We start from the raw sequence: 132,969 nt of genomic DNA, 5'->3' as shown, positions 1-132,969 counted from the left end.
CATGAGCCAAGACCCCCAAGTGTGGTGTGTCTCTGAATGGCTAGCGCAAGGGGGGGCCTGACAGAGGAGACAAAGGGGGTGGCTCCAGCAGAGGGACCAAAATGATTATTCCAGGGCGAGCTACTGGATGGGCTTGGCAGATGAACCTGCTTCAGAGCAATTCTGTTTGTGCCTGCATGCACATAGCTAGTCTTTGTTTTCACTGTCTGTTCATGAATCTCCGTGTTGGGTTTTCGCTCCCGGGGCAGCATCCCCACTGCCTTGTCAAGGGAGGGGGAGGTTTGCAACCACCACATTTTTAAGATTCTATTTAAAGGACGCTCAAGAGAGAATGGGGGAATGGGAAATGGCGCCCCGCCGCTCCCTCAGGCCCACAGATGCTCACTCCCAGCATGCGAATTGAGGTTTGACTTTTGTTCCAGCCCCTTTGTTGGTTGCCTTCATTCCCATGTGGGCATGTTCGCAGCTGAGGTCAAGGGAGGGAAATTGGCAGACAGAATAATGAGATCATGCTGGAAATAGACCAGTCTGTGTTAAGCCATTGCTGTCAGCACAGACGCCAGCAGTCCGGGCTCAGCGCAGCAGGCTCTGGGCAGAGGAGGGTTAGCATTTTATCCCAGCTGTGCCCATCGAGCCGGGTGTTCCGGGGCTGGGTGCAGCGGCTCCATTCATTATTCCCTGTGGCGAGGCTCTCTTGGCAGAACAACAATCCGTGCATGGAGGCAGGGTGCCTGTACTGGGGGACAGAAAAGTAATCGTGGTGCTCTGGAGGCTGATCTTACCAGGTTCGGAGTACTCACTGTGGAGAACTGAGGGTGCTCAACACAGCAGAGGAGACGCTGGCAGCCAGATGGCCCGCTTCCCCATGAGAACAAAGGGGGGCTGCTGGGTGGTGGAAGCCTGGCCCTCCTTGTTTTGTAGACTTGGGGGCCGTATTCACGGTAATACCGATCGCCCCAGTCCTGTACCCAAATCAATCGGCGTTTTGCCACTTACTTCCATGGGAGCAGGATCAGGCCCTACATAAGGAAAAACTGGGTGTGGCATGCAGTCGACACTCCAAGAAGTGTGGTACTGCAGATCATTTCCCGGTACGACTCCTTGTCCACGTTAACTGGTGTTTTCTCTTTTGCTTCCTTTTCTACCAGTTATCTGGGCTCTGAATTTCCCCCGCAATGGAGGGGAGCAGATCCCTGTGTGAACATGTCCTTAAACAATGGACTGGCATCTGTGTGACATGCTGCTTGCTACGCTACAGCCAACACCCAGCTACACAGCTTATGGGGCCTGATTTGGCTGCTACTATTTTAGGCGTTGAGAAGCCAAAAAGGCAAAAATGGGAGTTACAAAGGGTCAAAGGCGGCGCCTAGAAATGTCTAGAATATCAAAAGCCACTTATTAACGTGCGAATGCAGAGCAACCCAACGTATTTACATCTTCTCTCTCCACCTCCCGCAGCGTGAGTGCATCTCGATCCACGTGGGCCAGGCTGGTGTCCAGATCGGCAATGCCTGCTGGGAGCTCTACTGCCTGGAGCATGGGATCCAGCCCGACGGCCAGATGCCCAGCGACAAGACCATCGGCGGAGGAGACGACTCCTTCAACACCTTCTTCAGCGAGACGGGCGCTGGCAAGCACGTCCCCAGGGCTGTCTTTGTGGACTTGGAGCCGACAGTCATAGGTGAGTATGACAAGCTAGAGTTCTCCCCAGAGGGGTGATGGCCTCGACACGCTTTCGTTTCCCATCTCCAAGCAGCTCTTCTCTGGAAGCTGCACCCATCTCTAGCTTGTTCAAATGCATTAGTCCAGCAGACAACTCAAACTGAATTACTCCCACCATCAGATCTCTCCCATTTCCAGGGAGAAAATTGAAACCATGTGCTGCTTCACCAAAATCTTGGGGGGAAATCCCACCCGATGCTGGAGCTCTCCTCTAAGGCTTCCTCCCATATCTGGCTCCATAAATTCGTTGTCAGTGGGTGTTGAGGGCGCACGGCACTGGGTTGGGTCAGGTCCAGAGAGCACGAATGCTCTGAAGAGGATTTGATTCTCTTCCTTGAATGGTCTAACGCCGATATATTAATGTCTGTCTCCCCCAGATGAAGTGCGCACTGGGACCTACCGCCAGCTCTTCCACCCCGAGCAGCTGATCACGGGCAAGGAGGATGCTGCCAACAACTATGCCCGTGGGCACTATACCATTGGGAAAGAAATCATCGACCTGGTGCTGGACAGGATCCGTAAATTGGTAGATACCATCTCTCTCAAGGGCGATCTGGGCAGGTTATGAATGGGAAAACGTTTGAAGGAGACAAGTTCATATCTGATGGTTTCACCCCCTACTCCTCATCCCAGCTAATCATATTGTTGATATATTTAGTGTAAAAAAAAAAAAATCAAATTCATGGAGGCTGGGTCCATCAATGGCAATTAGCCAAGATGATCAGGGATGCAACCCTATGTTTGGGGTGTCCCAAAGCCTCTACCTGCCAGATGCTAGGAGTGGGCGACAGGTGGATCTCTCAATAAATGCCATGTTCTGTTCATTCCCTCGAACTATCTGGTATGGCCACTGTTGGAAAACAAGATACTAGGCTACATGGACCATTGCTCTGATCCAGTGTGGCTGTTCTTATGTATCGAACAATAACTTCCTTTGTGTTTCCACCTTCTTCTAGGCTGACCAGTGCACTGGTCTCCAGGGTTTCCTGGTCTTCCACAGCTTTGGTGGTGGCACTGGTTCTGGGTTCACCTCCCTGCTGATGGAGCGTTTGTCGGTTGACTACGGAAAGAAGTCCAAGCTCGAGTTCTCCATCTACCCAGCTCCACAAGTCTCGACTGCCGTCGTTGAGCCATACAACTCGATCCTGACCACCCACACCACGCTGGAGCACTCCGACTGTGCCTTCATGGTGGACAACGAGGCCATCTACGACATCTGCCGCAGGAACCTGGACATCGAGCGCCCCACCTACACCAACCTGAACCGGTTGATAGGCCAGATTGTGTCCTCCATCACCGCCTCCCTGCGCTTTGACGGTGCCCTGAACGTAGATCTGACCGAGTTCCAGACCAACCTGGTGCCCTACCCGCGTATCCACTTCCCTCTGGCCACCTACGCCCCAGTCATCTCTGCTGAGAAAGCTTACCATGAGCAGCTTTCTGTAGCAGAGATCACCAATGCTTGCTTTGAGCCAGCCAACCAGATGGTGAAATGTGACCCTCGCCACGGCAAATACATGGCCTGCTGCCTGTTGTACCGTGGGGACGTGGTTCCCAAAGATGTCAATGCTGCTATTGCCACCATCAAAACCAAGCGCACTATCCAGTTTGTGGACTGGTGCCCAACTGGTTTCAAGGTTGGTATCAACTACCAGCCTCCCACTGTGGTTCCGGGCGGTGACCTGGCTAAGGTGCAGCGGGCTGTGTGTATGCTGAGCAACACCACAGCCATTGCCGAGGCCTGGGCCCGTCTGGACCACAAGTTCGACCTGATGTATGCCAAGCGTGCCTTTGTTCACTGGTACGTCGGGGAGGGGATGGAGGAAGGCGAGTTCTCGGAGGCTCGGGAAGACATGGCTGCCCTAGAGAAAGATTACGAAGAGGTTGGTGTGGATTCTGTGGAAGGGGAAGGTGAAGAGGAAGGGGAGGAGTACTAAGTAAAAATGTCATAATGGTGCTGCTCTTACAGGGAGCTTCAACTATTTTAAGCATTCAAAATGTTTGGTCCGATCAGTTAATTTGTATGTACCGGTGTATGCCCAAATGTGTGTGTTTGCTGTACAGTAACTGATCTGTGCTTAAAATCATGGAAGTTTTTGTTACAGATCCAAACTGTCCACTTCTTTTGTGGGTTTGTGAATAAAAAACCATTCCCTGTCTTAGAGGACCCGTGTCTTGTGTATTTACTTACATTCCTGAACATGACAGACATGCTTTTAGGGTGTCTTAGGAGACCACAAATCAAGTTGGCCTGCAAACTGGCCTCCTGTATTCACTCCAGACCAGACCGAACGAAACTTTATCTGTATCCATTTGGAGAAGAGGGGTTTCCATCGATCCCATCACTGATACAGCATCTAAAGTAACTACACACAAATCAGAGTGCCTCTTACTTCAGAATGTCTTCGCTTAGGGCTTCTCTTAACTGCTAAAGCAGACGCGTGTAATGAAAATGAGTAGCTAAAGCTGCAGCACTGTTAGCATGTTGCTGTCACAGGCGTAACCCAACACATCCAGTGGAAATGCTTCCATTCATTTTTCTTAAAATATGCATTGGAACTATTTTCCTTGACTAATAAATATTCCCCTGCAGCATTGTGCTAGGGCATGAGAACCTGAGAATTTAACTGAGTAAAGCTATTTCCATGAGCTAAGTTAAGGCAGTTGCAAAAAGCAAATTAAATCTCTTGAAAATACTTTGCTTTGGTCATTTAAGTTGTGGCTTGTAACATCCATAAAAGAATTCTTAAAATATACAAGATTTTTGCATGACAGTTATCACTTAACAAATACAGGTGACTGCAGTCATGAAAAATAAGCACCTCAGATGATTCCCCTTGTAATATTGTGTTGCTGTTTGCTCTTACAATTAAGACAATCTTCCCTTTCTTACTCACATTAACAGAACCCTGAGGCAGAGAAAATTAAGGAGGCTTTAGCATTCGTGAATAAAGAAAATACAGGTGATCTTTGAAAAGGATTGGTTAGTGTCTCTCTTCAGTGTTTTCTCCGTAAACAGTGGAGTTCTCAATAAACCATTTGCCCTAATGGAGCGTTTTGCTGCAATTGAAAGCTGTAACCTTGGGACAGGTATTTGTGAATTACTGGGAGAAGATGGAATGAAGAGAAAGTGAAAACCTGGCCGCAATGGCAAAACTCCCACTGACTTCAAGGGGGTCAGGGTATCACCCAGAGGCCGAGTGCAGCCAATGCAGCATATGCTACTGAAAGTGTGGGCCCAGGCCTGTGTCACAGAAGTCACTTAGAGTTTCACTATTGATTTCAATGGGAAGTTACTAATTTTAGTCTTAATCCTATAGCTTTTCCTTACTCTGTTCATGACGGTTTGCCTGAGTAAGGACTGCAGAATTACACACTTTGTAGCATGCACCAGCCTCAGAAGTTTGGATCATAAAACATTTACTTGCCATCAATATTTCAGACTAGTTAAAGGATAATGTGTGGGCGGGCTGCAGTGAGTTGAAAGGGAACTATTCCACTGAGGGTTTTTGGTAACAAACTAGGAACGAAGTGACTGGAGCCTCCAAGATTAAAACATTTCCTAGTTTCACTTCTGTTTCATTTCTATATTTAATTTCCATAACATGTCTACAATTTAAAAACATCCTTTATGGTTTTGCAAAACTGTCCTGCTCTTCACTGCCCTTTACACGCAAGTGAGAAAACAATTTGTCACTAGCAGTTTGGCAATATTACTTTTTAAAACAAAACCAGCTGAAGCCGCCCAACTTGTTAGTAGGGTGCCTGACCATTACCATTGGTGATTTGGACGTCAGTCCACTGGAACCAGACTTTCCAGAGTCAGAATGAGAAAATTTGACTCTACGTAATGTGAGCAAATGCAGAGTTATGTAGATCTAAGGTTATCTTACACTGCAATGCCAAGGTGCTGTCAGGAGCAGGCTCTCAGTGTGGTCATGTAGGTGTCTGACCAGAAAGTTGTTGTCTTCCATGTTCATAGCTCACTCAGTGTATATTCCCAGGAGACTTTGTACTGCGCTGTAACTGATCCGTTAGCAGGTGAGGTTTTTTTAAGGGGTGGTCCTAGAAGTTCCTTCATTTCACACCTTTTAGTCAAACAAGACGGCAACACAGTCTGCAGTATCATCAGTTTCTAAAGCCCTCGTTGCTGCAAAACAAACAAAGAAAAAAGTTAAAGGGGCGAATGCAGGATATAGCAAGCAAAGTCCCTGCTTTCCGTGAGAACCACTCACAAAAAAAAACCCTTTTCTGTTTGAAAGAATAAAAAAAGAGGCTGCTAAGTGGCATAATGTCCCACCTTTGCTATTCATGTTTAGCTCTAGGAGTGGAACAACTAATGAAAGGGAAGTCAAACAAGGTGAAATCTGAGAGGGGAGAAAGAGCAGCAGACACTGGGCATGCGTGAAGAAAAGCTCATATATAGTTACAATGAATATGGGCTCAGGGACTTGCACTTAAGCCAATGAGCACAATGGTCCGTGTGTTCTCAGCCTGAGAAGAATGAATTGTATTCAGGCATGAAGATTTGAACATAGCATTTTGTAATGTCCTGCTCTCATTTGTGTAGGGGAACCAACAGCAGCTTATAAATGAGTTCTTAGCATGTTTTAATATCAGAAGAAGTTGGCTGGGTAGAGATTGGGCATTTTGTTTCGGTATTACAAGTACCAAAGTTCTTCTGAATGTCAGTCAGTATAAGTATTCCAGCTGGATGACAAACACTAACAACCGGCTTTCTCCCACACTGCCAGTTGTATATTCTCGCATCGGCCAACAAGATGACCACCCTAGGCTTGCAGAGATGCCAGATGCAATTAAACACAAAGAGCCAAATTCTTTGCTGGTGTAATTTGTCATGAGTCTAAAACTACTGATTCATGCAAACACAGGAACTAGGCTTCAGAGACCCCCTCTTCTGCCACACCTACGCTGTCCTCCAGTGGTTGGGCATGGAGACAAATAAGCCTTTTTGGAGGGCAATTGTGGCAACCTCTTCCTTACTCATCAAGACCGAGAACATGTTCATTCTTGTAAATGTCTAATCTTTGATAGGTTGGTGTTAACTGGCTACAGGAACCTCAAACAAGTTTCTTAAAAATGTATGAAACATGAAAGCAAGTGCACATCTCAACTGCCCTCTCTGCTGAGGTTTCCTGAAGGTGATCAGTTTACCGCTTGACACACGGAATTACTATTACCCATGTTTCAGCACAAATGTTGTTGATCAGACAATTATCCAGGCCTTTATACAATCTATCCATTGATTATTTGATTTGATTTCCTGTGGCAGTGAGTTCCACAGAATAACAATATGATGTGTAATAAGTATTTTTGATCGATTTAATCTATAGGCTTCTTCCTGTACCATAGGACAGCATAAGGGACTGAGCCATTTTTACTGTACTCCATACAGTTTGCTTTTGCTTGCAGGTAAAAACTGCAATTTGCTTTGGAATGTAAAACTTTTGTGGGAATGATGCTTTCTTAAGTCTTGTCTACATGAGCAAAAATGGAATCTATAATACTCAGACTGGGGGAGCAATGCTAGAAGCTGTAGTGGATCTTAGAGCACGGTTAGATAATGGCACAGTGATAAAAATGCACGGGCTTACCTGAACCCTGTCTACAGCTCTCACTTCCACCAGCGGAGCTGCAGCAGTGGGAGGGGGGGGGGGTGCAAACTAGGGGGTTCAAGCTTTGCCAGTGTAGAAGCAACCATTGTGTGAAAACAGAAGTTTCTTCGCAGCCTGTGGTGAAGGAGCAGTTAGGTTATTCATAAACCACCCAGAAAAACAACCGGAAATAGGATTGTTTAGAACTAGCAGTGTAAAAGATCAGATCAAAACACCTTTCAGAATGGAGGTAGAACAAGAGAGGAAATGGAGCCAAAGTTTCGCCCTAGTAAAAAATGGATCATTTTTGTTTTATAAGCCTCTGAGAGGTTTTCCAGCTATTCTTGGCTTACCACTTTTTTTATTCATTGTACAAAACACATAGATGCAATAAGAACCCATCTAGCTGGAGCCATTTGCAGACTCAGCAAGGGAAGGGAAAGGATGTTGGCATGTTACCAGACCACCAGCCAAACACATTCACATGATGCTATGGCTGTGTCTGCTTTAGCCTTGTTTTCCCCTTAAAATTCTCCCCAATGCATTCTCATCAATGCATTCCCACAAGTAGCAGCAACAGCGTGAAACTCTAGGAAAAAAGCATTGTATAGACAAGGCCTGAGTGTTAGGATGAAAAGAAAAAGCCCTTCAAACTCTGCATAAAAAGGGAAGGAGATTGTTTCCTTTCTGTTGTCTGTATTGCAAACCTTTAGAAGGTAGCATGACCGGTAGCAATCAAACTGCTAAAGGGCTTCTACCAAAGCAAACCTCTCTTTAGCTACAAAGACATCCTGCTCCATTTAAAGTCTGAGCACTGCACATCTGCAATGAGTCTCCTGCTGCTGCTGTACCAAGCAAGTTCTCATATCTATTAATAACCTTGAGAGAAAGCTCCACATCTTAAAACAAAGACCAGGTCATTGCCACAGAGGCATCAGACGTGTCTCCAGGAGCTGGGGGCACGAGGAGTAGGGAGTGCTCGGTACAGCTCAACAGCGTCTCCTCTGGCTGACTAAGGAGTGGCAGTGACAATCAGACCAGATGGACAGCAGCTGTGAAATGTGAAATGGGGCCTCCAGGCCAAGGGATTAAAATGGGGACCATAGAGAGTCCCCCATCCAAGTAAAGAAACGAAGGTCAGAGACTGAGATGAAGAGAACAAGTGCTTTCTAGAGTCCATCTCCCTTTCTTTCAGATTCTGTTTGTGGGCCTCCGGGGGAAAGACAGTTGTGCTGTGAAAGCAGAGCCTGGTAGCCCTAGATCTCCTCCGAGCATTTGCCAGGTGAGTGGGGCCCTGCTGTAACGGAGCAGGGCACTTTTTGCATCTCTCGGGCCAATCTTCCATACAGAGCAAGGCCTGCCAACTGCTGGTTAGCTTCCTTATGTTTGCTTTGAGGAGGGGGCTCTTCCCAGGTGGGGGATATAGATCATGGGCTCGGGTGCAAAAGCAGCCTGTGGCTTTGCCGTGCAGTGTTTAAAAAGGCCTATTGCGATGATCCGCTAGTGCCCATGTCTGCCCTGCTGGCTCCTGCCTCCTCAAACCTTATGGAGGCTACAGGAATTTGGCACTGCAGCTACCGGTCATGTTCGCAACACGCCCCATGTCCACACACAATAGCACACGGGTCTTCTCACTGCCCTGGTGACCGCAGCGCCAGGGCCACTCTGCACTCCTGATGTGCCAACACATGCTGCTGTGGTCACCGCTCCTGTGGAATTGGCCCATCCCTGACAATCTGCCCGATGCTCTGGCCAGCCTGAAGTGAGAGCAGCGTCCAGCGAGATCGCTGGCTCTGTCACCCCATCCGGCCCCAGAAAAGTCCAGGTTTGGCAATAAATCAGCAAGACCCGGGGCCCCTTTTTAAAACTAGACGATTATTTTTGGTGGCTACGGAACCCTGCTTCCTCCCAGCTTGAGCACCCCGCACAGCATGTTATTTAGTGACCATCGCCATTTGGGGAGGGGGTGGATAGACCGAGTGGGGCGGGGCGGGGGGGGGTTGGGCTAGAGATGGGAAGGGGTCAGGCCAAGCAAAGGTTAAGGTTGTTAAGGGATGAAGAGCCCTGTGCCCTCTTCTTGTCCCTTGGCCTCTGGGCAGACTTGGTGCAGTGCAAGGGGAGGGGTTCACCCTATGTCCCCCCCACTCCTGCAGCCTGTGCTTTGCTGAAGGTAACAGGAATCAGGCCAACGCTGCCAGGCGGGGCTGCTGTCATTGTCCGGGCAGGTCTTGCACAGAGGCGAACAACAAACCTGCCACGCTGGGGCCATGGCTCCCCAAAGGGAGAAAAGGGGGGAAGGAGCTAGGCTCCTCTGGGGTGCAGCGGAGAAGGCAGAGGCTAGGACATTGCTCTGCATGGGGGGCCAGACACAGGGACAGCAGGGTAGGGAGAGACAGGAGGATGAAAGGATACATTAGAAACTGGGGGGTCCCGTGTTGCAGGCAGATGTCTACATGAGATTTGGGGTGTCCCTGTAGAGGCATCCTGCTTCCGATATGCCCCCACCACAGGGCGTGGGGGGGAGGAGGGGAGTCAGTGCCGTGAGTGTCCAGGGTGTGGTGGGTGCTGCTCTGGCATGGAGGGAGGCTGTTTGGAGAAATGCTGTTTCCCCTTTCTCTCTCCCCCAGGCCTGCTTCCCCTCTGGCTCCAGGAGGCTGGGGTGTCAATCCAGAGAGATTCCCTCAGGAGTAAGATGGGTGTGAACCCCGTCTCAGGCTCCAGTCTCTGAGGCGGCGAGCAGCCCTGCATAGGCAAGTTTCTTGACGCATTGCTTTGCTCCCCCGCCCTGCCCATGGGAGCCAGGCAGAGCCATTCCTGTCTCTGCTGCCGCATTTTTCCTCTGCAGCCTGGAGCCGCAGCCGCAGTCCCAATCAGGCGGCCTGGCCTGGCCCAGCTCCGCAGCTCGCTCCATTATTGATGGCATCCGGGAACCGCTTCACGTCCGCTCTGGACCCGGCTGCCCTTCCCCTTCTCCAGACAGTCTCATCCTCTGCACATGACGGTGCAGTTTCATTTGTTTGATTTTAAAACCTAGGACAAAGGCTGCCCGTGCCAGCCGGGCTGGCTGAGATCCTATGCAGGCATCACAAAGCACCTCATCATTTAGCAGCTGCAATTTTGTATCTAGGATCTTTACAGAAGCTTTCAAAGGTGCATTTTTGTCAGGTTACACCGAATCTATACTGGCATCTGTGGGGGGGGGGGGTGGTCTGGGCGGAAGGGCTGGAGTTGGGGCTTCAGCTGCAGCTCTGCTTGAAAGTGAGTTATTGGAAAAACAAATGTGCAGAAAAGCCTCTTGCAGCTGCCAGACATTTGTCTTCCCCAATCCTCACCCACAGGGAGCCCAGCCCCGCCAGGAGCCAGCAGCATCCACAAAGCTTGCAGTGATCTATTAAAAAACCCACCCACTCTGCCCTATCATTAAAGGGGCCTTCTCTGCGTGTTGAAAAGAGGGGTTTTCAGCCTGGGTCAGAGGGCACAGCTAAGGGGGGGGCGAAAGGTTGGCCTTACCCTAGAACAGTGGTCTTCAATCTGTGGACTGTGGGCCCCTGGGGTCTGCCGACTGTCTCAGGTTTTGAAAGGGGTCTGCACCCTCCATGTGACGTTTTTGAGGGGTCTGCCGATGAAAGAAGTTTCATAAAGCACGGGTTTAAAAATGCAGCCAGCAGAGCATTGTCCTCCCAGCGTGCCATGCAGACAGATAGTGCCAGCCGGGGCCACACAGGCAATGACACATAGCCCCTGACTGGCCAAAAACGCAGCCCCCGCTGTTGGCATTTGCAGGTGGGTGGAAGGGGAGTGGGCTGCCCACCGTGGGGGGGGGGGGGGGGGCTGCTCTGCATTCTGGCGGCCAGCCAGCTGCCCTGGGGCTCTGCCACTGTCCTGTACCCAGACCCAGGCTGGGCCGGAGAGAAAGGACCTGCTCTGCCCCCCTGCTCCGCGAGGGGCACTGCCGGGCTGTGGGGGGCCCTGGCACAAAGTGCATGGGGGGGCTGAGAGCCGCTGACCCAAAGGGGGACCCCTGCCTGCATCGGATGCAAACCCCTGCGGGGGGGGTGTGGGCCCCCCTCGGTCCAGCACCGCTGCCGGCTCATCCTGCAGGTGGGGGGCGACCCCCAGGACAGAGCCACACCCTGCCCCCCTGCGGGCAGCCCCCGGCTGTGGGGTGAGCCAGCCTCTGGGGGGGCCCCCATCCCCTCAAAACCAGGACACGTGGGGGGGGACAGGCTGGCCTGGGCTCCTGCCCGGCTGACTCAATGTGGGGGGGCTCCCCCCTAAACTCTGCTTTGCGCGGGGGTGAGGGAGGGGCCGGCTGGCGGGGGGGGGGGGGGGCCCGACCCCCCCCCCCAGCGCTTAGCCACACGGGGGGAGTCCCGCCCCCGAATTGTGAGCTCACGCAGACGGGCGGGCTCGTCCGCCAATGGGGGCCGGGCTCGGGGCTGACGCGCGCGGCCGGGCCCCGCCCCCCGGGGAGCGGGTAGAAAAGCCGCCGCCGGCGCCCGCCCGCCCCACTCGGTTACTTCCAGCGACTCTTCGCTTGTCGGGAGAAGTAACGGCCCCGCTGCCTGCGCCCGCCCGCCCCGCCCCGCAGCATGGTGAGTGGGGGCCGGGAGCGCGGCAGCGAGCGCGCGCCGGGGGAGGGGCGGGGGGGGGGGCTGTATTGGCGCCAAACGCCGGCGGCAGGGCGCGCGCTCTCGGTTCCCATTGGCGCCTCCCTCCCGCCGGCCGTTACCTTTCCCGCGCGCGGGGCAGCCGCTCTCGCGCTGGCGGCTGCAGGGCCCCCCTCCCCCTCCCGCGGGGTGCACGCGCGCCCCCAGCCGGGCCCTGCAAAGAGGGGGATGGGTGGTGGTGGAGGTGGCTGCTTTTTTTTTTTTTTAAAGGCCACGTGTTGAGCCTTGGCTGCACGTGCACGGCCCCCTCCCCCGCACGGTTCGTCGCGCACCCCTTTGCATCACCCCCCATCTCTGTATCACCCCCCCACCCGGGAATGCTCCATGGGCAGCCCCTAGGGCCGCCTCTGCACGCTCCCCATTGCACGGCCCCCACAGCACCGGCGCTGCCCTCATTCCTGCCCCCCCGCACCTCCGCCTGCAGTGCGGGCCCTCCTCGAGCCCCACCCGCCCGTGCCGGTCCCGTCAGAGGAGGAAGAACCCCACCCCGGCAGTGCTGGGTAAACGGGCCCGGCCCCTGGCCCCGAAAAACCAGGAGGTGGCTGGAAAGGGCCCCTGGGTCTGTGCTCCAAGGGACAGGGTGGCCTTTCCTTGCCTCTCTCGCTAAAACACATCCCGCCTCCGGCTGCACCCTTTGAAACGCTTGCAAAAACAATCAATGGCTGCAGGGCCCGTGAGGTGCCCACAGGTGCTGGAACTCGGGGTGCCGGGGGCTTGGCGGGGTTGGTTTCCCTCATATCGGGGGTTGACAGTTTAATCAGCATCCCCCCCCCTTATGCACATTGCTCCAGTGCCCCTGTGGGACCTGCCCTCTGCCTGTTCCAGAGGAAACCTCCAGTGCCACATTTGGATGCTGCAGAAGCTGTAATTCCCTCATCTTAGATGGGCTCCGCTCCAAAAGGGGCAGTAGTGTCTGACCCAAGGGCCATCTGTCCCTGCTGGCTCTTTGCAGAGGCAGATAGAAATGTGCTGGAGCAGGTGGCGTGCCCAGGAGGGGTGGGGTGGGGTGTGTGTTAGGAATGTAAGTGGATTGTCAGGGGGAGGGATGTAGGCTAAATCCAGATCGAGGCCTAGGATAATCCTAGGAATGGGCCAACTGGTGGCAGATGTTCCTTCAGGGAGTAAATCTGCCTGTAGGAAGAGGAACGATTTGCTTAGACCCTTCTGCTTTGCGGATGTGGAGGCTGACGGCATCAGCTCTATGTTTTGGGGGTGGACGGGAGGCAGTCAGCTGATGGCTTGCATGCAAGTGGTGTGATTGCTGCTAAACCATTCAGATGCTGGCTACAGACAGCACTGTTGCTGCTTTATACTAAATAGTTTATTCATTTTTTTCCCACTAGATCACAGGGTGGAAAACTCCATTGCATATTTCCTCCTCCTCTGACTAAGACTATCCTTCCTGTGCTGTGAGAAATGTGATCCTGCCATGAGATGTGGCTTGCTTTATTTAGCTAATAGTGACATTTCTTCCCTAAGCCAGTGGAGGGGCAGGTGGGGAGAGGTAGAGGGGACACATACAAAACAGAATCTCAATGCGAAACGGTAATCTAATCCCAATGTGTATCGTAGGAAATCTGTTCTAAAGTGCACGAAATCTGGCTAGAGACTAATTTACTAACAACTACAGATCCAAAACTTACTCCTTCGTGAACCCAGAAATTCAGAGGCCATGCTGTGACTCAAAAAATATCTCACTGGAGCGTTGACCACACGCTACTGGAGATTGGGACAAAAGGCCCTGATACCAGGAGCGCTGTAATCTTGTTGCTGAGATGGGGACTCTCATCTGTAGACATCGAAGGTGAATAAACAGTACTATTCCTGGCTTGTGACTGGAGAAAATAAGGCACGGAGTTTGGGATTGGGGGGGGGACTCGGAATAGAACTTGGTTCCCTTCACATCCAGTGCCTGTCCATTGGAAGGACGACACCACCCTGTTACCCTTGTGAGTTGCTGGAGTACCATAGATGAACACTGCATCCTCGTCCCACAGAGCATGGTCTAATCCAGAGCAATGAGGTACCTGGGAGAAATGGTTCAGGGACGCTGTAGAGACACTGGTTATAAGGAAGTCATGTCACTAACTGGTTCCCTTCCTTCCGCAGCGTGAGTGTATCTCTATCCACGTGGGCCAGGCTGGTGTCCAGATCGGCAATGCCTGCTGGGAGCTCTACTGCCTGGAACATGGGATCCAGCCTGACGGCCAGATGCCCAGCGACAAGACCATCGGCGGAGGAGACGACTCCTTCAACACCTTCTTCAGCGAGACGGGCGCTGGCAAGCACGTCCCCAGGGCTGTCTTTGTGGACTTGGAGCCGACGGTCATAGGTGAGTTCCGGGCTCCTTTGGGCCCAGTCCTGAGCCTGGTTTGTGCCCCTGCGATGTCCAGGGGAGGGGGGAAACATGCCTCATGCCAGCGTTTCTTCCCTCCCCCAGATGAAGTGCGCACTGGGACCTACCGCCAGCTCTTCCACCCGGAACAACTCATCACTGGTAAGGAGGATGCTGCCAACAACTATGCCCGTGGGCACTACACCATTGGAAAAGAAATCATCGACCTGGTGCTGGACAGGATCCGCAAGCTGGTGAGTAGGGCTCACCTGAGGCGTCTCATTCTGTGTGTCTATTGGTGGGTGGTGGGGAAGGGAGGAATCTGGAATCTGTCAAACCCTCCCTCTGGTTATGCTTGTGGGAGCAGCTGCCAAACCAGAGGAGTCTAGAGCACCTCACTTGTCCTCCAGCAGCCGGCTCCTCTTTCTTGGAGGGTTAAAGTCTGTCGTGGGCTGGGCTGGGGGTGCCCCGGAAGGAATGGCAGCGATTGGTTACTTGGGTGTTTGTGCTGGGTGCAGGTCTCTGCATGTTCTAGTACAGGGGTGTCTGCTGCACGGACCTCTCAGCATATTTACGTGACTCACGTGACTTATTCGTGATCTGTAGAATCTAAGCGTTCATTAGAATGACTTTCCAATCCTCGTGGTCGCAAAGTGGACCTTCCGCATGTGGTAGTGTAAACCAATTCAGTGCTGCCTGCCTGAGTCTGCTGGCAGGCTGGAACAGCAGCTTTGAGAGGTGAGAACTCCTCCCCGGATGTGGGCGCACCCCCACCTACCTCTCTCCTGGGGTGTTACCTCAAACACGTCACAGTGACCTCTGACCTGTCAGCCACTCTCATTCCTGAGCACTTCCTCTGAGAGGATGGGGAGTGGCGTGGGCGTCACCGTGGGGCTGGGAGCTGGTGTGGGCAGAGGAGAGGTGATGTGAAGGCAGGAGAACCAAGGCTGGGGAGAGCAGCAGCTCTAAATGGATCACATTGTCCCCACTGACATTGAGTGCAAGGAATACTGAGCAGATAACTCGAATACAAGAAACGTGCTGCCCTCCTCTGTCCAGAGCTCCCATCGACAGCTGGAACTTGGCCCGCTCAGAAGGAGCCTGCATGCTGTCCTTGCATCATGGACCTGTGTGTGACGAATGGGAGGGAGAACTGGTGACTCTGGGTGATCCCGGCGCTTAATCCTCCTTCCTAGGGCATCCGATGCCTGCTTGAGTCACTTGGGCTCTCTCCTAAAGAGGAAGCTGGGCGCCACAACTAAAGTACCCTGATGGGGCCGTCCTAGGACTGCTCTCCTAGGAAGGCTCTGAACAAGTATGAGGCTGAGGCAGTCTCTGCACTGCAGCCCCTGGAGGTAGACGTATGCAGTAGCCATTCCTCAGCCTCTTCCTGGGGAATGGGATTTGCAGGCTGACTCTAGCAGCTGGGCACTGAGCAGTGCTCAGTCGGTTTCCACAAAATGTAAACGGAGGGACCTAGTGGGTCCGGGAGGAGTAGCCATGTCCTGCACCATGCCTTAGGATGAGCTTTCTGTGGGGTGGGAATCTCCATGGCCTTTGATGCTGCCAATCTCTGCTGTGGTGGATGTGTACAGAGTCCCGATGGTCTCCCTGGCAGGTCTCCTACATCCCCTTGCTCCTATTCCCAAATACAGTCGATCTGATTAAGGATCCGTGCGCACAGTGTTTCGTCCCAGAGTAGCAATGATGTAACGTTCATGTTCGCTGGGAGTGCATGGTTTCTGGCTGCAGCTAAGCTGAGGGCCTACGGGACATAACTCCTCAATGGTGATGCTGTTAGCTTCAGCATGAGCAGCCTTGCTCCCTGTATTTAATCCAAATCAGTGATCCAGATTCAAAGTGAACCTGCTGGGTAGCTAGCCCAAAAGCCCCTCATGAGGAAATACCTCTTGGCAAAGACAGGTGCAGTGGGAATCAGTAACAATCACACCGGCTGGGATTGTCCCTCTTTTCTCTGCACCTGGACAGTTTCCCTATGAGACCCCCTCTGAAACCACTCCACTGGGAAAGTCCGAGTCCGGTACTTGCTGAGAGCCCCAATCCTGCCCAAGGGCGGGTGTGGGGTCACAGTGCCACCCTCCCTATCTGGAGAAATGGGACATGTGCACTGCTTAGATGGTGAGCTCTGTGGGACTGGCCATCTTCTGATGCTGTTTGTACAGCACCTAGCACAATGAGGGCCCAGCCCAGGACTGGGGCTCATTATTTGTATTCCATAACACATAAGAAGTAAGGGACAAGAGATCTGGTGGAGCCAGCAGCGTGGCTGACACACTCTCCCCTTGTGTCATGGCTGTCTAGAGTTGCAACAGATGCTCAAATGTCTGGGCCCATGAAGCCTTATGGGGAACACATGAGCAAAGTGTGACACTGCCTCAGTATACAGGTGACGTGGAGGGGGAGGCTGACCATGTACACTCCTGATACAGCCCCGTCTAGGGAGGGATGACTCTCCGTTCAGTAAGTGTGGATAGCTCGGTACTGGGTGGATCTCTCACCAAGGCCAGGCTGCCTCGTGCTCTCTGCACCCTGGCATAAAAGGGACAGGTGTACAGCACATTTAACTTACTGGGGACTGACTACAGCCTGTCCTGCAGCTGGGGGTGAAGGGAGTAGATTCTTGGTCTCCAACCTCAAGCCCTAAATTCAGGCATCTGATCTTCAGTAAATACTTAAATTTGGAAGAAAATGGTCTGCAGTGTGGATGGGAGACGGTGCTCGTCTCATTCTACATAGCCCGTGTCTGCAACACAACTTGGACTAAATTCCTCTTGCTTTTCTTTCCCCTTTTGCATAGGCTGACCAGTGCACTGGTCTCCAGGGCTTCCTGGTCTTCCACAGCTTTGGTGGTGGCACTGGTTCTGGATTCACCTCACTGCTGATGGAACGTCTTTCCGTCGACTACGGAAAGAAGTCCAAGCTCGAGTTCTCCATCTACCCAGCTCCACAGGTCTCAACCGCCGTCGTTGAGCCATACAACTCGATCCTCACCACCCATACCACCTTGGAGCACTCCGACTGCGCCTTCATGGTCGATAACGAGGCCATCTACGACATCTGCCGCAGAAACTTGGACATCGAGCGCCCCACCTACACCAACCTGAACCGCCTGATTAGCCAGATTGTGTCCTCCATCACCGCCTCCCTGCGCTTTGACGGCGCCCTGAACGTAGATCTGACCGAGTTCCAGACCAACCTGGTGCCCTACCCGCGTATCCACTTCCCTCTGGCCACCTACGCCCCAGTCATCTCTGCTGAGAAAGCTTACCATGAGCAGCTTTCTGTAGCAGAGATCACCAATGCTTGCTTTGAGCCAGCCAACCAGATGGTGAAATGTGACCCTCGCCACGGCAAATACATGGCCTGCTGCCTGTTGTACCGTGGGGACGTGGTTCCCAAAGATGTCAATGCTGCTATTGCCACCATCAAGACCAAGCGTAGCATCCAGTTTGTGGACTGGTGCCCAACTGGTTTCAAGGTTGGTATCAACTACCAGCCTCCCACTGTGGTTCCGGGCGGTGACCTGGCTAAGGTGCAGCGGGCCGTGTGTATGCTGAGCAACACCACAGCCATTGCCGAGGCCTGGGCCCGTCTGGACCACAAGTTCGACCTGATGTATGCCAAGCGTGCCTTTGTTCACTGGTACGTCGGGGAGGGGATGGAGGAAGGCGAGTTCTCGGAGGCTCGGGAAGACATGGCCGCCCTAGAGAAGGATTACGAAGAGGTTGGTGTGGATTCTGTGGAAGGGGAGGGTGAAGAGGAAGGTGAGGAATAGATCAACCCTCTTAAATCCCAGCAGCATGTCCTGTGTCCATGAAACTTCAGTTTAAAACACTTAGCTTACTTGTTAACTAGGGAAGTGTTGGACGGTACCACAGTGGTATGAAGGAGGCTTTCAGGAGTACAGCAATCTCACTAGTTTGTCCCACTGTTTCAAAATGCGATCATGTCAGTTTTCCATTTCTTTGTAAACATCATGTCTGTGAAATAAAAGGCTTTAAAAAAAGATTGCTGTGTGTCTAATTCAGATAGCTCCTCTGTCCCAGAGTGCATGTGGAGTCCAGCACCCAGATCAGCAGTTCCAAGCTGCAGTGAACACCGTTGGCCAGTCTGACACTGGAAGACTGCACAGGGTGGATTTTTGCAACCTGCAGTGTGAAACACATGTCAACAATGATGTGGGTCACCAGGTGACCCTATGATGATGGGGACTTCCCTTAGGAGCAGTTGATTCCATAACTGCCTAACAGGTTTTCTTGCCCCTTGTTCTCCAGAGTGTCTTGTACCAGCTGGTTGGAGATGGGATAAGAGGGGCTGGAGCATGGATGGGAATCCCTGAGCTGCACAGGGGCATGTGGCCACTCCCAGGATTATGCAGTAGTTCAGCAGCCCTGCACTGCTCAGCTCTGCTTTCTGCCAAGATGGCCCGGAGAGACGGAAGCGCTCTTCTCACTGGTGTGTAACAAAATAGCGGAAAGGCCAGGGGTATCTTTGTGTCACTGCTATTCCGTGCTGCTGTAACCCCTCCCTTCCCTGCTCATCTGCATCAGCTACCTTCTGTAAGTCAAACTCCTCTTGCGTGTTGCACAGGCTCTTGGTACAGCTCGTAAGACTTCAGGCTTACAGAGAGACTAGTGAAAGTCCTAGGGCCAGGCTGCATTAGGGGACCCTGCACCGATGTCGTTCTGTTGCAGCGACAAGGGAAGTTTATGTTGAACTGCGATCCACGCTGGGAACCTCATGGAGCAAGCACCAGTGGAGCTGGATTGGTGGGAATGTCCCTAATGTGGATAGATGCCAAAAACTTGCTCTTCTCTACAGTCACGTAGGGCTCCGTCCAGCGGTATCACCCTCTCTTTTAATTAAAAAAACACAAGTGAGGGGGCTAACAATCCCCCCGATGCTGTATTTTTTAAATGCTGGGGCAGGCCCTGGCTCCCAAACAGGGAGGAGGAGGTTAGGTAGTCTCACCACTATTCTGAAATACTTAAAAAAAAAAAAAAAAAAAAAAAAAATGAATTGTGTACACTGGCCTGGAAATGGAATTGTTATTTAAAAAAATATGCCCTAGGAGCTAACTGTGTGGTGTAAATACATTTTAAAAGGGGGTTGTAACATGAAAACCCCTATAAAATGTTTTATAATCTATAAAGCACGTGACTGCATCCAGCAATGCTCACGGTGTGTGCTGGAGGGGGTGTGATTCACTTGACTGGGCCTGGCTATGCAGCTGATGTTTGTGCAGGGTTAGCATGTGGTCTGACGAGTCCTGACAGTTTGAGGCACCTGGAGGAGAGGAAGGTGATCGGGAACAGTCAGCATGGATTCACCAAGGGCAAGTCATGCCTGACTAATCTGATTGCCTTCTATGATGAGATGACTGGCTCTGTGGATGTGGGGAAAGCGGTGGACGTGATATACCTTGACTTTAGCAAAGTTTTTTATACAGTCTCCCACAGTATTCTTATCAGCAAGTTACAGAAGTATGGGTTGGGTGAACGGACTATAAAATGGATAGAGAGCTGGCTAGATCATCGGGCTCAAGAGGTAGTGATCAATGGCTCCATGTCTAGCTGGCAGCCGGTAACAAGAGGGGTGCCCCAGGGGTCAGTGCTGGGTCGGGTTTTATTCAACATCTTCGTGAATGATCTGGAGGATGGGGTGGATTGCACCCTCAGCAAGTTTGTGGATGACACTAAGCTAGGGGGAGTGGTAGATACGCAGGAGGGCAGGGATAGGATACGGAGTGACCTAGACAAATTGGATGATTGGGCCAAAATAATCTGATGTTCAACAAGGCCAAGTGCAGAGTCCTGCACTTAGGAAGGAAGAATCCCATGCACAGCTACAGACTGGGGACTGACTGGCTAGGCAGCAGTTCTGCAGAAAAGGACCTGGGGGTTACAGTGGACAAGAAGCTGGATAGGAGTCAGCAGTGTGCCCTTATTGTCAAGAAGGCTAATAGCACATTGGGCTGCATTAGTAGGAGCATTACCAGCAGATCGAGGGAAGTGATTATTCCCCTCCATTTGGCATTGGTGAGGCTGCATTTGGAGTATTGTGTCCAGTTTTGGGCCCCCCACTACAGAAAGGATGTGGATAAATTGGAGAGAATCCAGTGGCGGGCAACAAAAATAATTAGGGAGCTGGAACACAAGACTTATGAGGAGAGGCTGAGGGAACTAGTTTAATCTGCAGAAGAGAAGAATGAGGGGGGATTTGATAGCAGCCTTGAACTACCTGAAAGGGGGTTCCAGGGGGGGCTGGAGCTGCGCTGTTCTCAGTGGTGGCAGATGACAGAACAAGGAGCAACAGTCTCAAGTTGCAGTGGAGAGGTCTAGGTTGGATATTAGGAAAAAGCACTGGAATGGGTTACCTAGGGAGGGGGTAGAATCTCATCCTTAGATGTTTTTAAGGCCTGGCCCGGCCTGACAAAGCCCTGGCTGGGATGATTTAGTTGGGGTTGGTCCTGCTTTGAGCAGGGGATTGGACTAGATACTTCCTGGAGTCCCTTCCAGCCCTAATCTGCTATGATTCCCACTACTACGAAGTATCACCTCCTGGGGAAATTCAGAGAGCACTGCCTGCATGTGGCTTCTTGTACACGTAGGATCCCATGTTCTCTGCCTGGAAATATTAGTCTGCTTCAGAGACAGACCACAGTGGCTGTTACGTCCTGGCGTATAATGGTCCTGGAAGAAGTCGTGCTCTTCTGAAGTGTGGGGTTGGGAAGGAAAGGAGGTATGTGTTTGAGGCCAGAGAAGCAAGAGTGCAGTGCAACCTGTGGGACAGCAGGAACACATGCAGAGGGATTCGAGAGGCCTGAAAGCAAAGATGAGGGTGTGGGGAAGAAACTGGTACTGGGATTCGGAGCAGAGAGAAAGCGAGTGAAGGGGTCTGCACAGAAGTGGCTAGTTTGCATGTGGGAATGTTTTCACTTTGACTTAGAAGAGGTGCTTTCTGGGGCAGGGACCGTGTGTGTACAGCGCCTAACACTGGACCCTGGGCCAAGACCAGGGCTCCCTGTTGTGGCTCAGAATCATTGTTGTATGTTAATTAGTGCGGTAACAACAATGCCATCAACTCCAATGATCATGCATCTCATTCTCGTGCGCGTGAGCCAGGTGGGTGCGGTGATGTCTTTTACTGGACCAACTGCTGGGGAGAGGGAGACGAGCTTTTGAACTGACACAGAAAACTGAAAGATGAGCTCAGTGGGAACTGGAAAGCTGGTCTCTGTCCCTCACCCCCCTTCTCTCTCTCATATCCCGGGACCGACACCACAGCCAGTAATTGCTGCTTTTCTAACTCTTCCTTGGCCTGCAGATGGGGCTATTAGCACATGGCTCTTTCCCGGGGAAAGGCCGGCTTGGATGAACACCTGACACCGTGAGCTCTGACCTGGGAACTGCGGCAGCTATGACTGGCCAGCAGAGAATGAAAACAGGATGTCGCAGGGCCTGTGTGTTCACCCTGCATTATATAATGATGTGCGCTCTGGGCTTGGCGCCCCTGCAGTTACGTGACATTACCTAGTATAGACATGCTATCTGCTTTTAACTTTCTGGGGTTTATTTTTCCTCCCCAACTTTGCATTTCTAAGGAGTAACATGCAGTTCCTAACACCCTGTATTCAAAAATCAATAGTCCTGGCGCAGTTGACCTGTTGCTGGACTTCTTCATGGACCGTCGCCCGTTGGGAGAGATGGCTGCAGAGATATGGGGGAGTCTCAGCCTGGTGACAAACTTCAGTGGGCAGCCAAGGCGTTTGGAGGACGATCCACAGAGCTTCACGATTTAAGGAATCCAGGAAGGCGGGGAACAGTTCTTGATTTTTGTCCTGACATTTTTTCTCTGATCTGCCTGGCAACGAAGACCACGGCGGCAGTGCCCCGGGATGGTCGAAAGCCGCACTGGGTTTCTGGAAGGATCTGCTCAGCGACAGGACGCAGGCGGTTCGGGAGGATGCAGGCTCGGATCTTACCCCCCCGTCGGATGTGTCCCCCTCTTGCAGATGGTCATGAGGGTCGTGTTCTAAAAATCCCCAGGGATGTCCTCTTCTTCCCCGAGGCGAGGATGAGCTGGGGGAATCGTGATGTGAGGGGGAAGCTGCCCGCAGCCTGGGTCTACCAGCTGGGCATGCGTGGGGAAACTGAGGCACCGCAGTCCGAGTGACTCCTCCAGGGTCACGCAGGAAGCAGGGGACAGCGCAGAGCTTTGAGCCCGGCTCTCCTGCGTCCTGGGCTAGGGGCCAAACACGGGGCCGTCCCCTCAGCCCGCAGCTGTTTGCCGCCGAACGACGGCTGGGCCCAGGGTCGGGCCTCTGGCGGGGGCGGAGCGGCGAGCTCGGCCTATCGAGGGCCGCTCCAGCCCCAGCCAATGAGAAGCGGCCTGTTCCAGCTCCTCCAGCCAATGAGCCCTTGCCGTGGCTGGGAATTGAAGGCGTGACCCCGCCCTCCCGGTAGTGCCTTGCCGGCTGGCTGCGGGCGGAGCGGAGTGAGCCGAGCGGCGCGGGCGGTGCGTGCCCCTTTAAGAGCCGAACGCGGCGCTGCCCCCGCGGCTACAGTGTAGCCAGCGCCGAACGCTGCCTTAAAGGGGCCGCCGCCGCCGGGCCGAGCCGAGCCCCAGCCATGCGGGGCGGAGAATGGAGCCGGCGGAGCACGACGTGCTGGGGCTGCGGGAGCAGCTGTTCCATGAGCGGGTCCGGGAGTGTCTCGTGAGTAGCGGGGGGGGGGCTCAGGACAGGCGGGGACAGCCCCGGGGCACGAGATGGGGGCGGCGGGCGGGAATCAAGCCCCGGGGGCTGGGGAGAGCAGGGGGGATGTAGGGCCTGAGGATTCTCAGCAGCGTCCCCGCCCCCTTGGTCGAGCCCCCCGGCCGGGGCAGCACTGGGGGAGCCCGGCAGGTGCTAGCCCCCCCTGTTGTCTAGCCGTGCCCCGCGCCCCCCATTCCTGCCCCCGGGTTCAGTCGTTGTGGAGCTGCTGGGGAGGAAGCCGGGGTGCCCTCTGGGGTGGGAAATGCCCGGCACCTGGCTCAGAGATGGAACAAGAAAAACAAAGCAACCCCCTCCTTCCCCCCCCCCGCCATTCAGCCCCCAGGCGGGGGTGCCCTGCTCCTCGAGCCCGCTGGAAACGTGCTGGTTCGGGACTTGGTAGAAGGCGGCATGTACCGCCTCGGTTTCCTTCACGCCGCAGCCTTCGCCATCCGGCTCTGCCAAAATGCAGCTGCTTCTGATGCAGGGTGTGCCGGGGCAGGACATCTCGAGGCCACTGGGTCAAGCTGCCTGAGTGAGCCCCTGCGTTTACACCCCCACGAGAGTCCAAGTGGAGGGCCAGCCTTTGAGGCATTAGCAGCTGGGTGAGACTCCGGACATCTGCGTTCCCATGCCCAGGGCGGGTCGCCCCTTTGGCGCCCGCCTGGGGCCGTGACCCCGGCTTTGGGTGTCTGGCTCTTCAGTGCCAGGTCTCTCTGCTGGCCGCCCCTCTGGCTCCGCACAGCCTGCTTATCTCGGTTGGCGGCACCAGGAACGGCTACCTTTAAAGACAGGCCCTTACTGAGGCTTCACAGCCATTTTCTCCAGCCCGAGAAGGACTCTCCTGTGGTGGAATCAGGGGAGCCACTCGTGGTCGACACCTGTATCGAGGCCTTGGGTTGGCCCCATGGCAGTAGGGACCTGGCTGTGCTCTGGGATAGCGGCTCTCGAGATCAGAGTTCTCCTGCAGCAAGACGACATGGGCTGAGGGCCGTGTTTTGACACCCGATGCCCGCCGCGGCTCTGTTTCCTGGCCTCCACTAGGAAGGGGTGATCTAGTGAGCAGCTCAGTTTCTGGGGACGTGCCTCTGCCCAGACGCAGCCGCCTGGCTCGTCTCCGTGACATGGTATTCGGAGGGGATTGGCAGCCAGAGAGAGAGATTCCTGCCTCGCTCTCCAGGCTTGCAACCCTGCCCTGTGGCCCTCCGTGTGTTGGCTATTCGTGACCTTTGTCCAAAAGGACTCAAGTCTCTTAGCAGGGGTTTAAAGTGCGGGAGCAGCTACGGTGATCCGTGGAGCCGAGCGTGCGCTGGGCATTGAGCGTGGATGCCCCGAGGGCGACTTTCATGGGCTGTTGTCCCTGGTACCCTAAAATATCTAGGCCACAGAATTCTCCCTCCCTCCCCTCCCCAGTGTAAACAGTGCAGCACCACAGAGCAGCCGCTCTCCGGAGGACAGGGAGGCAGCATCAGCTTGGAGATCTGCTTGTCTGGCTGGTGCCCGGGGATGATTTTTCGGCAAGATAAAATTCCCAAACCAACTGGCCGAGGCTCCCTGCGGGATCCCCACCTCCCCGCATCGGACTCCCACGGGAACGTGCTCTGTCGCCAGCAGGGCTCTAGTGTCGGAGGGAAAAACAAACCCAAAACCTGCTAGAACCATTGGCACCTGTGTCCTGTCCAGCCCTCCCTGACGCCAGCGTCAGCCGGGCTATGGGGCTTCTAGGCCTTCTTCTGCCCGCGTCAGCGGCCCCTTGGCTTGGGTCCTGACCACGCTGTGACAGTAGCAATGGGGGGGGCTAGGTTAGAGCCGGCAGCTGCTGTTACCCCAGGGCTCAGTCTTGCAGCCTGCCTGGGAGTGACCCTGAGCTGTGGCTGGGGCAGTGCAGGGCTGCGGTTCAGCTCGCTTGTGCCCAGCTCCACTGCTGAGCTGAACCGGGTGTTTAGTCACGCGGGTGTGGGTGTGTGTGTGTGTGTGGGGGGGGGGTGTTTGCATTTGTAACCAGCTTCTCACCCTTCACCCCCCACCTGGGCCTTTCCAGAGTGCTTGGAGCAAGGCAACCCCTGCCCCCGAGGGGGCCCCACCCGGCTAGCTGGGCCCGGGCCCCGCAGCCCTGCAGTGGTGGCCGGCTGGCGGGGGAGGGGAGTTGTTGGGTTGGTTTTTCCTGCTGAATTAACATCCGCTAAAGGGCTCAGGGCTAAAGACTTTCCCAGCCTGTTCTCCCGGCGGGTCTGGGTCTGTCTGCACGGAGCAAGGCCTGAGCCTGAGCTGTCCCGGTTGGACTGGGAGGGCAGCGTGGCTCTGTGTGTGTCTCGCCTGTCTGGGGAAGAGAACCCAGGAGTCCTGGCTCCCTCACTCTGGCTACAGCCTGTCAGTCGCAGGTCCCCCGAAGGGGGGTGTTGATGGCCGGCTGTTGGACGTGGGGCACGGGCCAGCTGCGGTGGAGGGCACGTTCATTAGTGGAGTCGATGGGGATGGGAGATGTGGAGCCCCACCCCATAATAACTCCCCCACTCCACGTTTGAGCAGCCTGCGGCAGGGCGGCTTTGCCGGTGCAGAGCGAGCTCCGACCCTGGATGCTTTCCCTGCGTCCTCTCTTTGCTCTGCGTGAATATCCCTTTATAGCCACAATACCCCTTTGCCCGGGGGTCAGAGCACAGGGGCGGCAAGGGGTCCCGGCCGGAGATGGTTGCCTCGGCAGCGTGCAGGGAGCATGGGGTGCTGGGAGGGGCAGGGTGCTTGGTGGGTGAAGCCTGGCGTGGCGTCTCTCTCCGTCCAGCAGGCGCGTGCTGGTCACCGAATGCCCAGGCATGGCTCGTGGTTGCCCTGGGGAATCGCAGATGGTGGCCTGGCTGGGGGTTTGCGCAGGCATTGCTGAGGGCAGAGCTTGGCCCGAGGGTGGACGCTCTGTGCTTCCACCAACCTGACAGCCCTGGGGCCCGAATCCCGCCGTGTACCTGCAGGGGGGTCGGGGTTAAAGCAGGGCAGTGGGCGTCAGGCCGCCGGGGCTGTTTCCCAGCTCTGCCACTGACTCACCCTGTAACCTTGGTCGAGTCGATCCCGTGTGTGTGAAGGGGATGGGAACGCTGCTCTCCTGCCCCTGGAGGGGGGTGAGAACAGGCTGTGGCTGCAGAGAGGCCCCTGGAGGAAGGAGCCTGGCTGCTCTTCACTCTGGTCAGAGGGGGAGAGGGAAGTCGGAGTCTGGGACCCGCTCTCAGGCAGTGCTTCCCTTCCCCCCCCAGCAGAGCCCTGCCTGGCTCTGTGGCTGGGGCGGCAGAAACGCCTTTGCTCGGCACGGCCAGCGTGGAGCTACGTGACCTTCCAGGCTCCCCCTGCTCACGCTGTGTCTTGCGTAAGACTTGCTGCATCCGTGCCAGGAGAACTAGCTCCGCTGGGAATGCGGGTGCTACGCTCGCAGTCTGTCAGCTGAGTCCTTTCTCCCGGGGCTCTCATGAGCCGGGGACAGGGAAGTGAATCTAGCAGAGAGGGTGGGGGGGACACTGACACCCCCCAGATCATTTAGCGGCTTTGCACAGGGGCTTTGCTCGCTGGATGGGGGCAGAGGAGGAGCCCTTGTGGCCTCGGGTGCGGTGCCTGGGCGCTGATGCTTCTGGACGGCAAACGGCTTTTATTTCCCTGCATCCCGGCTGCTGCCGCCACAGGGACCCCGTTAATGCCTTTCCTAGCGTGGTGTCTCTGGGATTCGAAGCTGGAAAGCGGGTTCTCCTAGCCCGCCCCCTCTGCCAGTCGCGGAAGGGCGAGGCGCGTGCAGGCCGGCTATGGACTGGCATGGCCTGCAGTGGAAGGAAGGGGCTGTGTGTGGTCCAGAAGCAGGACTGGCCCTTGGGGCATGGGGTGCCCACGTTTGCAGGTCCCTGAGGGGAGGGGTATAAAGAGCCACATCGAGCATTACCTTCCCGGGGGGCGCTGGGGCGGGGAGGTGGTGCTCAGAGTTCAGGTCACTGCTGTTCGGGGCCTGCCGCCCCACCCGGGAGCAGCGTCTGCCCCCCCGCCGTGCCAGGTGGCTGGCCTTTGCCCCCCACTGGCTGTGCTCGCTCGTTCTCTCCAGGATAGCATGACCCTCTCCCACCCCCACCCCTGCCCCAGGGCCAGAGGGGTGGGGATTGTTGGGGTGCGAGCTGGGCTTGCCGCTTCCCGTTGAGAGCTGGGCGAGGGGGGTCGGGATCCTCCCGGGAGGCTTGCTCCTGTTTACAGCAGAGGGGGGTGGGCCGAACTGGCCCTCCACTGGGGCGGAAGGAGAACCCGGACAGCAGCTTTCCTCTCGGGGAAGAGAGCCTCACAAACGGGCCGAGTGTAGCAGATCCATGGATCCGGGATGGGGGGCCAGGCCAGGAAGCTGAGGCCCAGCTGGGCCCCTCTAGCCCGACTTCCCTGCATGGGATCCGAACCCTTTCCTGCCAGCTGGATCCTTGACCCTCCGTGTGTTGGCCCTGCTACTTCTCTCTTGTCCCTTCCCCCAGCGAGGTTGGAGCTGTTGGTCTAATGCTGGATAGTCTGTTACCCGTGTAACAGGCTAACCCCTGTCTGAATCCTGCTAAATTCTTGTCTTTAACACCATCCAGTGGCAGTGAGTTCCGCTGGCTAATGATGCATTGTGTGACTCAAATGTTCCCTTGGCACGTGCTGAACTGGTCACCCTTTAATTTCTGAATCCCTGTGTCCGAAGGATCCTGCGTAGGGATGGGCCTTCCCCCGGCTGCCCCCCGCTAGAGGCACGGGCTGGCGCCCAGCAGCAAGAGAGAGGTCAAATTGTTCTCTGGCAGCTTCCAAAGCTGACCTCCTCTGAGGTCTCCGGAGCGGGTGTGCCCAGAGCCATCAGCTGGCAGCGCTGCGAGGGGTTAACCAGGCCGGTTCTTAGACAGCCTGAAACTTAAACCACCCAAACCTGAATGACTGCATAGCTGCTGATCCCAGCTCATTGTCATTAAAGTGCCACTTCTGCCTCTCGGCCCAGGCCCAGGGGAAGCAGAACCAGCCTCGTTGGGACCCGACCTGGGTTTTCTCCATCTGCTCGGCTCTTATCAGTAATTGGCCTCTTCTGTAATTGGGGTTTAAACCCCCTGCGCCAGGCCTGGCGGCTGTAGGAGGGGCTGGTGCTTCTGGAGCAGTTCAGGCTGTGCTGGGGTCTGAGCAGTCTCTTAGCCTGCTAGGGCATGGTCCAGAGCGGGGTGGGAGTCCGCCAGCACTCTCTGGGCTAGCCCGGACAGTCGGTGCTTCTCGAATCAGGGCTCAGAAGCAGACCTGGAGGGCCAGGAGTGAGCTGGGAGGTGGGAAAGGTAAAAGGTTACGGCTGCTGCTTTGATCAAGCCAGTGGGTTCAGATCAACCTTTGTGCCTGTCCCGTCTGACGCGCTGGGGGAGCAAAGGTCCTTGAGTTCTTAAAACGTAGCCCGCTCTGGTTGGACCTCGGAGCGCGGCTCGGGGGGGGAGCGATGTTCCTGGTGCTGCCCGCAGCTCCGTGTGGGACTTTGCCAGTTTCCTACCAATCACTGCCACGACTCTAGCGCTGGGGACCGGCTGGATTGAAAGCCCCGAGCCCCCGGTGTGTGCACAGCACAAGTAGGGGCTGGGCCAGCTCCCCCACTCATGGCCCTGGGTCCCTCTGAATCCCCCAAGAAGGGGCAAATGACAGAGCAAATGTTGCCATCACTCGCCCTCTGGGGACTGGGCTGGGGCCCACTGAATCCGTTTCGTGTCAGCCGCCAGATGGCAGCTGTTTTCTGCCCTGCGTGGCCTGGCCTGGCGCACCGGCAGTGGGCCTGAATGGCCGTCCTGCCAGCCCGGTTGCAGCCTCGTGGTTACCCAACCCCCAGTGACACAGATTTAGGAGCTAAATCCACAAGGGCCTTCATGCTTCAGGGCATCCGATTTCCAGCTGGGATGGGGTCAGGAAGAAATCTGTATAGAAACCATGTTCTCTCTCTCTTCCCCCCCCCCCCCCCCCCCCCCGGCGCGCACGCGAATCCAGCAGCAGTGCAATGCTGGGCATCGTGTGGCAGGCAGACGAGGGGCTGCCGTCCTGCAAAACACCCAGCACGAGCCGCTCTTGGCGGAGGGCACGCCCCAGTCTGAGCTGGGATTCCTGTCTGGGGAGGGAGGGGAGGCAGCTGCTCTTCGGGGCTTAGATAGCAAATCTGGGAGTGGGGGTGGATTGGTGGGAGCGGGTGGGGGGCGTGTGGATGGGGGAGCGGAGGAATCCAGCTGCCCAGGCCACCTCTGACCCGTGTGTCCTTCCCTCCCTCCCTGCAGATCTGCACGCTGCTCTTCGCCAGCCTGTACATCCTGTGCCACCTGCTCATAACTCACTTCAAGAAGCACGCGGACTTCGCCACAGGTAACAGGCTGCCCGGCCCTGCCCCGTCTCTGGCAGCCCTCTCCCTGCCTGGGGCAGGGGCCTGGCTCTGCCCCACGGCTGCGCCCCTGGGATCTGGCCGCCCGAGACACCCTGGCCTCCCATCTCATGCCATCGCAGGCGCCTCGCTGATGGGGGGAGCCCGTTGCCGGGTCGCAGGGGGACTAGTTCCCTTGCCTGGCCCTGGGGGATGCCAGCCGGCTGGCCCTGGCAGGATGGAACCCGGGAAAAGCTGCAGGGCACCGCTACGTGGGGGGACTCTAGGGGCTGGGGGGAGGCTGAGTGGCGTGCAATCCCAGTGCAATGCCTGTGGCCCACGCTCCCTGCTCGGGCCGGGCGGGAGAGTGTTTGTTGAAGCCAGCTCCAAGCCCCCCCGGCCCTCCCCGCCTGAACCAGGACCTGATCTGCCAGCAGCGGCTTGGCTGTGTCTATTTGTGCATCCCCGGGGGAGGCCCCAGCCTGCTCCAGAGGGTCCCTCTTTGTTTACATCCTTGCTGTGTTGCTGTCCCGTTGCCGCAGCATCGGTTGCCATGGACAACCCCCCCTCCCCCCCCACCAACAGGGAGCTGGGCTTGGAGACCAGCGTCCCCCGAGCCTTTTCTGGTTCAGTCGCTAAGCGCGGCGTCGCTCCCCAGAGCTGTGCGGCGAGCCCGGGGCGGGAGACGGGGCCAAAACACCGGGTCCCGCGAGGCAGAGCCCGCAAGAGCTGCCCGGCAGCCTCTCCGCCGGCCCCAGCTTCACTGTCCTCCCTGAGCAGGTGTTACCAGAGACCCAGCCCGTCCCCTGGGGTCCCCCCCACCCTGGGGCAGGCTGTGTGGCCAGCTCCTGGAGCCAGGCTGGCCGGCATCCTGTGTGCTGGTGGACGGGCGGGAGCCAGGAGCACAATATGGGGTGGGGGAGGAATGGGGAAGGGGGGGCAGGCTCTGGAGAAGGCCATGGAACGGGACACGTCTGCCCTGCGTGTCTGCGCGGAAACGCCCCTCCCCGGGAAGCAGCTCGGCTGCGAAGATGCTCCTGCTGCAGGGGCCGCGTGGCGCTGGTGGGCGACGCGCTGGCATGTTCTGTGCCCTGCATGCGCTGATGCCCGTGGCTGTGCCTCGTGCGTTCGGGCGCATGCCGCGCTCCACGCCAGCGGGACCCCCTGGCACACGACTTCCCTCGGGGTGCTGCGAGATCCCCCCGTGCAGACAAGCCCTTGGAGACGCAGAGCCAGCCCCGCCCGCGGCAGGAGCTGGCTGGAGAGACGTGTGCCGGGGGGGCTGGGCACAGGGTCCTGTAGGTGCCTGCAGCCTCCGTCGCCTTCGCGTGGCGTCTTGTGCAGCATTTCCTGGGTTGGTCCTGCTGGCCTGCATCCCCCACGCTGCCGCCCCAGTGCTGACTGGTCAGCCCCATGGGTGCGAGGAGCTGGGGCTGGGGGGGGCTTGGTGAGTGCTGGGAACTGGGTTGTGAGCATGGAGCCAGGGAGCAGGGGAGACCATGCGTGTGACCTGAATACGGATCAGAGTGAGCGGGAGCGAAGGCAGAGCTGAGCTGGGGGATGGGGGCGGTCTTACCCCCCCCCCCCCCTGTCCCAGTGCTCAGCCAACAGCAGCCTTGGCCCATCTCCGCATGGTTTGTTGATTCAGTGACATCCAAGCCCAGGATGCTTCCAGGGGATCGGGGAGGGGGCTGTGCTTGGCCCCTCCCACACACACCCCTGTGTTGCTGCCCAGATCGGCTGTTCCCAGGAGGTCTATGCACACTGGGCCCTGGGGTGTCAGGCAGCCTCCGAGCACAGCACGTGGGAGCTGCCTTTGGAGACAGCCCTGAACACCTGGGCTGGTTGGAAGAACCAGCTGAGTCACTGACCACCTGTGGGTGGGTGCGTGGAAATTGACTTGCCTGATTTCCCTTTCACGCTTTTTCTCCTTTGTGTGGGACTGTGAGTATTAACGAGCACCCCCCGTCTACTAATAAGATGTCAAATAACCCCAGTTAGCCAGACTTACTAATTAACGAGCGTGCGTTACAGATTAGGAGTGTGTGTGTTGGTGTGTGTTGTGTAACCCCTGAGGCTGTTACCATGGGCGCACAACTCCCCAAAATCACTGTGCCGCATCTCCCCCTAACACTTCCATTGCCGGGCCGTCTGCACTGGTGCTCCAAGGCCTTTGGAAACGCCTGCCCAGGTTTTAGGGTGCTGGTGGTTGTCGCGCACCTCTGAGAAGTGCCCCGTGTGCACCGAGAACAGGAGTGTGCTCACAGCTTCTGAGGTAGTTCGTGCGGAGATGCTGGGGAAAACGGTTCCCTTGGGCGGATGGATTCTCTTAAAACAACACATAATATTGGCTGAATCATTCTGGTACCGGCGCACTCGGGCCCTGTCTCTGCACCGGGCCGTCCGGCTGCAGGGCAGCGAAGGATCTGTCTGGGTCACAGGGCTGTCCTGTGTGTTCTGGCAGCCCCTGTGACTCCCGCTGACAAAGGGGGGCCCCTCTCCCCCCCCCACGGCACAGCTGGGGGCAGAGGGGTGAAGGGGTTCTGCCCTGGACCTCGCATGGAGTCACTAGCAGAGCTGGGTGCCCCTGTCCCTCCCAAAGCCTTGTTGCAGCTCTTGGCCGAAGCTGCCCCGGGGTGCTGTCCCGTGAGGTGTAACGAGCGCGAGGGTCTCAGCAGAGGTGATGGAAGTCGGGTCTGACGGGATTTCTCCCCCTCTCTCTGCAGTTGATGACGATCAGGATGCAGCTGTCAACAGAATTGCGTAAGTTCCTGGCTGTCCTGTGCCCCTTCCTGTATTGCTGTGTTCCCCCCCCACCCCCCCCCACTTCCCAGCATGCTGGGACTGGGCCGGTTTGAGGCTGGATTGCAGGCTCTGCAGTGGCTAGAGCAGGGGAGTGGGGGGTCAGGACTCCTGGGTTCTCTCCCTAGCTCTGGGAGTGGCAGTTAGTGGCTGGAGCCTCTCTCCACTCGGCACATGCCGGTTTGAGTCTTAACTGGGCTGCTCTAGGCGCTGAGACCGGACTAAACTCGTGCCACCTGCCGTCTGGGCTCACGGGTGAGGCGTGGCCAGCGCTCGCCCCACGGTGCTGCCTGCTCACATTCCAGTCCTAGCTGGGACTGACCCAGGTCCCCTTCCGGGCTGGGGCGGGAATGGGTTGGGTGCCTGTCTCCTGCCCCACTGATCTCCCCACCCCGCAGGCTGTGGATGTGCACCTTCACGCTGGCCGTCTCGCTGGGCGCCGTGCTCCTGCTGCCCTTCTCCATCCTCAGCAACGAGGTGCTGCTCCTCTTCCCGCAGAACTACTACATCCAGTGGCTGAACGGCTCGCTGGTCCACGGTGAGCGCCCGCCCGCCCGCCGCCACGGCCTGCCCTGCCGTGCTCTGCTGCGGGAGGGCGGCCCTGGGCCCTCCTCAAGGGGGCTGAGTTCACCCTGGGGGGGGGGGGGGGCAGGCGGGCCGAGGGATGGAGGTTGGTCCTGCAGGGCCTGTGCTGGGGGAGTCTAACCCGCCTGTCGCTCTCCAGGCCTCTGGAATCTGGTCTTCCTCTTCTCCAACCTCTCCCTCGTCTTCCTCATGCCCTTCGCTTACTTCTTCACCGAGTCCGAGGGCTTCGCGGGATCCAAGAAGGTACCAGCTGCCTGTCCCCCCACCCCCGTCCCCTCTCCGGTGCCGCCAGGGCCGGGTTAAAATCTCTCCTCCCGCAGGGCATCATGGCCAGGGTCTACGAGACCTTCGTGGTGCTGCTGTTGCTCACCTTGCTGGTGCTGGGCATGGTCTGGGTGGCGTCGGCCATCGTGGGCAACGACGCGGCCAGCTGGGAATCGCTCTACGGTGAGTGCCCGGGCGGCCAGGAGCTGCCCCCACCCCCGCTCGGTCTGGGGCCGTGGAGGGGATGGGGGGGCAGGGTGGAGAGGTGATGGGGGGAGGGGGTGTCGCGGGCTCTCGGACGGAGGGTCAGGACTCCTGGGTTCCTTCCCCCGGCTCTGGGAAAGGGCTGTGTGCACCAGTGGTTAGGGCTTCAGTTCGTGGGTTGAATTTTCGTCTCTGCCAGTGGCTTGTTACGAGAGGGGCAAATCCCTGCCCTGCCCCGTGCCTCAGTTTCCCTGTCCGTAAAGTAGGGTGACTGGTACCCGCCCCTCTTGCTGTGACCACTCTGGGGTCTGAGGAGGGGTGAGTTAATGTTCCCTCCCCACCGCCCTGGAGTGAGCCTCTCCTGCTGACCCGGGTGGGTCTCCTGGGTGTGTAACGTGAACGCTTCCCTCCCCACAGACCTGTGGGAATACTACCTGCCCTACCTCTACTCCTGCATCTCGCTCTTCGGGGTGGTGCTGCTGCTGCGTAAGTTGATGGTTTGATTTCTCTGGGGGCTGGGGGGGTGGAATCTGTGGGGTTCCAAGCTGGGTTATCAGCCCCCCCAGCAAACGCAGGGGAGCAGACTGGCCTTATGTTGGGGTGCCGGGCTGGGACCCTCTATTCCTGCCTCTGACAGACTCCCTGGGTGACCTGGGGGAGTCTCTCTCTCTCTCTCTCTCTGCCCCCCACCTTGTGAAATGGGGCTAAAGACCCTCCCTTTGCGCGAGCCCCCACCCCACACGCTATCTCCTGCTCCGTCCATGCAGTGTTCTGCAATGTGCAGGATCATGCTCTCTAGCTGGGCTGGTTCCTGGGGGGGGGGCTGTGCTTCCTTCCCACCCCCCGCAGGACACCCTGCCTCGCTCCTGGGCAGAGACAGGGGTGGCTGCTGTTGGAGCAGCCAGGGCATGGCTTCCAAGCCTGCTGTGGGTTAGGAAAGAAACGGGGGGGGGGGGCTGTTGTCGCTGCCCAGAGCTGCCTCTCCTGCTCTGTGGGCAGAGCCCCGAAGGTTGGTCCGTCTGTCTGTCCCTCTCTAGTGTGCAACCACTGCCCAGGGGACGCCTCCCGGCCCTGTTGGGTTCTCGGGGGGCTGGCAGGGGTGGGGCCCGCTCTCACCCTGCTCCTTTGCTCTGTGCCCCCCGCAGTGTGCACCCCCCTTGGCCTCTCACGCATGTTCACCGTCATCGGGAAGCTGCTGGTCAAGCCCAGGGTAAGGCGCCCTGTTCCCTCGGGGTCTGTCCGTGCCCGCCCCGCCCGCGCCCCGTCTCCTGCCCACCCACCCTGCCGGGGGGGAGCTGAGCTGAGAGATCGACCCCTTGTTTGCTGGGGCCAAGTGGCGCCCCACAGCAATGCCTGATGGGGGCTGGGGGGTGCTCGCAGCCCTCCCATCCCATCGGTCTGCCCCGGCGCAGCCGTTCCAGTCCCTCCCCACCTTACGGGCAAGCTGGCGGGGGTTGGGGAGCCCATGGGCCCAACCCTGCGTGGGGGCGGGACAGGGTGTCGCCCTCCCAGCTGCATGGTGGCTAACGGGCCTCGTGGGCTCTCCCCCCCCCCCCCCTGCACCCCCCGCCCTCTTTGCAGCTGCTGGAGAATCTGGACGAGCAGCTGACGTGCACAAGGTTCGAGGAAGCCGCCATCTCCCACAAGATCTCGGCCAGTGAGTGTCCCCCACCCTGGGCGTGCGTGGGGGGAGCGGGCGCTGGATCGCTGTGGTCCAGCCTCACTCCACCGGGCACCTTCCCCCCCATTCACCCCTCAGGCCCTTCTCCCTCTGCAGGAAACACCTGGTGCTGGCTGGACGTGAACCTGGAGCTGCTGCGGGAGCGGTTCCTGGCCATCCAGAGCCAGAGGATCGCGCTGGGTAAGAGCAGGGATGGGGCGGGGAGGTTGGGGGCTGGGCTGCGGGCGGGCGGGCTGGGGATGGAGCAGGACTCCTGGGTCCTATTTCCGCCGCTCGCTGGACGGTGAGATCAGTTCGATCCTCTGCTCGGCTGGGGGAGGATCGGGGGGTTTGGGGGGAGGAGGGGCGGTGTTCATTCCCACGCAGGAAGGGCTGGGGGGGGGGAGGCAGGGGAGTCGAGGGCTTGCTCAGCTGGGGTGTGTCCTGTGCTTCCCGGCAGAGCTGCGGCGCCGTGCCTCGCCCTGGCAGCGGAACCTGGGCTACCCCCTGGCCATGCTGTGCCTCCTGGCGCTGACGGTAGGTGCCTCAGTTTACCTCCCTGTCAGGGGCGGGAGGGGTGATGGCGCCAGGAGGAGCCCACCCTGATCTTTCTCTGGTCCTGCCCAGGGCATCTCCGTGCTCGTCGTCTGCGTTCACGTGCTGGAGCTGCTGCTGGACGATGCTGCTATGCCGCGGGGGATCCAGGTACCCGGAGCTGAGTTGAACCCTTCCCTCTCTACCCTGGCTGCTTTAGGCCCACGCATGGAACGAGTTTGCCGGCTCTCAGCCCAGCTCCCCATGGACACCCCACCAGCCAGAGGGAGACCCAGCTTTCTAGCCCCCTAGTAGGGTCCCTCCAGGTCAGGGTGGGGGGGGGGGGAGTGCTCCCCATTGCACATGTGAAGGGGCGCTGGGACCTCCCGTGACACACGCCCGGAGCTGGCTGATGGGTTTCTGAGTCAACTCCCTGCTCCGAGCTGCCCCCCACTGACCCCCCTCCTCTGCCCTCTCTCCCTGCAGGACGCGCCGCTGGGGCAGGTCTCCTTCTCCATCTTCGGGTCCTTCGGTGCCGCCCTGCAGGTGGTTCTCATCTTGTATCCTCGCCGTGTGGAGTGCTAGCCCAGCCCCGGCCCCCTTCCCTGCCCTCTGGGGGCTGTTCTCATGTCCCAGTCCCTGCACCGGCTCCTGGGGCCCAGCAGACCCGCCCCCCCCCCCCCCCACCCAACACCATTCTTCTCCTTAACCCCCGGACTCAGCTACCTGATGGTCTCCTCCGTCGTGGGCTTCTACAGCTCCCCCATGTTCACGAAGCTGCTCCCCGAGAGGCAGGACACCCCCATGACCAAGGTAAGGGGGTACCTGCCCGTCTGCCATTGGCTGCCCCCTGCTGGTCCCACGGGGCTGGGCGCAGGACGCCTGGGTTCTGCTCCCAGCTCTGCCTCAGGCCCCGATCTGCCTGCCGAAGCCAGTGACGCCCTCCCTGGGGCCTGTGGGGCTGGACGCTGGGAAGGAGCAGACGATGCCCGGCCCCTCTCTCTGTGCCGGGGCGGCTGCACGGTGGCGCCTTGCCACGCAAGGGGGCCGTGCGCCCAGGGCCAGGTTGGCTGGGGTAGAACTCGGGTGGAAGTGGATGCTCACCCGGCGCACCCCCCCCCACCCGCTGCCAGGGTGACCCTGCCGGGCGCCGTGCCAGGGGGCAGCTGGGGATCCTGGTTCTCTCATTCCTGGGGTGGGGCTGCAGGTGGCTCACTGGGGGGAGGGGAGGGTCCTGTGCCCATCGTGGGGTGCAGCACACAGGGGGGAGGCAGGCCGGCTCCTGGCTTCAAGGCCTTTTCTCTCCTCCGCCCAGATCATTGGCAACTGCGTCTCGCTGCTGGTGCTCAGCTCCGCGCTGCCAGTCTTCTCCAGGATGCTGGGTAAGTCCAGGGTGCGCCGTGCCTTCCCCCCCCCCCCCCCCCCCGGCCGGGCAGAACTGCGCAGTCCCAGAACTCCTCAGCTGACAGGCGCATGCAGGGCGGGTCCCGGACCCTGGAGGCCAGTCCAGTTTGCAGGGGGTTGGAGCAAGGGGCTGCAGGTCAGGATTGAGAGGCATATGGGGTGCCCAGGGCTGGGTATCAATGGGGGCAGGAAAGAGGGGCACTGGTGGAGCTGTGTGTGAGGGGGGGGGAGCCTGTGGTTGAGGGGCACTGATGAAGCTGGGGGGCGGGGGAAGCCCGGGGGTGACGCAGGGGGACCCAGGCCTGTCTCTCTCTGTTGCAGGGATCACGCGGTTTGACCTCCTGGGCGACTTCGGGAGGTTTAACTGGCTGGGGAATTTCTACATCGTCTTCCTCTACAACATGCTCTTCGCCGCCCTCACCGCTCTGTGCCTGGTGCAGAAATTCACCTGGGCCGTGCAGGCCGAGCTCATCCGAGCCTTCGGTGAGCGCCCGCCTGCCCTCTGCCTTCCCCCTTCGCAGTCGGGGGGGGGGAGCCGCGTCCCGGGCCAGGGAGCCTGGTGCGTCCGAGCTGCCGGCTCGAACCCAGCTCCCCCGGCAGCTGTTCCACCCGGCCTGCTGGGCCCTGGGGGAGGCGACCGGTTGGGTGTGGGTGGGCAGGGAGCGGGGGCGGTGGGGGAATGGGCTCCTGTCCCCCTACCCAGCCCCTGGCGGGGAGCAGGATGGTGGGCATGGAGGGGAAAGGTCAGGGGCGCCCCTAATCAGTGTCTCCCCCCCCCCCCCCCAGGCTTGCACAAGCTGCCCCTGCCCGTGCCGCGGGTGCACCAGCTCAGCAAAGTGTGCTAGGACAAACCTGGCGCCAGCCGACGGACGGGAGCCGGGGCTGCTGGGAGCTCCTCCAGGGCCATGGGGCAGCCCCGGCTCGGCCTCCATGGATTGATTTACCTCTCCTGCCTTCTGAGCCCCCGGAGCTGGGCCCCTGCGGAAGGAGGGGGCCTGGCCGACTCCGCCCGCGTCTGCTGCTGAGCAAGGTCCCGCCGGGGAGAAGAGGCCAAAGGCGGTCCAGCGTCTTCCTGCGGACCAGTGCCGGTGCTGCACTGGGACGGGGGGAAGTCGAGGGGCCCCTCCCTGGATGGGATCCCCATATGGGGAAGACAGAAGAACTCGCTGCTGGGGGCAAAGCCAGACCCCCCCCCCCCACCCACACACTGTGCTGGGACTGCTGCTGAGCCGTTCCCCCTGCCCCCCTGCTGGAGACTCCTGGGGGCAGGGGTGGCAGCCGCCGGGACCCTGCGGGAAGCCGTGGGGTTACAGGGGGGCTGACGGGCAGCCGGGGCCGAAGCTGCCCCGCGTGGGTTGTTGCTAAACCCCTCTGCTGTCCCGCACGGGGAGCCCCGCGCACGTACCTCACCGAAGTGCACGAGGGCCCCGGCCCCAGCTTCTTCGCTGCGTGCGGCTGCGGCCCGGGCTTGGTTTGATTTCTTTTGCACAGCTGCTTCCCTGATGGGTGATGGGTGAAATGCCCCCGCCCTGCCCCATGGCCATGAGCCCCTCTCCCTCGGTGCTGCTGATCCCCTAGCCGTGCCCAGGGAAGTCAGCCCCTCCCTGCACTCTGGTCAAAGGCTTCTCCCTGGGATGCTGCACATCACTCCCCTCCCCGAGCAGTGGGCAGGGCGCTAGGCTGGAGCTGGAACTTTGCCCCCTGCCCTTGCCCTGTCCAGGGCGGCGCTGAGCTGAGTGACTGAAATCACCCAGGGGCTCCCACAGCTACAGTCACCTCAGCGCCCTGGGGCCAAGCCCTGGTGCCTCAACCCTTACCCTGAGCCTGGGGCCTGGCGGGCGCAGCTGCAGCTGCGAGGGGGAGGGAGGTGCCCATCACTCAAACACCCTGACAGGCAAGTGCTGGGCCGTGCGCCTTCCCCGCAGGCCAGGGCTGAGGGGTTTTGCTCTGCCCCGTGGCTGTGGGGTGTACGAGGAATGGGCTAAGCTGGAGCCTGATACGGCCTCTGAGGGGAAGCGGTCCCTGGGGGCATTACAGGGGCGTATCCTGTGGGGAGGGAAGGAGAGGGGGGAGGCTGTAGCTGCAGGACCCCCACTTGGCATGAGAATGGGGCAGAGGAGGCAGGGGACACGGAGCTGCCAGTGATAGGGGCTGGGATCCCCTGTAGTGCCTGCTGTGGCTCGCCCAACAGCAACTGCTTCGGTCCTGCTGTTTTCCTCCTCCACCCCATGGCCCCCCCAGGGGAGTCTAGAGCCAGGTTTGCTGCATCTCTGGTGCGGGTCAAGTCTCAGCTCATCTCAGCCACTGGCGCCTGCCCAGAGCGATCCATTGCTGGGTGGGTTTTTTTATTAATTTATTTAAACAATAAAAACGTGTCTTTTAATACAGGGCAGGAGGCCAGCGGCCACTTAGCGTCTGTTGAAATTGCTGATGGGGAAATGTGCTTCCCGGCCCCTGGAGTGTGGCATGCCCTGCCCCCTGCCCTGCCCCCCGGTGCAGAGTTCTGCACCCCACCCCCTGCTGCTCCAGAACACACCCGCTGCTGGGTGCATGCCCCTTCCTTCCCTGCTTCTCCAGCTGGGCAAACTCCCTCTTCCCCCACGTGCTTGGGCCTGGGCACAGCTGCCCACACCAGGCTCTGCTGCTCTGGCTGCTGGGGGGGTCCTTGGGGGTGACACTCGGGGCAGCAGGAGCAGGCTGTCTGCTCTCTGGCCTGTGCATATTCACATTCATGTGCACACACCCCTTTGCACGCACATCTTTCTTTCATCCCCCCCATCATTGCAGGCCCACACCCCATCTGACCCCCCCCCCTTTGCTTTTGGGTATAATTACCCTTTTCCCTGACTCTGGCTAACGAGCCTTTCCCAGTCCCCACGCCCACAGCCCCTGCGGAGGCAGCAGGAAAAGAGCAGCCCTCACTTTCACCCTTGCTCAGCGGGGTGGGTTCCTGGCTTTGATGGCATTTCCCTGCCCCACCCCGTCCCCGCGGGTGGCTTCACTAAAGGGTTTGGGGGGAGGTGGGGGGTCCAGGCTGGGCTCGGGGGACATGGCTGGCTAAGGGAGAGGGGAAGAGGCAATCTGGGTCTGTGAGAGTGGGGGATTGAGGGCCCGTGGCAGAGCTGCAGGGAAGGTGACGGGTTCTCCTTCGGGCCCAGCTGTGGTCTGCACTCTGGGCCTCTCCGGTCCCTGGCATTTCCCCGGCCCCCTGCTCCTTCTGCAGGGGTGGGCGGGGGAGGGAGCAGCAAAGCTCCTGCCTGAAGGACCAGTTTCATGGGATGTTTGTTGCTCTGAGCCAAGAGGAAACCGCCCTCCTGCCAAACCTTCACACCCATCCTGCCCGGCTCTCCGGAGGTGACCGGGGATGGGGCGCAGGGGGCTGGGAACCAGCCAGGCTTGGCTGTCACAGCTGGGCGGTTACTGTCTCCTCTCTCTCCCCCCTGCTTTTATGCAGGAAGCGCAGGAAGCTGGCTTTATATGGCAGGAAATGGGGCCATAGCTGCCTCTGGTTCCCCTGAACTGGGGTCTCCTCCCAGCTGGCCAGGCCTGGTGCCCTGAGCCGCCCCTCAGCAGGTGCTGCCCGGTGCAGCTGCCCACAGCCGGCTCCTCTCCCGCAGTGGGGCTCCGGGCGGCCAAGGCCTGTGACCTGAGCCCTGGGCTCGCACCCGTGTGAGGGCCAGAGGGACCCTGGGGACGTGCTGGGGGTGCTAGTGCCCTGGGCTGCAGACCCTGCCGGGCATGGGGCTGGCAGCGGGGTGCCCCTGCTCCGGGCCGGGGCGGGCAGAGGCGGCTCCGCTCTTCGCTTTCCTGGGGAGTTTAGTCCCTTGGGGTCTTTTTAGCTGCCACTCAAAGTTAAATTAGGAGGAGGGGGCTGCCCTCTGCTGGCCACAGGCGGAACTGCTGCTGCAGGCCACGCCTTGACCCCAGGGGCGGGATGCGGGGGGGGGGCCCTACAGTTTTCAAAAGGGGCTGCTGAATTTTTGGGGCCCCCGCCGTGGGAGCTGCACCCCGGCCGCTCCTGGGGCCTGGCCTCTCAGCAGGGCCCAGCACCAATGACTCCAGCTGCGTTCCCTGGAGAGAGGTAGGTGCGGGATGTCCCTGGGAAGGGGCGCGGGGGGGCATCCAAGCCGGGTCTCCCACAGCGCCCGGAGCCAGCTGCCCCACCGCAGAGCGCAGGCGGTGGAGGGCGCCCTGCTGCCGGCTAAGCCCTCTCCTGACACCCCCCGCCCCGTTAGAGACAGGCCCAGGTCCGGGTAGGGGGCTATAGCCCAGCGCAGTTGGGGTTTCCATTCCCCCCCCTGTGAATTAGGATCTTTAACCCTCCTGGCTGGGGATGGGGGGGCAAGATCTCCTGCAATGGGGGTCCCCAAGATCTGCAATGGGGTCCCCAAGATCTCCTGCAATGGGGGTCCCCAAGTTCCGCCTCCTCTCCTGGCGGCACAGCCGGGCAGGTTCACACACCTGGACAGACTAGACCCCCTGCTCCGCTGCACCGGGGCCTGCTGTGGCCTTTCTCCTGCGGAGCGGGCTGGGGCATCGGGGGGGGGGGAGGTGCAGGAGATGAGGTGCCTGGGGGTCCGGCCTGGGAGCCAGGGGCGTGCCAAGGGGGGAAGGGAGGAGGGCGCAGTGGGGCGGGGGGGATGGGAAGGGGCGGTGGGCGCAGGGGGCGGCGGACGTTGGGTGTAAGGCTCGGGGCTGGAAGTGGGGGTGAGATGGGCCCCACTGTGACATGTCAGGAGTGCGCTTCGTGGAAGGGCAAAGGCGCGTCCCCGCGGGCGCCAGGGGGAGCGCGCCGCAGGGCTGGGGGTCTCGCGCGCGAGCAAGCCCGTGAAGGGGCGGGAGCGCGCCCAGGTGCGCCGCGGCTGGTAGTGCGCCGGGACGCGCATGCAGGCTCCAGCGGGGTTATGCGCGCAGGGGGGGCGGGGCCGCGCAGCGGGCGCTCGGTGACCGGCGGGCCGGGGCTCCGCGGGGGCGGCCCCGGGGGGATGTGGCCGCCGCTCCTGGGGGCCGGGGCCGGACTCTTAAAGGCGGAGCCGGGCGCCGGGCGGCAGCGGCAGCAGCGGAGGAGGGAGCCCGGCGGGGCCGCCCGGAGCAGCGGGGCACACGGCGCGCACCTGCCTGCCCCGGTGCCCGCAGCCGAGCGCGCAGCCTGGTCCCCGGGGCCGCGGGCGGGGACAGTGCCGGTGCCGGTACTGGGGGGGCCCGGCCCGATGCGGGGCCCCGGGGCTGCGGGCGGCCGCTGAGCGGGGCGCCGTTGCCCGCGGGCCCGGCACGGACGGGCGATGCCCTGGCAGCGCCCGCTGGCGCTCGGCTTGCTGTGCCTGGCCTGCTGCCTGCTGCCGCCCGGCCGGGGCTGCGGGCCGGGCCGGGGCCCTCCGGGGCGCAGGCGACACGCCCGGCGGCCGCTGGTGCCGCTGCGCTACCTGCAGTCGGTGCCCGGCGTGGCGGAGCAGGCGCCGGCGGCCAGCGGGCGGGCGGAGGGGCGGCTGCAGCGGCGGTCCGAGCGGTTCCGGGAGCTGGTGCCCAACTACAACCCCGACATCGTCTTCAAGGACGAGGAGAGCACCGGGGCGGACCGGCTGATGAGCGAGGTGAGCGGCGCCGGCCCCGCGGGGTGCCCCGGGCAGACTCGGCGCGCTCCGCCGGGGAGCGGGACCCGCGGGGGGGGAGCGGGAGCCCCGAGTGACCGGGCATCCCCCCGGGTCCCCCCGCCCCTGCCCTCGCCCCCAAGGAGCTGTTCACCGCCGGGGTGCCCGGCCCGCCTGCGGGGGCGTTGATCGGCCCATTTCCCTGCGTGCGCCCCCGGAGATTTTCCGCCCTTGGCTCCCTCCGTGTTCGCTAGAACCGCGCTGGGCTGGGCGCAAAGCGCCGACTCGGGAACCTCCCCGCCCGGTCTGCAGGGCTCGGGATCCCCGGCGCTGACATTCCCCAGCTGCAGCTGCGGCGGGGGGGGGTCTCTCCGGCTGGGGGCCACTCTAGCCCCACGGCCCCTAGGAGCCTGCCGCGGGGGCGCTGGTGCCCACCATGCTGGGCGCCCCTGGAGCATCCAGGGGTCGCAGGGCCCTTGGCAGGCTCCAGTTCAGAGGCCAGCTCCCACAGACGTCACTCAGGAGGGGGTCTCCCCATTTCACAGACAGGGAAACTGAGCCACAGGAAGGCCTGGGCCCAGGTGAGACTGGCATCTGTGCTGGGTGAATGGCCAGGGTGCGGCACCCTGTGCTGGAGCCACTGCCCGGGGTCCCAGTGTATGAAAGTGTTGGCGGCCCCGAGCAGACATCTGGGTCTGTACAGGGCGCCGAGGTTTGATCCCAGATCATGGCAGCGCCAGGGGCGTGGTGATGAGCAGCTGTGTGGGAAGCCCCCAGGCGACCTCGCAGAGGGGATCCCGGCCCGTCTGTAGGCAGGGGGTGCCCCGGGGCCAGGCTGTGCCCCAGCAGAGGGGGACATGGTCATGCCCCTTTGTTACGATTCTTGGTGTAACCGCCCAGGGGGCGGCCTATGCCAGGTCCAAGCGGCACCCGGCGAATTCTGGCTCTCGGGCCGTGCGAGCTGGTGACCTTTCTGCCTCTCACGTGGCCGTGGGTGGGAACACTGACTGCACCCTGGGTTCATTTCCTCCTGCTGAGTCAGAGTGTGCTGCCCGATGCCAGCCGCCTGGGCAAGGGGTGAGGCTGGCAGCTGGCTTTGTTCTGGGGTGGTGGGCGTGCCGGGTCTGGGAGCAGACGGAGTCGGCTGTGCTGGAGGAGAAACAATAGGGCGTGGGGGGGCGCATGGAGAGTTATGGGAACAGGGAGTCTGTGCCTGGGCTTCTCTGCTGCCCTGGGGCGAGGGGGGGTCACGCTCTGCCTGGCACCCTTCCAAGATGGGCCCTTCCTTCCCAGGAAGGAACGGGCACGCTGGAATATTCCAGCCATAGCAAAGCAGGAGGTTGATGGGATGTGTCTGGCACTGGTTGGAATGGGAGCTCGGACTCCTGGGTTCCACCTGCGGCACTGGGAGGGGAGTGGGGTCTAGTGGTTGGAGAATCATAGACACTGAAATTGGAAAAACCCAAGTCCCTCTCCTGGGGCTAAACGCCAGCTCACCTCCTGGGCACGAGTCCGTTGTACCTGCTCGGCACCTGGCCGGTTCTGCTCCATCCTTGGGGTTTGCACTGCGGGGATGGCCATCACGTCCACCCCCCTGCGCCGCTCCCCCCAGCCTGGATGTCCCTTTTCCCAGCTCTCCAACCTGGCTCTCCCCAGCTCTTCTCCAAACCATCTGCCGGTATCTCGCTGGGCAGCTGGTGCCTGGTGGTTACCCCACTGGGTGGGACCCGTGGCTGGTTCCAGCTACCTTGGAGGACGGTACCGGGTCCCCTCTAGTGGGCACCATTGGAAGAACTGGCCAGGGGAAGTTTCTTCCTAGCCCCGGGCAGGGAGGGGCTCTCCTTTGTCCCTGCTGAACCCTGGCCCCAGCGGGACCTGGTGGCAGGGAGTTCTGCAGGCTAATCCAGGCCCTTGTCCCTGGCCGTGGGGGCACGGCAGGGGGAAGGTAAATGCACAGATGTGAAGGCCAGGAAGGGACCATTATGATCACCTAGTCGGAGCTCCTGCATCTCACAAGGCAGAGACCCCCATGCCGGGATCCAGGCACCCCGCCCGGGGCTCCTGGGTGATCTGGACGCCCTGTTTCCAGGCCCGTCTCCCTTTCCTTTCCCCTGCCCTGTTAACTCTTTGTTCCCATCCGTCTCCTCTGGGCACGAACTGGCCCGAGCGTTTCTTGGGGTGGGAGGATCTCGTTGCCCGTCTCTGATCCCCCCGGCTCTCTGCCACGCCCTCTGGGAGGGTGTTGGGGGGGGGGGGAAGGGAACCCCGTCTCCACACTGATGGCACCCCGGCAGTCTCCACTCTCCTCGGTAACTTGATGTCCTCTTCCCCCTTTGCTCAGCCCCTCTTCCAGGTCATTAATAATGGACGGCTTCTACCCCTGCGGCCTGGACATCCTGGGTGACCTAGGGCTAACTCCTGCTCTGCTCTGTGCCTCCATTTCCCCAGCTCTGAAATGGGGATAACACGGTACCTGTGTCCCAGTGCTGCTCTGTAGCTTGAGGACTGTGCTTTGAGATCCCCAGGTGAGGGGGAAATGGCAGATCACTGGGCTCTCTCTGGAACACAAGCTGTGCTGGGCAGGTCTATGCACTGCACAGACTCCCCCCTGGAGAGTGGTTCTGCATGTGGGGTGTCGCTCCCCCTCTCCTGCCCTGGCAGCACTTGCTGCTTCTCTTGGTTTCCCCTTCCCTGCATCAGAAGATGCTTGAAAATGCCCCAGTTCCACTGCCCCAGGACCGTGCTGCTGGCAGCCTCTGCTCCTCAGGGTCACGCAGCTGGGACTGGCCGCTTGCCCTGGCGGGTGCCAGGACTCAGACTGGGAAGTGAAGATCCTGGGTGGAGCTTCCCAGTCCTGGGGGTCCCTGGCCCCCACTGGTGCAAATGGGGGGTGGGGGGTGCTGGCAGGATGGTGTGCTGGGGCGGGAGGGGGATGCCCTTGGCTGCCACGGGGGGAAGGCACGTTATCCCATTGCCACGGCGATGGAGGAGGCTGCCCCAGGCTCCCGTGGTCCAGGCGGCTTGGCTCTGTCTCCAATCTCTGCCGCTTTCCCTCCACCAGCCCCGCACCCCCTCCCTATTGCTCTTTTCCCTGCCTGTCCCCCGCTCTCATTCCTACGCTCCCGGCTCCCCGGCCTGCCACGCCAGCCTCACCCTCCTGGTATGAGAATAATGTCAAGGCTGTTTGGAAGTGGCTACTTTTCTCTTTAGCTGATTATTCGTGTTGTGATACAACTCCTCTCCCAGCCCGAGCAGCTGGCATGATTTTCCCTTGCTCCTGCCACGCCCTCTTCGGGGCCGCGTCCCCACAAGGCTGCCGAGCTGTGGGCCCTGTGTTCCCGGTATCTCAGGGGGATGAAAGGAACCCAGTTTCCAACAACCCCTGCCTGCACCCTGGGGAGGATCCTGTCTGCCGGAGGATTGGAAAGGCCGGGGCCACTAGCCCCAGGCATGGGCCGGATCGCCCGGGCAGAGGGCCCTTCCCCCCATGCTAGCCAAATGTGGCCACCTGTGGGGCAGAATGCAGAAGCTGCGTGAGGGTCCCACAGCAAAGGGATCACCTGCCCAGCACTGAGATGCAGCCTCCTCTGGCGTGGCGCGTGGCAGCTGTTTAAGAGCCACGCAGCAATTTAGGACGCGTATTATCCAGCTAGAACAGTGAGGGTGGAATTCGCCAACTTGAAATGGGGGTGCTGCCCCCAGACTTTTATGGGATGACTGGCCACTAGCGTTCAGGACATGGGGATTCATCCATCCCTTGGCTGGCCTGGGTGCCCCAGAAAGGGCCCCCCCAGCCCCTCCGTTCACCCTTGTGGAGCGTGGGTGCTGTGAGGCAGGTGGATCCCCAGCCCAGGTGCGTGCGGGGAGGGGGAGTCAGGTGAAGTGGATCCCTCCAGCGGGCACCAACCATCCTTCTCCACTTGTCCTGGTTCCCATCTTTGCTGGACCCAGACCCTGGTCAGAGGCTGCTGGAGTCCCGTGGAGGGGGGAAACTGGCTGGGGAGTGGGGTCCCATGGCGGCCCATCCCACGGTGCACTTTCCCCCTTGCTGACACCGGCGGGGTGGGGGGGGCGAAGCCGCTGAATGGGAGCTTTGTGGCAAAGCTGATGACTTTGCTGTTGTTTCCCTGCTGAACTGGAGGATTTGAAATTCTCGCCGAGTTAAGTAATTCTCGGGCTGGAAACCAGCTATTGTGCTGGGCGGCGAGAGCCGGGCGCATTCCTCCTTGGGCCCTTCGCCTCCTCCCCGGCTCACCATAAATCTGACTTTGTTCCCTTTTTATTTGGTGTAAATGCCACCCGTGCCCCCCGTCTCTCCAGCTGCCCCGCTTTCGTTCCTTCCGTCCCGCTGCTTCCCACCCACCTGCCTCCCCCCAGGCCCTTCTGCTGCTCTCCAGCTGCCAGACTTGGTCCGAGTTTTCTGGGCGTTTGGGGGAGACGGGGGGAGCAGCAGTGCCGCTGAGCGCTGAAGGGGTTAAGGGAAGGCGCCAGGAGGGAGGCAGGAAGGGTTAAACCAAAGCTGCAGGGGAGAGTTAACGAGCAGGGGGGTGGGACAGATTTGGGGGGAGCAGTGGGGTTGAAGGAGAGAGGCAGAGAATGGGCTGGGCTGTTTCAGGGATGTTTGCTGCCACCCCAGCCTTTCTCCTCCCGTCTCCTCGCTGAGCTTATCTCAGGCTCGGTCTCTTGTTGCCAGTTTGTTGCATTTCTGCATCACGGGAGGATGGAGAGAGATTCTGATTTTAATGTGCTTCAAAAAAAAAAAAAAAAAAGTAACCTGTGGTACAGCATTGGTGTTCTACAGAGCTGCTCTGCCTCACCCCAGAGGTGGCTGCAGTTCTGTGAGGGAGGAATGACAGAGCAGCTAAATAACCCGGAAATTGTTTGAGGACAAACTGTCTGTAGGAGGAGGATGAAGCTATGTTGCTTACAACCCCTTTCACTCAAGAGTTTCACCGCTCTGCAAAGGTTATCCCCACCGTTGTTCCCAGTCAGACAGAGCCACAGCAAACTGGAGTGACTTGGACCAGCTCACGGAGCGAGACAATTCCGGAGCTGGGAATAGAACCCGGGAGTCCTGACTCTGAGCCCCCCCCGCTCTAACCACTAGACCCCACTCCCTAAGCTGGGCATCTACGGGGAGCAGCTCAGCCACCAACAAACATCCTCTGATGCACCCAATAAAACGGGGGATTAATTAACCGTTCCCTCTATGCCTGGCCCACCCGAGTTAATTCATCACCAATTAAGGAGCTGGTATGTGTGTTTCGGGGAGCCGGTGAGCACTGGCTTGCGCTGGCTGCCCCGGGCGGGGGGAGGCAGACCCAGGTTTAATCTTTAATTCCCCGCTCCCGAGCCTCCGAGCCTCTGCTCAGCTTTGGCTCTTTCTTCAGCCAGGCCCAGCAGCGTCCCCTCCCCATGCAGCGCCATCCCCAGCACGGCTCTGCGGTGCCGTGCGGTGTCCATGCCCTTTCAGAAGCTGGCAGCAGAATCAAATCGATGATCCCCTTGGCTGGTGAAAGCAAACCGGGGGCCTGGAAAAATGTCCCCAACCCGTCTCGCCGGAGAGCGCGGCCTCTGACCCGACTCACCCACCGCACTCTCCTGTTTGCGTGTCGGGCCGAAGTGACGCCCGGGCATCTCCCCGCCCGGCTGCAGGAGAGGGGCCCCTCGGTGAGGTGGGGGGGGGCTTGGCTCTGCTGCGGGGGTGCAGACCTGAGCAGCCAGGGCCGTGGGGAAGGTGCCGGTTAAAGGAGCTGCCCGGAGCGCTCGCTGGGCGTGTCCCGTGAGCCGGCACGTCCCGCATGCAGCCGGCTGTGGTTTGGGGGAGACGGGGATGGGGGTGGCAGGTGTCGCACAGGAGAGGCCTTTTGTCCCACGAGTTCACAGCCCAGCGGGAGCCAGGGGAGCCAGCGTGATCTAGCGGGCAGGGCGCTGCCCTGCCGCACGACCTGGGACCCCTCCCCTGTTCTGGAGCCTACCTCACCGCCCCCAGCACACACCTGTGCGCGGCTGGGCCGTTTAGGCCTTGGCTGCGCAGCAGAGACAGGTGTGTCCTTCTCTCAAGCTGAGGTTAGTCCTGCTTTGAGCAGAGGGTTGGACTAGATACCTCCTGAGGTCCCTTCCAGCTCTAATATTCTATGATTCTATGGCTGCAGGAGACCCCTGGGTGCCACGCCACCTCCCAGCCCACGGGACAGCTGCACGCGGACGCGGCCTCCCGAGCGCGGAGGGCACCTTTCACTGTGTACTGAAGACAAGGCCTCGGGCGCGGAGCTGCTGTGGGCGGCAGCTTTCCGCGCCTGGGCAGTGCCGTGATCTCCGCTGAAACGCCCCTAATAATCTGGGGCACGGCCCCACCACGGGCGTCTTTCTGTCCCAGTCTCCCCGTGCTCACCTGCCCAGCTATAAGGAACTAAAACGAGGTCTGCCCTTTGCCCGCGACGGCATCGGCCGCATCCTCCTTCATCCGGGGCCCCCCCAGTGTCCCAGGTGGCAGCTGAGCCAGAGCAGGGCCGCACATCCTTGAACTGCTCCTCACCTTGTCAGGGTCCCCCCCTTGCAGCCCCCGGCGGAGCTGTGCATGCTCCTGTAATGCCAGCTCCTTTCTGCCTGCTCCACCGCCTTCCCCACGCCTCCGGAGCAGCCGGGGTTAACGGCCCTGCTCTCCCTTCCCAGCGCTGCAAGGACCGTGTGAATGCCCTGGCCATCGCGGTGCGGAACATGTGGCCTGGTGTCAGGCTGCGGGTGACGGAAGGCTGGGACGAAGACGGGCACCACCTGCCCGACTCACTGCACTATGAGGGGCGGGCGCTGGACATCACCACGTCCGACCGGGACAGGGAGAAGTACGGCATGCTGGCGCGCCTGGCCGTGGAGGCCGGCTTTGACTGGGTCTACTACGAGTCCAAGGCGCACATCCACGTGTCAGTGAAAGCAGGTAATGGGAAGCGAGGTGGTGATTGGGGGGGACAGGGATCCTGGCTCTGCCACCTCACGGGATGACACGGATCCCTGGCCTAATGCAGCCCGTGTTCCTTGGCGTGTCCAGGCTGGCGACCCCTTGTTTGAATTCAGAAGTTTGCGTGACCCCTTTCCGTTCACTTGTAAGAATAAAAACAGTGTCAATGCTAGTGCTGCTCAGCCGGTGTGATTGCTCGGGGGGGATGCCGAGAGGGGACAGCACACACCGGAGAGTGTGTGGGGAGGGGAGATTTTCCTTGCCTTAGTTTGTTAGAAAAGTTTCAACACCTCACGACCCCTTCGACTGCCCTTTATGCCCGGGGGAGGGCGTGCACCATCGGAGCTAGGCAGGTGCAAATATCCCCCACGCAGGCAGGCTGCGGGCAAGAAGCTGACGCCCGCCTGCCCGTTCCGTGCCTCCCTCGAGGTGTTTCTGGCCCCCTCGTGGAGCCGCTAACGGGACCCTTCGTCTTTCCGCAGATAACTCGCTGGCCATCCGGGCCGGCGGCTGCTTCCCGGGCCACGCCACGGTGACGCTACGGAGTGGCGAGCAGAAGGGCCTGTCGGAGCTGCGCCAGGGGGACTGGGTGCTGGCCGTGGACCGGAGCGGCCGGGTGGTCCCCACCGAAGTGCTGCTTTTCCTGGACCGGGACCTGCGCCAGCGCGTGTCCTTCGTGGCCATCGAGACGGAGAGCCCGGCCCGCAGGCTGCTGCTCACTCCCTCCCACCTGGTGTTCGCTGCCCGGGGCCCGGCCAACGGCACGGCCGGCTTCGCAGCTGTCTTCGCCAGGCGGGTGCGGGCGGGCGACTCGGTGCTGGCCCACCGCGGTGGCGGGCGGGGGCTGCAGCCGGCCAGGGTGCTGCGGGTGTGGCGGGAGGAGGGCGTGGGGGTGTACGCCCCGCTGACATCACACGGGACCCTCCTGGTCAGCGGGGTGCTGGCCTCCTGCTACGCCGTGCTGGAGAGCCATCCCTGGGCCCACGGCGCCTTCGCCCCCCTCCGGCTCCTCCACCGCCTCCTCTCGCTGCTGCCCTCCACTGGCGAGGCCAAGAACTGCAGCACCCCGGAGACGGGCATGCACTGGTATTCACGCCTGCTCTACCAGCTGGCGTGGGGGGTGCTGGGCCGGGACGCCCTCCACGCCTAGCGCCCGCGGTAACGCCGACGACTCGCACGAAGCTGATGCAACAAACCGGAAGCAGGAGGTGCTGGATCCAGAGCGGCGGCCACGCTTTCTTCCCCGTGCTGTGGGATCCCTGCCGGCCTCTGAACTGGTGCTCCCTGGGGGGAAGGGGGGCACTGGGTTCATTGCCCCAGTGTCCCGGGCTGGGGTTGCAGAGATGCACGCTGACCGGCCGGGGCTGCACGCTCACGCCGTCACCGCACCCCTGCCGGGAGTTCTGGCCCCTCCTCGCGGAGAAGATGCTGCCCCATGTATCTGCTCGTGCTTCATGGCCCCCATGGCATGCGTCTGCCCCTGCCCCTCCCGAAGGGTGAGTCAGCCCCAGACCCACACCCCCAGCGCGGCACCTCTCATGGGCCCCTGGATTATTACTTCACTTAACCAGCGGGAGGGGGTTTGATTTGCTGCTTTCCCGGCTCGAGGCCAGTTGTGGTGCGGTGCCAACCTGGGCTAGCCACGGGGCAGGCTGGGCCCTGAGGCTTTGCTGATGACGGCCCAGTCGCTGGGCTCCCTGCAGCGGGTACAGAGCGGCCCCCGGCTCTGGGTATGTCCCACCTCCAGCCCTGGCTGTGCTGCGCTCGCCGGCTGCCCCTCCTCTGAATGCAGCAGGTCAGACCCGAGCCCTCCCTCCCTGCTGTTACTAATGTCAGTCCCCCTGCCCCGCTGCCCCCCCACGGGCTCTCAGGGGGAGGGAGGGGCAGCGGGTGCCCAGTTAGTGCCCCAACCACGGCGTTCTTGTGAGGCTGGATGGGCAGTGACGTGGCCAGGGCTTGCCCAGGGACTACATGGGGGTCCTTGGAAGGAGGAATGGGGGGGCAGGGCCCCTGAGCCCAGCCCCCAGCAGGGAGCGGGGGATGCTGTGCACTCTGTCACACACCCGCCGGCGCTTCGAGGCTGCATGGCCGCCCCTCTCCCCAGCTGCGGTTCTCGCTCGGCCGGGCGCTGGGCTGCGTGTGCCAGGCTCCCCTGCAAGCAGGGCCCCGAGGGACCGAGCTCCTGGGGGGGCCCTAGCCAGGGCTGCTCACCCAGCAGCCCCACACCCTGGGGCAGGAACAGGGCATCAGAGGAACCCTGGGCGTGGAAGTCGGAGGGGCTCCCTCGTGTGGGGGGGCGTCTCATGGGATTGAAAAGCCAGCCCCCGTCCGGGAAACCCTGCTAGCCAACAACCGAGGGGCAGTGTGGGCTAGGGGCTAGCGCAATGGGGCTGCGCACCGGGACTGCTGGGCTCTGTTTCGGGCTGCAGGAGGGGAGGGCGGGCGCGTGTTCAGAACCGGGTGGGGTGACGGGGCAGCAGGACTCCTGGGTTCTTTGCGCGGCTCGGGCAGGGTGATCTAGGTGCTCCTGCCTTGGCGCCTCCTCCCTGGCAGGGCTGAGCTGGGCTGGCCAGGGGGTGGGGGGACTCTGTTAGCAACACCCCCCCTCCCCCCCGTCAGCTGCAGGGGCAGGACAGCCCTACTGAGGCAAGTTGTTCTACTGAACTGGGGTGTGGGGGGGGAGGGCTGTCGAGTGTGGGGGGCCGTGTGACTGGTAACAGGTTAACTCTGCACTGCTGGGCCCTGGCGCTCTAACCCCCTCCCCTCCCCCCAGCGTAAGAGTTTTATTTTTCTATTTATAAATGGTAATATAATTTTATACATGCTTCCTCTCCCCCGGGTTACCTGGGCTGCAGGCCCGGGGGTGGGGGGGGGCAGGAGGGGGGAGGATTAAAGCTGTGTTAACTGGTTTTTTTAATAATATTTAATTTTGGTTAATAAAGAGCTTGTTTTGCCTGTGCTGGAGCCTGGTGGGAAAGCAGCAGCTGCCCTGGGCCCCTGGCCTTCACCCAACCCCCCCCCCCATGGCCAGCCCAGGGGCCCTGGCAGGCGCCGGCTGGAATTTGCCCAGATTTTGCCCCCCAGCGGCTGGCGAGAACCCTGGGGCTGCTGAGGCCTTGGTTTCCATGTCTCACCGGGCACCTGCCACAGCCCAGCTCAGGCGCCCACTCCTGAAGCACTAGCGCCCCCCCCCCCCCCCCCCCCCCGCCGCTGCTATCCACCCCCTGGCCATCGGCGCCGCGTATCTCAGAGGAAGCAGCCAGGGCCCAGCTACACCCGGGGGCGGCTTTGTAGCAGCCCTTTCTTGGGGGGCATCCCGGCCCCTCCCCCCAGGCCACCACCACTTCATGCTTCTGAGGCCCCCCCCCTCACATTCCTCTCAGCACATTTGCATAATGAAGGTCAAGTGGGAGCTGAGCTGAGAGAGCCCCAGTGTTTGCTGCGGGGGAGGCTGGCTGGGGCTCTGCCCCCCCCCCCTGCTAGCCTGCTGCACCCCAGCTCGGTCCTGGGGGGGGGCAGTCACCACTGGAGGACCAGCTCCTCCCCCACTCGTGCACCCCAGCTTGGCCCCTCATGGCTCCCCTTCTGCCCCAGGGCCAAGGCCAGGCCCTGATCCCCCAGTCCGGGGGCGAGAGTGCCCCCCCTCCCCCAGCCCACTCCAGCCGCTGGTGAAGGGGGGGAGTCGTGCATGGCTATGCTCCGGCATGAATGGGGGCGAATCTGGGGGAGGCCGAGGGGGTTCTCGGTCGAGAGGAAGGCAGCTGCCTGGGGGGGAAGGTCGTGTGCGGGGGGGGGGGGGGGCCCAAACACCTGAGCCATTTGCACGAGCCCCTTCGAGGAAATGATGCATGAAAATATGGGGGCGGGGGAGAAATTGTCCCAGAGGGGGTAGGGCAGGGGGTAAATGGGACTAGCTGAGGGGCTGGGATCCCCACACAGACCCAGGCAAGACGTGATGGGGAGGATTCTCCCCTCCAGCCCCCCTGGCCGGTGTCTCCTCAGGGTGCCCAGGGGACCCTCCCCTCGCACGGCAGCAAGGCCGGGAGGGACCAGCTTGCTGCCCATAGCAGGTGCCCAGCTCTCTGCAGAGCACGTGTCCCGGGGGAAGGGCAGGGCAGGGCAGGGGTTCGGATCTGCAGGACCCTCGATGGGCTCTTGACATGGGGGGGGCACAGACTTGGGGATCCCTGCTCTGGGCCCCTCCCCCGTTACACGACAGGGCAACACGGGCCAAGCTGGGTGAGAGCGAGAGATGCCAGCCTGAGCTCCTCTGCCTCAGACCCAAGCCTTGACCCCGGGCCGTCCTCCCCTGGGGGCTGCGGGGGTGTCAGGCTGTGGCTGTCCCAGGTGAGACCAGAGGGCAGGTGAGAGGCACATTTCAGTCTGATGCAAACTAAAAGGGGACATTGCATAAGGCCCAGACCCCCTCTCCCCCCATCTCCAGCAAGAGCCCGGGCTAGTGCTGACAGCGGCTGCTTTCCTTCCCCCCCCCCGTGCCCCAACGACAGGACAGCCACGCTGCCCCTCAGCGCAGCTTTCCCTTGTGCCAACGGGTGTGTCTACACTGCAGTCAGCCCCCCCTGGCTGGCCCACGTCTGCTGACTCAGCCTCGCGGCTTGGGCTGCTAGGTCCCCTGAGGTGTAGATGCTCTGGCTCGGGTCTCTGGGTCCCCTTCACTCAAGGCCTCCAGAGCCCAGCCAGCTGACAGCTGCGTTGTAGACAGACCCAGTGAGGCCCTGACATGCCTCACCCCCGGGTCTGCAGTAAACAAAGCTGTTTGCTACCTGCCGGCCCAGCAGGAGATAATGTCCCCAGACACTTCCCAAACAACGGCGCACACGGCCCCTGGGCGCAGACGCCAGCCGTGACCTTTACATCTGTTTACAAGCAAAATTCTTCCCTCTCCACCTAGTTCCCCCTCCCTGTATCCCCACCCCCAAACTGCCGGGCTGGCGGCTTTGGAAAGAACAAAACAGGCTCCCACCCCAGGCCTCTCTTATCTAGCACGTCGGGTTATTTACAGGGGAAGTTAATTTATTGCCCACCCACCCAAGCCAGGCTCAGGGCAGCTAATTGTAACATAACAGCCTGGGACATTTCCATCCCGACATGGCCGAGTCCCGGCTCCGCTCTGGACTGGGAATCAATTCGTCTGTAAACTGGGCGCAGGCCCCTGACTACTCAGCAATTTCAGCCTCCTCCATCCCCCCGCCAGAAAATCTGCTAGTACCAGCACACAGATGAACACCATTTGTTGGGGAAGAGTCAACACGGTTTTTGCACAGGGAAATCAGGCCTCACCAATCTACTAGGGTGTGGTGGGGGCATGTGTCAGCAAACACGTGGACAAGGGTGATCCAGTGGATATTTGGCTTTTCAGAGAGCCTTTCACAAAGTCCCTCACCACAGGCTCGTAAGCAAAGTAAGGAGTCATGGGAGAAGAGTCAAGGTTCTCCCATGGATCAGTAACTGGCTGAAAAACAGGAAACAAAGGGTAGGAATAAATGGCCAGTTTTCACAGCAGAGGCAGCTAAATAGCCTGGTTCCCCCAAGGATCTCTACAGGGACCAGTGCTGGTCAATATATTCAGAAATGATCTAGAAAAAGGGGAAACAGTGAGCTGGCAAAGTTTGCAGCTGATAGAAAATTACTCAAGATATGGCCAAAGCCGACTGCAAAGGGATCTCACAAAACGGAGTGACTGGGCGAGAAAATGGCAGATGAAATTCAATGTAGACAAATGCAAAGTGATGCACATTGGCAAACACAATCCCAACTACACATACACCATGCAGGGATCCAAATTAGCTGTTAACACTCGGGAAAGAGATTGTGGAGTCAGTGTGGATGGTTCTCTGAAAGCATCTGCTCAATGGGCAGCTGCCGTCAAAAAGACGAACAGAATGTTTTAGGAAAGGGACAGATAATAAGCCAGAAAATACCATCATGCCACTCTCTAAATCCACGGTACGCCCACACCTGGAGTACTGCCTGCAGGTCTGGCTGCACCATCTCAAAGATGATAAATGAGCATTGGCAAAAGAACTGAGAAGGGCAACAAAAATGATTAGGGGTATGGAACAGCTGCCATATGAGGCGAGATTAAAATAACTGCGATGGTTCAGCTTGGAAAAGAGACACCTAAGGGGGATGTAAGAGAGGTCTATAAAAGCATGACTTGGAGACAGTGAATCAGGAAGTGTTATTTACCCCTTCACATAACACATGAACCTGGGAATCACCCAATGAAATGAATAGGCGGCTGGTTTAAAACAAGCATAAGGCAGTCCTTCACATAATGCACAGTCAGCTGTGGAACTGGTTGTCAGGGGACATGGTAAAGGCCAAAAGTATCACTGGGTTCAAAAAAGAATTAGCTGAATTCATGGAGTCCATCAATGGCTGTTAGCCAGGATGGTCTGGGGTGCAGCCCCTTGTTCTGGGTGTTCTCGGTAATTGTCCTGTTCTGTTCATTCCCTCTGGAGCACCTGGCACTGGCCACTGTTGGCAGACAGGACCGTGGGTAGATGGACCATGGGTCTGACCCAGTGCGGCCGTTCTTATGTTCTGGGTGCAGAGGTGGGGGAAGGGGGGGGGTGTAGCAGCTGTGATGCGGCGGGGGGGGGGGCAGGTTTGTTTTGGGCTGAAGGCCCCACGACTGCAAGGGGGAGGCTAGGTCCCCGTGGGGCAGGGAGGGGGACCAGAGCCAGGTGGGTGCAGAAGGGGGCAGCTGCCCAGCAGGATGGGGCAGGGGGCGGTGCCGGGGTAAATCAGCAGGGGCAGTCCCTGGGCAGGGGCAGTCAGTGACGTGGAGGCAGCTTTGGAAGTGGGGGGGTTAATGCCCGAGGGGGGGCAGAGTCAGGGAGTGGAGACAGTCCCCCCACGTGCTCTCTGCAGGTGTGTGTGTGTAGAACCACGTGGTCCAGTTGCCTTCCCTCCGCTTTAATGAATGGAGCCGGCGCTCCCAGCGCGCACGCGCCATCCCCATTCCCCGCCCCTCCGGCTGGGACGCCGGCCAATAGGAGCGGCAGCTTCGCAGTGTTGTGGTCACGTGGGAGGCTGGGTGTTGTGGTTGCGGCGCCGGCCCCGCCCGGGCGGGCTCTTTATCGCTCAGCTTGTCGGGCCCGCCCGCGCGTTGCTCTCCCCCCCTCCTGCACCCCGACCCGGGCTGAGCCGAGTGTGGGTGCCGCTGTCCGCCCGGGATGCCGCTGGTGCGCTACAGGAAGGTGGTGATCCTGGGCTACCGCTCCGTGGGTGAGTCCGACGGGGCGGGGCCCCCCTGCAGGAGCTGGGAGGCGGGTGCCTGGAGCCGGCGGGGTGGGGCGCAGGGTGCATGTGAGGTCTGGGGCGGGGGCCGGGGTAGCAGAGAGGGAGCCCGGGGTGGGGGCTGGGCACTGCAGGGGCAGGCGGCGGGGTGATGCACCGGGGGGGGGGGGTCTCAGGTCTGCAGAGCGTGGGGCACGAGGGGGGAGCCGGCGCGGGGTGGGGAGGGGGGCTGCATTGCCGGGAGGGGGGGGGGGGCTGCGGCTGGGTCCGGCGGTCGGGGACCCTGCTTTCCGCGGCTCCCACCCGCCCGCGCTGCGGGTTTCCTGCTGCCTGGCTTCCCGGCCCGGCTCTGCACGCTCTGAGCTGATCGGCCGGGCCGGGCCGGGCTGGGCCGGGCCAGGGGGGAAACGGGGGGCCACTTCCTGTGGTGTGCAGCTCTCTGTCTCTGCTGCCCCCCTCCCCCCCCACACACAGCCTGGCCCGCTCCGATGTGGGGCCAGGGGTCAGTGGGGCGGAGGCGGCGGGAGGAAATGCAGGGGGCAGAGGTCAGGCTCGGGGAAGTGGCTTGTTTCCTTAGATCTAGTTGATCACCCCGCTTTTGGTGTGTGCGGGTGTCCAGCGCTGGGGCTGCCCGGGGGGGGGGTCTGCTAAAGGGCAAGAGACCCATGGGTCAGTGAGTGCCAATCCCCCGGTCAAGCCGAACCCCCCCCCCACGTGTCCTGCACCCTGCGCAGAGGGTGGGGGGCCGCTGCTGGAGCAGAGCAGCAGAACTTCGCGCTGGTGCAAACCTGGCCGTTTGCATCCCCTTGATGTACCTTGCCATGGCTGTAACCCGGGGGGTCCTCGTCTCGGAGGCAGGGCGAGGGCTTGGTGGGTGGCTCTGGGGGGCTGGAGAGCCAGGCTCTAAGGGTAAGTCCGTGCTGCGACCAGACGCCCGCGGCTGGCCCGTGCCAAGGGGCTCGTTGCGTTGTGGCATAGAGGACTGGGCTGGCACAGGCCAGCCGTGGGTAGACACGTGCCCTGAGACCCCTGCGGCGTTGGCACCAGCAAAGGTTCAAATCTCTTCTCTGCAGGCAAAACCTCCCTGGCTCATCAGTTTGTGGAGGAGGAGTTCCTGGAGTGCTATGACCCGACGGTGGAAAGCAGTGAGTGCAGGCCCCCTTTAGCGCTGAGTTCGTAGCCGGCCTCTCGCGGGATCTGTAGCTGTCTTTGCACGTTATTTATCCCCTTAGTGTCTAGAGGTCCCCCCCAAATTAGTCTCGATGGGCAGTGCCGGGGAGATGTGCCTTGCCCCCCCAACCCCACCCTTGTTTAAAGACAGAGGTGGGGAGGGGCGGGGAGGGGACAGCATTTGGCAAAGGGATGTGGCAGCTCGAACTCCATCCGCTTGAGCAGGCTACGGGAGACGCGTGCTGCTGTTCTCCTACGTCACTAGGAACGTGCGGCAGAACTCGCCATCGCGTTAACGGGGACACGTTAAAACACCAGCCAGGAGCCCAGCTGTTGGGGGTGCGATGGGGAAAGAAGGTGGCTTCCCCACGGCTGGAATTCAGCTTCTTCTCCAGGGGGCAGAGGGTGAGGTCTCCGTCCGGACGGGCTGAATGCTCTATCGCCTGCTCCAGGGATCTAACGTTACCTGGCCGTTGCTGTGGCCTGGCCTGAATGGAAACCTCTGAGCTCTGTTTCTTGGGGTTTAAATCAAACCAATCTTGGCTGAGGGCAAGAAACCGGCTCAGAATAACCAGACAAGGTGTCCTGAAGCTGAAAGGCCACGTGCTGTGTGTGGGGGGCGGGGGCGGGCGGGGGGGTTCCTTTGCTTTGTTGTGAACCCCTCCCTCCTGCCCTTCCTGCTTTTCATGAGACCTCCGCCCGCCAAGAGCGGTGTGCAGCATGGTCTGGAAGGTTTGGGGGACGTCGCCTCGGGCCTGCCTGTTGTCAGGAAATGCAGCAGCTCCTCGTGCTGTGCTTGGTGTCTCTGGAGCAGCTAGTGGGGTGTGTGTGTGTGTGTGTGTGTGTGTGTGTGTGTGAGAGTGAGAGTGATCGCAGGAGACCTGCAGGAAGCCATCGAGGCGTAGGGGACGTCAGAACGCCAGCCCTGCTCGGGAGCTTCCCCTTCCTTAGCTCACCGCGGAGCCTCTCGGGCCCACCACAGGGCTGGGCCGTGTCAGGCTTCCGGCTCCAATCCAGCATCGAGTGAACATCTGACGCACCCTCTAGGGAGGGAGCTGCACGCTCGGGGGGGCTGAGCCGCTGGGACTCTTCCAGCTCAGGTGTCTCTGGCCTTGGCTTTGGTTCTGCTGCTGTGGCCAGCTGGGTAGGATGAGCCCCCACCAGCAGGAGGCAGTGGCCAGTGTGAGATTATCTCAGCCTGGGGGGCCGGTATAGCTGAGCCCCCCTGGTGGCATCTACACCAGCAGGTGGCGGGGCAGCCAGTGAGATGTGTGCCAAAGCCTCCAGTGTCTGCCCCGCGTCTCCTAGTCACTGCCCTGCAGGGGCTTGGACAGGAGGAGACGTCCTGCAGGGATTGACCTTGGGATGTCCGGGGCCAAAGAACCAGGCCCATTCACTATGGGGCAGTAGGGGACTCATAAACCTGAGGGCAGCAGAGAGCCGTGGGGTGGTGAGCAGCAGGTCACACCGTGTAACTGACTCACACTCCATTGATTCCCTCCAGCCTACAACAAAATGCTGATGGTGGGAAAGGACGAATTTCACCTCCAGCTAGTGGATACTGCAGGGCAGGTGAGGCCTGGGGCAGGGATGGGGGAGGGGGCTAGGTGTAGCTTTCCCCATGGTGCCTTGTTCTAACAGGTCTCCCCGCTCCACCTCGAAAACCTATCCGTGATGCAGCCATCTCTGGGGTGGGACCCATCACCTGTCAAGGCAGCAGTTTAGGTCAGGAAGAGGGAATCTTGTCTCAAGACCGGAGGGAGTTGGAGGTGGGGGGGATTTGGTCAATCCCCCCCAAACAGAAAGCACCCCAAAAACACCCATTGTGAAAGGGTCACTGTTTCCAAAGGAATTAATCTCCGGGAGCAACAGCGTCCCTTAGCGTCTGGGCGGTGTCCCCTCCTGAAACACAACCGCCTGCTAGGGGTCTCCCATCCACAAGCTCAACTGGCGTGGCCTGGGCTCCTGTGTCCCAATGGGGTGGGGTGCCCCAGGGGAAGGAGGAGGGGGAGCAATCTTGTGGTCTGTGTTTTTCTCACCCCTGCTGTTCACACACCTGCGGCCTGCCAGGACGAGTACACCATCCTGCCCCACTCCTTCAGCATCGGCATCCACGGCTACGTGCTGGTCTATTCGGTCACCTCGCTCCGAAGGTGAGGGCCGCCCCTGGTGTGGGGCAGGGCTTGAGCCCAGTGATGGGAGGGGACGTGCTGTGCAGCGGCGGGAGGGGGGATGATTCTGGGATTCTGCCCCCCATCCGGCTCTAGGAACATCTTTGGCTTGGCCCAAGCCAGGTTCGGATCCAGCCGGCTCCATCCCTCTGCAGGGCGAACGGGCCCACGCTGACTCGGCTTGGGGGAGCGGGGAGGAGCTGGGTCCGGCGGGGCCTGTTTGACCGTCGCTTCGTGGCACAGAATCCCCCCAGCGCCGGGGTGAGCTGGGACTCCGAGTCCAGCGGCGGGGCGGAGCGGTGCGTCCGCGGCTCCATCGCCGCGCCTGAGCGAGCGCTTCCCATCTTCTCTCTGCAGCTTCCAGGTGGTTAAGACTCTCCACAACAGGCTGTACGAAAGCAGAGGAAAGACCCGGTAAGAGCTCCCTGTCCCAACGCTGCTGGCCCTGCTCCATCCCCGGCGCACCTCTGGCGGGTCCCCATCTGAGCCCCAGTGGGGTGTGTGCCCAACCCACCGAGGCTGTGCCTGGTAACCGAGCCCCGCGGTGCCAGCCCGGAGCCGAACGGGCCGTGGCCTGAGCAGTGCCGCCGAGCCGGGGCTTGGCATGCTGGGTGTGCGTGGGCCAGGCCCACTGGGCTTGGGACAGGCAAAGGCAGCGAGGGGTCAGGGGGACGCAAGCCGGAGGCTGCCGGGTCTCAGCTCGCTCGTGCCGTTGTGGCTCTTCTGACCCTTCCCTCTCCCGCAGGATGCCGGTGGTGCTGGTCGGGAACAAGGCCGATCTCTCCATGCAGAGGTAAGACATGGCTCCGGTGTCCTGATGGCTGGGTGGTCTCTGAGCTCCAGCCCACGGCCCCTCTCGCTGTCCCCTTCGGGCCGGGGGAGAGCTCTGGTCTAACGGGGCCTTCGCCCCTGTCTTGCTCCCTTTCACCCCCCTGTCGTGTCTCTAGCCGGGAGGTGAAGACGGACGAGGGCAAGCAGCTGGCTGATTCCTGGGGGGCCGTGTTCCTGGAGTCGTCTGCCAGAGAGAACCAGGTCGGGGATATTTCACCTGCTGGTCCCAGCACTCGGGGGGGGGCGCGGCAGAGTGAGGGGCTGAATTGGCCTATTGCTACCGGGAGGGGGATATCTGCCATGGGGTTTAGGGGCGGGGAAAGGTCCCTGCGCTGCGGAGACAGAAGTGACGGAATTCCTGCTGCAAGCAGCGGCTGGAGTAGAGGTGCTCCTGGCAGCTGGCAGCTGTCTCCTCGTGACGGTGGATGCCGGGGAGCCGGGAGCCCCGTGCCTGAAGCGCAGGGCGGGCGGATTCCCTCAGGACCTCTCCCAAGGGGGCTCCCATTCACCCACTCCCTCAGGTGGCCGTGGGGCCCCCCCGCCCCCACTCAAACCCGGCTCCCTCACCCGTCCCCACAGATGACGCGGGGAATCTTCACCAAGATCATTGAGGAGATCGACCGGGTGGACAACTCCTACAGCACCGAGCGCAGCTGCCGCCTGATGTGAGCCTCTCGCTCTTGCCGCTGGCTTCCTCGTCGGAGGTGGCACCGTGGCGGGGGGACAGGCGGGGGTCTCCTCCTCTGCCTGGAAGTTTCCTTGCAGCCCCGGGAGGGTAGAATCCCGGGCGAGAAGCCACCCAGAGCTGCCTGGCCCGGCGTCATTACGGGTAACCCACAAGCACACTGGATCTCACTGCCTGGCCCTGCGCTCCCGGGGGGCAGGGCCTGCGTTTGCACATCCCTGGGTCAGACGTGGGCCGTGTGGCTAGCGCGTGCCGGGCTTACAGGAGGGGCTCGGGTGCAGAATGTATTTATGGTTGAGGGGGGAGGGGTCCTTTCGATATTTATAGCCGATGTCCAAGCCTGCACGCACATGTTTACAAGTCGTCTCTGCCCCGGTCCCCAGCAGGGGCCCAGTTCCCCTTGCTGGGGTCTCTGGGGCTGAACCGGACTCCCCTTTTTTCTAATGCTGCTGGAACCGGAATCAGTTTTCCAGTCGTCCTGCCAGGACCCGGTCTGGTCTCAGTTTGGCTGGTGGCAGCCAAAGCCTGATCCGGTCAGGGCTCCGCTCGCCCCCCTGACTTGCCATCTGTTGCCTTAGTTCTCCTCAAAACCAAGAAAGGGGCGTGGATTTCAGGCTGTAACGGGGATTGAATGTGGATTCTTTTCTTGGTCTTCTGATGTCAGGGTTTTTTCACCAAGCCCTGTTAGAAGGGCAGCACTGGTGGGTGGGAGCTGGGGTGGTGTGACTGGAGCAATTAAACTTGGTTTTGTATGCAACAAGAATTTCCTGGTGTCTCTGTGCTCAGGGTCTGAGAGAGAAAGGGGGGGAGATAGTGAGACTGCAAAGCTGAACAGTGCTCTGATTCCACCTTGCTGCCTGCTGTGCGTCAGACCTTAGAGGAGGAATAATTGGTGGCATGCTCCACCCACCATCCCAGAGCAGCTGCACAAAAGACAAGCAATGACCCAGTGTTGTCATTAGGCTTCAGAGTTAACACTCAGTCGGGCCTGGATTAACACTCTGCATTCACAGAGTCCTGTCAGCGGGTCTCAGGGTGCTTGAGAAGAATTGAGCCTGCCCTTGAAGGGGTAGGCCAGAATTATTTCTGGTTTGGGGGAAACTGAGTTAGAAGGCGTAAGTGACCTGTGTGGTGTGCTGGAAAGTCTGGACAGGGCTGCAGGGGGTAGTAGGGAAGCCTAGGAAATAGTGGTTCAAAAGGGGAAAACCGTTGCCTGGAATGTTTATAGGGTAAATAACCGATGAAGGTGTGGGGAGGGGCCTGCCCCACTACTGAGAGGGAGAGGCTCTGGGCAGGGTGACTGGGGGATGGGCTATGGGGCTGGGGAGAACCTGCTTTCTCTGGGCTTGGAGCTGAACAGCTGCCACGTGGCTGATGCCTTTGTGAGGATTTGTGTGCTCTGAGCGAAGGGTCCCCCCACACCCCCACCCCCGAAATGGCGTCACCAGACTCCCCAGGGGAAGTCCCAAGACAGGGGGAGCAGGGTTCTGTTCCTGGCTCTGTGAGGATGTCACTCTCTCCCCTCCCCTGTGTGCCTCAGTTTCCTTTCTTGTCACAGTGGGCAAATCCCCGTCTCCCCGAGCGCAGGGAGGTGTAACTCGTTCCGGCCTGGCAAGAACTCTGCCGTCAGCTGCCGTGAACACGTTTGTGTTGTCAAATGTGAATCAGCTTCCCGCCGGCCTGGCCTAATTCCCGCTGGCAGATCTACTCTCACATTCCCGCTGAGACTCCTCTGGGCGCCTTCTAAAGAGGGATCTGCCGCCTATACAGCTACAGTTATACAGCTGCTGCACTCCACCCCAGCCATGGCTGCATCTCAGGTGGGGGGGTCCCGGGGGCTTGTTTAACTGCTGTTGTGCTGCACCCCAGAGGTGGGTGAGTTGCAGGGGAGGGCGGCGGATGATGGAAGATCCTTCTGCAGCCAGCTGCACGGGGAACGAGTTCCTTTTTGGAAGGACACCCTGCCCCGTGTTTGCTGCGGGCTGGGACCTGGATCCCCCCAAAGAGCAAGGGAGAGGGTTGGGGGGCCTGCCTCCAGTATTACCGAGGAAGGAATTTGGCATGTGAACTCTGCCCTCTCGTGGCTGAGCTGCAGATGCTCACTCTCCGGGCCAGGGGGGTGGTGGGGTGAGGGGCCCGATCCTGTGTGTGTTGCGCAGGGCGCTGCACCAACCCCATGCATGGCAGCTCTAGCCCTGATGACCTCACGGGCTCCATAGACGAGGGGGAGGACGTCAAGACTAAAACAGGGTCACTATGGAGGGGAGCTAGGCACAGAAGGCCTGAGGTGTCCAAGGTCAAACGAGAACACTGGTAGGTTCAGGAACCCAGGGATCCTGACCCCCAGCCCACAAGGCCGTGGCCCCTTCTGGATCTCCGGCGGCGGGTGATGTCTCGAGGGAGGGTGGGGGGCCAGGCAGCTGGCTCACGCCCAGGGTTGCAGGGCTGTGCTAGGCGCCCTGTTAAATCTGCAGAAGCAGCACGACTCAGCTGGTCTCTCCCCCCCCCGGTGCAGAAAGCCAGGGGCCGTTTCTGGAGTGGGAGGGCTGCACAGCCAAGACGGCCTGGCCGCTGGGGCTCGGTTGCATGCCCTCAAAGGGCAGCTTTCGGTGTGTAGCCACCAAGCGGGCATCTGCACCCCTGGGTGGAGTTGAAATCCCATGAGGGAGGAGGGGTGTTGCTGAGGCTGAGAACCGGGGGGGATACAGGGACGTCCTCTTCCCAGCCTGGGTTGTTGCTGACCCCCTCCATGCGCCATTCTTTCTGCAAAGGACAAGCCCCTGACTCAAGCCCCCTGGGGGCGGGTGCCAGGGGGTTGCCTGGATGCTGCCGTGCCCACGCCATGAGTAAGAGACTGGCTTTGCACTAGTGCAAGCTCGATTTTTTGCACCAGTGCAAATTTCCCTAGCTCTAGCCAGGCCCTTGGAAGCAGCTGCCAGGCTTGGGCAGAATCAGCCCTGTGGGATGGGGCAGCAGGAGACCTGGCTCTGCCACTGTCCTGCTCGGTGAGCTGGGGCAGATCCGCTCCCCTCTCTGGGCCTTTCTGGCTATAGACAGCTTGCTGAGGGGGCAGGTGCTGTCTCACCGTGGGTCGGGGCAGTGCCTAGCAGGACAGGGCCCTGATCTTAGCAGCAGCAGCAGCACCCAGAGGCCCTGCCTAACACCTGCCTGGTGTGCTGTGCGATGCTCCCCATGGCCATGGGAACAGCCCCCCGTTGCTACGACACAGCTCTGCCTCCCAACAGCCGGCTGCTCCCCAGGGCCACTGGCCTCTGCAAACCCTGGGCTGTAGAGTGCAGAGGAAGCTTTTCCCCCAAGGGATCTTGGCTCCTTCCTGCCTCTAGTTGCTCTGGAAACAACAGAGAAACGGCCCCTCTCTGTGTATCTCAGCACGGCTGGGCCGGAAAGTGAGGATCATGCTGATCTGCTTTCTGGGGCAGTTGGGAGACTCTGTTCATGGATGTTTATAAAGGGGGGGTGAGATCTGTGCAAGGAAACTGCCTGCGAGGGAAAACTGTAAAGGGTAACACCTTTAAAAGTAATAAAAGGATTGTTCTGTTACACGGGAAAACTAACCTGGGGAACTCATTGCTGCAGGATTTCAAGGCCAGGCGCTTAGCAGGATTCCCAATGAGGCTTGGGTGCTTAGAGGGAGCGCCGGGGCAGTTCTCCCCAGAGTCATTGCAGCAGAGCCGCTAGCTTTCTTGGCCTTGCAGAGTTGTCATGGAAATGAACCAGCCCACCTCTAGAGCTGCCTCAGACCGCTCCTGTCCTAGACGGGGGTGGGGTTGTGTTATACCCCCCAGCTGAGAGAGCCAGGGGAGCAGAATTTTGCAAGGGGGCTTGATAGACCCAATGGAGAGGAGGGAGGTGAGGGGCAGTAGGCAGACTTGTGAATAGCTGCTGATGTTTGAGGGTGGGTGGGGGCCTCCCCCCATTGTGCAGAGGGAGAAACTGAGGCACAGAGGGTGGAAGGGGCTCACCCAGGGTGATGCAGGGAGTCCGTGGCAGAGCCGGAGCCGGGCATAGAACCCAAGAGTCCTGGCCAGACTGCTGCTCTGACCCCTCCACCCTGTGCCTCCCCCAGGCTGGAAATGGCACGCAGGGGCCTGAGTCCTCGTCCTCCCTCTCTGCCAACGGGACTCTGCTTCCTGCTAAGCTGCAAATAGAAGCCAGGAGAGCTGGCTCCCGGGGCCAAGGAAGCGGGGGGCCGAGTGTTCACAGCCCCCTCCCTGTGCACAGCGGAAGCCATCCCAAGGGGGCAGGGGGAGAGAGGTGATCACTTGGGCAGTGGCCTGCAGTAGCAGGGAGTGGCTGGGGGGTGTCAGACACTGCAGTGGGGCAGGAACGCGGCAGCAAGCCATGAACCGTGTGAGTTGGGGCCTCGTCCCCAGCAGGACAGTGGGTGCCCCGCGCCGGCCAGTCCCGCTGGGACCAACTCCCGGGGCTGCAAATCCCAGTGCAGCAGGATGGGCAGATGGAGGCGGCGCTGATGCCCACAGAGCCCCGCAGACGGGTGGGGAGAGGGGCACTGGCTGCAGGCGCGAAGCAGGGGCCCGGCTGTGGCTTGTGCCAGCTCCCGGCGCAGCCCCAGCCCCGCGGCTCTCCCCTGGCCCATCTTGGCCCCAGGGTTCTCGCTTTGCTTTTCTGATTTTTCCCTCCGCCTCTCCCTGCAATCCATGGCTCTGTCCGTGTGTCCCTGCCTGTGGCTGTCTGTCCCTAGCTGCACTGCTCCCCCTCCTGCAGGGCTTCACTCTCTGGCCTCCTGCTTGCCCTCCATGACCCTCCACCTGGGGTCTGAGCTGGGACCCGTTGGCTGGCATGGGGAGGCTGAGCAGGCCGGGGGCTTTGCTGGTGGGATCCGCATCCACGCAGCAGCAGGAGCCAAAGTGACCCGATCCTGGCTGTCCCCCGGTGCAGGCTGGGCTAGGGCTGGAGGATGGGGGGATGGGCTTGGGATAAAGTTGGCGCTGGTGGGACTCTGTTCCCCCTGACCTCTGCTGCAGACGGAGGGCTGGGATGCTCTGGGGATCTGCGTGGGGTGGGGTGTGGAGCTCTTCCCCTTGGGATTGCCAGCTCACAGCTAAATACTGCTCCCAGCGGATGGCTGTTCAGTGAAATGAGCTTGCAGCCTCCCAGAAGCACCCCCCCACACACACACCTGGCCCCATGGTCTGCAGAGAGAGGAGCAGGACGAAGTGGGGGGCTGAGACCCTCTGGAACAGGGGTGAGGCTTGCCTGCTTCTCTGCAAAGTAGAGGCCTGTTCTCCCAGCCCTTGCAGGTGTCTTTGCTCTGCCCTGGGAAGCTGGGGAAGGAAGGATCCCTTCACGCAGGCAGAGAAATCTATCCCTGCCCAACTCACGCTGCTCTAGACAGGTGTGAGCTGAGAGAGACCCCCCCAGCTCCAGGAGCGGAGCTCTCACAAGCAGCTGTGCACCACTGCCCTCTCCTGGAGGGAATCACAACAGGCCAGCTGCACACAGAGCCCTGTACTGAGAACGGCAGGTGAAGCATGAGCCGGAGGGGCAGGGCCTGGGAGCTGTGAGTTCCAGTTTGCTGCCACAGTCTGCGCAGCCTCCACGCCTAGTGATAGCGATGCAGCTGGATTTGGTTTTTTCAGACCCCCTGTGGGTGCAGAGCGTGTAAATCCAGACCTTTCATTTCTGACGCTGCCGTTGCTACAGAAGCTTCTTCCCAGGGCTCTGCATGGGCAGGGAGTTTTCCTGGGTAGCCAACAAAAAATCCCAGATCAAGCAAAACCTTCCATGGCCTCATCCTACCCTCCCAGGCTGCATCCTGGGTTCTTTTTCGAAAGAAAGCCCCCATCTGGCACGAGCGCCAAGCAGCCTGGTTGGGCTGGGCCCATTGCAGGATCGGGGCCTAAGGCTGAGATTTCCAAGCCATGTAGGGGATTTAGATGCATAATTCCCATCCATTTCAAGGGGTGTTGTTGTGCATTTAAGTCCCACCGGGTGGCTTTGAAAAATCACTGCCTGCCTCCTGGTCCCAGTATAAGCTGCATAAGTAGACTAATGCACCCTGTGCTCAAAGAGGAAGAGCTGCAGATATGGGGAAAAGACACCCTAGACCTCATACGCAAGAAAGGGGTTAACCCTTGCTTTCAATGCGTAACAATCTGAGGTGTGAAAACACGGTCAGCTCCTCCTGTGGGTTTACATGTATTCACACACAATCTAGATCATCTTGTTAGCACCACTCCACAGCTTTACGTTTTCAAAGCACTTCATAAAGATTGACTAACTAGCACTGTGCCCCGCGGGGTGGCAGGAGGGGTTGGTGCAATGGTCACCCCCGGCACACGTGGAGCTTGCTGCGTTTCCAAAGGTTTTGTTCTGTATCATAAGCCCACCCACGTGCTGCAGAAGCAGGGGTTTCCCGCTACCTTGTAGCATGCAGGTTCCTGTGCTTGTGCAGCCCTGCCCTCTACTGGATGGAATAAGAACTGCTCAACAATACATCATAGGACCTATACTGCTAACTATTGATGGGGATTCACCTTCAGCAGAAGTGGCAGAGGCTGGGGCTTTTGCCTCAGGGGAACTTGTGTTCTCTCCCTGCTCCAGACCTGAAGTAGAGTTTTGTGAAGCTCAAAAGCGTGTCTCTTTCACCATCAAAATTTGTTCCAGTAAAAGATATCACCTCACCCCCCTCGTCTTCGCAATACAGCCATTTATCACAGAAGCTGCATTACCCTTCTGTATGGGCACTGCCCTCTGTTTTACAGGTGGGGAAACCGAGTCACAGACCAGCGCAGTGACTTTCCTGAGCTCCCACAGCAAGCTGGGACCAGAACTGAGTTCACAGACAGACAGTGAGACCTGCCCCTGCCCCTGCCCCCCGCCGGGCTTTAACCGAGTCTCCAGCCTATGTCTGTTCCACACAGCTCCCTGCTGTGCTGGCCTGGCTGTGCCTGTGGCTGCTGGCCCCCAGGGGGAGGGGCAGGGAATGTGCTTCCACTGCTAGCGCTTTGGGGCAGGGACCTTCTCTTCCGTCTTCAGAGCACCGTGCAAACCCGAGCGTGGGCCGGGGCGTTATGCCGCGCGCTGCACGCAGGGAAGGGGGCGGGGGGGCATGTAGGGATTACGGGGGGGGGGCGGCGAGAGCTGACAGGGGGCGGGCTCCCACCACTGGGGGCGCTGTGAGACCTCGGTCCCAGCCGCGCTCGCTGGGTCTGCAGCGTCCCGGAGCCATGTGCAGGCGGCAGGGCGGGCGCCCCCTGGGCTCTGCAGGCGGTACTGCAGCCAGCCCTTTGCCCTCCAGCCCCGCCCGCACGCCGGGGGGGCCGCTCGCCAGCCCCGCGCTGCACCCCCGTCAGCCTAGTTGTGCCCGGGGGGGGGGGGGGGGGCGTGCCGATGTGCGGCGGGGGGTGCACGCCTGTTCCCCCCCCATGCTCCCTTCAGGCCGGGGTGCGCGGGCCCAAAGCTCCCCCCCGGCCCGGGAGCGGCCCGCCCGGCCCAGCTGCCCCCTCCCCGCAGCTAGGCGGGGAGCCCAGCCCAGCCCACGTGCTCGGCCCCAGCCGGCCCGGCCACGCCAGGGTTAACCCGCGCGGAGGGATCCCGGAGAGCGTGCGCTGCGGTTCCGTACCGTCACATCCCTCGCCTCCCGAGCGGCTTTGGGCTTGCGTCTCCTTCCGCCCCGGGGCCCGAGTTACAAAATAGAGCCTCTTCCTCTCCCTCCCTGCACCCCCCCCCCGTGAACGGGGCCTGCTTTGCCGCCCCCCCACCCGTCCCGAGCCGGCCCTCTCGTGCGGGCCGCTCCGGCAGGGCAGGGGGCCGGGCCGGGGGCCGGGCCGGGATCCCACCCTCCCCTCGCGGGGCGGGGGGGGCAGCGAGCCCGGAGGTGGCCCAGCAGGACTACTTTCCTCTCCGAAAATGGCTGCCTCGGCGAGCACTTTCTGCCCCGTTTCCTGAAGCCCCGGCGGCGGCGCGGGGGGGCCCCCCAGGAAACCAGGGGGGGGGCCCCGAGGAGCCCCCCCACCTAACTGGAGCCGAGCCGGGGCGGGCGGCGGGCCCGGAGCCGGAGAGGGGAACTGCACCCCCCCCGCCCCCAGCCAGCGCCGCCCCGGGCCGGAGCGAGGGGGCCGGGCCCGGCGGGGGAGGCAGGCGGGGGGTCCCCGGCTGTTGCGAGTCTCTGTGTCAATTTCCTCCCTGGCCGGGCGAGGACGATACAATGTAACCAGCCCGCGGCGGCCGCTCGCGTCCTCGGGGCAAGAAACTTCTCAGCCCCCCCCCGCCCGCCCCATCCGCCTCCTACCCCCCGGCCGGGCCGGGCCGGGTTCGGTCCGCGGGCCCCAGGGCTCCCCCCGGAGGGAGCGGCCCGGCGGCGCGGCCTTCTCTCTCGGATGCGGCGGCTGGAAGATCAAAGGCAAACCCGGAGCAGCTCCCTTTGTGTCTGCCCGGCCCCGGCTCCGGCTCCGGCCCCGGCTCGCTCGTGGGCTGGGGGGTTTCCTCGAGGGGCTGCAGGAGAAGGAAGCGGAGCTCCCCCCCCCCCCGCCGGCACCCGAGCAGGGCCGGGCGCCCCCCGTCTCCCCCGAGTCGGATCTAGCAGCGTTTTCAGCCCGCTAAATTCTTCTGGTTTTCTGCACCCCGTTTTTGTGGTGTGTGTGTAGGGGGGGGAGCAAAGCCAGGGCCCCCCCCCCTTGTATTTTTTAAAATTATTTTTCGGACCATGTTTTCTGCTGCCGCCGGCCGATGGATTTCCCGGGGTGAGGATCCCCGCACGGCCTTGTAAAGAGGTAGGTGGGATTCCCTTTTCTCTACCCCCCTTCTCCAGGGGGTCGGGGGGGGAACCTCTGCCCCGTTTCAATGTAGCCCCCTCGCCTTTCCGCCAGCGCTTTGCGCCCCAGCGAGCGAGCGGCCGGCGCCGGTGGCTATTTGTTGTGACCGGGGCGTGGGGGGGGGGGGGGAGTCGGAGCAAACTAGAAAATCGGTTCCTCCGCTTCTAGGCCTCTGCGTTCCGCCGCCGCCAGCAATAAGGCGAGATCCGACCGGGGGCTGCCCCCCAGCCCCAGCCCCTGGCGGGCTGGAGCCCCGCAGCGCCGCTTTCTGGCTTGTGGAGCGATGGGGGGCCGTGGGGGGCGATGTGCTGCCCTGTTGTTCATCTCCCCCCCCCCCCACCCCTTCGCGCAGCCCAGATTGATTTGGAAATCTCTCTGCACCGTGGAGGGCCGGGTTGAAAGCTAGGCTGGGGAAGAAAGGCGATTGGGGTGTGTGTGTGTGTGTGTGTGGTGGGGAGTCTGGTTTTTACATGGTGGCCTGGTTGGGGGACGTGAGGGGGGGCAGCTTTTGTTGTTTACAATTCCTAATCTGTGGGGTGGTAGTCCCAGGTTCACCTTTCCCCTGATGGGGGCACATTCCCACTCTCGGTGTCTCCCCCATATTCTGTTCCCTTCGGAGTTTGTGAAGAGGGGCTGATCTCTGGCTGTGAAGGGGGCGGCGTTCCCCATCAGAGTATCACAGGGGTGTTTTATGGGGCAAGGCCCCACGGCTGTGGTAAAATAGGCCCCAGGTTGTGGGACTGACTCTGCTCCCTCCCTTCCATGTCCCCTTCCCTTCCCCTCTGTGTTTTCGGTGCCAGGGACCGGGCTTGCCCCACCTTTTCCTGTTAACATCTTGGGGGGGAGGGAACGGGGCTCGCCCCCTTCTCCAGCTGCTCCCCCCTAAATTCCTCGCACTGCTCTGCACTGCCCCGTTACTGAGCTTTACTGAGGAAGTTTCCTGTGGCGAATCAGCTCCCCCAGAAACAAAGTGACCCTAAGTGAGGCCTGGGCTGCCTTCGGCCATCCTCCTGGGATGAATGTAATCTCCAGGGATTACCAGGAGTCCTAGGAGATTTGCTCAAACAGAAAGGGGGGGGGAGGCGGCAGAGCTTTTGATATTTCCTCCCATTTTCCCAGGCAGAAATGTGGCTTTTGTTCCATGCAGCTTTTCTCTCTGTCCGTGCGGGTGGGTAGGCCATTCCCACCCCTCCCCCATCACTGGCACCAAACCCTGAAGACCGCCGGCCAGATTCAGCGCGCGTGTTCCCCCCCATTAAATCCGGCTCCTGTCTGAGCTTCCCCTGCCTTGTGGAATCGTGTGTGTGTGTGTGTGTGTGTGTGAGAGAGAGAGAGAGAGAGGTGGGGGGGGTGGGACCTGTGCCCCAGCAAATCCACAAACACTTTCTCTGTCTCTGCTCTCAGGACGGCTGCTGCACCTGTTGCACGCCCTGTAAGCACAGGCTGTCTAGCTGTTCCCTGTGGTTGTCACTATCCCGTCCAGGTCTCCACCCGTCTCTCTTGTCACGGGGGAAACCGAGGATGCTGGGGCAGGGGTTGGGTGAGCAGGGCATGCGGTGGGGGCCTGCCCCCCCTCTCTGAACAGACGCAGTAGCCAGGAGTCCCCAGGGCTGTGGTTGAACCCGAGGACGGTGTGTCAGCAGGCCTGGAGCTGGGCCCTGCTTTCTGTTCCATGTGGAGGTGTTTGTTTAGATTTAACAAGCAGACGAATTCGCTGTATATCTCACCTCCGGAGTCACTGCTCAAAGACAGTGTCTCCTCCCCCCAACAAAGAAATACATACCAATAACAGGCACCATGTCCTGCTTAAATTAACGCCAGGTTAAAACTGCAGCAGGCCAGGTTCTGATCTGCCTCCCACTGGGGTAAAACTGGAGCAGCTCTACGGACATTGTTACTCCACTTTCACGCTGGCAGAGCTGGGGTCTGAGGGAAGGTGATGGAGAAGCTGCGAAGGGATATTGTGTCCGGTCCGGTCAGACTGCAGCGTTTTGTGTCCCTGCTGTCACAATCCACCTAAACCCTGGCTTTGGTTCCATCTTTACCTAAGCCCAGTTCTTTTGGGCATGTCTCTGCTTTGCTGACCAGACGCCCAGTGCTCCAACCTTTAGACACCCCCCACCCCAAAACTGCGACTAGAACACACGAGTCCTGGGTCTATCCACTGCCTGCACCACTCTTTTAATCCCCCCTCCTGTGTGTTTGTGTTGCTGAGTCACTTTTCTGTGCTGTGAGGTGGTCTAGGCGCCCATCTCTGATTTGGTCTTTTTAGGATGCGGGGCTGCAGGACCTAATTAAAAACACAGACAACTTGGAGTGATGCCCAGAGGTGGAATGAAATTGTAGCCCCCCCCGCCCTGGACTTTGGAGCATGCACTAAAATATTATCCCTTGGCTGGGGGAGACCGATACTCTCAGGGGGTTACCAGAAATCTGCCCCTGACCCAATCCCTTGCAAACGTTTCGGTTTTGAGGCCAGCTCTGAACTGCCCAAATTGCTTCTTAATCTAGAACTTTGTTGTTGCTGTTGTTGCAAATCTTGCTGCTCAGGAATGAAAACTGTCTCTGGGAAGCTGGATGCTGGGTTTGTGTTTTTGGCTGATAGGTGCTTCAGTTCAGCACGCAATGGAGGCTTGCCTTTACGGCCCTGCTTCTGCAGTCGGATCTGTGTGGGCTGGACCCCTTGCGGGGATCTGCCCACGTGGATCCGCTTGTGGGATCTGGGCCCAAGATGTTCGTGTGTGTGGACTTTCCTCGCTGAGGCCTCAGGGTCTTTTGCATCCAACAGAGAAACAGCTGGTGATGGCTCTGTCCATTTTCTCCCTGCCTTGGGGCGCCGGGAGCACTCATTCTCAGCCCAGGCTCTCTGGGAAGGTCTGTTGCTGCCCATGGCAGCACCAGCGAGAGGTTGGTGATGCTGGCGGGGCGTACCTGGGCCATGCCGGTGTGGAGTAAGGCCTGGTCGTGCCCCATCTACTCGCTTTTTGCAGTAAGTAGGTGACTGGCCCAGGGTCACAAAGAGCGTCAGAAACAGCCCCGCCCGGCCCCGGTCTTGCCATGAGACCCCGTTTCCCCTCCCAGAGCCGGGGATAGAACCCAAACAAGTCTCCTACTCTGAACACTGGGCCATGCTGCTTCCCAACAGACACAGACATGGCAGCTGGAGCGTGCTAAAACGGGAGCTGCTGTTCCTGGGAGGATGTGGGGTGTGGGGGGCTCCGGCCCCACACTTCGATCTAGTTCTCGTCCTCTCCCACCATCGCGGCTGGCGATGCCCGGCATTGGTTGGGTAAAGCTGCATTTTGCTTGCCAGGACTCCGGGGGCAAAGGCCAACGGAGCTCAGAGGGATCCTTGCCCTGTCGCCCGCGCCAATGGGGAACGCCTCGCCCGGCAGCTGCCCCGCCTCCCAAGGGAGCTGGGCACAGAGATCGAGGCAGAGCATCCCTCGGGGACGTGAGAGGCTTGCGGCCGCAGATTGGGCCCGTCTAGCCCAGTGTCCCGTCTCTGACAGTGAGTGGTGCCAGGGCCAAGAAGACCTGCATGGGGCAGTTAAGGGGGATCTGATGTGGGGGAGAAAACGTCCCCCCCGGCCCCTTTGCTCTGGCTTTTGTCTCTTGTTACCCTCCCTGGACTTTCTCCACCCCACCTCCTGGCTCCCCAAGGTACTGTCCATGCAGCCAGCCCAGTTGAGGGGGGTCATTGAATCTCAGAGGCTCAGCAGGGTCAGATCAGGTCACTGCTTGGATGGGTGACCCGTGCAGAGCACCTCCGTGGTTTTGGGGGCGTGCTTGTCCCTTTCACCATTGTCCCGGGGGGACTTTGCCCCAGGAAGTTCTGTCTTTAGGCTGACATTTCCAGCCAAGGCCCTGGCTGCCCCGGTCACCGAACAATCAATCCCATAGCACTTCTTACAAGAGTCTCTGCGCCCTGCTCCAGGGGATGGTGAAACCAGCTCTGCCCTCTGATCTGAGGAGCTCAAAGAACTTTTCAAAAGCCGTGCAGGGCAGCATCAGCCTGCTACGCTGACGGGGAGACTGAGGCACGGAGAGGCAGCACTGGTCCAGGATCACTCAGCGACAGAGAATGGGGCCCGGGAGTCCTGACTTCCATCTGCCCCACTCGAAACACGTCCTTGGTTTTGCTGTAGCTCTGGGTTTTGTCCAGCGGTTACACGGTGGACCCTGCAGCGTGGTGGGTAATCATGACGGCGATATCGCCTGGTGCCCCACTGGGCCAGCAGCTTCTCAGCGATACCCCCCCTGTCCCCCCCCAACCCCTGAGCCAGCTGGCTTCTGGGGGTGCCCACTCCTACTGCAAGCTGTGACGGGAAGGAAGCTGGCTGCCACCACCTGTGGTGGCTGTAATTGAGGTCAGTCCATGCAAATGCCACAGGCCTTGCCTGCTGGGAACATCCTGCCCCAGATATGCTGCACTGACCCCTTCCTGTCCATGGGGCAGCCGCGTCTCCCATGGAAGAGCCGGAGCAGCTCGTTTCTGGGCCCGGGTCTGGCAGCAGCCCGCTGTGAGTGGCACGGGCAGCAGAGAACTACATCTCCCAGGATGCACTGCGGCACAGGCCGTTCAGTTTGTCCTTGGGAAGCATCGTAGGAGAAGCAGGCGGCTGGGGCTGTGGGACCGGGCGGGAGCGGGGTGGGGGGTGAGCGGGGGGCGTGTCTGGTTGGAACAAGGGTGCTGTGAAATGTGGGCTCGGAGCAAAGCATGCTGGGTCCCCCCATCTCTCTAGTCCTGCTCACTGTAGCACAAGCCTGAGATTTGAATGGGTCTCCCCCAAGCAAGGCGCCCTCCATGGGGCGCGGGCGCCGGTCACTTCTGTGCTGCTGGCAGACGCCCGCTGACCGCCCTGGTGACGGAGCTCAGCGTCCGGCCTGGCCCTGCAGAGCCCCCGGCCGGGGTGGGAGGGGAGCTTGCTGTCCACCACGGTCCAGCTGCTGGTGCAGGGGCCCGGTTCTGATGGGGTTGGGGGTGTCATGTGATGTGCACTGAGCCCTGGCCCACTCGTGATGCCCACTGGGTTCATGTGGGTCTCTCAGGGCATCCTCTGGCGATGGCCGAGCGGGGGACAATCCCCCGCCCACTGCCTCTTGGCAGGAGGGTGAAGGGGCAGGGGCGGTGTGTGTGGTGGGGTGGCGTGTCCTGTCCTGTCGCTGCCCTGGCTGTACCACCCGGCAGCCAAGCAGAGAGCGGCAGACTCCAGGCCTCTGGTGCTGGCACTGCCCCAGGGGTGGTGATGGCTGCACTAGGCCTCGAAACTGAAATACGTCGTGTGACGCTCTGCTAATAACACCCGCCTCGCCCCAGCAGCACACACCTGGTGCCCACCCCGCTGGGGGCGCTGCTGCTTCAGAACGCCAGGCCCCTCCTTTCGCTACTGCAGGGGAGGAGCGCGGTCGATGGTGCTTGGTAGGCGGGTGGGAAGACGAGGTCTCTGCCCCAAAGAACTTGCAGGTGGAGACGCAGGGGGAATGTAGCTGGTCTGGGTGGAGTTGGAGGGGGGCATGGATGGGCATGGGGGCGGGGCAGGGGCACACGGCTGAATGGCTCCCTGCCCCCACCCCACATTTCCCAAAGGGCGTATTCACCTGTGGCAGGGGCGGGGGGGGTATAGAGCTGTACCCATGTAAACCCCTCGTGCCAGGTGTGCTGCGCACAGGTGAAAGTGGCTTGTCCCAGCATGCTTCACCCTGTCACTTTTTGCACCAGTGCAGGGTGTTTGCCCTAGTACAACCCCCCCTCACCTGTGTAGACAGCCCTTGGGGTTTGCACGTGGTGGTGAGCTGACCTGGGGGGCAGGGAGGGAAGTTGGCTAGAGGCTCCTGGCCTGCTGGGGGCTGGTTCCTGTGACATGGGCCCTGGCCTGCTGGGGGCTGGGCTGAGACGTACTCACTCGAGCGGCCTCTGGTGGGAATGATGCCTGCGGCCGCTCCCAGGGCTGGCGCAGGTGACCCAGAGGCTGGCGGCTGCGTCTCCCGGCGCTGGGTGTCTGCCGGCAGCCATGGGTCTGGCATGCCGATGGGGGGGGGAGGCCATGGCTGGTGTTAATGAGCTGACGTGTCCCCTCCTCGCGCAGGTCTCTCTGGGAGGGACGGCAGGAGACGGGATGGATGATCGGAAACCGCCCAGTCAGGCCAAAGACACTGAGGTGCCAGGTGAGTCCGGAGCAGGGCTGGGGGCCAGATGGGCACTGCTGGAGGCGCCCGCAGCAGCTGTGCTGGAAGCCCCTGGCCTGGAGGCTGGTGGCTGCCCCGAGCCGATGCCAAGGCGCAGGGGTTGTGGCTCACGGCTGGTGGGGCGGAGTCACCTTGGCTGGGCAAAGTGGCTGCCTCGACTCGCTCTCTGGGTCTCGTGTTGCGTTTCGGGGGCACCCGACACCCCCCAGAACAGCCAAATTGGCCACTTTTTACCTGGCGTTTTGGGACAGGATTACATGGACATTGCCAGCTCCTGTGTGGCCCCAACTTATCTGAAACTCGGTCGCCTAAAGAGTGGGGTCAAGGGATTAGAGGAGGGGGACTGGGAGCTGGGGCTCCTGGGTTCTAGTCCCAGCTGGCTTGTGTGATCTTGGGCCAGTGCCTCAGTTTCCCCATCAGAGCAATGGGTCTGAAACTGGCCCAGCCCAGTCCCTGGCGGCAGCTGTGAGCGGTGGGCGAAGGGCCTGGAGGAGGCTGATGGATGATTGATCCGCACCGTGTGGGGGGCCGTGGCTGGCTCGCTAGGGGTTACTCCCTCCTGTCTGGGAGCCCCGTCGGGCGCCGTTCCGCGTTGCCAGTGTGCTGCCCTGGCTGGGTGTGGATGTCCAGCCGCCCCAGTACAGACCACGGGGGGGCGGGGGGGGGGCGGTTACAGGCATCCCCCAGCTGGGTGGTCTCTGCCATGCGAGGGGGATGCACTCCGTGCCCTGAAAGTCTAAGGGTGGTGGCTGGTGCCTGCTCTGATCCGTGGCCCTGTTTGTGGCTGGGGCGGGGCGTCGGGGGTGGTAGCGTGAGAGGGGGATCGGTGTGACGGGGGGTGGGCACCGCCGCTGCTGGGGTCCTGATGGGGCCGTTCTCCTGTTGCAGCCGACGGGGGCGTGTCTTCGGAAGAGCGGGGCGGCGCGGAAGGGGATCCCCTGAAGCCGCCGGAAGGGACCCCCCCGGCACAGGAACCGGAAGCCCAGGAGCCTCCCCAGGCCTGCAGGTGGGAGGCGGGAGGCCTGCAATCCTGGCGGCTGGAGCTAGGAGTTGGGGACTGTGATTTGGGGCGGGGGCAGGTGAGGGAAGTGGATCCATCCCACTCGAGTGGGGGGGTGACAGACACCCCAGCGGGGCCCAGTCGGGAGCTAAGGCCCCTGATTCGCTGTCGGGTTGGGAAGCCAAATGGAAACCATTGGGGCTGGGACCCCAAAGCCCAGGGGGATGGTGGGGGGCCCTCTGCCCTCCAGGGATGGGAAGGGGACATGGGTGCAGGGGGACATTTGAGGGATCCCCTGGCCTGGGGTTATTTGCCCGGGGGGTGGTGAAGGGAGGTGACTGGGCTGGTAAAGGGGGTATAGTTTTGGGGGGCGGAGGGGCATGTTTGTGTCCCCCCCCCCACTGACTCTGCTCTCATCTCCGCCCCCCAGCACCCCAGCCAGGCGCTGCGCCCTCTGCAACTGCGGTGAGTGGAGCCTGCACGGGCAGCGGGAGCTGCAGCGCTTCGAGCCGGCGCCCGACTGGACCCAGCGTCTCTCTGGGCAGCAGGACGGGAGGGGCCCCGGCGATGACTTGTCCCAGATCGGCTTCTCGGAGGGGGTGTCGCCGGGAGAGCTGTTTGAGCCGACGGGTGAGCGTCTCCCTCTCTCCCAGCCAGCAGCCCCCCACCCCCAGCTCTGCTAGGGCCCCTCTCTCCCAGCCCTGGGGTCCCACCCTCAGCTCTCCGGTGCCCCCCCAGGCCCAGGGACCCGAGTGCAAAGGCTGGCGCGGCACTCAGGTATCTCCTTCCCTTTCAGGCCCTTCGTGTCCCCCGCGAGGCCCAGAAATCTCTCTGTGGGGAGGGCTCCCCGCCCACCAGGCAGAGTCCTGGAGAGGGCGAGCAGGGGGTTCCCTACCCTGAACCCCCCCCACGTTAACCCTTGCCTCCCCTCGCAGGGCACTTCTGGGCTCACCACTGGTGCGCGGCCTGGTCGGCGGGGGTGCAGCAGGCCGGAGCTGGGCTGAGTGAGGTGCACAAAGCTGTTTTCTCAGGGATCTCGCAGGTGAGGGGTGCCCGGTGGGAGCGCTGCAGTTTGGGGGGAGGTGGGGGGACTGCATGACTCATGGCATTGGGGGTCCACTTGGTTCCCCCCCCGGAAAGGGAGACCTCTGAGGAAGGTCAGGCGCTCCAACGTTCCCCTCTGCCAGCGCTGGGGGGGGCCACCACTGTAAAAGCGAGGCCCTGCCCCAGGTGCTCTCGGCTCAATCATCCAAGGGGTGTTTGTGTTCACCTCCCTAATTCCCCACGCCTTCACTTTCCGTCCTAAACTGTTACGCCGCTAATCAGCTGCCATGCGCCACACCAGAGGTGGCTGCATCTCAGCCCCAGATGAGGGATCCTGGCCTAACATTGCTTTGTAGTTGTTGTTAAGCAGCTCCCAGCTCCCACCCCGAAGGTGGCTGCACTTCGGGGTTGGCAGGCTCTCGGGGATCACCTCGGAGGAGCCTGGCTGAGACAACGTCCGTCCGCCCGCATCTCTAACTTGTCCCTGCTGCTTTCAGAAATGTGAACACTGTCAGAGGATGGGTGCTACCATTCAGTGCCACTCGGAGGGGTGTCCGCGGCGCTACCACTTCCCATGCGCAGCGGCCAGCGGCTCCTTCCAGTCCATGAAAACCCTCCGGCTCCTCTGCCCGGAGCACGTGGCCGAGGCGGTGCAGATGGGTAGGTGCTGCCAGCGCCTCTGAGCAGGGGGTGCTGTGGGGTGCGAAGAAGAGCTCCCCTCTGCCCCGTGGCTGGTGGAGTTTGGGAGGGGAGAAAGGGGTTCTTAAGGCCCTAGGGGGAGTGGGGTCTAGTGGTTAGAGCAGGGGCAGGGGGAGCCAGGACTCCTGGGTTCTCTTCCTGGGTCTGTCACCGCTGTGATGGTGCAGCTGGGGGTCCGGGTGGATGTCGGTGTGCTGCTGAGATCCTTGGGGGTGGGGGGAGCTGGTGTGGGTGGGCTGTGGGTGCTGCCAGCCAGGGGGAAGCCCCAGGGTGTGGGCAGAGAACACACATGGGCTGTGGGCAGGTCTGTGGCAGAGGGCTTTGGCAGGGGAACGACCTGGGCATCCTGGGTGGCAGGGTGCAAGAGGACACGTTTCCCTGACTCCCTGCCCCGCTCCCCCAGAGGACTCGCGGTGCGTGGTGTGCGACGGGCCAGGGGACCTGCGCGACCTGCTCTTCTGCACCAGCTGCGGGCTGCACTACCACGGCTCCTGCCTGGACGTCGCCATCACCCCACGCAAGCGCTCCGGCTGGCAGTGCCCCGAGTGCAAAGTCTGCCAGACGTGCAGGTAGGTGGCAAGACGCCGGGCACGGGCCCTGTGTGAAACGCCCCAGCCTTCCTGCTCCGGGGGAGGGGGGCCAGGATTCCTGCCCTCGTGTTCCAGACTTGGGGCAGGGGAGCAAAAAGGCGAGGGTGTCTTGTGGGTAGAGCAGTGGGCCCTGGGAGGCAACAGGCCTGGGTCCTGCTCTTGGCTCTGAGCCGGGAGTGGGTCTAGGGGGCTACAGCTGGGAGGCCTGGGAGCCAGGACTCCTGGGTTCTCTCCTTGGCTGCGCTGCTGTCTCATGGCGAAGGCCCCGTGCAGTGCCAGCCACCCCTGAGGGCTGTGGGGTGGTGGGTGGAGGCCAGGGTGGTGCTCGACCCCTGAGGGGCCTAAGGCTGGTCCGACAGCAGCCTCTTCCCCGCAGGCAGCCCGGCGCGGACTCCATGATGCTGGTGTGCGAGGCCTGTGACAAGGGCTGCCACACGTTCTGCTTGCAGCCGGCCATCGAGAGCCTTCCCACGGACTCCTGGAAGTGCAAGGTGGGCCCCATACCTGCATCTCCGGCCATGGGAGGCCAGGCCAGGGCGGCATCTGCTCTGGGGCCCTGGCAGCTCGTCCCATGGAGCCGGCCCTGATGCCAGCGGCGCAGACGGAGTCCCTGGGGGGAGGGAGAAGGACCCCCAGGCTTTCCTGGGCCCACAGCCCCCATAATCCAGGGGGAAGAAATCGCCTGATGGCACCTGAACCAGCCCATGCCTGTCCCTGACCCCTGCCCTGGGGCCAGGTCAGAGCTGGCGCCCCCTAGAGGGGAAAGGCCCTGTGCCCCATTCCCTGCCCCCCAGTCAGCCAGCCCCCCCTGAGTGTGTGTCTCCCTCCAGAACTGCCGGGTGTGCTCCGACTGCGGCTTGCGGCCAGCGGCGCTCGACCCCAGGTGCCACTGGTACGAGAACTACTCGGTGTGCGAGGGCTGCCAGCGGCACCGGAGCGCGGCAGGCGGCACCGATGCCACACGGCGCTGCCCCAGCTGCCAGAAGTGAGTTGCAAAGGGGGGTCCCCAGGAAACGGCGTGAGGGTCCCTGCAGGGGGGTGGGAGGATCTGGGCCTGGCCCTCCCTCCCATTATAAGCTGCAGGCGCCTGGGGGAGCGGGATGTGTTCCAGCTGCTGTCCTGGTGTGGGGGCCAGGGGTTGGTGGTGGATCCCTCCCCCCTGGGCCTCAGCAAATCTCTGGCCGGGGGCTCTGACACTCCCCATGCGGCTTTCCCCTCTCCCCCCCCCCCGCACCCCTTCAGGCTCTCGCCCCCGGACGGCAGCGACCCGACAGGGGCTGATACTTGTGCGGCGTGTCAAGGGCGGCAGAAGCTGCCGCAGCCGGAGGGGGCCGTGCCCCAGGAGCTGACGCCTGTGGGATGTGAAGCCAAACCCCTAGGTGAGCGTGTGTCCTGGCTCCGGGCCCCCCAGTTTCCCATGTGCCTGGCCCCCTGACCCCAGGGTGGGCCTGCCAGAATTAACCCTTTGTGCCAGGAGTTTCCACCTGCCCCTTCCCCCCCACTGGCTGGGAGAAAGGATCCCTCTGGTGAAAGCCAGGGCTCCCGGCTCCGCCACCGACCTGCCACATGACCTTGGGCCAGTCCCTCCCCCTGTGCCTCGGTTTCTCCCCCTCTCTACGTCAGGGGTCGTATTTGCCTCTGCCCGGGAGGCCCTGCCTCCCTCCCTGCCCCCCCAGAGAGAGGGGGGAGTGCGGGAAGGTGGGCGGGTGGGGTGTCATGTGCTGAAGGACCCCCCCCCGCCCGTGCCCCGTCCCTGGGAGGGGGGGAGCCCAGGCAGAGCGGGGAGGCGTGGCCCTGCACCGCCGACCCGCAGGCACTAGGTGGCGCTGCTCGGCCTGCGGTTGCTGGGCCGGGGGGCTGGGCCTGCTGATTGGGGGGGGTGGGTGAGGCAGGGCCCCCCCCCCATCCCGCCCCCCCAACCAGCTGTCCTGCCCCCCAGGTCCCGATCCGGGGGCGGAGAAGATGGAGGAGGCGCCAGGCCCGGCAGCACCTGCCCAGGAGGAGGCGACGGAGCCGCCGCCCCCTGAGGCGGCCCCCGAAGCGCCGGCCCTGCCGCCGGTCCCTCCAGGTGAGGGGGTGCCCCACGGATGCCCCTGGGAGGGGGGGCGGGAGCCCTGCCGCCATCTGGGGGAGGGGGCAGCGGGCTGAGGCCACCCCAAGGCCTTCTGGGACTCGGGCCCTTCCTGCCCAGTGAAGTGGGGGGCTGTTAACCCCTAGGGTGCTGATCCGGGGAGGGGGTGAGGGATTTGCACCCCCACGAGTGACTGACTGTCCCCTTGTTTCTCTCCCCCCCAGATCCCGCCTCTGCGTCGCCCGCCTGTGCTGAGGAGCTGCCGCCAGGCGCCGAAGAGGAGCCGGCCCCCAAGCAGCCGGCGGGACCCCCTGCCCTCCCCGCCGCCCCGCTGGAGCCTGCGGGCAGCCCCCAGATCCCCATGGAGCAGGAGTCGGCTGCTGCCTCCCCACCCCGGACGGAGACACCTCCCGCAGCCCCCCCGCCGGGCTCCCCGGCCCCACAGCCGGCCCCCACGGAGGCCAGGGCCGCCATGGAGTGTGGGGAGGCGGAGGAGATGGAGGCGGCAGGGGGTGAGGCGGGGTCCCCGGCCGGCCCTGGGGGGGATCGTGCCCAGCCCGACCCAGCGCTGGCACTGGGGCCGCTCCCAGGCCTGACCCAGGAGGAGGAGGATGCAGAGGCTGGGCTGGAGCATGCCGGGGCCGGGGGGAGCTGCTCTCCCCAGCTGAGTGAGGATGGGCTGGAAGAGAGCCGGGGCGGGGGGGACCCCGAGTCCAGCCAGACCCCGGTCAGCTTTGCCAGCGAGCCCAAGGGCTCCCCCATGCTGCTGGAACCCGAGGAGCTGGGCCCGGCGACCCCCATGGAGGCATATGGGGCGGGCGGGAAGCTGCTGGAGCGTGGGGAAGAGGGGGGCCCCGAGCCCCCTGTCCTGCGGCCCCGCCCGGCCCTCATCAAGTCGGACATCGTCAACGAGATCTCCAACCTGAGCCAGGGCGACACCAGCAGCAGCTTCCCCGGCTCCGAGCCTCTGCTGGGCTCGCCGGACCCCGAGGGCGGGGGCTCGCTCTCCATGGAGCTGGGCATGACCTCCACCGACATCAGCCTGCAGAAGGACGACGGCCTGCCCCACGGCACCGACTCGCTGGCCGAGACGGACGACTCGCTGCTCTTCGAGCCGGCCGCGGGGGCCAAGGGCGAGGGCGAGAAGGGGCGTCGGCGCAGCTCCCCGGGGCGCTCCCGCGTCAAGCAGGTAATGGGGGGACCGGGCCGGGGGGGAGGCTCTCTTGCTGCCCCTGCTGGGATGGGGCCTGTCTCGCCACGCAGGCCCCCTCTGGCGCTGGGCACCCCTCGCCGCCGTCTGACGCCCCCTGCCAGGCCGGCGCGGGCAGGGGGGCCATGGTCTCCATCCCGAGTCATGCTGACGCCCTCCGCCCTGTCCGTGCCCTCTGCAGGGTGGTAGCGGGCAGCAGGGTGCGGTGGAGGGCAGTGGCGACCGGGGCGGCCCCCTGGGTCCCGCCTGCGCCCCATGAGCCCGGGTTGCTGTGCCATCCCCTGGGGCCACGCTGGGACGGGTGGGGCAGGTCCCCTGGGTGTTGCTGTTACCTCCCCCTCCCCTCGGCCCTAGGGTCGCAGCAGCAGCTTCCCGGGGAGGCGGCGCCCCCGAGGCGGGTCCCAGGGGGGCCGGGGCCGGGGCCGGGCTCGGCTGAAGTCGACCACCTCGTCCATTGAGACCCTGGCGGTAAGGCTGGGCTGTGGGCGGGGGGGGCTGCGTCCCTAGAGTTGCCCCCCACCGGCTCTTGGAAGCGGCGGCTGTGGGGCCCCCCACTCCACAGGGTGGGATCCGTGGGGGCCCAGGCCGGTCCCGGTGTCTGGAGCATTGGGGTCGGCGAGTGACCCTTGGGGGGATCGTGAACGAGACCCTCGCCCTGATGGGGACTGGACCCCCCTCCCGCTTCCTTCCCCCCAATCAGTGGCTCAAACCAGAACCCCTGGTAGCGTCTCTCCACTGGGGAGTCGGGGGGGATTGGTTGGGTGTGGGGGGGCCTCTCCCCTCTGGGGGCGCCAGCTCCGATCCGGGGTCGGGAAGTCTGGCTGGCTGCCGGGGGCGAGGCGGGGGGCAGGGTGTGGGACACTCAGCCCCAGCGTGGAGGAGGGGGCCGGGCCTTTCCCCTCCGGGGTTATGGGGACTGGGGAGTGTCTGTGCAGTTCCCCCCCATGTCTAAGCCAGCCCCTCCCCCCAGCCTCTCAGGGGGAGCCTGGCACTGAGCTGCGCCCGGGGGTGTCTGGCCCAGGGGGCGGGTGGCCCAGGCTTGCTCCGGCAGTGCCGTGCTCTCGCCCCGCCCTCACCCGCTGCCCCCCTCTGCTCCCCCAGCTGGCGGATATCGACAGCTCCCCCAGCAAGGAGGACGAGGAGGAGGAGGACGACACCATGCAGAACACCGTGGTGCTCTTCTCCAACACCGACAAGTTCGTCCTCATGCAGGTGGGGGGAGCAGCCGGGCCCCCCGGGGAGGGAGGGGGTGCGGAGCCTGGGGCTGGAGGGGGAGCAGCTGGGCTCCGGGTTTGGCGGTTCCCTGTGTCTCTGCCAAGCCCCCTGACGTCCCCGTCTCTCCCCGGCAGGACATGTGCGTGGTGTGCGGCAGCTTCGGGCGTGGGGCGGAGGGGCACCTCCTGGCCTGCTCGCAGTGCTCCCAGTGCTACCACCCCTACTGCGTCAACAGCAAGGTGAGCGGGCGCGGGCGGCGCGGGACCTGGGCCCCCTGGCGTGTGGCGCACCCGGCTTCTCCCTCAGCTGCCGTTCCCCGGCCCGGGCCCGGGGAGGAGGGTGGGGTCGCCCAGCGGGTCCCACAGGCTGCATGCCTGGGCCTCGGACGCTCTTCCCTCCCCGCCCTGGCCAGGGGCGTGACCTCTGTGCCCATCGGTCCCCGCCCGCCCCCCTCACCGTGCCAGCCCCGTTGTGCCCCCCAGATCACCAAGGTGATGCTGCTGAAGGGCTGGCGCTGCGTGGAGTGCATCGTCTGTGAGGTGTGCGGGAAGGCCTCGGACCCCTCGCGCCTGCTGCTCTGCGACGACTGTGACATCAGCTACCACACCTACTGCCTGGACCCCCCGCTGCACACCGTGCCCAAGGGCGGCTGGAAGTGCAAATGGTGAGGCCGAGTGCGAGACGGGCGGGCGGCGCCGGGCGGCCGCGGTGCTGAGCCAGAGCCCCGGCGGCCGTGGGGAGCCTCTTCCATCTCTCCGGGGGGCCGAGCCTGGCGCTCGGCGGGGTGGAGCAGGCCAGGGGGCACTGAGGGGATAAAGCGGGGGGCTGGCGCTGACCCGTCTCCTGTCTCTCTGGCAGGTGCGTGTGCTGCGTGCAGTGTGGGGCGGTCTCCCCCGGGTTCCACTGCGAGTGGCAGAACAACTACACGCACTGCGCCCCCTGCGCCAGCCTCGTCACCTGCCCCGTCTGCCGGGTGAAGTACGTGGAAGATGACCTGCTCATCCAGTGCAGGCACTGTGACCGGTGAGGCCCAGCCCCCCTTCTCCCCGTGGGGCGGGTGGGGGTAGCCGTGGGGCTGACACGCGGCTGCCATGGCATCTCCTCGGGGATCTGACACCCCAGTCAGTGTTTGCCCGCTGGAGCCCGCGCCAGGCCCCAAATTCTGCAGCCGAGCCCTTGACCTGGGAGCAGCCACTGGGATTCTGGGCCATAGGCAAAGGAACAACACAGCCCCTCACCTCTCTGCTCCTGGGGCTGTGGGGTTAGACACGGGATCTAATTCCCACGGCATACATCCTCACACGTCGCGGCTGAGAACACGGAGGCTGGGCTAACGCTGTACCCATGCCCCACGCTGCGCCCCGTCCTTACCCGGCCCTGTCTCCCCAGGTGGCTCCACGCCGTGTGCAACAATCTCTTCACGGAGGAAGAGGTGGAGCAGGCCGCGGACGAGGGCTTCGACTGCAGCTCCTGCCAGCCCTACGTCATCAAGCCAGTCGGTGCGTCCATGCCTCCCCTGCGCCGGGAGGCAGGTGCTTGGAGCGGCAGGGAGGGCCTATGGGGTGGGGCGGGGGGTGCAGGGAGCCGTGGGGACTCACCGCTGCGTGTTTCCCTCCCCAGTTCCTGTCGCCCCCCTGGAGATCATGCCGGTGAAGATCAAGGAGCCGGGTAAGCGTGCAGGGGCCGGGGGCGCGCTCTCCACCCCGTGTGACCGAGCTGCTCTCGCTGCCCCCCTGGGGGGTCCTGCCTGTCACCCCGAAGGGCCTGGCTGGCCGGGGCTCTTAGCCCGGGGTGCACAGGAAAGTCCGTCCCTCTCCGAGCTGGAAGCTGCCCAGGGGGCTCCGAGCCCTGCCCTGCTCAGGATGGGTGGGTGGGATGAGCTGCCTGAGGGTGGGTTACCTGCTTCCTGGGCAGGGCTGTGGGCTGGTGTAGAGACTGGAGGGTCAAGTCAGGACTCCCGGGTTCTGCTCCAGGCTCAGAGAAAAGTGGGGTCTAGTGGTTAGAGCTGGGAGCCACGTTCCCAGCTTGTGGGGGTGGGGAGGGTTGTGGAATCCGGTCGACGGGGCAGGGAGTGTCTCGCCTTGAAGAGCTCACAGCCTGACCAGGCGAGATGAAGGGCACAGAGAGGCTCAGGGACTGGCCCAGGGTGGGTCGGTGCAGAGCCGGCATAGAACCCAGGCGTCCTGACTCCCAGCCCGATGCCCCAGCTACGAGGCCAGGCTGTGGGGTGGGAGGGGAGAGCGCATGATCCATAACTGTCTTCTGGCCCCGTGTCCTTCCTTCCTTCCCCAGAGCCCCAGTATTTCCGCTTCGAAGGGGTCTGGCTGACGGAGACGGGCATGGCCGTGCTGCGCAACCTGTCCATGTCCCCGCTTCACAAGCGCCGGCAGCGCAAGACCCGGCTGGGCACCCTGAATGGGGAGGGCGGCCTGGAGGGGGGCGACCCCCTGGGCACGGACGAGAAGAAGGATGGGGAACTGGAAGGGGACGAGCTGCTGAAAGGCGAAGGTGCGCTCCCCTCTGGCTCCGAGCTGGGCAGCGCATGAGCGCCTGCTGCTTGTGCTGCCCCCGTAATGTGCTCAGAAAAGAGCCAAGACGCCAGGGTTCATTCCCAGGCCTGGGCTGCACCCACGAGCCCACTGAACCGAGAGCTCTGCCGGCGCCTGGCAGGACAAGTCTCTGCTCCGCTGCCTTGAGGTGGTCGGTGCCGGGATGGGTGGTCCCTGCACTGTGAAGGGGGGAGGCACCGTGGGGGCCTCTCTCACTGATGGGCTGGACCGGCTCTTCCAGGTTTCGTGGCCGGGGGGAGAGAAGGCGCCGTTTGGCTAGCAATGCCTGGGGCCGGTTCCGGGCCTGGCTGGGGGGTTGTGGTTTGGGGGTTGTGGTGGTCAGGATGTCTGGATTGTCAGTGACGGGGCTGTGGGAGGAGGGGGAATCCCACGCTAACGTCTCGCCCCCTCCCCTGCGCAGTGGGTGTGGAGCACATGGAGTGTGAGATCAAACTAGAAGCTGCCACCAGCCCTGAGCGGGACACGGGGGCCGACGTGGACTCGGGGAAGGGGCTGGAGGATTTGGAGGAGTGCAAGAAGAGGAAGCGGAAGCCCTACCGCCCTGGTGAGTGCTCCTGCGTCTAGCCGTGACGGGGAGGGGCCGGTGGATCGGCCGGGCTCTTCCTGGCTTTGGCCAACGGAGCCGTCCAGCCGGATCTAGGTCACTGCAGAGCTGGGACTGGAGGGTGTCAGGTTCCAGCATCCCCAGCCCGGATCGTGCCCTGTGGGATGAAGCCCCCCACAGCTGAGTTAAGACCTCCCCCATAACCCTTTCCCTCTCCTCTGTCCCCCACAGGGATTGGCGGGTTCATGGTGCGGCAGCGGAAGTCCCATACCCGCCTGAAGAAGGGCTCCGCGGCCCTGGTGGAGGCGTGTCGCGAGGTGCTGAGCGCTGAGGGACACCCGGAAGATGGTAGGAGCCGTGTGTGCCCGGGCAGCGCCTGTCCCTATTGCGTTAACCTCTGGCTCAGCCCTGGGACAGAACACAGCCCCCCCTTACTTCTGGGAATATCTGGGATATCATGGAGGGGGGCAGGTCTGTGCCTTTGCTTGGGGGCCGATGGGGCAATCCTTGGCCAAGGCTTGGCTCGTTCCAGGGTGGCCCCAGGTCTCCGGGCTCCTCTACTCCCTCCCGAGGAGGGCTGAAGTCACAGCAGCTGCTGTTCACAGGGGCGCCGGCGGAGATCCCAGCGGAGAGCGCCGCAGATCAAGGTGCGGCAGAGGGGGACGAGAAGAAGAAACGCCGCGGCAGGAAGAAGAGCAAGTTAGAGGATATGTTCCCTGCCTACCTCCAGGTGAGCAAGGCTGCAAGGGGACAGCGAGAGGTCTGTGCCAGCTCCCGCTGCTGGGGGCGAGGGGTGGGGGAGCTTCGTTGAACAGAGAGGTGGGGATGGGATGTTCCTTGATTGTTAACTCTGGTACGTATCCCCTCCGGCTCCCTCCCGCCTCCTCCCGTCCCTTCCCCACTCCTTCGGCAGGAAGCGTTCTTCGGGAAGGCGCTCATGGACCTGAGCCGGAAGGCCCTGCTGGCTGCTGGGGGTGTGGGAGATGGAGCCGCCTGTCCTCCCTTTGGCCAGGGGGTTCCCAGACCCAGGGTGGACCCTGGTGTGCCTGGCACACTCCAGAAAACACCTGGAGACGGGAAGGAGCCCCCCACTCATCCGAAAGGTAAGGGGGGCTACAGAGATGCCCTTGGCTGCTGGGTGCGGGGCTGAGCGATGGGATTCGCCGGGGTGAGCTGGGCGCCCGGCTTGCGTAGGAAGCTCTGACGCGTGGGGTGGGTAGTGCCAGGAGCCAGGGATCATCCTTGCCCAGCGGCTGGCGTCAGGGGATGCTGGCTCAGCGTCCCCTCCTGTGACCCCCAGGGGACGACAGCATGGACAGCAGCTCCGCAGCGGGCCAAGAGGAGGACCCGAAAGGGGTGGAGGCGAAGGCTGAGGACCCAGGTGAGCACCTCCCGCTGGGCTGGCCTGGCCTGCGCGGCTGCTCCTGGCAGGGGTGGGGTGGGAGCTGCAGGCTCAGGTCAGGTGGGGTGCAGCTGGTGTCTGGGCCCCCTGGCGGGGGGTGGACTCTGCATGACGGCAGGTCCATACAGAGAGCTGGAGAGGTTATGCAAATGAAGCGATCCTCTTATTTGAATATCTGAATATGCATGAATTCATTTGTATAAACTCAACCACACCTAGAGCTCCCCACCTTGTAGAGTCACTGACTCCCCCTCACCATCGAGATCCAGCCTAGAGTGTACTCTCCAACCGCCCCAGTGCCTTAAGGTCTCCATAGTGCCACTCTAGCTACAGCTCTATGGCTGTGGACTATTGTCTAGGCAGGGGGCATCTATGGTGAGTCGTGGAGGACTCAGGAGTCTCTATGGTGTGGAGTCCTAGAGTGATGCCCCCACCTTTGGAACTATAGAGATGTGGCCTAGATCGTCATCCTACTCTTTTGGGGAGGGGGGCATCCCTCAGTCCAGGCACCCCCTGGTGCACCCACCCCTGCCGTGGGGGGGTGGGGGTCAGGGCCCTGGCCCCGCCCCCGCCGTGGGGAGATGGGGGGCTCTGGCCCCACCCCCGCCGTGGGGGAATGGGGGGCGGTTTGCAGCAGCACGCCCCCGTGGCAGGCGCTGAACCGGGGGTGACGTGGGTGTGGGTGTCTGTCTCCCAGGGGCAGAGGAGCCGAAAGGTTCTCCGGACCCCGGGGACGCCGAGAAGCCGGCGACGCCCGGCGAGGGTGCGCTCAGCTCCGACCTTGACAAGATCCCCACAGAAGGTCAGGCCGCCAGACACCCCCTCGCACCGGCCTCCCCGCTTCCCACCCCGCCGTTCTGGGCTGGTGCCTGCCAGGGCTGACGAGAAGGGGGGGCGGGGGAGGGACAGCTGAACCAGGGCCCCAGCTCAGGGGAGCCTCCCAAATGTCAGTCACTGGGGGGGGTGGGTTTAGGAGGCGGTGGGGCCCCAGCGAACGTGTACTGGAGCCCAAAATGTCTCGCCAGGCCTGGGGCCAGCTCCCCCGAGGGTGACGTGTCCTATTCCCAAGGCAAGGGGCTTGCCCAGGCCAGCTTCCCGTCCCCTGTGCGGGGCCCTTGGGGATCAGAGGGCAAGTCAGATCCCTTTGCTGCCCTCTGCCGAAGGCCCTGGCTGTACGGGGAGACCAGTCTCTGCAGCTCGTCGCATGGAACAGTTGTTGACCAACCCGGGGGGAGGGTGGTGGTGGTGGTGGTTTTCTCAGCCTGCTCCCTGTGCCTTTTAATCTGCTTCTAAAGGGCTCGGAGAGGGGGTGGGGTTACTAGTTGGAGCAGTGGGGATTGAGAGTCAGGACTCCTGGATTCCTTTTCCAGCTGTGCAACTGACTTGCACCTCAGCTTCCCCCTCTGTAAGATGGTGAGAATGAGATGGAGCTGGCTTCCCTGGGGGTGTAAGGCTATGCCGCTCCCCAACCCTGTGTTCACTGATCTTCCTCCTTCCTCCAGAACTGCCCAAGATGGAGAGCAAGGACGTCCAGCAGCTCTTCAAGGACGTGCTGGGCTCTGCCGAGCGGGAGCAGCAGCTGAACTGCGTGGCAGCAGGGATGGAGGCTGGCATGGGAGGGCGAGACCTCAACCGGACACAGCTCCCCCAGAGGCCCTTCCTGCAAGGTGAGCTGTCTATCTCCTGTGAGTGCGGCGGGGGGAATGTGCTGCCCTTCAGGGCAGCTGGTTGATAAATTATAACCCAAAATGAGGGGACCCACCTCCAAATATTCCATGTGTGAAAGGGCTGCCCTCGAGAGGGAGGGCCAGTGGGGGCACCATCTGTTACTCCTGGCCGGGCACAGGAGAGCAATCCTGGGCCTATCTGGAGTGCCCTGGCCCCATCTCCAGCCCCTTGTTGTGCAGCCTGGGTTGAGCTTGAGGCAGCACCATCTAGGGGCTGGAGGAAAGCATTGGGGGACCGGACTCCTGGGTTCTATTTCCTGCATAGATGTGCTGTGTGATCTTTGGGCAAGTGACCCCTCCCCCACTCCCGTGCCTTAGTTTCCCCGTGTTCAATACAAAGGGCGATTCCTTGGTGAGCAGAGAGTGGCGTTAGAAGGGCTCCTTAGGAGTTAGGCATTCACCTGGTTTTGTCTAGGAGGCTCTGACTCACACTGCCAATTCTGTGCCACGCTGTCTGCCTTCCCTCACAGGGAGCATTTCTCTGGGCTCTCTCCCCTCTGCTGCCCCCATGGAGTCCTACTCGGGAGTCTGCCAGTCCCCATTCCTCGACAACAGGTACGTTGGCGGGTGCCAGGCCAGCAGTGCTGATGCCCTGGGAAGGGAAGGGATGGGAGGGGCAGGGCACTGGGTCCTCCAGGAGATGGGGTGAATGCTGGGTCCCTAAGGAGATGGGGGTTGCTATTACTTCAGTCCCGGAGCTGGAATCTGTGCCCTTGCCTGCAGGATCCGGCCGTTCCCTCTCCCAGCTGGCATGTGCCCGTGGCTTCACCCGCAGCCCTGGTGACTCAAGCCATGTGCTTTTCCCCCTGTGCAGGGAGAGAAGCGGCTTCTTCAGCCCAGACCACTGCGAACCCGAGAGCCCCTGGGCCAGCAGCTCAGCTGCCACCACCCCCTCCACTCCCACCACGCCCACCACGGAGAGCGAGGGGGACGGGCTCTCCTACAACCAGCGGAGCCTGCAGCGCTGGGAGAAGGACGAGGAGCTGGGCGAGCTCTCCACCATCTCGCCCGTACTCTACGCCAACATTAACTTCCCCAGCCTCAAGCAGGATTACCCAGGTAGGCGCGCTCCTCCCCTGGGGAAGGGAGTGGTGTCAGCTGAGCGGTGCTCAGTAGTCAGCCTGTCCTGACCGCCATCGGCTGAGTGAAGGCTTTTACCCATAGTCCTCTCTGGCGCAAGGGCAGTTAGTGAGCCTCCACGGGCTGCGTGTTGTGTGTCTTGGGGAGCCCAGGCTGAGGGGAACGTCCCCATCCCCCCCACCTACCATGATGCAGCTGGGGCTTGGGATGGAAACGCCAAAGGTCCAGCGACTCCAGCCTGGCTGGTGATCGGGGGTGATTGTAACGTCCGTCTCTGTCCCCCTCCCAGACTGGTCCAGCCGCTGCAAACAGATCATGAAGCTGTGGAGGAAGGTCCCTGCCACGGACAAAGCCCCCTACTTGGTGAGTGTCGTGTCCTGGCCGGGCCTGCTCCGCGCTGGGGGCTGCGGCCGGGGAGCGAGACCTGCTCGCGGGGGTTCGATAGCGCGTCTCGCTGCCCGGGGCTGAGAACTGGTTTGTGTTTTGTGCAGCAAAAGGCCAAAGATAACCGGGCGGCTCATCGCATCAACAAGGTGCAGAAGGTACGTGCCGGTGGAGCGCACTCAGGCGCCTGGCGGGGCCCCTCTCTGTCCGTCCTTCCCGGGCCCTTGCCTGGCAGAGTGGGTGCCCTGACGGCTGGGCCGCTCGGGGACCCAGAGCTGGGGGGAGGAACTGGAGCAACTGGCCCCTCCTCTGGCTTTGCTGGATCCTCCCTTCCTGCTGCCTAGCCCCCTTTCCACAGCCCCGGGTGGTGTGGGGGGGAACTCTGACCCGACGCCAGGTCAGGCTCTCTGCAGTGAGCGGGGCAGGGGGCGGGTCCCCTGGCAAACTGACCCCTGGCCCCGTCTCCGCTGTCTCTGCAGCAGGCCGAGAGCCAGATCAACAAGCAAACCAAAGGGGAGGGACTGCGCAAGCCTGAGAGACCCTCGCTGCACCTCAGGATCCCGCCTCAGCAGGGGGCACTGCCGGGTGCTGTCCTGCCGCCCGGCGCTGCGGGGCAGCCTGTCTACAGCAGCAGCCCAGGGGCCCTGCCCGGCTCCACGGACGGGTTCCTGAAGCCCCCCGCTGGCGCCGAAGCGGGGCCCGAGTCATCCGGCGAGCTCTTCCTCAAGCTTCCTCCCCAGCCCCCAGCCCAAGTGCCTCCCCACAGCCCCTACAGCATGGCCCCCGCCTACCCGCTGGAGCCGCGCTTCCCCTCGCCCCTGGGCCAGAGCCCCACGGCTGCAGCTGCCCTCCAGCCCTTCCCCACCCAGCAGCAGCAGCTCCTGCCCACCCCCCGGCCAGCCCTGGGCCCCCAGCCCCCAGAGTTCCACCCCACCTCCCCTGGCACCCCCCGGCACCAGCCCTCCACCCCAGACCCCTTCCTGAAGCCTCGCTGCCTCAGTGGCTCCCTGGACAACCTCTCTGTGCCGGGGAGCCCCGCGGCCAGGCCCCCCGAGCCGCTGCTCTCCCCCCCTCCCTTTGGGGAGCAGAAGAGGAGCCTGGAGGGCGGGGGGCTGCAGGTGAAGAAGGAGGAAGGGGGGCTGGGAGTGTGTTCGCCGGGCTATGTGCCCACCATGGGCTACGCCGACTCCCCGTCCCACCTCTCCACGGCCGAGCTGAAGGCCACCGACGTGTTCAAAGCCCCCCTGACCCCACGGGTCTCTCAGGTAGAACCACAGAGCCCAGGGCTGGCGCATCGCCCTCCAGATCCCCACCCCCAGGCCCTGGCCCCCTCACCTCCCAGCCACCCCGACCTTTACAGGCAGGCGCCCTCTGTGTCCTGCTACTCGGACCCCTATGCCCAGCCCCCCCTGACGCCTCGGCCCCAGCCCCCTGACAGCTGCTGCACCCTCCCCCCCAGGTCCTTGCCTTCTGACCCCTTCGCCCGTGTCCCCGCCAGCCCGCAGTCCCAGTCCAGCTCCCAGTCCCCTCTCACCCCCCGGCCACTCTCCAACGAGGCTTGCTGCCAGTCCCCCGTCACCCCCCGCTTCCAGTCACCCGACCCCTACTCCAGACCCCCCTCGCGCCCCCAGTCCCGGGACCCCTTTGCCCCCCTGCACAAGCCCCCCGGCCCCAAATGCCCGACTCTGGCTTCAAATCAATCCCCATCTCCCACAATGCCCCAGCTGGCGGGGGCTTCCCCCCGGCCCAGCCCAGTGACCCTCACGCCAAGGGGCCGGGAAGCCAGCAGCCCCCCTTCGCCCGCTCCCCTGGAGCCAGCGTCTTCCCTAGCGCCCAAGCCCAGATGTGCTTCACCTTCCCCCCAGCCATCTCCGAGCCCCTCAAGGGTTCCCCCTCCCACCAGCCCCCTGGGATGAACAGCCATTTTGCCCCTAGCCAGCCCATGGGCAAGCCCCAAAGCGCGAACTATGCCTCCTCGCCCAGCTTCCACCAGGCCGGCAGCCCCCTGGGGCCAGGCAACTGCCCTGCCGAGACCTACAGCCTCTCGCCCCTCCGGCCCCCCTCCGTGCTGCCGCAGCAGTCCCCCCACCCCCCGCAGCAGCAGGACGGCTCCCTGGCCTACTTGCCCCGAGCCGGGATGGCACTGCCGGCTGACAAGCGGGACGAGGTGGCATCGGGGATCCCCGTGCTCTCCAGCCGGGAGCTGCCTGAGCTGCCAGCCAGCCAGGAGGGTGCCCTCACCAGCATCAGCCAGCTGGAGCTGGAGAAGCAGAGGCAGGTGAGGGCTCCGGTTTCTCCTTCACCCTCAGGGTGTCCTGGCCGTGGGAGGGTTTGCGGGCACTGGCTTGGGGCACCGTCAAGAGCATAGGCGAGCACACGGCGAATCCGAGGTAGAGCTGGGACTAGAACCCAGGAATCCTGGCTCACAGACCGCCTGCTCTAACCACTGCTTCCTACTACCCTCCCAGAGCTGGGTGCAGGACGTCTGGAGGGTGCAGAGGTGGGGGCTGATCAGAGGGAAACCATGGGATACAAAGTAGGTGCTGGCGCCGGGGAAATAGCTTTTTGCCCTCTAGTCTGCTTTACTCGAGACCGCTGGGTTCTGTTCCCAGCTCTGCCCTTGACCTGCTGGGTGACGGGCGAGGCCCTGTCCTGCTCGGTGCCTCAGTTTCCCTTCCCCTAGTTGACGTAGGTAGATGTTCTCCAGGCTGCCATGGCTGCCCTGTCGTGCTGCTCAGGGCTAGGGGGGTGAATTCCCAGGCTGCAGTCTGGGCGCGGCTGTAACAGCTCATCCCTCCTCTCCCAGCGCCAGAGACTCCGCGAGCTCCTCATCCGCCAGCAGATCCAGCGGAACAACCTGCGGCAGGAGAAGGAGAGCGCGGCGGCCGCCAGCAGCTCCTCCCAGGCCGCCTGGAGCGCTGAAGCCAGCAGCCAGCCATTCGAGCAGCTCCGTGGCCTGGCGCCCTACCAGTCAGCACAGGTAGCGCCGGCCGGGCTCCAGGGGGGCGCCTGGGGCACCGGGAGGGGGCCACATGCACGAACGCCTCCATAGCCATATGGGCCACGTGGTGCTGGTTTCTGGGCCGCCGGGCTGGGCTGGGGCAAGGCCTCTAGGGGCAGTCGGTGCCAGCCAGTGTGGATTTAGCTCCGCACGTGGGTCATCACAGGCTTTGATGGCTCTGGTGCTTTGACAACACCACACTCCCGCTAGGGCATACCCAGGACTTGTACCTGAAATGTCCTGTCGCCTGGGGAACTCCCTGCTGCAGGGTGTCACCAGATAAAGCACATGGGGAGACTTGGCTGGGGCTAGCCATGAACAAGGGCAGGGGCGTGGAGTAGTCAGTCCCCAGCCCCCTGCTGCAGGGGAGCTGAGCTGGGGGCTGGAGGCAATTCAGGATCCCCCTGCCCTGGAAGTAGCTGGCCAGGGCCGCAGCTGGAGGGGAAGGGCGCAGACAAGGGTGGATTCACTCCCCCACTTCCTTCCCAGGACAAGAGCGCCCTTGGGAATGTGCCTGCGGCCCCCAGCACCAGCAAACCCTCCGGGCCAGTCATGGTGCCCACGGCGTTCAATCCAGACGAGAGGCTTTCCCGCCCGCCTCCCGCCGCCACGCCCTCTTCCATGGACATCAACGGCAGGTGCGTGTCCCCCCAGCTGCTGCAGGCGTGTGGGGTGCTCTGGGCCCTGAATGCCTTGGCTTGCTGCACTCAGCCTCGTCCTAGCTCACCCACAAGGGGGACAGGGCAGGGCACTTAACCTACGGGGCCCCGCCGTTATCTATGCATGGGGAAACTGAGGCCCACAGTTACTGAGCAAATTTGTGGCAGATCTGGGAATAAAACTGAGTCCTAGGTCCCAGCCCCCCACCCCGCCAGCCTCTCCCGAATCCACGATGTTGGGGGGGGGGGATTTCTGGGGAGGCCCTGATTGGAGGGGTGCCCTCGCTGCGCCCTGACATCAGGCGCGTGCAAGAGAAGCTGTTGGCAGGTTCATTGGGGGTTTGCCCTTGCTGACAGGAGCCCCTTGGGACAATGCCATGCCTGAGCGTGGCCGGCCCGGGTCCCCCTCCAGAGCCCCAGGCTGCTGCTGGTCTTTCCCCGCCAGCGGCCTGTGCTGGCCAAAGCTGCACTCCCAGGGGCTCTTCCCTGACCCTCCCTATCTGTGTTGCAGGCCATCAGTGGGAGCCCACCAGACCTTCTTCCCGCGCGGCATGTTCCAGGGGCCCTCCCCACAGCAGCAGCAGCAGCAGATATGGCAGCAGCAGCAGCAGCAGGCAGCAGCGGCCGCACGGCTCCCTGGCCCTGCCCGCTTCCAGCCACCGCCCAGCCACGAGCTCGGTCGGCCGGCGCTGGGCGGCCTGGCGGCGCGGCTGGCGGGCCCAGCCGAGCAGGTCCCGTCCTCGCCTGGCACCATCGGGGCCCAGTTCATCGAGCTGCGTCACAATGCCCAGAAGGGTGTAGCCGGGGCCATGGGCTCCCCCTTCGCCCAGCAGGGATCCCAGGCCAGGCCCCGCTTCTTCCTGCCCAGCGAGGAGAGCTCCAGCCAGGCCATGCGTGCCTCAGTCATGCCCCTGCCAGCCCCACTCCTGCAGCCCCAGAAGATGCCAGCGCCCCTGCCACCCTCCGCCGCTTCCCCACAGGGGGCTGAACTCAGCAACAGCCACCACCCGCCTCACGCCAAAAGTGGCCCTCCACTGCCCCCGCCGCCTGGCAGCCTGGAGCTGCAGCACGTCCCGCCCCGCCCGCTCTCGTCCTCTGGCTCCGGCCTCCGCCCCGACGGCCCCAAGAGTGGCCCCGTCATGGAGCCCGTGCCGGCTCCGGCGCCGGCTCCAGCTCCCGGCAGGAGCCACCTGGCGCTGGAGGGCGGGCGGCTCCCTTGCGAGGTACCGGTGGAGCCCGACCTGGACGATGACTTCGATGCCCACAAGGACCTGGAGGACGACGACGACCTGGCCAACCTGAGCCTGGACCCGGACGTGGCCAAGGGGGATGATGAACTGGGCAACCTGGGCAACCTGGAGACCAACGACCCCCACCTGGACGACCTGCTGAACGGCGACGAGTTCGACCTGCTGGCCTACACCGACCCCGAGCTGGACACGGGCGACAAGAAGGACATCTTCAACGAGCACCTGCGCCTGGTGGAGTCTGCCAACGAGAGGGCCGAGCGCGAGGCCCTCCTCAAGAGGGAGCCGGCTGGGCCCTGCCCACAGGGCCCTGGGGAGCCCAAGGAGCTGGCGCCCCCCAGGGAGGACAGAGCCATGGCCAAGGAGGGGCTGGCGCCCGCCCCCTGTCCCTCCAGCACGGCCCCAGCTCCCCACCCAGCCTTCAAGGCCCAGGCCAGCATCCTGGAAGCCAAGGTGGCCTCCCTGCCAGCCGGCATCCAGCCGAAGCTGGAGGAAGGCTGCCTGAAGACGTCGCCCTGCCAGTTCACTGCCAGCGGCCCTGCCCGGCTCCCGCACCCCGTCAAGGCGGAGGCCCTCCAGGGGGCCGAGAAAATGGCTGCCTCCCTAGGCCTGAGCCTCAAGCCCGGACAGAACCTGCTGAGTCCTGGCGCGGGGCCCGTACGGCTCGGCATGGCCCCCTTCCCTAACAACGGCCACGCCGCCACGCCTGTCTCGGACAAGAGCCCCTTTGCCACCCCAGGCCGTGGGCTGGCCCCCAGCCAGAGCGCCGCCCTCCTGGAGCTGGACGGAGGGGCCTTAGGCATGGCCAACGCCCAGCACTCCCCGGCTGACGACCTGGACAAGATGGAGAGCTCCTTGGTGGCCAGTGAGCTGCCCCTCCTCATCGAGGACCTGCTGGAGCACGAGAAGAAGGAGCTGCAGAAGAAGCAGCAGATGTCAGCCCACCTGCCTGGGGGCGCCCAGCACCTGCAGGCTGTGCAGCAGCAGCAGCACTCCATGCTGGCGCACCCCGCCGGGCCGGCCCAGCCCCATGACGGGCAAGCCCCCCGGCTGGTGGGGCCCCAGCCGCAGCTGGGCCTGGTGGCCAGGCCGCAGAACCTGCTGATGGCGCAGCAACAGCAGCAGCGGGTGGTGGGACCCCAGCAGGGCCAGGTGCTGGCCCCCCACATGGCGATGGCGCAGCCCCAGCCCCACATCCTGGCGGCCCAGCACGGCGGCCCGCCCGTGCTGACCCAGCAGCAGACACTGGTGCAGAAGCCGATGCCTGGGGTGCAGCAGCCCCCCATGGGCATGAAACCCCAGCAGCTCGTCATGCAGCAGCAGCCGCCCCTGGCCAACAACTTCTTCCCGGACACAGGTAGGAGTCGGCTGAGTGGGGAGAGGCCCCGCAGCCAGGGGAAGCCCCTCCCCAGCTAAAGAGAGCTGGCTGGGGTCTCGGAGGAGGAGCGTCCCCTTGGCACTGGGCGACCGCTGTGACCGGCCAAGGACTGAGCCCCTTGCCAGACTGGGGGGTGACCCCTTCCGCCCCGGGTGGGGGATCAGCCTGTCCACTGCCCAGCTTGTACCAGGGTTGGTGTGGGCTGTGGAGTCATCCTGATCCCCGTGGATGGGGTCTGTGCCAGCTGCCCGCTTGGGGCGTAGGGGACAGCCCCCTCCTCTCCCGGCCTGGGCCTGCCACGTCTGTGTTCAGTGGGAGGGAGCTGCCTCAGATTGTGAGGGGTGGGGGCACTGAGACTCCTACGCAGGGGCATGGCTGTTCCTCCCACAGGCTCTGAGGGCTGGTGGGCGTTAGCCGGGGCGAAGCAGCGGGCCCGGCTTGATGGGGCTGCCAAGGCTGGGGTATGGGAGCCCTGCAGCGGGCACTGGCTGACGCTCGCTATCCTCGCAGACCTGGATAAGTTTGCTGCCGAGGACATCATGGACCCCATTGCCAAGGCGAAGATGGTGGCGTTGAAGGGCATCAAGAAGGTGATGGCTCAGGGGAGCATTGGGGTGGCCCCTGGGATGAGCAGGTAAGGTGGGGGGCATGCGCAGGGGAGGGGCAGGTGTCTGAGGGCCGGGCAGCAGCGGTTCCTGGCTCATCCTTCTCTGTTTGCTTTCCAAGGCAACAGGTGTCCCTGCTGGCTCAGCGGCTCTCGGGTGCCCCGGCCAGCACCGAAATGCAGAACCACGTCCCGGCTGGAAGCAGCCAGGTGAGCATGGGGCCCTCTGCCTTGGGGGCCCCCCCGAGTGCCTGGCCCAGCACACACGCAGCACAGGAGCTTCTTCCACCGCCATTCTGGGGCTCGTGTGACATGAGTTGGGCGGGTCACGGGCCCTCCGGAGCTGCAGCAGAGAGGCTGGGTGCTGAACGGGCCGTGGAGGCTACCAGGGGAGGGGCAGCGTGTGGTGCTGGGGGGCGGGGAGGGTGTCCGGGGCGGTGCGCACATGATCACAAACACTCTCCACCTCTCCTAGGAGCGAAGTGGCAACGACCCGGCTCAAGCTCGCCCCAACCCACCCACCTTCGCTCAGGGCGTCATCAGTAAGTAGCGGGGGGCAGGGGTCCCACTGCGGTGGGCGCACGGCATGGGCCAATGCAGGGCCCCCCCGGCCCGGTTGGGATTCGTTTGGAGGGTTGCACGGGCTGGCCCTGGGCCTTGCCCTGTTCCCCAGCCCTCTTGGGGGCCGCAGCGGGGCTTGGCTGTGACCCAAACACGGCTGCCAGTGAAGACGCTGGTTTTCCTGAGCGATCCAGTTGGGGCGGGGAGCCTGGGAGCCCCCTCTCCCACCTTCCCCAGGGTGCGTCTCCACGGCTCTGTCCCACCCGCTGCCCCTCTCTGCAGACGAGGCCGACCAGCGGCAGTACGAGGAGTGGCTCTTCCACACCCAGCAGCTCCTGCAGATGCAGCTGAAGGTGCTGGAGGAGCAGATCGGCGTGCACCGCAAGTCGCGCAAGGCCCTCTGCGCCAAGCAGCGCACTGCCAAGAAGGCTGGCCGCGAGTTCCCCGAGGCTGACGCGGAGAAGCTCAAGCTGGTGACGGAGCAGCAGAGCAAGATCCAGAAGCAGCTGGACCAGGTGGGATTCTCGGGGAGGGGAGTCCGTGGCGCGGGCGGGCAGAGGATGAAAAGCCTGGGGATAGCGCGTCGGAGGAGACGGGGGCAGTGCAGCGCTGCCAGCCTTCGCCCGCCAGTCCGTGTTTCGAGGTTGGCTGGGCCGGGCAGGCTGGGGGCGCGCTGAGGAGGGGCGGGAGCGTGGCCGCCTGTGCTGACCTCCCCTTCCCCCGGCAGGTTCGAAAGCAGCAGAAGGAGCACACCAACCTGATGGCTGAATACCGCAACAAGCAGCAGCAGCACCAACAGAGCTCAGCCGTCATGGCCCTCAGCCCCTCGCAGAGCCCCCGCCTCGTGGCCAAGCTCCCGGGCCAGCTGCTCCCGGCCCATGGCGTCCAGCAGCAGCAGCAGCAGCTCCCCCAGCAAGCCGGGGCCATGGTGGGGGCGCAAGGCCTGGCCCAGCAGCCCAGCCAGCTGGCAGGGCAAGCAGGCCACGTGCGCTTGCCCCAGGGCGGCGTCTCCATGTCGGTCCAGCAGGGCCTGTCCTTCATGGGCCAGCAGCAGCTGGGGAGTGCAGCCGTCCCGGGCACCTCCAACAGCTTCTTCCCTGGGAACCCCGCGCTGCGGGGGCTGGCCGCCGAGAACCGGCTGATGCAGGAGCGGCAGTTGCAGAGGATACAGCTGGCTCAGAAACTGCAGCAGCAGCAGCAGCAGCAGCAAAGCATCCTGGGACAGGTCTCGCTGCTGCAGCAGCAGCAAGGCATTGTGGGTCAGGCAGGCTTGCTCGGCCAGCAGCAGCAGCAGCCGCCGCCGCCACCAGCTCCCCAGCAGGGCAGCGGGGCTCAGGCCATGGTCCCGAAGCAGCCGGGGCTCCTGGTCCAGCAGCTCTCGCCGCAGGCGCCGCAAGGCATGATGGGACACTCCCAGGTGTCCATGCTTCAGCATCAGGGTGTCCTGGGCCACCAGACCCCCCCACGGCAGGTGCTGCTCGCGCCCCACCAACAGAGGGTGCTGGGGTCGCCGCAGCTGGTGCAGCAAACTCACGGCCTCCTGGGCCACCGGCTGATCTTATCGCCACAGCAGCAGCAGCAGCAGCAGCAGGCGGCAGGACTTCTGGGCCAGTCGCGGACTTTGTTGCCGCCGCCGCCGCAGAACTCTCTGGCGCAGCATCAGGCCCTCCTGGGGCCGGGGCAGATCCAGCACTTTCCACCGCACGGAGCTCTGGGCCCGTCCCCCTCTGTGGTGCACTTGAGTCAGGGAGTTCAGCCAGCCCCGCAGGGCGCCGGCACCAAGGAGCAGCCGGGCGGGGCAGAGAGCTCTGGGCTGCCCCCAGAGGGCACCGAGGGCAGGGGGCAGCAGCAGGTGCAGCTGACGGCCGCCGTGAGCGGGCCGGGCAGCCAGGACCTCGGGGGGCAGCCGCACACGGGCACTCAGGAGCAGCAGGCGCCTTTGGGCGCAGAGCAGCCGCCGCAGAAACACCCGGTGGAGCTGGGGCAGCAGCAGCCCCTCCTGCTGCCCTCCCCGCAGCCCAGCGTGGTGAGCTCTCTGCAGCTCCAGCAGCCGCCGCCGCGCATGCCAGGGGGGCAGCAGCCCAGCCACCTGCTTCATCAGCCGCTGCAGAACAGCGGGGGGCTCGCGGCGCTGGGGGGCGCCATGAGGCAGGAGCATCCACACCCGGACCCTGCCCAGGGGCCTCACTCGCTGGGCCCGCCGAGCTCCGTGGCAGAACAGCAACAGCCGCCGGGGGCCATGCCGAGCCAGGTGCAAAGCATCATGGTCCAGCCAGCGCCGCAACGCATTGTGGGTCAAGCGCCAGCCCAAAGCGTGGAGCAGCAGCCGAAAGGCCTGGGGAGCCCGCTGCAGCTGGCGGTGGGCCGACAGCCCCCGCGGCTTCCCAGCCCGGCAGGGCAGCACAAGGCCGGGCTGATGGGGCAGCCGCCGCCGCCGAGCATGCTGGTCCCACCGGCGTCCCACGCCCAGAGCATCCTGAGCCAGGTGTCGGCGCCGGTGATGGGCCAAATCCGAGCTCAGCTGCAAGGCGTCCTCTCCAAAAACCCGCAGCTGCGGCACCTCACCCCCCAGCAGCAGCAGCAGCTGCAGGCCATCTTGGTGCAGCGGCATCAGCAGAGCCTGCTGCAGCAGAACCAGGCGCTCAGGCAGGCCAGCCCCTTCCCGGGGCAGGCCCAGGCATCGCTCGAGCAGGGGCAGCACCCCCCCATGGCCGTGCAGGGCTCCGTGGCGCGCCAGCTGCCGAGGCAGCCGGGGACAGCGTTCCAGGTCCGGCCAGCCGGCCCCTCCGCCGCGGCAGAGCAGATGCAGCCAGGGTTCACCGTGGAACAGGCGTCTGCCGGCCCGCAGAGGGTGCCGCTGAGCCAAGCGGCGGTTGGTGCCCCCCAGCAGCCGCTGGCGGAGCTGGTGCACACGGCGCTGGCGGGGCGCAGCCCCCACCAAGGGGTGCTCAGACTCTCGGCTCCGCCGGTGGCCGCCCCGGTCCAGCCGCCCATGAACATAGTTAGCCTGGGCTCTGTGCACCAGCCTCCCCTGCCCAGCCGGGAGCAGAGCCCCCAAGAGCCAAAGAAAGCCTCCCCGCCCAGTGTGGTGCAGAGCGATCACAGGCTGACGCCCACCCAGAACAGCCTCCCAGCGGAGCCAGTGCCCGCTGTCCCAAAGCCACCCCCCAGCCAAACAGGGGAGGGGCCCTTCGCCAGGACTCCTGGCCACTGGGAGCTGGCGGTCCAGGGTCCCACCTCCCTTCCCAGCATGGAGCCCACAGATGGATCCAGAAAGCCACCGGACCAGGGCCCAGCTGGGAGTCAAGGCAACGGGCAGGTGGTGGAAGCGCCAGGCACCCAGGCCTCTCCTCCGGAAGGGGGGGTCCTGCCAGCCGAGCCCCCCAGGGTCTGCATCAAGCAGGAGCCGAAGGAGGAGACGGCGCAGTGCGTGCTGGGTGGGGGCCAGGCTGTGAAACGCGAGGCCAACGGAGAGCCCGCGGCTGCCCCGGCCAACAACCTGCTCGTGGGCGGCCAGCTGCTGACGGGCACCAGAGCCGAGGCCGGGCACCTGCTGCTGCAGAAGCTGCTGCGGGCCAAGAACGTGCAGCTGGCGTCCCAGCGCTCCGCCGAGGGGCTGCGCGCCGAGGTCAACGGGCATGTCGACGGCAAGCTCTCGGTGCTGGAACAGAAGCTGCAGGCAGCTCCCCCGGGCAGAGAGGTGAGCAGGGCGTGGGCTGGGCGGGGCTGGGAGCGTGGGGCGGGCGGGGGGTGCGCAGCTTGTGGGGATCAAATCCCTGCCCCAGTGGTGGCCGGGGCCAGGGCACCGTGCACGCGAGCCCCACGACTCATCCTGCCGTGTCGGCCCCTCCCCACAGGATCCCTCCGCTGGCAAGAAGCCCCCGGCCCCGAAGCCCAAACGGGCCCAGAAGAGTGGGGAGCGGGTGGCCGCCTCCCGCAAGAAGCTGCGCAAGGAGGGTGGGCTCAAATCCAGCGAGGCTTTAATGAAGCAGCTGAAGCAGGTAACAGCCATTGGGGTCCCCTCCCTCCCCCGGTCGTGCCCACAGCACCTCATTCAGCCAGTTTTCCAGGGGCTGGGGCTGGCGGGTGTCCCAAGGGCTCAGTTTTGGGGGGTTCCTCTGGGCCGTCTTTCCCTCTCTGCGAACTGGGGCTGTTCCTCCCTCTGCCTTGTCTGGCTGGGGTGCCGACATCTTGCCATCTGTCTGCGGGGCGCCCAGTGGGGGAGGCGGGGGCCCTGTGCAAACCCGGGGGGGTTCAGCTGTTTGGGGGTTCCCCCTCCTGACTGCATCGCTGCCCCCAGGAGCTCTCCCTGCTGCCCCTGATGGAACCCACCATCACGGCCAACTTCAGCCTCTTCGCACCGTTTGGCGGCAGCCCCGTCAACGGCAGGACCCAGCTGCGGGGGGCGTTCGGCAGCGCCGTGCTGGACAGCGTCCCGGACTACTACTCGCAGCTGCTCACCAAGGTAACGCCGCCCGGCCCTGACCCCCACCTGTGCCTCAGTCTCCCCATCTGGGGGTGAGCTAAGAGAGCGGCGCCGCCTGCCTAGGGCGTGGGGGGGAGGGCGGGGGTGTGCTGCCTGACCGTGACCGATCCTCTCCCAGCAGAACAACCTGAGCAACCCGCCCACCCCGCCCTCCTCGCTGCCCCCCACCCCGCCCCCCTCCGTGCAGCAGAAGATGGTGAACGGCGTCACCTCCTCGGAGGAGCTGGCCGAGCAGCCCAAGGAGCCGGACCGGGCTCGAGAAGCTGAAGGCCGGAAGGGTAAGCGGGGGGCGCCCCCAACTGGGGCAGAGCCTGGGCTGGAGCTGCCCTTCCCCCCCCCCCGCCTCCACAGGGGAACAGTGGGGGGGGGAGTGTTTGTGCGTGGGTGCCCCCTGCTGGCCAACAGGGGAGCAGCACTGATGGATGTGGGAGGAGCCTCGTGGGGGGGAGGGGGCTGGCTCCCCATGCCAGGCCTTGCTGCTTCCTGACACTCGCCCTTCTTCCCTCGCTAGACGTGCCCGCCGTGGAAGTGAAGAGCCTGGACCTGCTCGCCGCCCTGCCCACGCCCCCGCACAACCAGACCGAGGACGTCAGGTCAGGCCAGGCCGGGGCAGCCGTGGGCTAGGCTGGGCTGGGGGCGGGTTCCCCTCCTCGGCAGGGCCGTTGCTTGCCCCTCCCCAGCTCCGTTTGGGAGGGTGGGGTGTCCCTTGGCCATGGGGCATGTCTCCTGGGGGCCGTTGGGGAGGGGGTTGGGGGCCCCCGAGCTCTGGGAGGACGGCAGCAGGGCTCCCTGCTCTGCGGGGCTCTCACCGGCGTCATCCTGCAGGATGGAGAGTGACGAGGAGAGCGACTCCCCTGACAGCATCGTCCCGGCCTCGTCCCCAGAGAGCGTCCTGGGTGAGGAGCCGCCCCGCTTCCCGCTGCTGGCCGAGGCGAGGCAGGAGCAGCAGGAGCGGGTGCTGTCGCCCATCATCCCCATCATCCCCAGAGCCAGCATCCCAGGTGGGCGCGGGTCCCGCTATCCTGGGGGCTGGGTGCAGTGTGTGTATGGGGGGGTCCCAGGAAGGTGGGGGGATAAACCCAGGGGGCCTGTCCCTTTAAGGGCTGGCGTGGTGATGTGGCTGGGGGGGTGTTTGGGGGTCCCTCGAAGCTGGGGCCGGGCTCCCTTTGGGGGGGCTGTGGCTGGCTGTTCATGCACCTAACCGTGTCTTTCCTCCTGCTGTCAGTGTTCCCTGACCCGAGGCCCGCCGAGGCGCTGGAGCCGTTCGGGGAGCGTGGCGGGAAGGTGGCCGTGGCGCAGGGCATCTCCTGGGAGAAGGGCAAGGGCAGCGAGGTCTCCGTCATGCTGACCGTCTCCGCTGCAGCTGCTAAGGTGCGGGATGGGAAGGCGTGGGGGGGTGGCACTGGGGGCAGGTGAATCCAGGGCTGCTGGGCGCCCTTTGGCACACGCTGAGAGCTGCCTGGCGGCGTCTCGCCACGGGCCGGGTTTCTGCCCTGCTCCCAGACACCCAGGCCCGGGAGCCCAGGAGCAGGGTCCTGGCCTGGCTGGGGGCCCAGCCGCATGTTGTCACTGACCCCCTGCCTCTTGTGCCCCCAGAACCTGAATGGCGTCATGGTGGCCGTGGCCGAGCTGCTCAGCATGAAGATCCCCAGCTCCTACGAGGTGCTGTTCCCCGAGAGCCCTCTGCGGGGCTCTGGGCCTGAGGCCAGGAAGGTGGAGCCGGACGGCGCTGGTGAGTACCGGCCCTGGGTCCTCCCTCCCCGGGGACTTCTCTGCGGGAGGGGCCCTCTGGGCAGAGGTTTCTCTATTCTCTCCCCCCCACCCCGACTGGCAGTGGGAGCCTGCGGCACAGACATGGGACCGTCTCTCTCCTAGGTGCGCTGGGTGGCAAGGACAAGCCGGCGCTGGCTGGGAAATCCCCCGACACGGGCACCGAGTGGCTGAAGCAGTTTGACGCCATGCTGCCGGGCTACAGCCTCAAGAACGAGCTGGACATCCTGACGCTGCTCAAACAGGTCAGAGCCCCGCTGGGCGTGGGGACGGGGCCTCTTTGGGATGGGGGCAGGGTGCTGGGGCGATGGTTCTGCTGCACTCTGACTTGGCAGCCTCTGGCTGGGCTGGGCCGGGCCTGATTTCCTGCCCCTGCTGACCAGCAGCGGGTACCTGGCTCTGGGGGTGGAGGGAAAGGAGCCAGGGAGCCATGGGCCTAACGCCCCCGTGCCCAGCCTGCTGCAGCTGCGCTCTGACCCCCCTGCTCTGTGCCCCCAGGAGAGCCCGATGCTGGAGAAGGCCGTGCAGCACTGCTACGTGAACAACGTCTCCAACTTGGATGTGCGCCAGCTCTCTGTCCTGCCCGAGGAGCCGTCCCCGCCCCTGTCCCCCTTCGTCCCCTCCCCGTCCAGCCCCGCTGAAGTGGACAGGATCCCAGAGGCAGCCCCCGAGGTGGCCCCGGCGCCCCTCTCCCCGCCCGTCAAGGAAGAGGCAGCCCGCTCGCCCCCCAAGCTCAAGCAGCGCTCGCGGCCCCCGGAGGACGGGGAGGAGCCGCGGCCCCGGCTCAAGAAGTGGAAGGGAGTGCGGTGGAAGCGGCTGCGCTTCCTCATCACCATCCAGAAGGGCGGCGCCAAGCAGGATGGCGAGAAGGAGATCGCCGAGTTCATCGAGAAGCTGGGCACCACCCTGCGGCCCGAGAAGGTGCCCCAGGACCTGCGCAAGTGCTGCTTCTGCCACGAGGAGGGGGACGGGGCCACCGACGGGCCCGCCCGCCTCCTCAACCTGGACCTGGACCTCTGGGTGCACCTGAACTGCGCCCTGTGGTCCACGGAGGTGTACGAGACGCAGGGCGGGGCGCTGATCAACGTGGAGGTGGCGCTGCACCGCGGGCTGCTCACCAAGTGCACCCTGTGCCAGAAGACCGGCGCCACCAACAGCTGCAACCGCATCCGCTGCCCCAGCGTCTACCACTTCGCCTGCGCCATCCGTGCCAAGTGCATGTTCTTCAAGGACAAGACCATGCTGTGCCCGCTGCACAAGCTCAAGGGCCCGTGCGACCAGGAGCTCAGCACCTTCACCGTCTTCCGGCGCGTCTACATCGAGCGCGACGAGGTCAAGCAGATCGCCAGCATCATCCAGCGCGGAGAGCGCCTGCACATGTTCCGCGTGGGCGGCCTCCTCTTCCACGCCATCGGCCAGCTGCTGCCCCACCAGATGGCCGACTTCCACAGCGCCACGGCCCTCTACCCCGTGGGCTACGAGGCCACCCGCATCTACTGGAGCCTGCGCACCAACAGCCGCCGCTGCTGCTACCGCTGCACCATCTGCGAGAACAACGGGCGCCCCGAGTTCGTGGTGCAGGTCATCGAGCAGGGCCTGGAGGACCTGGTCTTCACTGACTCCTCGCCACAAGGTGAGGCCGGTCACGGGGCACCGGCCGTCGGCAGCTGGCTACAGTACACGCTCCCTGGTCTCAGTGTGCGGCTGGTAACCTGCTGCTGCTTCTCGCCCCAGAGACAGGCGCAGCTCAGCCCTGGGTGAGGGAGCCAGGTATAAACAGCTGCTGTCTCCCACCCCAGAGATGGCTGCATTGGAGCACCCCGTGACCTGTCTCTGGCAGCATAACTATGTGGTTGTTAACCTGCTGCGGCAGCCCACCCCAGAGATGGCTGCATTTCGCAGTGGTGAAGGGGGCTTGTTTGCCAGGCCACAGGGAATCGCTGCTGGGGGACCAAAGGGGGGAAAGCAGGTCAAGAAGCAAAGTCTCATTTTTTGCCCATATTCCTTCTGTCCTGCAGCCGTCTGGAACCACATCATCGCGCCAGTGGCAGCCATGAGGAAGGAGGCCGACATGCTGAGGCTCTTCCCTGAGTACCTGAAGGGCGAGGAGCTCTTTGGCCTGACGGTGCACGCGGTGCTGCGCATTGCCGAATCGGTATGTGCCGGGGGTGCACGGGAGGGGGACAGGAATGGAGGGGGCTGAGCATCTCCCTGCTGCGGGTGGTGGACGGGGCAGGGAGCCGCTGGCGTTCTACTTGGCACAACTTTGACCTGGTAGAGGGGTTGTGGGGAGGCCATCGGATGGGAACCTTCAGGGCCTCTGGCCCAGCATAGGGGCAGGCGCCGGCTGGGCACGTGCAGGGAAGCATGTAGACCCCAAGGGCTGCCTGCAGCCCCAGCGGGGATGGGGTGTGGATCAGGACTTGTCCTTTGCCGGCCGACCCCTGAGGGCTCTGCTTGGTCCCTCACAGCTGCCTGGCGTGGAGAGCTGCCAGAACTACCTGTTCCGCTACGGGCGCCACCCGCTGATGGAGCTGCCGCTCATGATCAACCCTACCGGCTGTGCCCGCTCCGAGCCCAAGATCCTCACCCACTACAAACGGTGAGGGGGGGGCCACGCGCTGCCAGGGAGGGGCTGTGGCCTGGGATAGAGCTGGGATTCCCCAGGCTGGGGGGGAGGTGGGGATTCCTCCTCTAGCTGGAGACCAGGCCCCGGATGGGCTGAGCTCTCCCAGCCGCTTGCTGGTGGCTGCCCCCTGCCCCAGCTGTGCTCGGGCTGACGCGTCTCCCTCGCCCCGCAGGCCCCACACTCTGAACAGCACCAGCATGTCCAAGGCCTACCAGAGCACCTTCACGGGCGAGACCAACACGCCCTACAGCAAGCAGTTCGTGCACTCCAAGTCCTCGCAGTACCGCCGCCTCAAGACCGAGTGGAAGAACAACGTGTACCTGGCCCGCTCCCGCATCCAGGGGCTGGGGCTCTACGCCGCCAAGGACCTGGAGAAGCACACCATGGTCATCGAGTACATCGGCACCATCATCCGCAACGAGGTGGCCAACCGGCGCGAGAAGATCTACGAGGAGCAGGTGCGAGCGGCGGCCTCCCTCTGCCTGGCGGGGAGTGAGGGGCACCCTTCACCCAGGGGGCAAATGTGGGGGCCCCGTGTTCTGCCCGTGGGAGGGGAAGGGAGGGGCTGCAGCCAGCGGTTGTGGTTAAGGGTGCAGGGTCAGACCCCATGCAGCTCCCAATGCACCCCACCGGCCCTGCGGCTGCATAACTGGCTCTCTCTGTTCTTCCGGCTCCCAGAACCGAGGGATCTACATGTTCCGCATCAACAACGAGCACGTCATCGACGCCACGCTGACGGGGGGCCCGGCCAGGTGAGGGCCCGAGAGCGGTTGGGGTGAATGGCCCCTTGGGAGCCGTTTGCTCCCTCTAGCTTGGTTGTGCTGGGGTGCTCCGCAGTCACTGACGCCTGCCCCCCGCTGTACAGAGGGGCTGTGGTGCGTGACTACAACCCTGCCGGTTGTGGGTTTGAGTCTCGCTCGGTCGCGGGTTGAAAGGCCACCTCCAGTTCATCCAGCTGCAAAGGAAGGGGAGGGCACAGTGCCTTCGTGTGCTGCTGGCTGTGACCCTGGCGTACCTTACCCGCGTCAGCCCAAGGAGCCATCGGCTCAGGGGAACTTGGAAACCGAGGCACAGAGCGAGGAAGGGTTTGTCCAAAGTCAGAGCTGGGAATAGGACCCAGGAGTCCTGGCTCCAGTCCTCCCCTCGCTCTATCGTCAGGCACCGTTTCTCCCTCCACTTGCGTGATTCGCAGTGTCCAGGCTTGTGTTTTGAACCTCAGCCTGTGCCCAGCCGCCTGCGCGTGGGAGAGAAGATGGTTGGTGGGCATTACAAACTGGGCCCCACTGCTGTGGGGGGAGGGGAATGCAGCGCCTTGCCCCCAGATTCCCGCTCTGACGCCCTCCTCCCTGCCCTCCCCGACAGGTACATTAACCACTCGTGTGCCCCAAACTGCGTGGCCGAGGTCGTGACCTTCGACAAGGAAGATAAGATCATCATCATCTCCAGCCGCCGGATTCCCAAAGGGGAGGAGGTAGGGGACTGGGCGCGCACGCGGGGGGCGGGCAAGGGGCCCCATGGCAAGTGGCTGTCTTTGGCCTCTGCTTCGAGCCCCTTAGCAGCCTCTGCCCGGTGGGTCACCACGTCCAGCCCCAGGCAGCCGCCCTCCTGCTGGGCCTCTGAGCCGAACTTGGATCTGCCCCTCCAGCACCAGCCCTGCCCCGGGCGCACCCCCGAGCGGTTCAGAGCGTCGGGGAGACATTGGCCACCAGGGGGAGCCCCAGCACCACGGGAGGAACCCGACGGACCGGCCCACTGCTCCCGGGGTCAGAATCGAACAGAGTCCGTTTGATCTCGGGGCGGGCGAGAGGGGCAGGCATGATCCGGCTCGGCCACGGGTGGAGTGGCTGTGGCCGATCTGCGGGGGCCATTGCCGGGTGTGACTCTGCCCCTCTTGCCCCCAGCTGACCTACGACTACCAGTTTGACTTTGAAGACGATCAGCATAAGATCCCCTGCCACTGCGGAGCCTGGAACTGCAGGAAATGGATGAACTAGCCGACGCGGGGCCGCCAGTCGAGGGCAGCCCCTGGTGTGCAGCAGAGCCTGCCGTGAGGAGGCCTTTCCTGTGGGTTCTCCTCCCTTTGCCGTGCTGGGGGCGGGGGAAGCAGAGCTGGTATAGGGGGAAACGTCCCCACCTGGAAGCCAGGAAGCGAGGTTGGTGCAGGTGGGTCTGCCAGGGCCGTTTTCGGTGCCAGAGGTGAGACGGCTCCAGGGGATGCCGGTCCTTGCTCACACACATCGGATGCTGCCTGCCTGCTTCCACAGGCCGGGCATATTGAGACCACCAGGGACCTTGGTTCTCTCCCTAGGCACTCCAGCCCCACACGCCTCGGCCCTGGGTCTGTGCTGGCAGTGCGCGGCTCTCCCCGGCTGGGTGGCCGCAGCGTCACGAGTGGGACTGATGAACTGGCAACTCAGGGTTTTCTTTTTGTTTTGCGAGGAGGGCGGGGCCTGGGGCTCCCACAGAACCTGCTCTGTCCGCCTTGCTTACTGAAGCACCTGTAAATAACTGGATGGATGTGGGGGGACAGGCATGGCCCATCTCGGAGTCCGGGGTGGGGCGGCCGAGTTAGCGGACCCACAGGGAGGTCAGCTCCAGTCTGTTTTTAAAAAAACAAAACTAATAATATTTGCTCGCTAACTTACCAAGGTAACAAAGAGACTCCTTGAGCTTGACAATCCCAAACGCCGGGCCCGGCTCTGCTGGGCTCTCTGGAGACACAGAGCTTGGCGAGGGTTTGGTTTATTTTTTGTTCGGTCAACGAAAGCACCGTGAGCATGTGAAGGAGGCGCCCGCGGCCGGAGCAGAGCTGGGGAGAGCTGTGCGCAGCAAAGGCCCCCCTGATGGACGCAAGGAGCATCTGCACCCAAACCTACCTCATTTTAAGTGTTAGATTCTGCTGTTTGCAATGTGACCCCCTCCCGCCCAGCCCGACCACACGACCTTCCCGTTTCTGAGTGAGAACGAGTGGCGGTGGATGGAGCCTGGGGCAGCCCCCGAGAGATCTGACCTGGCTCTGCCTCCCAAGAGAGACCATCGAGTATCTCCTGTCCCCCTCCGACCGGGAAGTTGAAATGACCCAGGATCCCCCCACCTGTGGCGGGACTGCGGGTCCTGCCCAGTGGATGCACGGGTGTGTTTCTGGCTACCCCCCCACATGCACAAAGCTGGGCGCTCGGCTGCCAGCCGAGGGGCAGAGCCTGGGAGTGGTGGAGGCTCGTGGCTTTATTTATAATGTGCCAAGACCCCGGCCTTGCTTCCACCCACCTTCCCAGCATGTCGCACGTAGCCCCCGAGAGCGGCTAGCGGACGCCCCCCGTCAGCACTGAGTGCAGCGGTGGGGAGGCCAAGCCTGCTGGCCAGGTGAGAAGCAGGCGTTGGTTTAAGGCCCTGGGCTGCTGGGGGTGGTTTGCCGTAGCTGAGCTCCATGCTCTAGTGTCGGGAGGGGGAGAACTGGCTGCTGTTGGCACACTGTGCTCTGCTCCAAGCCCTGCCCCAGCCACTCCGCTCCCCCGCAAGCCAGCCCCCCCTTTCACTACCAGAACTGCTGCTCGAGGCTGGCCTAAGGAGGCTGTCTGTGTCTGTAATGTCGGCATGTTACGGGGGGTATTTATCTATTTATACCTTATCTTGTATATAGTAGAATCTAGAGGGGGCTCTCTTCTGTGCTCTGATTGGCTGAGATTTTGGACGGTGGGGGCGGGGAGATGTTCCATAACTCAACCCGGGGCAGCAAACATACCAAGGCCCCTCGCCCTGCTCTTGTCTTTATTTTTAAATAGAAAACCAGTATGTGACTGAGTCTCGGAGCCTCTGCCAGGCGTGGGCTCCCTCGGGGAGAGAAGATGGTTGGTGGGCATTACAAACTGGGCACCACTTCTCCCCCCCCAACTTCCCCATGCCACAGCACCCTATTGCTGACGGTTGAATGCTCATCCGGGAGGGACCTTCTAGGGCTGCTGTAAAGCAGATGGGGCAGGAGGTCCTGCTCTCTCTGCCATTAAACTGTGTCTAGTTTGACATCTCTTAACGCACAAAGGCCTCCCTCTGGGATGGGACAGGGAATAGCATAGTTGCGAGGAAAGAAGCAGAACCAGACTCCTGACCTTGCTCTTCTCTGATCTCCCGTGCCACAGCTGCCTGGCTCAGCTGAGGAGGGCTTATATTTTGTATTACACGTTTCCTTCCTCTCTCGGGCGAGAGGGGGAATGAAATGAAGTGAGATTGGTGTTGGGGGGAGTGAAACATGGGGGAGGGGGCCCGAGGGCATTTTATGTTTTTAAATGAAAAATTTAGAGTGAGAGAGAAGAGCTGTCGCGTTTTTAAAAAGCTGCTTCTGCAACTATTCAAAGCTGTAAAAGGTTTAAAATAAAATGTTAAAACTCGGGGTGAGGGCAGGGAATAATAAAATAAAAAATATACAAACATTTAAATTTAAACTGTAAATAAAATGGGAGCTGTGTAGAGAAAAAGAACCGTTTTTACCAATAATAAAACCACTGGATGTTATTTTAAAATAAAGATGTGTGAGAGAGAAAACGCCAGTATAACTTCTGTTTTTGTTTTTTTTCCATTAACTTGGAAGGCTGTAAAGTGTATAAAATAAAAATAAAAATTTTAAAAACTGCTACAGAAAAGAAAAAGGATAAAAGCTGGGCACGAATAAAGAAAATGACAGACTATGGCAGGTTGTATGACTTTTTAGACTATGGTTAGAGTATAAAATAGTCCTGTAGATTTTAGCTGGGGAGGAGGGAAAACCTATACAGTTTTTAATTTTTATATAAACTATAATCCAATCCCAGAGCTGACAGTTGATTTTTTTTTTAAAGTTCTCTGCTTGTAAAATTGCATTCAACGCCTTGTTCAATACTTCTGTTTGTTTACAGTTGCAGATATTATATTTTAAGTTTTACCTTTTATGATCCTGAAATAACCATTTATTATTTTGTTGTTTTTTTGTTTTTTTTTTTAAATAAAGTTTAAAATAAAACTATGGCAAGTGTGAACTCTGTGAGGAATCTTCCTTGGTGTTCGGGGTTTTATTTTTTGTGTGTATCCTGTACAGCGAGGTGGTCCTTCGTAACAAAGAAAAGAATGGGAAAAAAATAAAATTATTCCTTTTTTAAGAAAAACAACAAAAAAAATGAACTTGTCTGTGGCATGTTTTGTATTGGATCTAATTTTGAAATGTATATAATTTATGTCTAAAGAGGCAAAGGGTGAGTTTCAAATTTTTGCTTCTCTGAGTTTGTTTTTAAAGGAAAAAAATAAAAGTGCATTTTAAATACTGGGTGCTCTTGGACTTCCGTCTGGTGTGGTGTTTTTTGGTGTTGGGGGGTGGTTTAAAGGCAGCTCAAGTTCTCCTGCCCTGTGGGAAAAGCTTTCCGAGGGGACAGTGGCTGGGGTTGAGTGTTGCATGTGGGCTGGTGCTGGAGCTGGAGGGCCATTGCTCCCTCCCCACCCCATGTTTCAAAGAGGAGCGGTGGGGTCCCCCCAGGCCCTTGCTGAGAGGCGGGGGGTGAACCGCTGCCCCTTTCCTGCGGGAAGGCCGGCCCTGCCCCCCCTCCAGGCCCCTTTCCCAGGCGGGGGCGGGCGGCGGATGCACCGCTCCCGGACGCGGCAGTGCAGCCTCCCTCCTCCCTGCGGGCTCTGCACGGTGCCCCGGGGGGGCTGGGGGGTGACGCTGAGCCCATGGAGCTGGGCCCAGCCTGACACTCCCGGGACGGGGACCTCAACAACGGGGCCGCCTACGCCAGGGCCCCGCTGCCCCCCCGGCCAGTGCCAGCCCCCCCGGGCAATGAGGGGCTAACCCGAGCGGCTCCTGCCCCAGGTGCTCACAGCCCTTCTCCCCCCCGCCTGGGGGCTGGCTGCGCCGCCGCGGCCCCGTGCCCAGGGCCGTGCCCCGCCCTGCGGGAGCTAGTGGCAGAGAGTTCCGCCGGTCCCGCGCCGGCCAAGGGCATCGGGCCTTCCTGCCGGGAGGGGGAGGGGGGCGGCACTGGGAGAACCCGCCCCCATGATAGTCACTGTCGGGGGGGGGGGAGGTCAAAGTTCAGCGGGGTCATTTTGCCCTTCCGACACCGCCCGGCCGCTACTCCTTCCGGTCACATGACCTTTGCTGGCGGAAGTGGCTGAAGTAGATCCGGGCGGAAGTGAAGAGCCCCCCCATCCCCGACCCGGCCGGTCCCGCTGCTGCCCCCGAGCGCTCGGCGGGAGCCAGACGCGCCGCCCGCGGCCATGGAGTCGGTAAGAGCCGGGCCGGTCCCCGCCGCGCCCCCCCCCCCCGCCCGGCAGGGCCGCGTCACCCCGTTAGCTCCCGGCGGCGGGGACCCCGGCAATGGGCGGGGCCCTGGAGCGGAGACCCCGAGAGCGGCCCCGCCGGCACGCGGGGGGGTCGGGACCCGGCTGCCCCCGGCTCCGCCCGCCTCGGGGGCCCCCCGGCCTGACGGATCTGTCCATCAGCCCCCCTCCGCGCCCCCGTCCTGCCCGCCCGGGCACAGAGCGAAGCGGGGGCTGGGCCGGGGGGGGGAGCAGGCAAAGCACCCGTCTGTCCTGCCGGCCCCGGGGGGGTCCGGGCCAAGCCGGCTCAGCTGCCCCGCCCTGCGCCGCGAAGGGCCTGGGGCTGCCTTTCCCGGGCCGGGCCCCCGTCCCGGTGCTTCTCTAGGCGGGGTGTGGGGCGGGCGAGCGGGGTGCTCCCTTCATCCCGCTGGGCCCCGCTGGCCCCTGGCCCCTTGGCCGGACCGGCTGCCTTCTCTCCCTGGCACCCGAGCCATGAGCTGCTGCCCAAAGCCCATTTCTTCTGTGCCCCCCCCAGCGCCCGCCTGGCTCCCAGGGGGCCGCGAGGGAGCGCGCCGGGCTTGGCGCTGCAGCCTGCAGCCGAGGGGAGCCGGGGGCAGGTCGGTCCGGAGCGGGCTCAAGGGGTTAGAGCAGGGGCTGGGAGCCAGGACTCCTGGGTTCTTTTCTCGCCCGGCTCTGCCTCGCCGTGTGGGCGAGTCACTTCCCTGCTTGGCTGGGCCCAGGAGAAGCTGCGGGGGTGCCCAGGGGTGCGGGCTGTGTGCAGTGGGGTTTCGCTGGTGGGAGCCGTTATTTCACCATTGGCTCCTGCAGGGAAAGGAAACCCGGTGCGGGGGGGTTTGCCCTCAGGGGCAGGGCTGCCATGCTCCGGTCCCGAAGCAGTGAGACCGCGTCGTGGGGCGGGCGAGCAGGCCATCGTATTTCCAACGTCCCCTGTTGCTTCTCCGCTTCCCGATGGCTGCTGTGCTCTGAGGCTGGGGGGCACCGGGGTGCGGGTGGCCGGCGAGGACTCTGATCTCTGTCTGTCTGTCTGTCTGCAGGGCACGCTTCCTGAGGACGTTGCAGAGAAATGCCCCCTGGCACCGGAAGGTGAGGGCTGGGCGAGGCTGGCAGAGGTGTGTGTGTGTGTGGGGGGGGGGATCGGATCGCTGCACTGACTCAGAGTCAGAGGCTGCCGTAGAAGGTCCCAGCACCAGCCCACCCCTGACCTGCTCTGACGGAGGGGCTGCGACCTCCCCTCCGAGCTCCTGGGGTCTGGACCGGGGCCCATCTTTCCCAGCCTGCGGGGTCCAGCTGAGGCCTTGGCAGTGGTGAGGGGGCAGCCAGAGCTAGGCACGGGGTGTGGGGGCCGTGTGGGGGGCCGGGTGCCTGCACCCAGATGGAGCAAGAGCTGCTCCTTGGAACGGGACCCCCGAGCTCCCCGTGGGGCTCCCCCAGTCCTTCCCCTCCCCCACCGCCGCCTCACGGCACTTTCTCCCCCCTCAGACGCCGAACCCAACAGCGGGGTCTACTCCAGCTTCATGAAGTCCCATCGCTGCTATGACCTGATCCCCACCAGTTCCAAACTGGTCGTCTTCGACACCTCCCTGCAGGTGGGTGCCCCCCGCTGGCGGCTGGCCTGGCACCGGGCCTGGCATGGCCGGCTGAGCCCAGCAGTGCCACGGGCTGGACGAGGCACGGTGTGTGCATGGGGAGCCTGGCATCCTGGGCACGGCCTCCAGTGCCCCCGTCCCACGACCTCTGAGAGGCTGTCTGCCCGCCAGCGCCCCCACCCTCGGTGAGCTCTGACAGGCGCTGCCCCCCCCTCGCTCTGATGCGCGTCCCTGTCTTGGGCTGCAGGTGAAGAAAGCCTTCTTCGCGCTGGTCACCAACGGCGTGCGGGCCGCCCCGCTCTGGGACAGCAAGAAGCAAAGCTTTGTGGGTGAGTCTGGGGCTGGCAGCGCGGCTGGCCTGCGGGCGAGGAGGGCGCTCGCTACCGAACTGCCAAGGGCCCCCCCGTCACGCGCTCTCTCTCCCCCTCCAGGGATGCTGACCATCACCGACTTCATCAACATCCTCCATCGCTACTACAAGTCGGCTATGGTAAGGACGGGCACCCCAACAGGCTCTGCCCTCCCCAGCGCCCGGCCCCTGCCAGCTGCATGCCCAGGGCTCGGAGGGTTGTAAGCGGGGTCCTGGCAATGGTCCCCTGCCGCCTCCCCTCCACCAGCAGGGTCATGCCCCTCGTTCCTGGGCTGGCCCTGCTCCCTCCCCCGCTGGGTGTGCTCGCGCTGGGGGCAGTGCCCCCCCCCCCCCCGCACCCGGTTTACAGCCCCCAAGCCATGCCCAGGGCTGATGGCAGAGATGGCTGTGGCTAATCTCCTCCCCCCATCTAGGTTCAAATCTACGAGCTGGAGGAGCATAAAATAGAAACGTGGCGAGGTAAGAGGGGCGTGAGGTGCAGGGGGCTGAGGGTGATGTACGGGGGGAGGGGGGTGGAAGCACTGTGGGGGGAGGGGCAGTGGTGGCAGGGGAGAGGAGCAGAAGGGGGAGCTGAGGGGCACCGTGCCACAGGGAGGGGGGCTGGGATCACCTGGGCGCTGCGGAGCCCCCCACGCAGGGCAGAGCTGATCGCAGATGAGATCAGTCGAAAGCTGCCCCGGTCCCAGCATGTGCGTCCCGCCTCCCTCGGCTGTGACCCAGCCTGCAGGCCCGGGCTGACCCCCGTGCCAGATGGCAGAGGCGTGCGGGTCTGTCTCGCTGAGCGCGTCTCCTTTCCCCCCCCCAGAGGTCTACCTGCAAGATTCCTTCAAACCGCTGGTCTGCATCTCCCCCAATGCCAGGTAACACTTCGCCCCTGGCTGCCCGCCCCCCCCAGGCCCTCTGGGAAAGGGGGCAGTGGGGGGAATTTACCCGCATTGCCTTGGTGCAGAGCAGCACAGTCCTGGCCCAAGCCGCACGGTGCCAGGTGCTGTACGGACACAAGGAGCTGACCGTGCCCATCCGCAGAGCTTGGCTCGGGGATTCGGGGGGTGGGGCTCAGACGCAACCCTGTGCAGCTCGGGGGGTGGCCTGGGAGGGCTGGTCTGTGAATGTCGGGGTGCCACAGCTTGAAACGCAGCCCAGGACGACTGACCCCCACCCCTCCCCGGAATGGCTCCCTCTGACTCGCTGATCTGCCCCTTATGTGCCCCCCCACGTCCAGAACAGGCTCCCCCTCCTCTGCCTAGGGCGTGCTGTGTGCATGGGCAGCCCCACGGGCCCCCAGACGGTCACCTGCGGCCACTAGCGACTCAGCCTCACGCAGGCGCCAGCGGGTCCGAGCTCCCAGCGAGCGGGGGATGGTGGGGACCCATGTGTTGCGGGGGATGGCCCGCCCTGGGTCGTCCCCATATGACAGGAGCAGGCTCTGGGGCTGCAGGCTGCCACCCCGTGCCGGCAGAGCTGCGCTAGCCAGGAGGAGAACCCCGGAGTCCGGGTGGCTGAGCCCACGCTCAGGGCGTCGCCGCCGCCTACCCCGCCCCCTTCCGTCTTGCAGCCTCTTCGACGCCGTTTCCTCGCTGATCCGGAACAAGATCCACCGGCTGCCCGTCATCGACCCGGCCTCGGGGAACACGCTCTACATCCTCACGCACAAACGCATCCTCAAGTTCCTCAAGCTCTTCGTAAGCCCTGGCCCCGATGCGGGACGTGCCCCTGTGATGGCTGGAGGGGGGGGATTCGGGGCGGTAGAATCCGCTCACTTAGCGCGTTGCTCACGCGCGCGGCCAGCCCATGGCGGGAACACGCCGTGCCCCAGCTGCTGTGCGGATCTGGGCCGGACACCCCTGCCCGGCCCCGCTCGGCCCCCTGGCAGCAATGCCCCGCCCCACGGTTGGAACGGAGACGCTGGTTAGTGTCATTCTCTGTTCTGCCTGCAGGGGCCCCCCGGTCCCCCAAGGCCCCAGCTCTCTCTGCGTTGTGCCCGGCTGCCCGCTCTGGGTCCGATGGGGGAGGAGACGAGGGGCTGTATGCGATTCTGGGCTCCTGGTGGGCGAGCCGGGCCAGGCCCGTGTCAACCCCCCGCATTCCCTGCAGATAGCAGAGGTGCCGAAGGCGGAATTCATGTCCAAAACCCTGGAGGAGCTGAAGATTGGCACCTACGCCAACATCGCCCTGGTGCGCCCCAACACGCCCATCTACGTGGCCCTGGGCATCTTCGTGCAGCACCGCGTCTCAGCCCTGCCCGTGGTGGACGAGTCAGGTGAGGGGCTGGGGCAGCCACAGGAAGGAGGAAGGTGGTGTGTCCGGGCTCCGAGTCAGTCTCCCCAGGCGACAGGCCCAGAGCCGTACCCCCCAGGGCCGGAGCTGCCGTCTGCAAGCTGATTTGTCGGCTGCCTGCGAGCCCATCCCCACGCCCGGAGCGCTGAGCCAAGCGGAGACCACCCCCTCTGCAGAGCCAGGGGATGCCTGCTTCCCACGCTCCCTGGGCCCCTCTCCCAGTTCGGGCGTTTCTCTCCTGCTGGCTCCCACCGGCCCCCCAGGGCTGTGAGCGCAGACGGCGGCCCATAGCCCCTGGCAGGAAGCGAATTGATGGACCCTTGTGTTCATGGAGCCCAGTCTGGGGCCCCTGAGCACCGGCCCCCCAGGAGCCACCAGGCAGGTGATGCAGCTGGGGGGAAGTAAAACTCCCCAGGAATTGACCCCTGCATTGTCTGGGGGCTGGCCGGCTTCCTGCCCCGGGAACCCCCAGCAAACCACACCGCTGTCAGTCAGCTCTGGATGGAACCGAAACAGCCAGAGCGTGATACAGGCCCCCCATCCTCCCCTGGCTCTGCGCCCCCCCCTCCCTGCCCCCACCGCCAGGCTGGGCCCCCAGAGGGACCTACAGGGCTGGAATGGATGCGGAGCCAGTGGGGCGGTGGGATTCCCGTCTAGGAGCCCCCACGGATAGGCGAGGGGGCCGGGCCCTGTCCTTGTCTCACCAGCCCCTCCCTTCCTCTGTCTCAGGTCGGGTCGTGGACATTTACTCCAAGTTTGACGTCATTGTAAGTACCGCCCCGGTGCAGCGCGGGGGCGGGGGCGGGGGGGTTCCTGTACCCACTTGTGAGCGGCTCTCACAGACACCCCGGAGGTGTTGCCCATGGGTGGCTGTCGCTGCTGGGCATGGCCGGATTCAGCCCCCGCCATGGGGTGCAGCCCGGGGGGGGCAGAGTGAGCGCGGCAGACGGGACGGTGATCGCAGGGCCCCGGCGCCCCCAGCTCACCCCCGTGCGCCTCGTCCCCAGAACCTGGCGGCCGAGAAGACCTACAACAACCTGGACGTGACGGTGACCCAGGCGCTGCGGCATCGCTCCCAGTGCTTCGAGGGCGTCCTCAAGTGCTACAAACACGAGACCCTGGAAACCATCATCAACCGCCTGGTGGAGGCCGAGGTAACCTCCCCAGAGCCCCCCGCCCTCTGCCTGCGTGGCCCCTCGTAACCCCACGGCGGGATGCGGCCCAACCCGCCAGCCTGGATGGGAGAGCCGCACTTCCCTCCCACTCAGGCTGGCCCCGCGGGCGCCGTGCTGCCTCCCCCCACCCTCACGCGCGGCTCCTCCTCCTGCACTTCCTGTCTCAAATCGCAGTGTCTGTGCGGGAGGGAAAGGCCTGCAGGGGTCCCGAGCTCCCTTGGGATGGGGGGGGTCGTAGGCTGCAGTGCCCCTGCCTGACCTCGGCCTGTCTGTCTGTCTGTCTGTGCCTCAGGTCCACAGGCTGGTGGTGGTGGACGAGAGTGAAGTGGTGAAGGGCATCATCTCCCTCTCCGACATCCTGCAGGCGCTGGTGTTCCCGGGCGGGCCCCAGCCCTGAGGGCGCAGCGCTGCTCGCTCTGAGACTGTTGCTGAGTGACGGACCCAGGAAGCCAGGCCTCCCCCTGGCCGCGCGTCACCCGCTGGCCCTGCCACTGCTCCACCAGCATCACACTCCCGAGCCGAAGCCCCCCACCCCCCCAAACAAGCAGGATGGGGGGGCTGCACGCTGGCCAAGAGCCAGCAATAAACCCACCCGGTTCCCCCGGGCAGGCTGGGCTGCTCCATCCACAGGCGCTGCTGGCCCCTCCGGAAAAGGGGGGCCCCCAAGGCCACGTGGGCAGATGGGCAGAGCAGACCTCGCCTGCCGGCGGCAGCGCCCCAGGCTGGGGGCGGACACGCTGTCCCTCTCTGCCCGCATGCCAGCCCTGCTAAAGCTGAGGGAGGCGAGACCTGCCGCCGGTGCCAACCCAGACCAGGGAAGCCCTGGGTGCTCAGCTGCCCCACGGTGCTGGACCTGTTCCCATTTCGGCGCCCCTGGGGCCCTTCGCCCTCCCCCTGGGAGCTGGAACAGTTTCCTTATTTCGTCCCTCCCCGGGGTCAGATCTCAACCAGCCCCTGCAACACCACTCGGCCCTGCACGTGGGCATCTGAAACTGCCCCCGCCTCTCCGTTCTCCTGTGGCCGCCCCCCCCCCCCCCCCCGATCTCTTAAGAAAATCTACACGCCATTTTCATTGAGCACCATTTTTGTAGTCTGGATCCGGCCCTCGTGGGGCAGGTGCTCGCTCCCTCTCGCCGGCCCAGGCTTTGAACCCATCACGCATCTCTTTCTTCCAAGTCTGGGCTGGTGGCCGTCGTGGGTTTGGGGAGAGGAGATTCCCAGGAACTCGCGCCTGGGACCCTGACCCGGCCAGCGCGGCGTCTGCTTCCCTCCCTGCTTCTTTCTCGCAACTCTGTAATGGAAAAGAGTAATAAAAACCAGGCCGAGGTCCCGTTCCAATCCACGTGGTGGCCGTGCTGGGGAGCCAGGCGCTTGGCTACACAGCAGCTGCCCAGGCTGGTACCCACGAGCCAGCCCCCCTGCTGGCCCCGTGCTGGCGGCGGAGGAAAGCACTGGAGCAGCTTGGCACCCTGGGGTGGTTCACGCCCCCCTCCCTGGATTCCTCCCTACCGCTGCGCCCACCCGGTGCAGCACCGGTGAGTCCTGCGCTCTGCCCGTCCCAACCGGCTTAGACCCTCCCTCCCCTACCAGCAGGCGTGGGCCAGCCCGGTTATTCTCGCCTTGGTCCCCTCTCGGCCAGGCTCCAGCAAGGCCGTACGCCTGGGCAGGAAGCCTTCAGCAGCTGCGAACTCAGGCTGGTTCCAAAGTGCCGCTCAGTGCCCCGGCCAGCCCGGCACGTCAGACTCCACACCCTGGCTCCATTGAGTTCAAGGGCCCAGTCCTGGCCAAGGCGCTGCATGGCCTGGACCCAGCTACCTAACAACCCATGGTGTGGGGATCGCTGCCCCTGCTCCTTGGCGCTCCAGGGACCTTTCTGCCACCAGGGTGAAGATCATCCGTGCAGGAGACCAGCGCTCAGTCAGGGCCAGTCACACCAGGACAAACACCCCCAGGAGTTAGGCCCTCCCCAGCGCCTAGGGCTGCCATAAACCCGGACAGAGACGGAGACCGTTAACAGGGCCGCTGCAAACTCCCCACGCCACGGGGAGAATGGGAAGAGGCCAATCTGACCCCAGCAGGAACCTGGCAGAGGGGGAAGCATGGACAAGTTGCTCTGGAGGAGATGAAAGAATAGCATAAGCAGGTAGGGACAAAATCAGAGAGGGTGACACGCACACAGCATCACACTGCGCAGGGCACGCGAAAGGCAATTGGAAGAGGGTCGTTAAATACGTGGGGTGCGAGAGAGGAAAGCGTAGGTCCTCTACTCCGCTCTGGCCCTGGGCGTGTGAGTGGAATCACCATCACTGAAGGGTTTCAGCCGAGGTTGGACACAGGCTGTGCCGGGCTGGCTTAGAGTTACTGGGTTCTGCTCAGCATGGGGGGGCTGGACTAGACACCCTCTGGGGCTCCCTTCCAGCTGTGATTCCCCAAACACAACCCAACACCCTGCGCGCACACAGACACACACACCCCACCTCCGCGAGAGGATGAGAAAGAGCCAACCACACAAAGGACAGACCCTGGTCAAGACCCTGTTGCAAAAATCATTCTGGGATGTGTTAGCAGGAGTGTTGTAAGCAAGGCACGAGAAGTAATTCCGCTCTGCTCCGCGCTGATCAGCTGGAGGATTGTGGCCAGTTCTGGGCGCCACATTTCAGGAACGAAGTGGACAAACGAGGAAGTCCAGAGAAGAGCAACAAAAATGATCAAAGGTCTGGAAAACATGACATGACCTATGAGGGGAGACTGAAAAAACTGGGTTTGTTTAGTCTAGAGAAGAGAAGACGGAAAGGGGACATAACAGTTTTCAAGTACATAAAAGGTTGTTACACGGAGGAGGGAGAAAAATGGTTCTCGTTAACCTCTGAGGACAGGACAAGAAGCAATGGGCTTAAATTGCAGCAAGGGCGGTTCAGGTTGGATGTTCGGAAAAACTTCCCCATGTCAGGGTGGCTCAGCCCGGGAACAAATTACCTGGGGAGGTTTGGAATCTCTGACACTGGAGATTTTAAAGAGCAGGTGAGACAAACACCTGGCAGCGTTTCTCAACCTTTTTGATACCAGGGGCCGGCTTCCTAGACAGTGGGGGAGGCTCTCAGAATGGGGCCGGTCCATGGACTGGGGGTGGAGAAACACTGGTCTGGCTAACGTGACCCCTCGGCTCCTTCCCAGTTTTGCACATCTATAAAGCTGCCATTGCCCAGCTGGAAGGTCTGAAGGAGAAGCTGCCTGGAACAACTCGCAGCCTGTCTCAGTCCCGACTAGCCCAGCCCAGGGCTCCCCATCAGCTCTGCCGCTGCCTCTCTGGCCCAACCCGCAAACCCTGCTCACCCAGTCCTGTGGGTCGCCCAGCAGGGGCAGCCCCCCACACTAGCCTGGTCTCTACCAGCTCCTGAGCTGGGCCCTGTAGAGTGTCAATATGGCCCTGAAACAGCTGCCGCCTGCCCTCACCCCAGCAGGGGATTCAAACCCCCGTCTCTGCCCTGTGCAGCTTGGGGCCTGGTGCCGCACAGGGACCCTGGGAACTGGCGCCTCTGACGCTGCAGGAGCAAAGGGCAGGGACTGCTGCCCCTCCTCCATAGCCCCCAGCGCCCACCAGTGAGTGACTGGGTCATTTCACAGTGGGAGAGGAGCGTTGCTTTCTGCCAGCCTCCCCCACCCGCCCCACGGTGTCACCATCCACTGGGACACGGGGGGAGGGACCCCACCGAGCCTCTGCCGCGGCCAGCTGTAAATCCCTTTGGAAGCCCAGCTGAGGACATCTGCAGGGCAGAGCCAGCTGGGGCAGAGGGTCCTCTGGAAGGAAGGAGGGAGCATGGTCTAACGGTTAGAGCAGGGCAGCAGGACGCCTGGGTTCTACCCCCACCTCTGGGCAGGAGCCTGAGCGCTAGGTACGAGCGCAGCGCTTGGCGTCAGGACTCCTGGGTTCTGCTCAGAGTCTCATCGCCAAGGCCTGGTGCTGCTGGCACAGCCTCGCCCTCACTTCCCCCCCCCCCCCCGGCACCGCCATCTCCGCTAGGCGACGCAAGGTATTGCCTGTCCCTTCCTGGGCCTGGCCTTGCCCCCCCACATGCCCAATGCTTGTGCTGGAGCCACCTCTGAAGGGGGCGGCAGGGAGCGTGGGCAGGGCTGGGAGCAGAGTAATGGGGCTGGGCTGCAGGCACATGGGGGACAGGAGGGGGCTGGTGACCCGGGGCTGGCTGGCGAGTGATGGGTCTGCAGGCCCCCCTCTCCCGAGCGCCAAGCCCAGCAGTGTCACTAACTGGCCCGTTGGGAATGGGGGGAGGATCTCGGGGCATGGGGGGGCAGCTTTCGTCCCTCCCCAGCCAATGCTCTCACTTCCCCAACACCCGCCCCCGCCATCGGCATAGCTACGCCTGCCCGGGCGGTGCTGAGCGTGGCACATTCCCTGCCGGGTGGGAGGCTCTGAGGGGCACTGGTGGGGGTGTGTGTGGGGGGGGGTGAGTAATAACCCAGCCCCAGAGCTGCCTGCTTGGGTCAGTGCTGACGTCTCAGCTCCAGGGCCTGCAAATCCAGCCAGGGTGGGCGACAGGAGGGACGCGCTAGCAGGTAGGGGCTGGGGCCGAGGCTCGGGGGTGAAGGCGCCGGGAGCTCCCCAGGCCAGGGTGCTGGTTCTGATCCAGCCCAAGTCAGAGCCCGGGGGGGGCGACCGAAACAGGCAGCCAGGGCAAGGGCCAACTAGGCCGCTGCTGGGGCAGGGCTGAGCGATGGGCAGAGATGCAGCCTACCTGGCCCAGGCTTGTCTCCAGCACCGGCCCTGCCTGTCCCGGCCCGGATGGGCACCTGGAGTTGAAGGGCCCCATGACCCCGGCCCGATCGCCTGGGTTCTCTGTGCGGAGCAGGGACTAGGGTCACCCGTGACCACCCTGGACTACGCACATCAGAGCCCTCCCCCCCCCCCGCCACTCTACCCAGAGAGACAGCCCCACCCCCCCATCTCGGCAGGGCCATTCCTCCCCCCATCCCAACTCGGCAGAGCTGTTGCCACCCCCTTGCTGGAGCCTGGCTGCGGGGCGGTTGCCATGCCGGCGCCTGGTTGCTAGGTTTCGCTCCGAGCCGGCGTGGGCTGCAGCACGTTGGTGCCAAACCTTGTAATTTAGTGAGATTGTTGCATCTCTCGGGGGGGGGTGAGAGGGGGCGAAGCCTGAGCCCCAACCCCCCCCTTCCAACGTGTTCAATCCTCTGCACCCTCGCACGGCCAGGGCACTACACATGCTGCGCTGGCCATGGCCAGGTGAGGAGTCCCGGCTCCCAGCCCCCGCCCCCGCTCAGAGTTGGGAGTCCTGGCGCTAACCACTAGACAGCCTTTCCTCAGAGCTGCTCCCTCCCCTAGCAGGGCGGGGGGGGGGGGGGTGAGGCCTTTGTGGCACCAGCAGAGCTGGGGCGGGGGCTGGGATAGCAGGTTGGGCCCTCTTGGACACTGACGTGAGGGGGCTCTGCCGATGGAGGGGAACCCAGTTAACCCAACAGTGACCCCCCCCACACTGACCCCCGGCTGCTCTGAGCTCTGCAAGGCCTGGGGCATCACTTGGGAAGGGGGATTCCCATAGCAGCCAGGGGCCCCCCGTGGGTGCTGGACATAGCCAGCCTGGGAAGGGCCATCTGCAGGGCCCATGGAGCGGGGTCTGTGCCAGGCCAGGTTGGAAACCCCGCCGGAGAGTTGCGCGTGTGTCTGAACGAGGCGTGCGTGCTGAGTGCCGCACGCGTGCTCTGAGAAGTGTGTGTGTGTGTGTGTGTGTGTGCGCACGCTGTGTGCCGTGTGCCTTCCTCACCGTGTGCACGCTCTGTGCTGGCTGCCGGCAGGCTGGCACTCACCCACCCGCACAAAGAGCTGCTCCCGGCTCCTGTCGCGGACACAGCCCGGGCGTGGAGCTCCCCGGCTCTCTCCAGCGGCACGTGGGCACCGGCGGCCCCAGCCCCGTGCGCTCTGCTGGGCACGCCCGGCTCACTGCGGCCGGACAGGGAAGTCGTCAGGGACCATGCTGGGCTGCCCGCTGCTGGGGGGCTATGGGCAGCAGGGGGGACCGGGCCCCGGGCGCCTGCAGATCTGCGAGCGAACGGACCTGCTGGTGGTTGAGATTAACACGGTCTCTTGTTGCAGCCACAGCGGCGCCATGGAGGCAGGGCGCTGGCCCGCGCGGGGCCACGGCACCCCCTGGATCTACCGGAGCATCTCGGGGGAGTACGCGTGAGTCAGGGCCTGTCTCACTGGATCATTCGTCCTGGCCGGGGGCGGAGGGGGCTGCTTCGCAAAGCTCCTCTCCTCGCCTGAGATAGCAGGGGGCTGCGGGGCAGGCGCGAGGGGCACCAGCGAGCTCGTGGCAAGGGGAACCCACGGCTGGGCCAGGAGGGGGCTGCAGGTCAGGAGTGAGAGGCACCGGCGGGGCGGTGATGGGGGGCAGCCCAGGGCTGGGATAGCAGGGGGCTGTGGATCAGCACTGGGAGGGGGGGGCATCTCCTCTTTCCCTGGCATCACCCCCCACAGGGCATCCCTGCTGCCCATCAGTCATCCCCTTCCTGCCAACGACAAACCCCTCCTAAGCTGGGCCCCTGCCCCCGTGTGGGCACCAAGGGCCTGCCCAGCTGGCCAGGGGCTGGGAGCAGGGTCGCCCCATGTGCCACCCTCGTCTGCCCCCCGCCCGCTTCGCAGGATGTAGGGTCCCCCGAGCCCCCCTTCGCAGCACCCGGCTGGATGGTTCTGCCCCACTGGGCCGGCACCAGCCCTTCAGCCGGCCCGGCCCAGCAGGGAGCTGGAGCTGGGGTTAGAGCTGGGACAGGGCCCGCTGCCCCCGCCCAGCGTGACTCTCTCTCTGCCTTGCAGGTGCCTGGAGAAGCGCTTCGTGACCGACCTAGGCCCGGCCCGGCCGGGGCCCCGCGTGCGGCAGGACCTGCCGTGGATCGAGGCGACTCCCCCGGCGCCCCCGCCCTCCGGCTGCCCGTCCCGGGGCCCGCGGCGACTGGGGAAGGAGGCAGAAGGGGACCGGGCCGCCCCCCGCGAGAGGACGCCGAGACGCGGCTCGACGCCCCCCGCGGCGAGGCAGGGCCCGGGGCCAGCGGCGGCCGGGGCGCCGGGCAGGAGGCGGCTGGAGGGGGGAGCCGAGGGGCCGCTCCCAGCCGCGCCCCCCAGCTACGAGACCCACATGCTGAGGCGGCTGCGGGCGGGGCAGGGCGGCCGCAAGCCCAACGAGCCGCGGCCCCCGCCCTACGTAGCGCCCCCCGCCTACGACGCGCCCCACCGCACCCTCCCGGCCAAGCGGCCCCGCGCCGCCCCCCAGCCGCCGGCCGCCAAGCGCGGCCGGGCAGCGCCCCCCCGTAAGGGGGCTCCCGGGCCCCCGGACAGCGCCGGCCGCAGGCGCAGCCCGGAGCCCGCAGCCGGCCCGGCCGGTCCCCGCCAGCCCCGGTTCTCCAAGGAGGTGCTGGGCGGCTGGAGCTACCACGCGGGGTCCGGCTCCCTGGGGCGCCGCGCCGGGACGGGGCCGGAGGGCGGGACGCGGGGCCCGGCCCGGGGCGGCTCGGCCGAGTCCCTTCTCTGCCGGGCGCCCAACCCCGACGGCGGGAGCCACACGCTGCCCCGGGCGGCCGGAGGGGCTGGGTGGGCCCGGCCCGCAGCGGGGCCGCGCTCTGCGCCGGGCCGGCAGCGGCTCCCCTCCGGCTGGGGCTTCGGCTACGCGCCCAGCCCCGCGGCCAGCGCCGGGAGCGGGCTGCGGCCGGGCCGCCGGGCGCCCCCCTCTCCCCGCCCCACGCGGCTGGCGGCCGGCCCGGCGCCCAAGGGCGAGGGCCGCGGCCGGCCCGGGGTCGGGGGCGTGTTTGTGATCGACGCCACGGGCGCAGTGATCCGCGCCGAGTACATCCCGGCCCCCCGGCGGGGGCAGGCGCGGCTCCCGGAGGCCCCCCGGTCCCCGGACCCGCCCAGCCGGCCGCTATCCCCTCCCCACGGCGGCGGCTCCTCTGCGGGGCAGGTGGCCCGGATCTCGGGGCTTCCCGCGGCCCAGCTGGGCCTGGCGGAGCCGCGGCGGGCCGGCCCCCAGCCAGACACCGCCCGGCCCTGGGGCCAGCGGGCGGGAGCGGCCGCTCAGGGCAGGCAGGAGCCGCTGGCGGGGGGCCCCGGGCCGCCCGGCCGGGCCGCTTCCCCCCAGGAGCTGCCCCAGCCCCCGGGGCACGGCGCCCACCCCCCAGCGCAGCCGAGCTGCGCCCAGGCCGGGTGGGAGGCGGACGAGGGCGGCGAGCCGCGGGCCCGGCCCTGCGCCAAGTGCCCGGCGCTGTGCGCCCACGACCTGCGCGAGGCCGTGTCCCGCATCCGCCGCCACACGGCGCCCGACTCGGACTCGGACTCGGAGCCCGAGGAGGAGCCGGTCCCGCGGGGCCACATGGCCTGGAGGGCGCGGCAGCGGTGCGAGGCGCTTTCCTACAGCAGCAGCAGCAGCCTGGAGAGCAGCGGCTCCGGCGACACCGTGGTGCCGGGCGAGGGGGGGCCCGGCCCAGAGGCGGGGGGGCTGGAGCGGGTCGGGGCCGGGACAGCGGCGTGAGGGCGATGGAGCGGAGGGGCCCCGAGACCCCCAGGCGGGACCTAGCGGCGTGGGGCGGAGCGAGCTAATACCGGCCCGCTGTGGCAGGCCGAGGCTGACCCCCCCCCCCCCCCCACCAGGTCTTATCAAGCGACCCAGTGACCCCCCCCCCCCAGCCTGGCCAGGGTGGGGCTGGGAGCAGGGAGGTGACTAGAGGGGGCACTGCTGGGTTAGACCCTCTGGGTCCCCCTGGCCAGGCTCCCGCTCGCAGCTCCCGTGTGGAAGGGGGGGAGTGCCCCCCCCGTGAGGGTGCGGACTGCCCGTCCGTGCCCGCCAGGGGCCCCCGGCAGAGTCTAACAAGGCATTTTAACGCCAGGGGGAACAAGCGTATTTGGCCCCTGCTGAAGTTGTGCGGGTTTTTGGGGTCATTTTTCTGCCCCATTTTCTGCCTCCCGTGGCGTTGCGCCCTGGGCATCTGCCCCTCTTGCCCCCATGGTTATGGCCGGGGCGGGGGCGGGGGGGGGTTGTGTGTCTGTACGCTGGACTCCTCCTCTGTGTGAACTGAACCTGCAGTAAAATGCTCCAAAGAGAAATAAACCCACTGGGGAGCCTCTGCCCCCGCCTCTGCCCCACGTCTGCGAGTTTGTACCCGGAGCCGCCCATCGCCGCTTGCACCTGCCCGGCACTGCCCTCCGCTGAGTGTCCTGCCCCACGCTCCAATGCGGCATGGCCCAGCAACAGCTGCTGGGCTCGGCACCAGAGGTGGTTGCATTTCATTGCTGGGCGAGGGAGTCCTGTGCTTCCACACAGCTGCTGTGCCCCACCCCAGAGGCAGCTGCATTTCAGGCCTGGGCGGCGCTAGGGAGGGAGGCTCTGGGCTCCTGTGAGATGAGACGCGTGAAACGAAGACGGGCTGCACCGTGCTGGGGTGCTGACCCCCGGGAGGGGCGGCAGGGTGAGAATTCCCGCCCTGGGACCAAAGTTCAAACCGGAGTGTGCCCAGAGACGGTAGAAGGGACCCCCCCCCCCCGCCGCCCCTCCAAAGAATTGGGCGGTGCTTTCAGGCCTTTCCCTGAGCCACCGCTGGAGGGCGCCACACACCCAATTTTTATCTCCTCCTCACCCCCGGGTGGGGGCGGCCGGGCTCGGCCGTGGTGCTCCGGGGCACGGCTCGGGTCACAGGTTCCGAGCTCGTCCTGCTGGCTCTTCGGAGGAGCTTTGCCAGGAGCGGCCGGTCCTGCCTGCCCTCGGGCCCCCCCAGCGCTTCCTACTGGAGGGAGCAAAGGGTGAGAGCAGGGGGCTGGGAGCCAGGACTCCTGGGTCCTGTCCCTGGCTTGGAGGGGAGTGGGGTCTAGTGGTTGGAGCCAGGACTCCTGACTTCTGTTCCTGGCTTTGCCACGGACTCCCTGGCTGATCCGCTTCCCTCCCCTCTGTGCCTCAGGTGTTTTCATCTGTACGATCACAAGGACCCCCCCCCCCCCGGTCTCAGCGCCGCCCCTGCCCTGGCCACTGGGGACAGCCACCCCGATGCCCCCGCCGCATCGCAGCCCCAGGTCTGGGCACCCCCAGCACAGCTCCAGTAAATCACAGGAGGCTGTGGAGGCCAGGGGCTATTTCCCTCCCAGAGCCAGGGATAGAACCCAGGCGTCCTGGCTCCCAGCCACTAGCCCTCCCTCTTCCCCCCAGAGAACCCAGGCGTCCTGGCAGCCTGCACCAAATGTGTGAGGCCTCTGTGTGCACCCTGAGTGAGCTATTTCCGTGCTGGTGGAGACGCGGCCCTCGGCAGCCCTGTGGGTCCCCACGAGCCAGGCTGGCCATGGCCGAGTGAGGTGTTCCATCAGGAAGTGCCCCCCCCCCCCTTGCCACCCTTTGTTTTGGACTGTGGCTGAGCGCTCTGACCTCACGGGGCTCCTGGGGCTCCAGCGGGTGAGTCACCCAGAGAGGGGGGGATGTGATGGCAAAATGCCCCCCCCCATCCCAGGACAGCCACCGTCCCTTACTCACGCTGCCCGTAGGGGGTGGGGGAAGGATCTCCCAGCTGGAAAGAAAACAAACCGCACAGCGAATGTGTCCAATTTGCACTTTATTTAAAACCAGCGCCCGCCGTTCGCCCTCCCCGTGACACGGGCTTATAGCAGCAGGACGGGGCGTGCACACGCCAGGGCAGCCAGGGGGCACCCAGCCGGCCTGCCTGATTCCCACTCCGCCCCAGCAGGCAGCGCTCCCCTCCCACTAACGCCGAGACGCTGCCTTCCCGTCCCCGGCTCTAACCCACTCAGACCCTGCTCCCCTCCCAGAGCCAGGCAGAGAACCCAGGCGTCCTGGCTCCCAGCCCCCCCGCTCTAACCACTAGACCCCACGCCCCTCCCAGAGCCAGGCAGAGAACCCAGGAGTCCTGGCTCCCAGCCCCCCCGCACTAACCATTAGACCCCACTCTCCTCCCAGAGCCAGGCAGAGAACCCAGGCGTCCTGGCTCCCAGCCCCCCGCACTAACCATTAGACCCCACTCCCCTCCCAGAGCCAGGCAGAGAACCCAGGCGTCCTGGCTCCCAGCCCCCCGCACTAACCACTAGACCCCACTGCCTTACTGTAATTGGAAATAGAGCCCAGGTGTCCTAGGGCTGCTCCCCGTCTCCTCTTCACCCTGGTCTAACTCCTCCCTTTCCTTGGATTTCCCCATGGGGCGCAGGCCCTGAACCCAGCCCCTCAGTTGGCTGGTGTCCTAATCTGCCCCCCAGACCCTACATCCGGGGGCTCCCCCCCCCCTTGGAGCACAGATTCCAGCACCCCTTTCGTCTCGCTGCCGGGGAACCAGCCCTGATATTTTCCTGTCCTTTCTCCAACCCTGTCCCTCCCAGCTGCCCCCGACTCCGGACGCCCCCTCCCACACGTGGTGCGGTGTCCCGGACTCGGGCTGAGTCAGGCGGGTAAATATAACCCCCCGCGCGGGGTCCTGCTGCTCTCACGTTCTTTTTTAAGGAGCCTTTTCGAGGTGGACTCCGCCCACAAGCAGCACAGGCCTGGCGCTGGCCCGCTTTCCCGCCCCCCTGCGGTGCCAGCTGGGCCTATTTCAGGCTGGCGGTGACTTTCTCGCCTTGTTTCTTTTTAAAGGGCCCCTGTCAGATCACAGACCACCCTGACCCCTCACCCCCCAGCTGCAGCGCTCCCATCCGGGCCAGGGCGGCTCGTCCAGAGGGCACAGGGCCTTGGCGCCACGCTCCGCTCAGGCGTGTCCGTTTGGATCCCTTGCGGAGCCGCTCACTGCCCCTTCCAGAACCAGCCGGGCCACACCGGGCCCTGGGCAGAGCTGGGGAGCTCACAGCCAGAAGGAGCAGGTCTGATTGTCTCCCCAGACCCCCAGCGTCGCCCCCCATCCCCCCCCAGGGATCCCAGCTGGTGACTCTGGCATCTCACTGAGCCAGGTTCTGGTGGGTGCCACTTGGCTGCAGACTAGGGGTACCCAGAGTCCAGACCCGCCTTCCTGTTCATCCCAGCTGAGTGCTGCCTCTGCGCCCCCCCAGAGTCAGCGCACACCTACCTCTCACAGGCCAAGGGCCAGGCCACGTCCCAGCCACAAACCCGCCCAGCGCAGGGAGCGCGTCTCCGCTCAGCTGCCTGTTCCGGCTGGCCCCGTTGGCACGAGGGGGTGATGTTCCATCTGGGAACCAGCCCGGCTGGGCCGCAGGTGGGGTGGGAACGGTGGGGGGATGGTGGATCGTCCTGAGTGGTGTGGAGGCCAGGGCCCCGCTGCCGCGCAAGGAGCTGTCCATACAGACGGGCTGATTCCTGCAGTGCTTTGGGGCCCAGCCTGCAGGACGTCAAGGGGCTGTTTTCCAGGCGTGCAGCGCAGCCATGGGCCCCACCTGGTGTTTAGCAGCTCCCTCAGAACCAGGGGCCATGTGGGAAAACGGTGCCCTCGGTTTATGGGAGCCCAACTGGCAGCGGGGGGGGAGGGGGGGTAGGGAGGCGACATTTTTTTCTCATGAGGAAGTGTTTGGCCTCCCCACATACTTGGTGGCCTGCCCGGTCTGCTGGGACAGGGCGGATCCAGCGCGGGGCTTCCAGGACACCGAGGGCGAGCTGAGACCTACCAAACTCGACTCACGCCACCGTCCGATGGGAACAACCGACAGGAGCCGCTGACCAAGGACTAGCCTGGACCCAGCCGTCCACAGGTGAGCGGCTCCTGTGACCTGGCCCGCACCGGCCTGTCCTGCTATGCAAGGCTGCTGGGCCCATGCTCAGTCAACACTCCCCGGGGCAGGACTGCGCTGGTCTCTGCCTGCCCC

The 132,969-nt window shown here is 63.3% G+C and overlaps 8 protein-coding genes and 1 long non-coding RNA gene across 14 annotated transcripts in view; all 9 read left to right on the top strand.

Moving 5' to 3' along the window:
* LOC137141055 (tubulin alpha-1A chain) overlaps positions 1–3,886 on the top strand; it is a 4,790-nt gene extending 904 nt beyond the window's left edge. Inside the window, exons 2-4 of the mRNA XM_067529881.1 lie at positions 1,459–1,681; positions 2,100–2,248; positions 2,679–3,886. Of these exons, the coding sequence (XP_067385982.1) occupies positions 1,459–1,681; positions 2,100–2,248; positions 2,679–3,659 (1,353 nt within the window). The 3' untranslated portion in view covers positions 3,660–3,886. The remainder of the gene's footprint in view (positions 1–1,458; positions 1,682–2,099; positions 2,249–2,678) is intronic.
* A 4,587-nt stretch (positions 3,887–8,473) lies between these two features.
* LOC137141084 (uncharacterized) lies at positions 8,474–11,590 on the top strand. Of its 2 annotated transcripts, XR_010916534.1 has the most exons (3): positions 8,474–8,619; positions 9,965–10,087; positions 10,183–11,590. It is a non-coding gene; the product is annotated as an uncharacterized lncRNA (long non-coding RNA). The 2 variants fall into 2 exon arrangements; XR_010916533.1 differs by having other exon boundaries at positions 9,965–11,590.
* Positions 11,591–11,839: 249 nt separating this feature from the next.
* On the top strand, positions 11,840–18,371 carry LOC137141056 (tubulin alpha-1B chain). 3 transcript variants are annotated; one of them, XM_067529882.1, is made up of 4 exons: positions 11,840–11,932; positions 14,117–14,339; positions 14,448–14,596; positions 17,161–18,371. In XM_067529882.1, exons 1-4 carry the CDS (start codon positions 11,930–11,932, stop codon positions 18,136–18,138), a joined length of 1,353 nt encoding a protein of 450 aa, XP_067385983.1. In that variant the 5' UTR covers positions 11,840–11,929; the 3' UTR covers positions 18,139–18,371. The 3 variants fall into 3 exon arrangements, with proteins under 3 accessions (XP_067385983.1, XP_067385984.1, XP_067385985.1); XM_067529883.1 differs by lacking the exon at positions 11,840–11,932 and adding an exon at positions 13,532–13,811; XM_067529884.1 differs by lacking the exon at positions 11,840–11,932 and adding an exon at positions 14,011–14,030.
* Positions 18,372–22,851: 4,480 nt separating this feature from the next.
* Positions 22,852–39,307, top strand: LMBR1L (limb development membrane protein 1 like). 2 transcript variants are annotated; one of them, XM_067529879.1, is made up of 17 exons: positions 22,852–23,079; positions 29,385–29,469; positions 32,191–32,227; positions 32,665–32,804; positions 32,991–33,094; positions 33,172–33,298; positions 33,737–33,805; positions 34,465–34,529; positions 34,901–34,976; positions 35,097–35,180; positions 35,440–35,516; positions 35,607–35,684; positions 36,000–36,073; positions 36,236–36,326; positions 36,829–36,895; positions 37,239–37,400; positions 37,704–39,307. In XM_067529879.1, exons 1-17 carry the CDS (start codon positions 23,008–23,010, stop codon positions 37,760–37,762), a joined length of 1,467 nt encoding a protein of 488 aa, XP_067385980.1. In that variant the 5' UTR covers positions 22,852–23,007; the 3' UTR covers positions 37,763–39,307. The 2 variants fall into 2 exon arrangements, with proteins under 2 accessions (XP_067385980.1, XP_067385979.1); XM_067529878.1 differs by having other exon boundaries at positions 35,079–35,180.
* A 2,877-nt stretch (positions 39,308–42,184) lies between these two features.
* DHH (desert hedgehog signaling molecule) lies at positions 42,185–51,695 on the top strand. The gene is made up of 3 exons (XM_067529888.1): positions 42,185–42,508; positions 49,181–49,442; positions 49,946–51,695. Exons 1-3 carry the CDS (start codon positions 42,200–42,202, stop codon positions 50,611–50,613), a joined length of 1,239 nt encoding a protein of 412 aa, XP_067385989.1. The 5' UTR covers positions 42,185–42,199; the 3' UTR covers positions 50,614–51,695.
* Positions 51,696–56,492: 4,797 nt separating this feature from the next.
* On the top strand, positions 56,493–63,261 carry RHEBL1 (RHEB like 1). Its single transcript, XM_067529494.1, has 8 exons — positions 56,493–56,717; positions 57,803–57,874; positions 59,404–59,471; positions 59,970–60,052; positions 60,428–60,484; positions 60,816–60,863; positions 61,018–61,102; positions 61,481–63,261. The coding sequence occupies exons 1-8, from the start codon at positions 56,666–56,668 to the stop codon at positions 61,568–61,570; spliced, it is 555 nt and encodes a 184-aa protein (XP_067385595.1). The 5' UTR covers positions 56,493–56,665; the 3' UTR covers positions 61,571–63,261.
* A 5,962-nt stretch (positions 63,262–69,223) lies between these two features.
* KMT2D (lysine methyltransferase 2D) lies at positions 69,224–113,753 on the top strand. Its single transcript, XM_067529772.1, is given in 55 exon segments — positions 69,224–70,342; positions 76,474–76,552; positions 77,462–77,579; positions 78,004–78,203; positions 78,509–78,615; positions 79,115–79,277; positions 79,720–79,885; positions 80,283–80,397; positions 80,737–80,891; positions 81,149–81,285; positions 81,846–81,974; positions 82,202–83,166; positions 84,289–84,399; positions 84,537–84,641; positions 84,885–85,066; positions 85,261–85,425; positions 85,792–85,901; positions 86,023–86,070; positions 86,695–86,910; positions 87,373–87,516; positions 87,748–87,864; positions 88,122–88,246; positions 88,430–88,619; positions 88,817–88,897; positions 89,616–89,720; positions 90,421–90,585; positions 91,116–91,200; positions 91,460–91,704; positions 92,015–92,088; positions 92,217–92,267; positions 92,589–93,774; positions 93,777–94,387; positions 94,916–95,089; positions 95,600–95,748; positions 96,281–98,373; positions 98,905–99,028; positions 99,121–99,208; positions 99,474–99,540; positions 99,842–100,074; positions 100,287–103,259; positions 103,417–103,560; positions 103,860–104,024; positions 104,167–104,323; positions 104,557–104,638; positions 104,871–105,046; positions 105,271–105,416; positions 105,642–105,777; positions 105,921–106,060; positions 106,314–107,448; positions 107,834–107,970; positions 108,287–108,417; positions 108,617–108,902; positions 109,123–109,196; positions 109,807–109,915; positions 110,346–113,753. Coding segments are annotated over 54 exon segments (15,432 nt in total). The 5' UTR covers positions 69,224–70,342; positions 76,474–76,503; the 3' UTR covers positions 110,439–113,753.
* An 858-nt stretch (positions 113,754–114,611) lies between these two features.
* PRKAG1 (protein kinase AMP-activated non-catalytic subunit gamma 1) lies at positions 114,612–122,095 on the top strand. 2 transcript variants are annotated; one of them, XM_067529762.1, is made up of 12 exons: positions 114,612–114,690; positions 115,779–115,827; positions 116,224–116,330; positions 116,578–116,659; positions 116,762–116,820; positions 117,114–117,159; positions 117,506–117,560; positions 118,256–118,382; positions 118,795–118,960; positions 119,707–119,744; positions 119,985–120,131; positions 120,445–122,095. In XM_067529762.1, the coding sequence occupies exons 1-12, from the start codon at positions 114,682–114,684 to the stop codon at positions 120,547–120,549; spliced, it is 990 nt and encodes a 329-aa protein (XP_067385863.1). In that variant the 5' UTR covers positions 114,612–114,681; the 3' UTR covers positions 120,550–122,095. The 2 variants fall into 2 exon arrangements, with proteins under 2 accessions (XP_067385863.1, XP_067385864.1); XM_067529763.1 differs by lacking the exons at positions 114,612–114,690; positions 116,224–116,330 and having other exon boundaries at positions 115,793–115,827.
* Positions 122,096–125,960: 3,865 nt separating this feature from the next.
* DDN (dendrin) lies at positions 125,961–128,895 on the top strand. Its single transcript, XM_067529768.1, has 2 exons — positions 125,961–126,363; positions 126,997–128,895. Exons 1-2 carry the CDS (start codon positions 126,155–126,157, stop codon positions 128,699–128,701), a joined length of 1,914 nt encoding a protein of 637 aa, XP_067385869.1. The 5' UTR covers positions 125,961–126,154; the 3' UTR covers positions 128,702–128,895.
* Positions 128,896–132,969: the final 4,074 nt, after the last annotated feature.

Source organism: Emydura macquarii, unplaced genomic scaffold (genome assembly GCF_026122565.2).
Source record: "Emydura macquarii macquarii isolate MOO-44397 ecotype Brisbane River unplaced genomic scaffold, CSIRO-AGI_Emac_v2 contig_2994, whole genome shotgun sequence".
NCBI lineage: Eukaryota > Metazoa > Chordata > Testudines > Chelidae > Emydura > Emydura macquarii.
This window is presented reverse-complemented; position numbering and strand designations above follow the sequence as displayed.

Coding starts and splice junctions, on each gene's coding strand:
- LOC137141056 (XM_067529882.1), top strand. Junction 14,340..14,447: donor CTTGGAGCCGACGGTCATAG/GTGAGTTCCGGG, acceptor TCCCTCCCCCAG/ATGAAGTGCGCACTGGGACC. Junction 14,597..17,160: donor TGGACAGGATCCGCAAGCTG/GTGAGTAGGGCT, acceptor CCTTTTGCATAG/GCTGACCAGTGCACTGGTCT.
- LMBR1L (XM_067529878.1), top strand. CDS start 23,008: ATGGAGCCGGCGGAGCACGACGTGCTGGGGCTGCGGGAGCAGCTGTTC. Junction 33,806..34,464: donor CGGGGTGGTGCTGCTGCTGC/GTAAGTTGATGG, acceptor TGCCCCCCGCAG/TGTGCACCCCCCTTGGCCTC. Junction 35,517..35,606: donor TGTGCCTCCTGGCGCTGACG/GTAGGTGCCTCA, acceptor GGTCCTGCCCAG/GGCATCTCCGTGCTCGTCGT.
- DHH (XM_067529888.1), top strand. CDS start 42,200: ATGCCCTGGCAGCGCCCGCTGGCGCTCGGCTTGCTGTGCCTGGCCTGC. Junction 42,509..49,180: donor CGGACCGGCTGATGAGCGAG/GTGAGCGGCGCC, acceptor CTCCCTTCCCAG/CGCTGCAAGGACCGTGTGAA. Junction 49,443..49,945: donor CCACGTGTCAGTGAAAGCAG/GTAATGGGAAGC, acceptor GTCTTTCCGCAG/ATAACTCGCTGGCCATCCGG.
- RHEBL1 (XM_067529494.1), top strand. CDS start 56,666: ATGCCGCTGGTGCGCTACAGGAAGGTGGTGATCCTGGGCTACCGCTCC. Junction 56,718..57,802: donor CCTGGGCTACCGCTCCGTGG/GTGAGTCCGACG, acceptor TCTTCTCTGCAG/GCAAAACCTCCCTGGCTCAT. Junction 61,103..61,480: donor CGTCTGCCAGAGAGAACCAG/GTCGGGGATATT, acceptor CCGTCCCCACAG/ATGACGCGGGGAATCTTCAC.
- PRKAG1 (XM_067529762.1), top strand. Junction 116,660..116,761: donor CAAGAAGCAAAGCTTTGTGG/GTGAGTCTGGGG, acceptor CTCCCCCTCCAG/GGATGCTGACCATCACCGAC. Junction 117,160..117,505: donor TAAAATAGAAACGTGGCGAG/GTAAGAGGGGCG, acceptor TCCCCCCCCCAG/AGGTCTACCTGCAAGATTCC.
- DDN (XM_067529768.1), top strand. CDS start 126,155: ATGCTGGGCTGCCCGCTGCTGGGGGGCTATGGGCAGCAGGGGGGACCG. Junction 126,364..126,996: donor AGCATCTCGGGGGAGTACGC/GTGAGTCAGGGC, acceptor TCTGCCTTGCAG/GTGCCTGGAGAAGCGCTTCG.